Source organism: Sturnira hondurensis, unplaced genomic scaffold (genome assembly GCF_014824575.4).
Source record: "Sturnira hondurensis isolate 20B ecotype Veracruz unplaced genomic scaffold, ASM1482457v3 Scaffold0015739, whole genome shotgun sequence".
Classification (NCBI taxonomy): domain Eukaryota; kingdom Metazoa; phylum Chordata; class Mammalia; order Chiroptera; family Phyllostomidae; genus Sturnira; species Sturnira hondurensis.
In genome coordinates this window covers 466,742-592,645 of record NW_028088370.1, presented here as the reverse complement: position 1 = coordinate 592,645, position 125,904 = coordinate 466,742, and the positions used below count along the sequence as shown (strand labels likewise).

Here is a 125,904-nt window from a genome sequence, read left to right as displayed (position 1 = left end):
ATGCTTCTAACCACTGTGCTCTCCTAAAATCTCCTGGAGAGGGGAAGATCACTTACAACAGTTTGGGGATGAGAATGGTCTCAGACTTCTCCACAGCAAATTGGAAGCTAAAATCCAATGAAGGGATGCCTTCCAAATTCTCGGAGTAGATGATTTGCTATGTAGAATTTTATACCTGCCTGCATTTTTCAAAAATGTAGGATAAACATATTTATAGACATGTTAGGTGTCCAGGTGGTTTCACCCATGCACTCTTTCTCAAGAAACCACTGGGAGATGTACCCCAGGAAAACAAGGGAGCAAACCAAGAAAGAAAGAACATGGGGTTCAGGAAATGCAACTCAGCAGAGGAGAAAGGTGAAGGGAGGTATCTAGGGAGAACAGGCCTGGAGAACACAGTCCATGCTGGAACAGGAGCCTGGGAGGCTTCTGGAAAAACAAAGTGGAACAGATACAATAATGATGCATTGAGTTTTGTAAAAAGTTGTATTGGAAGGTTAATGGAAGATGTAAAAAGAATTAGTGATAATTACATAGAAAACCTGTGGGTCCTAGAGCAAATTAAGCCTGAAACATCAGGGGAATAAAAATGACAAAATCAAATCTGTCCTGTGTTGGGCACAGCATGAAAAGTCAGGGTTCCTTGGAAAAGGGGATAATGCCAGGAAGAATAGAAGGCAGCAGGAAAAGAGGAAGACAAAATAGGAGATGGATCAACTCAGTAAAAGGAGCCATAGCCATGAGTCTACAGGAGCTGAGCAGGGCTGCCGGGGGCAGGACACTGTGGACATCACTCATTCAAGCCAGGAGTTGCAGCTGACCCAATGGCATGTAACAACAATATAGAAACCAGCAAAGGGAAAATTAAAAAAGAGAGAGAATGGGGCACATCAACTCTGGACAAACCGAAACCTTGTATAACAAATTAAATGTAATCATATATAGTACCCAGCAATGAATTTTTATTGGTTCTTTTTACTTTTAAATAGATTTTATAGATTATGCTAGTACAGTTGCCCCATTACCCCCCTTTATTGCCCTTCCTCCCACTTGCATTCTCCCCCTCAGTTCACGTCCATGGGTTATACATGTAAGTTCTTTGTCTTCTCCATTTCCTATACTATGCTTAACTTCCCCCTGTCTATTTTGTACCTAGTATCTATGCTACTTATTCCCTGCACCTTTTCTCCCGTCTTCCACCCTCCACCTCCCTGCTGATAACCCTCCATATGATCTCCATGGCAATAAATATTTACATAGCTAATAATGTAAATCCACTTTAACAAAAAAAAGAGAATTGATTGATCACATCAGTTTTTCTTCTACACAAATCTCTCCAATGGCTTTTCATAGGATTCCTGCTACATATCTCCAGCTTTATCTCATGGCACTCTCCCTGCCTTTCTCACCAGACTCTAGCCCATCAACTTTTCCACGGTGCTTTAAACAAACCAAGATCCTCTGTACTTCCAGTTCCCTCCATCTGGAGCCTCGCCTAAGGCTCTCTACCTGGCTGCCTCACAGTCCTGGCTCTGCTCAAAAAATCCTCTTCATAAAACCCCCTCTGACCTTAGCCAACACCTAGCTAACTCTCCCTGTTAACTGGCTTCATGACTCTTATCCTAATCTGTAATTATCTTGAGACTTGTTTAGTTTACTTAATAATTATCTCTCCTTCTCTGCTACCATACAAGCTCCAAGATGGCAGGGAATGTTCTGTATTCCCAAGCACCTAGAGCAGTGTCTGGTCCATAGTATTGTCCAGAAGTTACTCAATGAATGAATGAATGAATGAATGAATAAGGGAGGTACACATGTGGGGACCCTAGCACCCTCTATGTTCACATTTTCCTTGCCCTTGTTGTCTCCTAGCAGTAGAAGCTGAAACCACCAATCTCTTAAGACATGCTGTGGGGAAGAAATTTGGACATTGATTCTGTTTGCCCACTAACACACCTCTCTAACCGGTTCATTTTCTAGCTTGGGGTGGGTGGTAGAAAGGGGAGGAAAATGACTGGGACTTCTCTGGCCTGGGCTCTCTTAATTAATTTAGAAAGAAAGGGGTTGAGGGCAAGTACATATCCAACTTTTCCTTGGGAGGGGCTAGGCATCAAGATTAAGGTACCAGTGCCTTGGGTGGAAATTAGAAAAGAATCACAGGTACACACAGAGGTAAGGATGGCAATGAAGGAAAAGGAAGAGGAAGAAAAGGATAAGAAAGCCAAAGGTACAAAAGAAAAAGGGACGTTGAAGCTTGAGGAAGATGAAGAAAAGGGACAGAAAGGCAGAAGAAAAGGCAGTGAGTAGCTGACCTCGGCACAGACCATGCACGTATGAGTGGCCTCCTTTACTTACTTGTGGGAGTTGGGGAGGCTCCTTTCATTTGCTGAGGAGCATTGAGGAGTGTGATGCACTGCAGCCTATGCCTTTCTGGGCAATTTCAGATGAGGCTCTGAATCTCAGTCTTCTCATCCATAAAACAGGTGCAGCCATACCCGCCTAGGGCAGGGAAGTCAGAGAACAGATCCCATAGGATATACTTCAATCAATTAATATTTCTTTGATCTAGTCAAGTACCAGGCCCTGGTGAAACAAAAGCCTGACACTGCTTCTGTTTTCCAGGAGACCCACTCTAGAAGGAGATTTAGAAAAGGGACATCAGTCATCTCCAGAGTAGGTGGATAAGTGGTAGTACCAAGAGAGCTAGTGTGGGTGAACTGCTAGAGATAACTAACTTGGTGATCAGTGCTCACAGCCAGTCCTTGCAGCTGACTGGCCTGGGTAAATCCTCCCAGTGACCTGCCCACAGCACTCAAGGCTCAACTACAAGAGGAGGGCTGTACTCAGCCCACATTAAGGGAGTACCTCGAGTTTCCAGATTGGGTGCTATGGGAGACTGTGCCATTTGACCCTGTGGGACAGTGACTACATTAGGCCATGCTACCAAGACAGGGACAGAGAAGCTCTATGGAAAATAGAGCAGCAAACACAGTGAGGTTGCCAAAATGAGGAGACAAAGAAACATGGCCCAGATGAAAGAACAGACCAAAATTCCAGAAAAAATAACTGAACAAAATGGAGATGAACCGTCTATCAGATGCAGAGTTCAAAACACTGGTGACACGGATGCTCAAGGAACTTAGGGAGACCCTCAACAGCATAAAAAAGATCCAGTAGACACAAAGGATACACTAACTGAAGTAAAGAACAACTTACAGGGAAGCAACAGTACAGTGGATGAAGCCAACAATCGAAGCAATGATTTGGAACATAACGAAGCAAAAAATAAGCAATCGGGACAACAACAACAAGAAAAGAATCCAAAAACATGAGAACAGTGTAAGCTGCCTCTGGGACAACAGCAAGCATCCCAGCATTCGCATTAAAGGGGTGTCAGAAGGAGAAGGAGCAAGGACTTGGAAATCTGTTTGAAGCAATAATACAGGAAAACTTCCCTAATTTGGTGAAGGAAATAACCATGCAAGTCCAGGGATCAAAGAGAGCCCCAAACAAGGTGAATGGAAGAGGCCCACTCCAAGACACATCATGATTAAAATGCCAAAGGTTAAAGATAAAGAGAAAATTTTAAAAGCAGCAAGAGAAAAGCAGTTAGCTGCAGGAGAGTTCTCATAAGACTGTCAGCTGATTTCTCAAAAGCAGCTTTGCAGGCCAGAAGGAACAGCAGGAACCTGCAGCCAAGATTGCTCCACCCAGCAAAGCTATCATTTAGAATTGAAGGGCAGGTAAAGAGCTTCCCAGGCAAGAAAAAACTCCAGAAGTTCATCATCCCCAAACCATTAGTATATGAAATGTTAAAGGGACTTATTGAAGAAAAGGATATCAACACTATAAACAATAAAATGTCAACAAATACCTATCAAGAATTGAATGTAAAAAACAAACTAGGCTCACTAGAGGAACAGAGAGAGAATCATGGATACAGAGAGTGTTTTGATGCTTGCCAGATGGGAGAGGGGTGTGGGGAAATGGGTGAAGAGGTGAGGGGATAAAGAAGTACAAATAGGTAGTTACAGAGTGGGCATGGGGAATGTAAAATACACAATAGGAATGGAGTAGCCACAGACCTTACATGCATGGGCCATGGATTGAACGATAGTGTGGGGATTGCCTGAGAATGTAGGGGGCAGTGCTGGGTGGAGGAAGGCAAAGGGGGATAAATGGGGAAAAACGCAATACATAATCAATAAAATACAATTTTTAAAAAAGTAAACAAAGTTATTTCCTTTGGGAAGGAAGTCATGGAAGCCTTCCCAGAGGAGGTGGCTTAGAAAAATGGCTGCCCAGATGGAGGGGAATTTGGAATTGGATATGCAGAGAAGGGTAATGGGCATTCCACAAGCAGTGAACTATGTGAACTTAGGCAGGAAGCGGGAGAACAGGGAACATCTGGCTGAATTTCAGCATGTGTGGAGGGCACAAGGTGGGAGAAGTAGGTCAGGGAAGGAGTTCTAAAGAGTGTCCATGACTTATCCCAAATAGGCTAAGCCAGAGATTTCTAAAAAGCCTCTGTCAGGACTCCTACTGAAACATTTAATAAAAACAAACACTTTTATTTATTTTTTAAAGATTTTATTTATTTATTTTTTGAGAGAGGAGAAAGGAGAGAAAAAGGGAGGGAGAGAAACATCAGTGTGTGGTTGCCTCTTGCATGCCCCCCACTGGGGACCTGGCCTGACACCCAGACATAGGCCATAACTGGGATTGGAACCAGCGACCCCTTGACTCCCAGGCCAGAGGCACTCAGTCCACTAAGCCACCCAAGCCAGGGCAAGAACAAACACTTTTAATTGTAGCAACACTTTCTCCTCTGCCCCAGTACAAAACCATCAAGGCCTATGGCTCTGCCTCCAGTAAGAAGAGCACTGCAATAATTTGGACATACAACCATGAACACAATATATTGTCCTGGTCCTCCTGGCATACCACGAAGGGTCCTTGAAGGCCATCAGTGTATACATGGGGAATTGAGGCTCAAGACAAGAAACACTCTTCCCAACAGCATTGGTCAAAGGGATCCCAATCACCTAACTCCCAGTTTCCCATCACGCTCTGTGGTCTGTGGGATCTCTGAATGGCCCAGGTTCTCCCACCACAAAGCCACCCACCCAGCTTATGGGCCTCTACTACTTTGTGTGCCAGCTGCTGCCACCAGTTCCACTCTCCAGGGCTTCCCAAGGAGCAATGGAACATCTTGGGAACCTGGGCTTTAATGGGCAAGTTGGCCAAACTCTTTTGAGCAGCAGAAGGCCATTTGTTCTCCTGGAAATGAGTTCATTTATACTTTTGCCTGTCTCAGACCATCCATCCTACATCAAACATTTATTGGCCTGTACTGAGGAAACACCTTTAGTTTGGGAAGACTAGGACACTGAGTCCATTCTCTGGAAGGGCAGGGGTAGGCTTAAAAATAGCTAATCACAAAGGTGGAATAAAACACAAAACCAAGTATATTGAGGCTCTGACTAAAGCAGAAAGGTCCCGTTGACTAGATATTTCTGAGAAAAATGGAGAACCTTGACTGCATGTAGTGGTGAGGCTGTGAAAAGGGCCTGGGATGAGGAGTCCATGTGATAGGTATAATCATATGTTCCCTCTCCCACATGAGGGCCTTCCCTGTCCCCCAACTCCATCCTGTGCTGGAGCTGGGTTTAGTTGGTCTTCAGAGGATGATGCTGTGGAGCAAAGACTTAGATGTCCCCAAAGGAAACTTCACAAGAGCCTTACAGCTCATTCGCACATCTCCTGGGAGGAAGGTAGAGACATTTCCAGAGAGAATGCCTCCTCCTTCTGTCAGTCCCCAAGGACCATCTGTCCTGTGAGCTCTAGAAGTTCCAGTCCCTGGCTCTTCAAAAACTCAGAGATGCAGAAGACTCCTGAAAAAGGTACTTTCCAAGTGTGCTTTATACTCCAGTAAAAGAGTTGGGTTTTATATCTGGAGAAGCTTAGCAAACACCAAGGAAGGTGCTGAGAAAGGTCCTTGGCTCTTGAAACTTTCAGTTCACAGATCCCTAAGATAACTCAATGCTCTGAATGTCGGGCCTCTACGTTCACCTGCCTGCTGTACATCATCTGGATGTCCTGGAGCCATCTTGCACTCCATGTGTCCCAAACTAAATTTGTCATTTCCCCCCACCCCAACTTCCAGGGATTCTGTGTCCTCTCTTCAGCAGTTAGCAAAACTCTCCTTCCATTTACTCAAGCCACAAACTAAAACAGTTACCCAGGACTCCCTCTGTTCCCCTATCTCTCTTATCCAACTTCCATGATGCCTAATCCAGGGGCAAATTCAGTGTTTTCACCTAACCCAGCAGCTCAGCAGCACCCAGATCAAGTGTCCTCTCATTCTGAAACACTCTCCTCTCTTAGCCTCCTTAACAACACATTCAGCCAACTTTCTTCCTGCCTCACCTGCCTCTTCTCCACTACTCAACTGCTAATCGTCAGAGTGCTGCAAGTCTGGTGTTGTCTAGCTAGGTTCTTGTATTAGTTATGCTTCTCCAATTCCATGACTTTCAAGTAGTGTCTAAATGTCTGAAGCTACCAAATCTGGATCTCTCCTATCTCTCCACTAAAGCTTAGGCTCATAGCCCCAGCCAGTGTGGCTCAGTTGCTTGGAGTCATGCCATACACTCAAAGTTTGGGGAGTCAATTCCTGGTCAGGGCACATACCTTGGTTAAGGTTGGATCCCTGGGTGGGCCACGTTTGGGAGACAACCACTCAATGTTTCTTTCTCTTTCTCTCTCTAAAATCAATGGACATATTTTAAATGGTTTTTAACTTAAAGCTTAGGCTCATAAACACACTTGACAACTTGACATGCATCTTCAATTTTCTTTGTCATAAATCAAACTGCTGAGGCCACCTGTGTTCAGTCTTGCACCTCATCTTCTTTCTCCCAGTATGAGTCTTCTATCCACCACATTGTTCAACATTCACAACCTGTAAACCATGCTCCATTCTACCCTTTCTCTCATCCCTCTAGTTCAAAACTAACAAAGCCTATATATAGATCTACCTCCAAAATATCTTCTCAATCGTCCACTTCTCTCCATCTTCGCCCACCATCAGCCTGGCCCAAGTCACCATCATCTCTTGCCTGGACAACTGCAGTAACCCATCTCCCTCCTTCTACTCCTGCCCTCCTCCAGTTCATCCTGAACACAGCAGACAGAGGGCTCCCCAAATACAAAATATAATTATGTGGCTCTCCTGCCTAAAGCCCACAAAGGGCTTCTCTAATACTTAAAATCCAAAGTAATAGAAAATTCATGGCTATTTGATTTAATCTGGCCTCAGTTTACTTCTCTAAAGCCATATCCAACCACTCTCCCCTTTGTCCACCACATCCCTGCCATACTGGAATTCCTTTGTCTTTAGAACATGATGAACTTTTCCTGCTTTAAGCATTGGCATTCTCTTTACCTAGAACTCTAGTCCACTTGATTTTTGCATGGTTCAAATGTCATTTCTGAAAGCCAAGTAACAGAAAAACAAAGTAAAATGTCTTGACCAACAAAGCGATTTATTAACTTACATAGCCAGAATCTTTTTTTTTTAATTTTTTTATTTAATTATTTTTCAAGTACAGTTTTCTGTCTGTTACTCCCATCCCATCCCATCCCCCATCCTCCCCCCTCCCTCCCATTTCCACCCTTCTCAGTTGTTGTCCATGTATCCTTTATATAGGTTCCTCTAAATCCCTCCCTTATTTCCCCTGAAATTCCCTCCCCTCTCCCCTCTGGTCACTGTCAGCCTGTTCTCTATTTCAGTGTCTTTGGTTATATTTTGCTTGCTTGTTTGCTTTGTTGTTTAGCTTCCTGTTAGAGGTGAGATCATATGGTATTTGTCCTTCAACACCTGGCTTATTTCACTCAGCATAATGCTTTCCAGTTCCATCCATGTTGTTGCAAAAGGTAGGAGCTCCTTCTTTCTTTCTGCAGCATAAAATTCCATTGTGTATATGTACCATAGTTTTTTGATCCATTCATTTACTGACGGGCACCTAGGTTGCTTCCAACTCTTGGCTATTGTAAATTGTGCTGCTATGAACATTGGGGTGCATAGGTTCTTTGGGATTGGTGTTTTAGGGTTCTTAGGATACAATCCCAGCAGTGGAATTGCTGGGTCAAAAGGCAAGTCCAATTTTAGTTTTCTGAGAAAATTCCATACTGTTTTCCATAATGGTTGTACCAGTCTGCAATCCCACCAACAGTGGACCAGAGTCCCCTTTTCCCCACACCCTCTCCAACATTTGTTGTTTATTGCTTTGTTTATGATAGCCATTCTCACCGGTGTAAAGTGGTATCTCATTGTAGTTTTAATTTGCATCTCTCTGATAGCTAGTGATATTGAGCATCTTTTCATGTGTCTCTGGATCCTCTGTATGTCCTCCTTGCAGAAGTGTCTGTTCAAGTCCTTTCCCCATTTTTTAATTGGGTTAGTTGTCTTCTTAGAGTGAAGTCGTGTGAGTTCTTTGTATATTTTGGAGATTAAACCTTTGTCTGAGGTATCATTGGCAAATATGTTTTCCCATACAGTTGGTTGTCTTTTTATTTTAATGCTGTTTTCTTTAGCTGCGCAGAAGCTTTTTATTTTGATGAGATCCCATTTGTTTATTCTTTCCTTTATAGTCCTTGCTCTAGGGGACATATCAGTAAAAATGTTGCTGCGTGAAATATCTGAGATTTTCCTGCCAATGTTCTCCTCTAGGACTTTAATGGTGTCATGGCTTATATTTAAGTCTTTTATCCACCTTGAATTTATTTTGGTGTATGATGTAAGTTGGTGCTCGAGTTTCATTTTTTTGCATGTAGCTGTCCAGTTCTCCCAACACCATTTGTTGAAGAGGCTATCTTTACCCCATTTTATGATACTGCCCCCTTTGTCGAATATTAATTGACTGTAGAGATTTGGGTTTATTTCTGGGTTCTCTATTCTGTTCCATTGGTCTATGTGCCTGTTTTTATGCCAGTACCAGGCTGTTTTGATTACAGTGGCCTTGTAATACAGTTTGATATCAGGTATTGTGATCCCTCCTACTTTGTTCTTCTTTCTTAACATTGCAGCTGCTATTCGGGGTCTTTTATGGTTCCATATAAATTTTTGAAGTGTTTGTTCTATGTCTGTGAAATATGCCATTGGTACTTTAATAGGTATTGCATTGAATCTGTAAATTGCTTTGGGTAGTATGGACATTTTGATGATGTTAATTCTTCCAATCCATGAACACGGTATACGTCTCCATTTGTTTGTGTCTTCCTTGATTTCTGTCTTCAGTGTTGTGTAATTTTCTGCATACAGGTCTTTAACCTCCTTGGTTAGATTTATTCCCAGATATTTTATTTTTCTTTTTGCTATATCGAATGGGATTTTTTTCTTGATTTCTGCTTCTGCTGATTCATTGTTAGTATACAGAAATGCCTTTGATTTCTGGATATTGACTTTGTATCCCGCTGTTTTGCCAAATTCATTTATTAGTTCCAGCAGTTTTTTGGTAGAGTCTATAGGATTTTCCATGTACACTATCATGTCATCTGCAAATAGTGACAGTTTTGTTTCCTCCTTTCCGATTTGGATGCCTTTTATTTCCAGAATCTTAAATTAGGGCATTTGTGGAACTTGTAAAAAAAAAAAAAAAAAAAACAAGTGGCCCGGCAATACCATCAAGGATCCAAGTCTTTTCTATCTTTCGATCTACCAGCCTCAGCTGGTGGGCTAGCTTTCTTCTCAATCCATTCCTCACATACTAACATCAAAGGTAGAAACTTCCTGTGTCCTTTTTTGAAAAAGAACCAGGTACTTTCCCCAGAAGATTCCAATGTACTTCCTGTAACTGCTCATTGTCAAGAATGGGCCACATGCTCACCCATAAACCGACCGATGACAGGGCAAAGGAGACAGACACATGATCAACCCAGTGGAGAAGGGTGTATTCGAGAATATAACCACGGTTCTGCAAAGACGCAGGCGTGATATGGGCAGTTGAATAGGTAAGCAACAGTGCTTTACCACATCTTCCCTGGACCACACAACCTGAAGTTGCCCCCTTTGCATCATGTTTAAATTTGTTTACATAGTACGTATCACCATTGGATGCAATAGAGTGTTCACCAAAAAGACTTGGAGGCCAAACTGAATTTGAAACCTGGCTATCACTTTCCTAACTGTTAAGTTAAATTACTCAATGAAATTTCGATTAAATGGGAATGAGGATGGTGAACGTGATGATGGAATTACCTACTGTTGTGAGGATTAAATAAGTGAAATGCTTAAAAGAGCTACTCTAGCCTCAGTTTATTCATAGAGCCCAGCTGTATTCTGCAGATAACCTTGTAGCGGTACAATAAATAGCCTCCTCCCTAAAACCCCGCATTTCCGGCGTTTCGCACCGAGCACCCCTCCTCTTCCGGTGTCGTCATTAGGCAGGCGCTGGTAAGTGATGTGACGTGCTGGTGTCCTTCCCGCCTCCTGCCCTTGTCTCCTCCCCTGGTGGTAAGTGGGTCCGTAACTACACCTTTAAGATGCTTGGTCAGGTCTGAAAAAATTCGAGGGCAGAGGTCTTGGAGCGCCCACTTGAAACTTGCTCAATTGGTCCAGGCCGCATAAGGGGCGGGCTATAGCAAACTCCGCAGAAGTGATGGGCCTTCCTTCGGCTCCGCCCAGGGAAGCTTTCACTTGTCTGATTTGTGATTGGTGAGATCCTCGGGAGGCGGGCCCCAAGTTGAGCGCGAGTTTCCTCCGTGTAGTGGAACCTGTAACGGTGTGCGACATGTCCAGTGTTGGTGGGGAAGAGCGTGGGGAAGCCGGAAGAGAGGGCACCGTTGCCGCCAGTCTCTTCAGATTCAGCTCGGAGCCCACGCTCGAGGATATGTAAGATGTCGCTTGAGGAAATCTTCCGTAGCCTGGGTTGGGGAAATCGCCCCTTTTCTTTCTTTTGATTGGGAAGGGTTGCTCCACGTGGTCGGAAGCTAGCCCCTGTGCTAGTGACCCAGCTCTCGTGTTCCAGCTCTGCTGTGTGACTTTGGCCGAACCTTCTACCGTCATATGCAAAAAGAACTTAGCAGTGCACACTGGAGGCAGGGTAAATGGTGACCCTGGGTGAAGAATGTTAGAAGCAGCCCTGAGGGGAAATACTGGTTCCTTGCTGCTTCTGCCTCTGCCCCCCAGGAGTGGGAGGTAGAACGTGGCAAATGCAGGGAGACCTGAAAGGCACTAATTTCTTGGTGGAGGAATCCAAGGAAGAGCTTCTTAGGGGCAGTGCCGGTTTGCCTGCATGTTTTTTTTAAGACCATAGGATTTAGATATGCAGAGATAGGGGTGTGTCTGGTGGAGGAAACTGCAGAAGCAGCAGCAGGAGATGGAGTGGAGAAGAGGTTATTGTTAGGTTTCCATGGAGTTTAGGGTCTATGTAGGGGTTTGGCTATTATATAGTCCCATAGAAAAGAGATGACTTGTTTAAGGCCATCTAAGGTGTTAGTGGCAGATTCCCGCTGGAAACCCATGTCCCCATTACATACCACTGAGACACCCGCCTGGGCCCTCCTCCCCCACCCCTAACCCTGGGTGGGATCTGTACCAGGGTTACATCCCTTTTTCCTGTGCCAGCCGCCGCCTCCATGCTGAATTTGCTGCTGAAAGAGACTGGGACCAGTTCCACAAGCCTCGGAACCTCCTCCTGGCCTTGGTGGGGGAAGTCGGGGAGTTGGCAGAACTCTTGTGAGTAAATGAAAGGCTTCATGGAAGAGTCTTTATGTTGTGGGGGTGGGGACATTTATTTGGTCATCAAATATGTATATTTTCAGTTTCCCCTTTTCACTGCAAGGGTGTGATCTTCCTGCTGGTGATACAGAGATGAGTCCCTGCCCTCTAGGGGCACCCAGCTTCCTGGGAGAGAAAACAGCGAGGCAGATTCAGGTCTAAGAAAGGGTGGGTGGCAACCTTCTGTTACCCATGCCTTTAGGGTGGAATGGAAGGTGTTCTGTAGAACAGGGGGCCCCAACACCTGGGCCACAGACCAGTTAGGAATTGGACCACAGCGAAGGAGGTGAAGGGGAGTTGGATGTGTTTCTAGTGCCTGGCACACAACAGATATTCAGTAAGTATTATTTGAATAATTGATAGGGCTCTGGAGGAGTGGGATGGAATAGAACTGATAATTATAAAATTGGAGTAAGAATTGCTGGAGTTTGGACAGAAGACATGAACAAATTTGAATGGTAGAAAGAGCATTGTGCCTGTAGGGTGCATTGGGTCCCCAGAAGAATTAGAGCTAGGAAAGCCCAGGGGGTATTATTCAGTTGGTTGTAGTGTGCTTCTATGAACCAAAAGTTCAATTCCTTGTCAGGGCATGTATAGGAAGTAACAGATTGATGTTTTTCTTCCTCTCTCTCTCTTCATCTCTTTCTACATCAATGAACATATCCTTAGGTGAGGATAACAAAAAAAATTTTTCTAGATAGAATTAGGGCCCTGACCACTGTAGCTCAGTGGATTGAGCTCGGGCTGCAAACCAAAGGGTCCCCAGTTCATTCCCATTTGGGGCACATATCTGGATTGCGGGACAGGTCCACAGTGGGGGTCATGTGAGAGGCAACCACAAGTTGATGTTTCTCTTTTTCCTTCCATTCCCCTCTCTCTAAATAAATAAATAAATAAATAAAGACTTAAAATAAAAAGAAAGAAAGGACAATCAGGGTGGTATGAGACTAGTGAGGGGACTAGTGTAGATCAGGGGAGAGGTAGTGAGGTCTCAGCCAGTGAAGTCACTCTGGGGATGGAGAAATGAGGGCACAGAGATGTGTGTGAGGGCAGGCCGTTCATTTACTACAGATTTACGAGCACCATCTGTGTACTCAGTCTTCTAACGTCAAGAGATGTGGCCTTCCCAGGGATACACATCATTCCCATCTTCACAGTGCAATAAGATGGACAACAGATAAGCAAACTGATGTTAAAATATTGGAAATTGTGATAAGTTCTATAAGGAGAATAACCCAAGGTTGTGGGAAGGAAGGAAGGAAACAGGAAGACAGCTTTTCTAAGGAGGAGAAATGTGAGCTGAGACCTGAATGACAACAGGAAGGAGCCAACCATGGGGAAGTTCTGGGGGGAGCAGGGGAAGATCATTCAAGACAAAGACATACAAAGGCCTGTGACAGTTTGACATGTTTGCAAAGCAGAAAAAGCCAGACTGACTTGTAGGTGGGGAGTTGGGGAAAGTAGTGGATACTGACATTGGAAGAGGCAGGAGTCAGCTCGTGCGAGACCTGGAGGGCGTGCATGGTCAGGAGTTTAGATTTTATTCCAAGCCCAGCTAGGGGAGATTCAGCAGAGGGAGGACAAAATATAATTTGTGCTTTTACAAGCCGATACTGGGCCAGAGTAGAAGATGAGTTAACAGGCTTCCCCAGGGGTCCAGGTCTGAGATTTAGTCTGGGGTAGCAGTTTCTAGGCCTGATGAGAAGTAGAATCGGGTCTTCATGAGTAAAATGATCTCTTGCCAACTCTTTGACTTAGGTGGGGACACAGAGGTCTGGGTGAATCATATGTTGGTGTCTCTTCCCCAGCCTGGCTCTATCCAGGGTGCAGATGGGTTGAGCTGCCCTTGAAGGGAATTTCTAGGAGGTGGGAGTTCAGTGCTACAAGGACTGGGGTTCTCTGAGGGGGGAGGCCCAATGTCCTAGTTAGCACCTGTGTGTCTGTGTTCCACCCCCAGTCAGTGGAAGCCTGACGAGGAGCCTGGCCCCCAATCCTGGCCCCCCAAGGAACGGGCAGCCCTTCAGGAGGAGCTTAGTGATGTCCTCATCTACCTGGTAGCATTAGCAGCCCGCTGCCGTGTGGACCTGCCCCAAGCGGTGCTCTCCAAGATGGACACCAACCGGAGACGCTACCCGGCACATCTGTCCCGGGGCTCCTCCCGAAAATACACGGACTTGCCCCGTGGGGCCACCTCTGAAGACCAGACTATGGGGACTACAGACCTTGCCTGTGAATCCACACGCCAGGCCTCAGCATAGAACCACGGACCCACGATCTGCAACTCAGCATGGCATCTGAGGAACAGATGGTGGCCTGGCCACGGAACCTCATTCTGGCCCTTTCCTTACAGCTCACCGGCCTGGCATCCCAGTGTCTGAGGTCTGAGGCTCAAGAACCTCTGGAAGACAGCCTCTTGCTACTCTTCTCTCTCAATAAAAGTTTTGTCTAGCAACTTCTGGATCCTTCCTGGGGAGGCTCTGTCTCAGCAGGTACTACAGAAGGGGCAGCAGGGCTGCTCTGAGCCCAGCTCCCATGTTTCTCTGCTGCACCTCCCACCTGCTGCACAGAGATCTCATTTCTAGCAGGTCCCCTGTGGGCTCTCCTGCAAGTCTGTCTCCCCTTTGGAGCCTCTAACAGAGGGCTGGAGGCTGTACTTAGTGGTAAAGGCCCAGATTTTGGAGCCAGCACATCAGGGTTCAAACGCTGTATTTGATACTTATCAGCGGGATGATGTTCATCAGTTTCTGCACTTCAAGGGAAAATAATAGTATTTCCCTGATAGGGCAGTAAAGTTTAAGTCGGCTGTTGTAGGTAGAGTACTTTGGACAGTGCCTGGCACATACTAGGTACTTAGTTTGCAGTTATGTGTCTTTCAACTCAAAACACTGGGATCCCACAGCAGGAAATGTCACCAGTCAAGGTAGGCCTGGGCCCAGGACTGAGCCTCAGGACCCAGCACAAATCAGGGCCAGGTCTGGGACGTGGAACAGAACAGGGCTTCCACTGCTCTTGGGCTTGGGCCTGTTGCCCTCCCAACACCAATTTCTCATCCCACATCTCCGCCTAAAGATAGTGTTAGCTGTGTGTAATTCATCTGTTTTGTGTGGCCTCAGGCCCAATCTCTTTTTGAGATTCCCATACCCTGCCTCCTTCATAGGGTGGGGTAACGCTGGGAAAAAGACCTTTAAATTACTCTTGCTGCCCTTATGGGCCTATTTCCCAATCAGTGAGATGAGTCATCCCCTTCAGTGGCCTCATTCCTCTAGTGAGCTTATCCCTCTTAATCAGTGACCTCTTACCAGCTAAAACTACCCAGATTGGAACTGCTTGAGCTTTCTGTTGCCAAGTCCACCCTGCTTCTCCCTACCATTGAGAGCAGGAGCCTTATCCTTTCTGGTTTGATTTCATTCCCTCTCCTTGGTCAATTATCTCCTGTGCTCTCCCCACCCCTCCATCAGCTTCTCTTCCTTTCCATTAGCCATCCCACCAGCACAAAAACAGTCTCCTCCCCATAGACAAAACCAATAAAATTTCCCCAGCTTCACAGCCAAGCCTCTTGAAGAGGGTTGTCTACATCCAGCCGCTTTGATTCCTCATCCTCCCATTGATACCCTAACCCACTCAAGGCTGGCTTTTATCCCTACCCTTCCACTGAAACGGCTCCCCACTTATGCCCACTCCTACAAACAGCAGGCACCAGAGCAGAATCTGACTATGCTGACCATTTTCTGTAAAACTTTCCTCTCGATTTTTCAAACGTGACTGTTCTGGATATCTTTCTACCTGTGGCTGTTCAGATTTTTCCTAGCTGCCCTCTTCTGAATGAGGTGTCATGCACTCCAGACCTGATATCCCCAAACTGTTATTTCCAATCACCTCCCTGACCCCTTCACATTTACCTCACATTCAATATGACAGGACTGGATATAACAGTTGTTGCCACTTCTGCCCTACTCATCTTGTACCATCTCAGCGACACTACCTGTCAGTATCTAAGCTAAGAAATGAGGTCAGCCCCATCCTCCTTCCCAGAATTCTAGCTCCTTAATATGTCCACTTCATCTCTCCCCTCCTATTTCATCTGGCTTCTAAGATCCCTAGTGGTCTAATGCCTGCTAATCTTTCTTTTTGTTCCTACCTTCCACCAGTAAAGGTCTACAAGCTGTTAATTCTGGTAAGCATTTTCCAGAGCTCTCTTCTGCAGTTCCCTATCCCCATCTGTTTCTTAGCCTTCAAGACCACCGGCCACCTAAAATGATCACCTCTGCGAAGAACCTCTAAAATTGGGGACTGCATTAAAGACCTAACCAACAAACTTTCCTCACTTAAGCTCCAAAGACAATGGACTGCAATGCCTATTTACTTGTCCCTGTCTATCCTTCACTGGCTCTCAGATACTTACTCATCTGAAGGAATGGAAATGAGACTTGCTTAACTTTGGGATGTTGAGCTTGAAGATGAGCTGAGCTAATAATAATGAAGCACTTAAAGCTCTAAACAGAGCTATAAAGTATTATTGTCTCTTCATTACACACTGAGCTCCTTGAAGTTCATGGCAATTCACCAAAGCCCTGGAGAACGTAGTGCCTGTTTGGTCACAGTGTGCTGTATTTATGGACCCTTCCAGATATGACTCCACACACACAAAACCAGTTCCAGGCATGCTTTTGGGTTTATATCCCTGCTAGGTTCCATGACAATTCTAATTGCCTAGCCTGGGGAAGACCCCAACTTGGTTCCTCCCCCGCCAACCACCTCTATCACAGACCAGGGGAAGGTGAGGATATACTTCATTTACTAGCAGGGGCTGAGGACTTGTGAGGGGACATGAGCACGGTTTGCAGGGATGCGCATATCTCCCAGTACTGGAAAGCCTGGCCTGCCATTCCACCCTCTCCCAGACCAGGGTGGCGGGGAGTAGTCCGTCACGTTAATTGAGCCCCTATGGGTTCCACCCTCAGAGTTGGTTCAGCAACACTGGTGTATTGGACACTAGCACCCCACAGCGACCAGATAAGAGATCAGCTACTTTTGCACTCTGGGCAGTGCTCCGTGGCAGTGCCGGCTGTGGCTCCAGAGGGTAGCTTGAAGTCTCGCCCACAGCCAGCGCAGATGTACAGACGGCGCCGCATGTGCGCACGACGGTGGCGGATGAAGTGTGAGCTGAGGCGGAAGCGCTGGCCACACTCCCCACACGGGTAGGGCCGCTCACCCGTGTGCGTGCGGGCATGCTCCGCCAAGTTGGAGCGGTGCCCAAAACGGCGGCCACACACCGCACAACGGTGCGGCTTCTCTCCGGTGTGCACACGCCTGTGCTTGGCCAGCGCTGAGCTCTGCGCAAAGCGAGTACCACAGTCAGCGCATGCGTATGGCCGCTCGCCTGTGTGCGTGCGTCGGTGGCGCGCCAGGCACGAACTGCCGCCAAAGGCCCGTCCGCAGTCTGGGCAGGCATAGGGCTTCTCCCCCGTGTGCACGCGCAGGTGCTGTGCGTAGTTGGAGCTCTGCGCGAAGCGGCGACCACAGTGAGTGCATAAATAAGGCTTCTCGCCAGTGTGGCGCCGCCTGTGCTGCCGCAGGTTGGAGGCAGCCGAGAAGCGCTTGTCGCACTCGGGGCACTTGTAGGGCCGCTCGCCGGTGTGTGTGCGGCCGTGTTTGGTTAGCGCCGACTTCTGCGAGAATCCCCGGCCACACTCAGTGCATGCAAAGGGTCGCTCGCCTGTGTGCGTGCGCGAATGCTTCGCTAGCGTGGAGCGGCGGGCAAATGCCCGGCCACACTCTGGGCACGCGTGCGGCCGTGCCCGATCGGCAGATGGCGCTGGTGGCTCACTTGGGACCTACGGGGAGAGAGGGAACAGGTCAGTCCTGACTGAGGCCTGAGAGCTAGGTGTCTGGAAGCTGTAATCATTGAGTTTGCCATATGTAAAACAGGAAAACAAGGGTGCCGGCCTCATAGAATGGCAGTGTGCACTAAATTACATACTGCATTAACGCACATGTCACAGTGTTCTGCGTCATTCTGGCTATTCTTTATGAATTCAACACACATTTATTAAGGGCATACACTGTGAGTCTGTGCCAGACTCTGTTCTACGCACTGGGGATTCAGTATTAAATTTTTTAAATTCCTGCTTTTGGAAAGAATGGATAAGGAGTGCTGGTGTTAGGGGGATGCTGCAAATTTAATAGGATTAAGAAACTACTGGTGTAACAGGAGCAAGATCTAAAGGAGGTGAGAAGGCAGGCTAGGGAGGGAACAGCAAGACCCTGAGGTAGTTTTGCAAAGTTCCAGGAAGAGGAAGAGAAAGTGCCTAGGGCAGAATGCATAAGGGGGAGAGTAACCCATGGGGTGCTCCTGGAGGGGATCTCTTAGCTTAAGCCCTCGAGATATGAATGAGATGCGGAACCATCAGAGGAGATGTTAGAAGGTTTTGAGTAGGGACATGACCAGACCAGACTCATTTCAAAAGCCTCCATCAAGTGGCTGGGGTTGCAGAAGACAAGGGGGCAGAGTGGGGCCCAGGGAGGAGGCTGCTGTGCTGCAGTGTCTGGCAAGAGAGCACAGTGGCTCAGACCCAGGTGCCAGGTGAGAAGTGAAGGTGGTGAGAAGTGGTCTGCTTCTGAATATATCTCTGCCGTTCGATACATAAATCGATCAATAGGTAGATTTGATAAATAGATTAGATATGACACCTAAAGAAAAAGGAGTGAGAATTACTCCAAGGATTTGAATTTGACAACTACCAGGATGGCTGGGGAAGAACAAGTTGACAGGTGAGACCTGTTTCAGATCACATCTGCGATTCTTGACACATCTGGAGCTCAGGAGACAGTCCTAGACCAGACATGTTAATTGGGAAGCCATGGGCCAGAGATGGTTTCTCAAGCCTTGAAACTGAATAAGATTACTCAGGGAATGGGCTGAGAGAACCTGGGATGAGTATGAGTAGGAGCGGGATGGTGTCTTAGAAGCCAGGCCAGGAGAAAATCCAGGCCTTTCAATAACTTTTGAAGATCCAGCACCTACCATTTTGTAAGCTGTGAAGAAGGCAAGGGTAAAACCCAAATACAATTCTGAGGCCTAAACTGAAAATGAGCCGGGTTCATGAAGTCTGGACTGCTAGAGATAAAGTCAGAAAAAGATAGAAGTGTTCTGTAAAAGGCAAGTGAAGGGAAAACGTATTAACAGTATTAATGTTGTATTATGTTAATATTTTGTGTTAACGGTAGAAAGAACATTAATATTGAGGGCATATTGCTCCCTCCCTAGCAGAGAGAAGGCTAATCCCTGCAAAAGTCATTCTGAGTATCTTCTATTGGCCAAGTAATTATGTTCATTATTAATTCATGAATGAATAAATACTCAGCACATACGAAGGACAAGACAACATCAACTTCTTCCCAGAGTGGTTATCACAATACTATTTTATTTTATTTTTTTTGAGATCTTACTTATTTTTAGAGAGAGGGGAAGGGAAGGAGAAAGAGAGAAATACCAGTGTGGGGTTATCTCTCTAGCACCCCCTATAGGGGTCTCGCCTGCAACCCAGGCATGTGCCTTAATGGGGAATTGAATGGGCGACCCTTTAGTTCCCAGGCCAGCTCCCAATCCACTGAGCCACACCAGTCAGGGCACAACATTTTTTTATAGATAAGGAAACAGCTTAACACAGGCTAAGTGACAGTTCAGGAGCAGTTAACACATTATTTTTCTTATTGCAATGAGGGCAAATTCAAGGTCTTGAAAGCTGCATAAAAGGCAGTCACGTTTTGGTAACCAACTCAGAAATTGGAACACAAGGCAGTTGGGGAGATTAGTGACCAGTCAGGGGAACTCTACTTTAAACAGTACGTACAGTGGTTAACAGTGACCCCAACATTACAGTGTAAGGCTTCAACAATGCTATTTTATATACATTATTGTATTAAATCTTCCCATCACCCCCTTGAGTCCAGTGTTATCTTTGCTCATTGAGAAAGCTGAGGTGTGCCCTGACTGGTGTGGCTCAGTTGGTTGGGCATCATGCCTCAAAGCAAAAGGTTGCCGGTTCAATTCCCGGTCAGGGCACGTGCCAGGTTGCCAGCCTGGTCCCTGTTAGCAGCATGTGCAAGAGGCAGCTGATGGGTGTTTCTCTCACACATCGATGTTTCTCTGCCTCTCTTTCCCTCTGCCTTTCCCTCTAAGAATATATAAGTAAAATCGTGGTTGGGGGAAAGGAAGGAAGGAAGAAAACTGAGACGGAGGGAGATTAAATTCCTGTAGCCAGTGGGGGTCAGGACCCTTCACATGTAGTAGGCTACACTGCACCTCCCTGCACTTGCACAGCCACGATGTGACAGAAGACAGACGCCGAGTCCCTGCTACTCTCCAAGAGGGATTCAAAGTAAAAATACAAGTTGATACTTTAAATGGAGAAACCCCCCATAGCAGATTTGGCCCAGTCTGAAGTCAAGGTCATACTTTCCTATCTTGCCTGGGTTTTGACACCTATTGGTTTTATTTCAACACGGCCCTTGCAGAGAGAACTTTCCCTATTATGTCTGTATTTCTTCTGGCCCCTTCTTCTTTGGCCCCCTTCTCTAAGATGGCTTTGATCAGCCTGAGGGCTTCCTTGTGTTCACTGACTTAGGAAGAACTTCTCCACACAAGCATTCTTGCTATCTGCAGCTCCAGGAGGAGGAGCCTGGGGTGCCCCAGGGAAAATCGAGGTAAGAGGGGCTGCGACTAGCTCATTAAGACCCCAGGCAAGTCACTCCCTTCCCAGGCCTCAGTGAACCAAGGAAGGTGAGGGGGGAGGCTAGGTGAGATCAGAATTACCGAACTTGAGGTATGCACACATCACAGGATGCAAGAGGATCCTAAGTCTTCTGTAGGCACACTTTGATGTCGTTACAATCAATATGTACTCATTTTCACAGATATTAGAAACACAATAGATCACATGAAACCCACAATTCCATTAGTAATATGGTGTGTATGAAGGTGGACTTAATGAAAACAACGTGAATCTATCTGAAGAAAAGCATTAAGTAAATGAGGCCAGCCCGTGAGTGATTTACATGGTGACTGGCAAATGCCAGACTAGGTGGTCATTAAAGGACCTCACATGTCTTAAATTCTACTCTACAACTATTAGATTTAAAGTGAGAATAAAAGGTATCTGCACTATATCAAGAGGGTACCAGCCCTGGCTGGTGCAGCTCAGTGGATTCAGTGTGGGCTGCAAACCCAGGGCTCACCAGTTCGATTCCCAGTCAGGGCACATGCCTGGGTTGTAGGCCAGGTCCCCAGGGGGGAACACGTGAGAGGCAACCACACATTGATGTTTCTCTCCCTCTCTTTCTTCCTCCCTTCCCTTCTGTAAAAGTAAATAATTAAAATCTTTAAAATAACAATTACAACTACCATCTATTGAGCAGTCTGTGTGCCAGGGACTGTGCTACGTGCTTTTCACCCATGTTCTCATTTTAAACTCTCACAACCGTTTGGGTTAAGTATCATTAGCTCCACTTTATAAATAAGGAAATAGGCTCAGAAGTAAAGCGACTCTCCACCACGGCCCTACAGCTAATCAATGGCGGAAGCAGGGTCTGAACTAGAAGTCCGTCACTGTCCGAACACCTGTTCTCTTGGTCATGATGCAATTCTGTCTCACAAGTTAGAGGTCCCCTGCATAGCTTACCTCTCTCCGTTGGATGTTTTCAGAACCCTGCTTCTTTTTAGCACCAAGTATAAAGTGTGGTGCCTATCCTCCATCCCCTTGCTCCGGGAAGTGTGGTCCACAGACCAGCACTATCAGGATCACTGGGCACTTGTTAGAATCTCAAGTCCCATCCCAGACCTGATGAGTCAAGTCAACATCTTCACTTTGACGAGATTCCCAGGTGATCTCTATGCATGTTAACCTTAAGACACTGTCTAGAAGAGAGTGGAGAAACTCCTGGAGAAAGCAGGTGGAAAGGTGAAGAGGGTTTTACAGGCTGAAAGACCACATGTGCAAAGTCTGAGCCTGGGCCCAGAAACCCTGCTCAGCGGCAGTTCTCCAGCTGTTTGAAGCTGGGGCAAGGGGAGGGGGTTGGGTGATGAAGCCAGTACACGAGTCCCATGGTGTAGATTTTGAATGCCAGGCTTAGGAGCCAGGCCTTTATCCTGAGGGAAACAGAAAACCACAGGTTTAAGGAGAGGGAGAGTGGGGACAGAGAGGATTGGATGTGCAGAGCGCTCTTTCAGGAAATCTCTGTATTCATTCAAAAGACTGGCTTTTGATAGGCGGTGAGAGAATGCTTCAGCCCCTGCGTGGACCATAATTAAGGCCTGTCCCAGACAGTGACTGGCCTTAGGACTGGGTGACAGCTAAGAGTTATAGGATGTCAGCACTGGAAGAGGCTTTCAAGGTCACCATGTTCATAGAAACTGGGATTCAGGGAGATTCACACCACAAGTTGACGAGTTATCTTGTGGGCACAGTGCAGTTCTAAATGTTTATGGGGTGTGTGTGAGCATTCCTCATTCCCACCCTCTTCCTCCAAAGAGTCACCCAGATGGTACTTAGACTGGCTTTCAAACATCTGACTTTCATCAGCTCATTTTACAGACGAGAAAGCACAGGCAAAGCTGATCAACGGTGTAGTCAGAATTTGAACCAATGCTTTTAACTGCTCCATGTACCATGTACAGTCTGTCCCCACTTACAGCGCATGACCCTCCACCTTCCCATCCTTAGCTCCGGCCAGTCCAGTCAAGGTGCCCAAATATCCCCTGCTTTCTGTCTTGCCTCCACTGCTGTCACTACCTTAGAGCAGGCTACCAGCCTATGAGGCCTGTCCTTCCCACAACAGACAATACATCTTCTAAATAGAAAATCTAAGTCCTTCTGATTTCAGGCTTCGGATAACACGGCACAATCTCACACAACGTGTTAGTTCCTATGCTGGCTTTCAATGCCTTTAACTCTCGGGCCCCATCCCCTCTGAGCCTTTGCTTTTGTTGTTTCCTCCTCCTGGGAGGCCCCTCCTCTGCCTCCATTTGCAGAATCCGCACTAAGCTTTCTCTGTAAAGCCTGCCCCACTGCCTTGAGTTGGTTGCCCTTGGTCCTGTCTGGGCCTCCGTGTTGGTTTCCCCTTTCACCCCCAGCCCCAGGATTCAGCCTAAAAATGCCTATAATAAAAAAGGAGTTGAAAAACCAGCAGAAAGATGACCTAGACCCAAGCCCTAAACTTCAGGTGAGAAAGGATGGATAATAGCAGCAAATATTTACAGTGTTTATTATGTCACACTCAGTTCTAACTCTATGTGTATTAACTTATTTAATCCTCACAAATTGAAGTAGTATGAGCTGTTATGGTTTTGCTCTTACAAATGAGGAAAGTGAGGCAAAAAGAGGTTAAGGATCTTGCCCAAGGTCATACAGCTGATAAGTGGTGAAGATGGAAGTCCACCCTAAGCTCTGGAGTCTTAGGGGTTTTTACTTTTTAAGATTGATTGATTTACAGTGAGGGAAATGGAGCGGGGAAAGAGATGGGTAGAAACATCGATTGGTTGCTTCTTGTACCCACCTAGGGGACCGAATCCACAACCCAGGCATTGCCCTCACCAGGATTTGATCCCATGACCTTTAGTTTCCCAGGACTGAGAAACTAAACTTGGTTGGGTGTGGCCCAACCAAGCAGCACAGGTCAAGACTGGTGTGTGAGTTCTTACAAGAGAAACGGGGAGATCAGGAGATCCACGGAATCAGAAAAGTCAGACTAAGCTAGAATGATGGGCCAATGAGGCCTAAGAAAAACAGAATTAAGTAGTTCTGTTTTACTGGCAGAAGCCAAAGCTACAAGCAGCCTCTGCCTTGTATCCATCAGGCTCACCAGGAAGCAGAAGAACTTTCTGTCTTAGAGATCTGGTTCCTGTGCAGGAAGGAATCAGAGCCTGCTCCCAGACACCTGGCTCAGCTGGAGTCCTCCAGCTGTAAGCAGAGTTGCACTGGCTGTGGGTGGGAGTTCGGGTCTTGTTTATTTTTTTCATCCTCACCCGGGAATATTTTTTCCCACTGCTTTTAGAGAGTGTAAGGGAAAGGAAGAGAGACAGAGAAACATGGATCGCTGCCTTCTTGCATATATCCACACCAGGGATGGAACCCAGCAACCTGGGCATGTGTTGTGGCCAGAAATCAAATCCACAACCTTTGGTCCAATGGACAACGCTCCAACCAACTGAACCACACTGGCAAGGGCGGCAGTTAGGATCTTGAATGGGGAAATCTAACTCATTCTGATATTAAAACACCTCCCTTTTAATTTTTTTAAAAGCTCCACTATTTACACCTTCATCACCCTAAGGATAAAACCCAAATATCCTACCTGACTAGCCAAACACTCTAACCTCATCCATGCTACAGCATGGCTGAACTACCTGCACTTACTTCTCCAAGTGCCTCCTCACTCACTCCCTCTGAGCCACTGAAAGTCCTGTTTCTTCTGTTTGGAGTAGGCACCCACTTCACCCCTCACTCTCCCTGGTCTCACATAAGCCATCTCTTTATTAACTTTGAGACCTTGGGCCAGTCACCAAACTGTCCAGTATCCTGGGCCTCAGTTTTCTCACTTGTAAAATGGAACAAATACTATCTATGTTATAGAAATAAAATGCTTAAAATAGTGTCTGAAGAATAGTAAATAGCTACTAAGAGTCAGAGGTCACTGTTGCCTAACCTGGCCCTGCCCCCACTCAAGTCAGCATTAAGCTCCCAGCGTCCACACTGGTGCCTGCACTCATCACACAGAACTGTAGCTGCGTGCTTACTTAGCAGTCTATCTTGCTACACATCGGGCTCCTCGGGGAACCAAAGACAACATTTACTCTGCATCATCCAGCACAGAGCTTGGCACGGTACGTGTGACATGTTTGACGTCAGCATGGTCAGCACGAGGATGGGTTGCCAACCCTCAGATCCTAAACCCGAGATTCATGGAAAAGTGGGAACAGGATCCTGGCTTCTGTAGCATGGAGACTGGGGCCGAACCAGGTTAGGGCAAACGGGGCCCTAGAGTGTGGGTCACGTACCTCCTTGTTGTCCATGGGGATCTTGAGTTTCACCACCTCATACTTCTCCCCTCCCTCATCCTCCTCACTCTTCACCAGGAGCACCATCTCCTCTTGCATCTCTTCTTCCTCCTCCGTCTGCTGTTCGCCAGGCATCTTGGTGTCCTGGGGAGGGCAGCTGAGTCAGAAGCTCAGGACCCTCCCCCCACCCTGGCCCTGGCCCTGGCCCAGGCAAGGCGTTGCAGCCCTGGTTTCTCTAGCCCGATCCTAGTCTCTGGGTCAGGCTCTTTCCCCTCTCACCCCAGCTCAGCCCTAGGCACCAGCATTTCCCGGGACCAGCTCTGAGGACACTCCTTCGCCCCACTTATTCCAGCATTTAAGACCCTGAGCAGTTCGAACCTCCAGTCTCAGCAAGTCGCCATCCTCCCCTTGCTCAGTCACTCTCCCGGGCCTCGGTCAGCGGCCTAGAGCTCTAGGGTACCAGCTGTAGGCTGGATCGGGGCGGAGACCTAGGGGTTGGAGCACTCACCGCAAAGTCCGCGCTCGCGCAGCCCCAGGCCCGTTTCGGGGCGGTAAGGGTATTCAGTAAGACCCCGGTTCTGGGGGCGGGGCAGCCTAGGGAGCACCCGGTCATTGGTCAGAAGACCTAACCCCGCCCTCTAGGGGAGGGATCCAGAGGACCCAGACGTTGAAGCTGAACTGCTCCAGGAGGATGGGACACTCAGACTGAGTGTCTTCCTACGTCCCTCAACGCGCAGGACCCCATGCCGCTCCACCTCGTCTTTCAAGGTCCTCGCAGTCCGATCGAATTCTACTACCTTCAAGGCTTGTCTCCCGTGGCCGGCTTGGAGGTGTCGTCTGCTGCCGGGCGCGTCCGCTCCGCCCAAACTAGGCCAAGTGCACTCCAGCCCTGGCCTGGGCCTCTGGGTGGCGCCCCGCCTGGAAGGAGGACCCTGTTACCTCCGCACCTCTTCCCTTTCCTCTTTTGCTGTCTTTTTTCCTTCTTTACTAAAAGGCTGTTGCTTTTCCGGTCATCTGGTCCCTGAGATATCTTGCTCCTTCAATACATACTTACCACATGAACAGCCACAAAAAGATACCGCTGATCCGTCTTATATTGGGCCTGCTATGTGCCAGTGTTGTGCTAAGGGCTTCGCACACCTCACGTCTTTTAAAAAAAGATTTTACTTATTTATTTTTAGAGAGAGGGAGAGAACATAGATGTGTGGTTGCCTCTCACATGTGTCTCATCAGGACCGTGGACAGTCCCTAACACAGGCATGTACTCTGAGCGGAATCGAACTGGTGACCTTCCGTTTTGCTGGATGACAATCAACTGAGCCACGCCGGTTGGGGCCACCCTAAGGTTTTTTGTTTGTTTGTTTGTTTTTTTAATTAAATATAATGGGCCCTAGCTGGTTTGGCTGGGAACCAGGAGGTTGCCAGTTCGATTCCTAGTCAGGACACCTATCTGGGTTGCAAGGCCGGGTCCCCAGTTGTTAACCTTCGAGAGACAACTGATTGATGTTTCTTTCCCTCTCTTTCTCCCTCCCTTCCCCTATCTCTAAAAATAAATAAACATCCCTCTGATCTATTGACATTAGTCTCAATTTCCTTTTCCGGAAAGTGGAGGTCGTGATACAAAATTTGAAGCATGCTACTGTACAAAGCGGCTCACGGCAGCACAGTACTCACAGAAGTCAAGGGGCGCTCTGATCTGGTCCCAATCCTGTGCTGTGTTTTCACAAAATCAACAATGGATAGCAATGTTTTTATCAACTATAATTTAAACTTTGTGATTAAAAATATCTAAAAATATAAATAAATAAAATGTTAAAAAAATAAGTGTATTGGGATAAAATATCACGACCCAAAGTCCAGTTACCTTGGGACACCATATATTTGACCGCCTTTACCCTCATCCTCCTCTGCCCACTCCGTTCCCCTCTGTTCTCTGTATCTGAATTTGTTGATTTCTTTTCATATGGACAAAGGTGGGTCCATTTCACAAAGATGGGGCTCATAGTTCTGGGAAGTAAACTATCTCTGACAACCCAGTAGCCTAAGTGGAAAATTGGTAGCTCACAGTCCAAACCCAGACCACCGAAGTGTCTTATTTGACCCTCAGTGTGTTTTACATTTAAAAAACAGCTTCAAAAAAAAAGAGGTGTTTTACACATTTTTATTTCCAACATTTCAAAATTGGGATATTTCATGTAAAAACTCTGTATTTCCCATTTCTCTTGAAAAAGACATCTAATTCTCCCATTTTATGAATGGGGTAACTAAGAATCATATGATGAAAGAAAAGAGAAATAACATTCAGTAAATGCTTAAAATCCCTACCTTGCCTCTCTACAACTCTTTTGTGGGGGTCAGTAATAGTATCTTCCTCTGACAATTGAGGGAACTAAAGCTTGGAGACAGACTTTAAGTAATTTGTTCTAAGTCATATAGCTGTAACAGATTCCAAAACTGGCGCTCTCTCTATTGCATTAAGCTCTCTCTCTCACAAATGAGGTTACATGGGGGATTTTGGTAGCAGAGCCGGGACTCAAACCCAAGCCTCAGTCCTCAGAGCCTGAGACATAATTTGAATGTTGGGATTACATGTGGTCAAACTTGTGTTCTTCCCCAGAGCTGGCGAGAGGTGGCCAATGCTGGGATACTCAACACTCAGGATCCTCAAAGCCACTTTGATTGTGTTCATTCCTTCATCAAGTATTTATTGAACCCTACTAAGTGCCTGGCCCCATTCTAGGTACTGGAGATGCAGGAGTGAATAAAAGAGACAAAAACTTTGACTATTATGGCCATTCTAAGGGCATAAAAAATGTCAACTACAGCCCTAGCCATATGGCTCAGTGTGATGGAGCCCGGCCCCCCACACTGAAAAGGTTGCTGTTGCGGGTTTGGTCCCCAGTCAGGCTTCGAATGGGAGGCGGCCGATCGATGTTTCCATTGATGTTTCTCTCCCTTCCTTTCTCTTTAAAATCAATAAACATATCCTCGGGTGAGGATTAAAAACATCCCAAAACGTAAACAATAAAGATAATTTCAGATACTGATAGGTGCAAGAAGGAAATAGAGCAAGATGATGCACTACTAGGGAGTGGTTTGATTGGGCCCTTCCCTAGTGTGGGCAGGGACTGCATCTCTGAGGAAATGATATTTGAGATGCTCTCAGTGATGAGAAAACATTAGCCATTTGTAACTCCTGAGGAAGTGTGTAGTTCTAAACAGAACTACAGAGGCCTTAAGGTAAGAAGAAGCTTGGCATATTTGAGAAAAAGAAAGGCTTGTGTGACTGGAGCCAAGTAAGTTAGTGAGGGCAAATGTAGTGTGGGAGGTGGAAGAGAGGTATGTGGGGACCAAGTTCTGGCTGGAACCCCACCTCTAACAAAAGGCAAGGCTTGCTTGCCCTGATCAGAGTGAGTGAGGAGACCTGGCTGGGAGCAGGAAGAGCATTTTACTGTGGAAGTTCTTGAAACAGATTTTTTGAAAAGGAGGACAATGACTCCATCCATTTGTTTTACAAGCATGTACAAATATCTACCTAGAATTAGCCCTGGCTGGTGTGGCTCAGTGGATTGAGCGTGGGCCTGCGAACCACACGATCATGGTTCGGTTCCCAGTCAGGGCACATACCTGGGTTGTGGGCCAGTTCCCAGCAGGGGACTCACGAGAGGCAACCATACACTGATATTTCTCTCCTTCTCTCCTTCCCTACCTCTCTAAAGATAAATAAATAAAATTTTTAAAAAATTTAAAAAAATATCTACCTAGAATTAGAGATAGTTCATGTTTCTAATAATCTTAGAGTCTAGTAAAGAAGACTGTGATAAAAAATGCATGAACCCTGGCTGGTGTGGCTCAGTGGAACTAAGTGCCAGACTGGGAACCAAAAGATTGCAGGTTCAACTCCTAGTCAGGGCACATGCCTGGGCTGTAGGCCAGGTCCCCATTAAGGGTGTGTAAGAGGCAGCCGATACATGTATCTCTCACACTAAAATTTTTTCTTTCTTTCTCCCTCCCTTCCCTTCTCTCTAAAAATAAATAAATAAAATCTTAAAAGAATACATGTATTTATAAATAACTTTTCTATATACATGCAAAGGAAACCATAGATGTTCTGGCAAACTAGTGGGGAAAGTGAATAACTCCCTTGAAGGGAGCGGATATTGGGTACAGGCCTCACTGAGGAGATAAACATATAGGTCCTTGAGAGGCGAGTGGAGATTTGTCAGAGTGACAAGGAAGTAGCAGCTTGTGAGATTATAATGTTTTGTGAGGAGCACATCATGGTCCAAGGACATTTCACTAATGTATTTAGTGAGACCTATTGCGTGCCAGGCTCCTTTCAGGACTGGGAGGTTGAAGGTGAATTTGGAAAAAGCTGTCTTACTCATTACTGTTCACTTCACTACTTGCCTTCAGCCTCACTAGAACTTCAGTTCTTGAATCCCCAGGGACTTGGTGCATACTCTTCATTCTGCTTAGAACACTCTGCCTCCCATCCCATCTTCCTCCTCCTCCTTTCTTGCTTATTCCAAGCCACTCTTTTTTTAAAATATATTTTATTGATTAGATATTACAGTTGTCCCATTTCCCCCCTTTTACTCCCCCCGACCCTGCACACCCTCTCCCACCCACATTCCCCTCCTTTAGTTCATATCCATGGGTTGAACATATAAGTTCTTTGGCTTCTGCATTTCCTATACTATTCTCAACCTCCCTCTATTTTCTATCTGCCATCTATATTCTCTTTATCTTTTCCCCTCTCTCTTTCTCCTACTCCCCTGTTGATGACCCTCCATGTGATCTCCATTTCTGTGGTTCTGTTCCTGTTCTAGTTGTTTGCTTAGTTGCTTTTTGTTTTTGTTTTAGGTGTGGTTGTGAGTTTGCTGTCATTTTACTGTTCATATTTTATATCTTCTTTTTCTTAGATAAATCCCTTTAACATTTCATATAATAAGGGCTTGGTGATGATGAACTCCTTTAACCTGACCTTATCTGAGAAGCACTTGATCTGCCCTTCCATTCTAAATGAAAGCTTTGCTGGATAGAGCAACCTTGGATGTAGGTCCTTGCCTTTCATGCCTTGGAATACTTCTTTCCAGCTCCTTCTTTCCTGTAAGGTCTCTTTTGAGAAATCAGCTGACAGTCTGATGGGAACTCCTTTGTAGGTGACTGTCCCCTTATCTCTTGCTGCTTCTAGGATCCTCTCCTTCATTTTTATCTTGGCTAATGTAATTATGATGTGCCTTGGTGTATTCCTCCTTGGGTCCACCTTCTCTGGGACTCTCTGAGCTTCCAGGACTTCCTGGAAGTCTATTTCCTTTGCCAGACTGGGGAAGTTCTCCTTTATTATTTGTTCAAATAAGTTTTCCACTCATGGCTGTTTCTTTCTCCCTTCTGGTACCCCTATAATTTGGATGTTGGAACATTTAAAGATGTCCTGGAGGATCCTAAGCCTTTCCTCATATTTTTTAATTGTTGTTTCTTCATTCTTTCCTGGTTGGATTTTTTTTCTTCCTTCTGGTCCACACTATAGTTTTGAGTCCCAGTTTTCTTCCCATCACTTTTGGTTCCCAAGACATATTCCTTTATTTCACTTAGCATAGCCTTCATTTTCTCATCTAATTTGCCACCAAATTCAACCAATCCTGTGAGCTTTGTGGTAATCCTGATTACCAGTATTTTGAACCATGCATCTGATAGGTTGGTTATCTCTTTGACACTTAGTTGTATTTTTTCTGGAGCTTTGAGTTGTTCTTTCATTTGGGCCCTTTGTTCCCTGCCTTAATGTGCCTATTAGGTAGCAAGAGGCTGAGCCTTAGGTGTTTACCTGGGAGGGGTAACCCATGTTGCTGCAGTTGTGATGCTGGATGTGGGGAAGGGGTCCAAGAGGCAACAATGGTACTCGCTTTGCTCTTTGCCGGATATCAGTCACTTCCCCCACTTCCCCCAAGCAAATTGGGCTCTTCTGGTGCTGATTCCCCGGGTGAGTGGGTTTGTGTACATTCTAGGACCCTATAGGTCTCTCCAACAAACTCTCCTGTGAGGCTGGGAGTTTCTTCTGTTGCTGCCTCAACCCCCACAGGTGTTTTCAATCAGTGGTTTGAGGCTTTATTTCCCTGTGCTGCAGCTCTGGGTTGCGAGGTCTGTCTCACTTCCCAATTGTTCTTCCTAGTTTATCTGCTCACAAATGTGGGACTTCCTGCCCCATCAGCTGCCGCCTTGCCCGTCCCTGTCCTCGAGGTCCTCTGTGCTGTGAGTCCTCTCTGCACACCCATCTCCACCCCTCCTACAGTCTGGATGAGTGTGTCTTTTTTTTTAAAATTTATTTATTTTTAGAGGGGAAGGGAAGGAGAGAAGTATCAATGTATGGTTGCCTCTCGTGCGCCCCCTGCGGGGAACTGGCCTGCAACCCAGGCATGTGCCCTGACTGGGAATCGAACGCGATCGTGTGGTTCGCAGGCCCGCGCTCAATCCACTGAGCTACGCCAGCCAGGGCTTGACTGTGTCTTCTTTTAACTCCTTGTTGTTGGACTTCCATACAATTCAATTTTCTGTTAGTTCTGGTTGGTTTTTGTTTTTAAATTCCTGTTGTCCTTCTTTTGGTTGTGTGAAGAGGCACAGTGTGTCTATCTATGCCTTCATCTTGGCTGGAAGTCTCCAAGCCACTTTTTACCACTTCTTTGGAGAGGCCTTTGGATCATGTAGGATTCTCTCCTGCATCTAAGCTTCCTGCATAGTCCTTACCACACTTGAAATCACTTCTTCCGTGTCACTCCTCTACGTGGAAACTGAGGACAGACTGTCTTACTCATCCTTCTATCTCCACCAACCAGCACACACTGGGTAATGCTGTTGAGTGACTAAGTATCCTCAAGGAGCTCTTGATGGTTAAGTGCTCAGATGAAGGGGATTCTAACAGGATGAGGTTCAGGGAAGGCTTCTGGGAGGCGGTAATGCTCCAGGTGTTTTGACTGGAGAGGTTAATCAAATAGTGTGTGTGGGAGGGAGCATTCACTTAAAGGAAACAGCATTTCAGAGGCACAGGGCTGAAACCACACTAGGGAAAGGCTTTGAATGCCAACTAAGGAGTTTTCATTTTACAGAAACTGGCATTGGCTAGTTTATTAAATATTTTTAATATTACTTGTTTATTTTTAGAGAGAGGAGAAGGGCTGGGAGAAAGAGAGGGAGAGAAACATCAATGTGTGGTTGCCTCTCATGTGCCCCCCCCCCCACTGGGGACCTGGTCATAACCCAGGCGTGTGCCCTGACTGGGAATCAAACCAGTGACCCTTTGGTTTGCAACCTGTGCTCAATCTACTGAGCCACACCAGCCAGGGCTAAATAAATACAATCTTTTAAAACAGGTGAAGATATGGTTGGGTTTTTAATTGGGGGAGTGACAGAGTCAGATATAATTTTGCAAAGTTCACTGCAGGCCCACTTCGAGGCCAATCTGGTAAGGAGGGTGGGCAAGGAGAACAAACCAGCACAGAGGATGTTCCAAGGTCCCGAGGGGCCTCCATTTAGGCCCGGGGTATTTGTGCCAAAGCCTCAAAGAATCCCAGGCCTGAATGCAAAACTTAAGGTTTTGAGTGTGTATAACAACTTGGCAGGGGGTGAAGGACCAGTAGGGACCACACTGTAACAAGCCTTTATTGGTTCCAGGGGAAGTGTGGCCAAAGGGTAAGATCTCACCAGAGAACATCTGTCCAGGTACCAATCCCACAGGCAGATTAGCTGAGATGCCCAACCAGAGAAGTTGCAAAGAAGTCTTGTACTTTATTTCTAGGTGGGTGAACTGCCCTATTCTTTTTTTCCCCTGGCCAGTCGTATCAGTTCTTCCCATCCCTACCTGCCTATTGGTGCCCTCCTTGGAAAAGACTAGGAATTCAGGTTATGCCTCTAATGATACATGAGTTACTACTGGTAAATGCATTTGGCTTTTCCAGGGGATAAAGAGGTATCCCCTTTGCCTTCTCTTTGCTATGTGCAGCCAAGTGACCTGTTTCTTGACACACGTAAAAGGGTCTCAGAAAGGCGGGATTTTGCCGTAGTTAGAGCATCATTGTCAGGGCCTTCTGTGCTTGTACCAGAGAAGCTTGTTGCCATAGCAATAGAACTCACTGAACACCTCCACCCCCTGGTGTCTGTGGATTTTCCTATTAAGGGTGGTGCTGGATGGTGTGGTGCCTATAGGCATGAAAAACCCTGATCTGGGACATGCTGACAGACCTGGTAGATTTATAACCAGATGTGGGAGCTAGAAATCAGCTGAATAAACCAACTTCTTTGACCCGTGCAAAGAGGGCAAGGAACCCACGCAAGTTTATACAGGGCTTGGTGATTTGGCCTTGGTGACTGTTCTATTGGCAGTGGAAGTGGGGCTATTTTATGGGTGGAGAGAAAAGCATTTCATCAGCCCACATGGGAGATTGTGGTGTAGCAAAGTTTATTTGGGTAGAAGGCTGCCCCCGTGTTCCGTTTCTGTGGTTTTACCATGGGAAAACTCCAACCATGTCTTCAGCAAGGTCAAAACAAAGGCCGGTGTCTATAGAGTATCCCTTTCATATTAAAGCTTTGTCCTTCGGAGCCTGCAGGCAGCTGCTAAACCATCTCAGTCCCCATTCCAGTAGCTGAGCACTGTCACCCAGGGTGCCACCTGGAGCCTGTGTTCATTTTATTTATTTATTTATTTATTTACCTCACCCAAGGGCATATATTCATTACTTTTACAGAGAGAGAGAGAGAGAGGAAGAGAAACAGCAATGCAAGAGAGAAACATATTGGCTGCCTCCTGCACACTCCTGGACTGGGGATCATATGCCCCCCAGACTGGTGATCATGGATCGAACCCACTACCTACATATGTGTCCTAACCAGGAGTTGAACCTGCAAAGTTTCAATTACAGGGCAATGCTCCAACTAAGGGAGCCACACCACCTAGGGCTGGAGCCTGAGTATAGAGTCCCTTAGCGCCAGTGGTTATGGATAGAGGCCAGAGAGAACAGGACCAGTATGGGTTTGGGGTGGGATGAGGGATGCTGGGAGCAAGTGCTTCTCTGTTCCCCTGGGATTATATTACTGCAATGTCTTGGGAAGGATCAGGAGCATTTTTATTTATTTTTAAGCCTCATTTGAGGATATTTTTATTGATTTTAGAGTGAAAGGGAAAGAAACTTCAATGTGTGAGAGAAACATTGATCAGTTGGCTCCTGTATGCACCCCGACCAGGGATCAAACCCACAACCTAGGTATGTGCCCTGACTGGGGATCAAACCCACAACTTTTTGGTGTGTGGGATGACATTCCAACCACCTAAGCCAACCTGCCAGGGCACCAGTTTTTGTTTTGTTTTTTTAATAACCAATCAAATTCCCAATCAACTTTCCTGGCTTATGATGGACCTACCCTCTGCTTAGGTTACTATGGCCAAGCACTTCTCGCTGCACCATTTTGACTTCTATTGTGTGTGTACTCACTTCCCCGTTCCCCACCCAAATCAGGTGCTGGACATGGGAATAGAGGGGTGTTAATCCTTGGGGGTGGGAAATGCTGTGATCCTCTGGAGTGTGGGAAACTAGTTTCCTGGTGAGGCAAACTGGTTGATTAAGCTCAATGTCTACTTCCCTCTTTGTTCCCTTTCTTATTAATAATTAGCTATCACCCTGGCTGGTGTGGCTTAGTGGATTGAGTGCCCATCTGTGAACCAAAAGGTTGCCAGTTCAGTTCCCAGTCAGTGCACGCACCTGGGTGGCAGGACAGGTCCCTGGTTGGGGTCATGCAAGAGGCAGCTGATCAATATTCTCTTGCACACTGATGTTTCTCTTCCTCTTTCTCCCTCCCTTCCCCTCTCTTTAAAAATAAAAATAAATTTAAGAAAATAATTAGCTATCTATAACACTTCGCCTTTTCCACCCTTCGCCACGTATACACAGAGACAGGAGCCCAAGCCTCAGACAAGAAGCAGTTTATTGGCAAGGAGACACATGATGTGGCTGTCTGGCCTTGGAGTTTCCCTGGCTTCTCCTTACTCCAGTCCTGCCCTCTCACTTTATCTCTGCTGATGTGCACCAGGACCTGGGCTTGGCACGTAGAACAGAGCAATGTGCCTTCCGCTGTCTCTGGTCTGTTGTGCCAGTGTCCAGCTGTCAGGGTAGGTTTGGGTCCTCTAGGGCAGGTAGGTCTGACCTCTGGCCAAGAGTTTCCTTCCTGGCTAAGACCACGTCCAATGGCCTGAGGCTGGGTACCGCCTGCCATACATCAACACTCTCATCAGAAGGATGATCGAGATGCCCCTGCCTAAATCTGTCACCCTAAATTCCAAGTCTTTGTTGCAGCTCATAAGGGTCAAACAAACCATGGATCAGGATGCTGGTCTTCTGGGACAAGGTTGGGAGGGATCAATTCTTCACAGATTAAGAGGCAGCAGAAATTTAGGGTTCTTTCGGGGCCCTTAGATTAAGACCAGTTTATTAATTCAACAAGTATTTATTGAGTACCTACTGTGTACTAGGCAGTGTTCTAGAAGCTGGGGGTATAGGCCACACTGGCAAGGCCCTTACTGAGCCCAGCTGCTGGGACAGCTTCCTGAGCTTCAAGGTCATTGTCTCCAGTCTCCATCTATCCACTCCTTTCTCCCATTTCTTCCCCTCCCACCTGCTTTCCTTCTCCCTCCCACCACCTCCCAGGCCCTTTCTTCCCTACTTAGGCAAGTACCACCCCTTGGATTTCCTGGGCCTCTACCCTCCCTGTACCCCATCATTCCAGTCCTGCTGGTGGATCCTCTTTGACAGACCTTGCCAGACCATCCCCTGTCCCAAAGGGCCTCAAGACCAGGTGCCCACGCTGGTGCTTGATACGGGCAGAACTGTCACCAAAACCTTTGCCACACTCTGCACACTTGTATGGCTTCTCCCCAGTGTGTGTGCGCCTGTGTTTGACAAGATCTGAGCTCCGGGGGAACTCCTTCCCACAGAAGTTACACACATGGGGCTGGCTGAGTCCAGAGGGCTGGGCCCGGACTCGGGGTCGAGGGGCCATGGGTGCTGGGCCTGGGGAGTTATATGGCCTCAGGAGAGTGGATGGTGGTAGTGGCCGAACCTGTTCACCACGGTGGGTGCGGAGGTGTTTGACTCTGGCTGAGCTGTCAGCAAAACCCTTGCCACATTCAGGGCAGAGGTAGGGTTTCTCCCCCGTGTGCACACGATGGTGTTTCACCAGGTCCGAGCTTCGGCGGAAGCCCTTGCCACACTCAGGGCACTTGTGGGGCTTGTCACCTGTTAGTGGTGGGGGTGGCTCCCCAGCCTGTGGCTCCAAGCCAGGCAGGCCAAAAGGCCCATCACCTGAGTGTGAAGGGCTTCGAGGTGTTAGTGGGGGATTGGTACCAAGAGGAGGCGGGGGTGGACTTGAGCTGGGTGGTGGGCTGGGGATCAGGGAAGCCAGGGGGTAGCCTGGGAAGCCGAAGTCCTGGGGCTCCATGTGAGTCAGGCGGTGGCGGAGAAGGGTGGAGCTGAGGCTAAAGGTGCAGTCACACTCTGGGCAGGCGTGTGGCCTCTCGCCACTGTGGGTGCGGAGGTGCTTGACCCTGGCAGAGCTGTCGGCAAAGCCCTTGCCACACTCAGGGCAGAGGTAGGGCTTCTCTCCTGTGTGCACCCGAAGGTGCTTCACCAGGTCTGAGCCCCGGGCAAATTCCTTTCCACACACATCACAGCCAAAAGGTTTGGGTCCCAGATGACTACGCTGGTGGCTCAGAAGGCTGCAGCTGAGCACAAATCTTTTGCCACAATCAGTGCAAATATATGGCTTGTCCTGGGCTTTTGGTCCCTGTGCAGCTGCCATGGCTGCATGAGATGGCTGCCGCTCTGGCACCATGGGCCGGGGGGGCTGCTCCCCACGGTGTGTCCGCTGGTGCTTTATGCGGGCAGAACTGTCACCAAAGCCCTTGCCACAGATGCCACACTTGTAGGGCTTCTCACCCGTGTGTGTCCTCTGGTGTTTCACCAAGTCAGAACTCTGCCGGAAGCTCTTGCCACATTCACCGCAGATAGTGGGGCGCTCGCCAGCAGGGATCCTGGACCGAGGAATCTTTGGGGGACCCTGAGCTGGCAGTCGAGCTCTGTAGGGCTTTTCACCACTATGAGTTCGCTGATGTTTGATACGGGCAGAGCTATCCCCAAAGCCCTTGCCGCAGACCCCACACTTGTAGGGTTTCTCTCCTGTGTGTGTCCGCTGATGTTTCACCAGATCTGACATCTGCCGAAAGCTTTTGCCACATTCTCCACACACAGCAGCACGATCACTAGCCTGGCCCCAGCGTGATTCTCCCAGGAGCCGGGAGCCTCTGTCTCGAGCCTGAGGTTTCTCTGGTGCCTCTCTCTGGACCCACAAGTCATCCCATGTCTGGATGCCTTGGGGTTTGAGAGAGGCATTTCCTATTTCACGACCTGAGGCCAAATCTTCTTCCTTGAATGCCAAGTCATCCTCCTGTGGGGTATGTTCAAACTCATCCGTCTGAGACATCTCCACATGCTCACCCTCTAGACCTAGGGAAAGAAAAGAGAGTTGTAGACCTGTCCTTAGGCTCAGCTTACGTTCCACTGCAACCTCCCCAGAGGCTTCCTTGACAATCTGTGGTCACAGGGATCTCTGTGAACTTCTTAAGAACTTACTATTGTCTGTGCCTCTCATTAATGATAGTAATTTCCTTTTACCCTGCCCCTAATATGTGCCAATCACTGAACTAAGCATTACTGACCACTTGTAAACTATTCTAGGAGATAATACTGGTACTATGCCCATTTGGAGACTCAGAGAATTTAAGTCATTTGCTCAAGGTTATAAAGTAGTAAAGCCAGGTTTCTAACTCAGGTCTGTCTGATTCCCAAGTCTGTGTTAGTTACTACATTATATTATCTCTATTTGAAAAACCTGTTATTTGCAATTCCAATGATATCTTTTTATATTAGCCCAATCTGTAACTTATTACTTCAGTCGCTCTGTGTTTACCTGACACACACACCTATCCCCTAAGATGCTTAGGGCTGGTAGGAGAGATAAAGTAAAGCAAAACTAACGATACACGTGGGCTCAGAATAACTATGCTGCCACAAGAGAAAGAGAAAATGAAGATATAAGAACAGCTTTCACAGCAAGAAAAAAGTAAACCATGGAGAGGGCTGGAGGTCAAACAAACCATGGATCAGGGTGCTGGTCTTCTGGGACAAGGTTGGGAGGGATCAATTCTTCACAGATTAAGAGGCAGCAGAAATTTAGGGTTCTTTAGGGGCCCTTAGATTAAGACCAGTTTATTAATTCAACAAGTATTTATTGAGTACCTACTGTGTACTAGGCAGTGTTCTAGAAGCTGGGGGTATAGAAGCTGGAAAGGGATGTTGGGACTAGGGGCTGAACTGAACACTAGGCTAAGGCTCTTAATTACTGGGCAAAAAGGAGCTAGGGAGGGAAGACCAGATTAGACCTGGACTAGGATCAGTGTGGCTGCAGGAATGCATCATTGGAGAGAAGAGGGCTGAGGGAAGGCTGTTGCAGCTACCCGGTGAGGCATAATGAGGCCTGAAGTAGTGCAGAGACAGTGAGGACATTGTTGGGGAGGGGGACACAGACCCCTTGAGATGATTCCCTGCCTGGCCTGGTGCACAGCAGGTGCAGAAACATTGACTCCTCAGTCGGTTATTGCTCTTCTCCCCCTCTCTTGGAAGTGCAGTTCATTACTGACTTTTCTAGAGTCCAGCCTCGTAGTCCTCACCCGGCTATTACCTGCACAAGGCGGCGCATCGCCACGAATCTCACCTATTCGGGCACCTCTCAGCTGCTCCCTTCCCTCCGGGCCATGGAGATCCGGATCCCAGGGCTCCACCACGCGCTCCATCACCGGCACGCCACCCTGAGTAAGTGGACAGACACACAATCCGTAGGTCACACAGCCATATGCAGCCCGCGCCCTGCCCCCTCTGCTGGCTGGCGTGAGCACCGGGCAGCATCTGGGTCCAAGGTGCAGGGCGCGGCTCCCAGTGCCCCCACCCCTTGGCCCGCGCCCCTGCACCTGCTGCTCGTTCCGGCAGGCAGCTATCCCTCGCCTTCTGGCCGCCTCCGGCTCCACCACCCCGGTGCTCTCCGGAGCTCCTTGGCGAGGCTCAGGTGCCCGAACCACCGACAGACAGCTCTAGGATGCGGTCTCTGCGTTCAACCGGGGGTGGGAGGGGGTCTCGGCCCCCAGCGTCCCTAGGGCGCCACTGTGGGCGGGGACGGGAAGCGGAAGAGCTGGGCCGCACCGAGCCGCTCTAGGACCTGGAGGAGCTGCACGCCGTTAGGGGCCCACCGGTCCGCCTCAGCTCGGTGGTCGGTGGGTGGCCGCGTGCCACAGGGAGGGCTACTCTAAGCCCAGGACGACGGTGCGAACTCAGTGGTATTAACCGTGTGCCTCCTGGGCTAGAGCTGGGTGATGAGGGCCGAAGGCTGTTCCTAGTTGTCGCTGTGTCTGTGTCGAGCCACCCCGTGGACCTGTGGGGTCGGCTGACAATGCTAAACACCCCGACCTGGAGAGACAAAGAGATCTAAAGATGGTCCCAGGGAAAGGAGGGGGGGAAGACCCAGGCAGACAAAGGGCGGCAGAGACCTCAGATGGGGCGGAGGCGGGGCTCTGAGACGCAGGAAACAAAGCAGGGCCAAGTAAGACTAAAGAAACAAAGCGGGGCTGGTCGGGGAAGCTGTGGGGGATGGGCTTGGGGAAGGGGAGCCACCGAAGTTGGAGGAGAGGTTAGAGGCGAATGCTAATAGGGACGCCTCTGAGGAGAAGCAGGCGGATGGATTCAGACCTGGGTTCCAGAATGGAGACCCTGAGCCAGAGACTCAAAATCGTAACCTGAGAGCATTGAGTCGGAGAAGATGCAAAGGCTGAGAGAGATGAGACAGCGGCAGACCAAAAAAAATCTGAGCTGCCCGAGACAGATATGTAGAAACAGATAAGAGTTGGATAAAAAGTCATTGAAGCTGAGTCAGAGAGCCGCATGAAAAGTCCAGGAGCCGGGAGAGAAACAGGTTTAGAGGCAGAGGAACTAAGACAATGAAACAAGCAGAGACACAAAGAGGACATGGGGAGACTAGGGGACAGGTCGACAGCCCTGCAGAAACCAAGCCGGGAGAGGCTGGAACATTAGTCCCTGTTTTCCAGCTTGTTGGGGTCCTGGCTGGGGCTGTTCCAGGGAACCAGGGGGCACGATCCCCAGTATCTCTACTTTGGGTCCGTGTGCCTTCGGGAAGGAGGAGTGTCTTCGTGTTTCTGATGATGGAGAGGGGTAACCAAATATTAATTCACATTATTAGCAATTCAGTGCTAAGCCAAGAGTTTGGGATAATGAGATAAAATTCAGGTAAGAATTGCCCTTGGGGTGTCAGTTAAGGAACAAACACAAATAGTAAGAAAGAACTATAAGGTGTGAGTTACTCGCACCCATAGTGGGAAAGCAGGAAGAGTTCTAATCTGTGGAAATGAGTCTACTTGATTCTTCGTGCCTGGTATGCATGGATGTTAGACGCAGAAACAAGGACCATAAATTAATCAACAAATACTTAAGGATCACCCACGAATGTCTAGACACTTCCAGCCTTGGAAATGTAAGGAAACTCCTCAGCCCATTAGAGTATGGAAATGTGCGGATGATGTTACGTAAACTGTACTCAAAGTAGCATGCTGCAGAGAGACAGCGAGATACTTCTGTAGAGTTTAGTGGCTGAGAACATTCGTTTGTTTATGTTTGTTTCCTGGCTTTGTCACTTACTATTGTTTGACTGTGGGGAGGTTACTTCTGTTTCCTGAATAGTAAAATGGGAGCAATAATACCTAGTTTGATTATTTATCTTTATTTATTTTTATTTTTTTTTAAGATTTCATTTATTTTTAGACAAAGGAGAAGGGAGGGAGAAACATTAATGTGTGGTTGTCTCTTGCACGCCCCCTACTGGGGGCCTGGCCCCAGGCTAGGCTTGTGCCCTGACTGGAAAGCATACCTGTTGGAAAGCCCGGGCTAAATCCCCTGAGCCACACCAGCCAGGGCTATTTTTTTAAAACTGATTTTAGAGAGAGGAAGAGAGAGAAAGGGAGAGAGAACAAAATGTCAATTTGTTTTTCCACTTATTTGTGCATTCATTGGTTGAGTCTTGTATGTGTCCTGACTAGGGATCAAACCTGCAACCTCAGTGTATCAGGTTGCCACTCTACCCAACTAAGCTACCCAACCAGGACCCATAATACCTAATTTGAATGGCTGAGAATTAATATGTGTAAAACACTTTGCAAAAAATATCAATTATTTCTCCAGCTGGAATAACAGGAAGATGTGGCATTTTTGACCTGCTACTTCAAGAACATGTAAGATTTCGAAGTCCAGAGTCTAGCTGAAATGGGGGCCGAATGAGGAACTCCAGACAGAGGGAATGAAATGAACAGTGGCCCACATACTAACTGAAAACCTACTATGTGCTAGAAGCTTGAGGTCCAAAGATGGTTAAGACCTACCCTCAAAGAGGGAAACAGAATAGTCTTATTGTAATGTGTCATGAGTTTACATAATAGGAAAGCACCTGAAGCTGAAGATGGTATAGTAACTTTATTCATTTGCACCACAAACATTTTTTGGAGGTCCAAAATGTGCCAGGCACCTGTGCTAGCAAACAGGTAAGAAGATACAAAAGAGCCAACCCTTCCTGGAGAAACCTTTCCCCTAAAGCTGACCAGCCCACATGCCATACTCACTTGCAGAGCTGGCTTTTTAAAAAAGACTTATTTACAGAGAGGAAGGTAAAGAGAAAGAGAGGGAAAGGAACGCTGGTTGGTTGCCTGTAGCACGTGCCCCAACTGGGGACCAGGCCCACAAACCAGTCATGTGCCCTGACTGGGAATTCAACCCATGAATCTTTTGCTTTTCAGGATGACACCGAACCAACTGAGCCACATTGGCCAGGGCAGAGCTAGCTTTAACTCTGAGAGACAAACCCTGGCGTTATTAGGGTTGAATCTGAACCAGGTTTAAAGACACAGAAGCCCTACCAGAAATGCCTGGTGCAGTCATAGGTAGCTATGAAGACACTGCATGATTAAAAACAACCAATCCAGAAGAGTATTAAATGGAAAAACTGCTGTCCACCATGAATCGCCATAGGAAGCTCAAGGTGGGAACTTCCTTTTTCTAAACAAGTCCCAGACCTTATCATATGGATGACTAGGCATGATTTGTTGGAGTTAAAAAGTATATAAGTGGAATATTGTGTCACTATCCATTCTTGTCATCTCTGCACTTAACACAAAGACCAAAGGCAAAGCACCATTTCTACAGAGCAGTTTGTTAGGTACAAATGTCTTAAATATGTGACTTCCTTTGATTCAGTAATTCCTTTTATAGGGATTAGGCCCAAAGAGATGGTGGGAAAAATATACAATGATATTGCCATGAAGATGTTTATCCCAGCTCAACATTGGTTATCATAGTGAAGAATGGGAATCAACAGAAATACTAAACAGCTATAAAAGTAATAATGTGCTCTGGCTGGTGTGGCTCAGGGTACTGAGTGCAGGCCTTTGAACTGAAAGGCCATGAGTTTGATTCCCAGTCAGGGCACATGCCTGGGTTTCCAGCCAGGTCCCCAGCAGGGGATGTGCGAGAGTCTACCACACATTATGTTTCTCTCCCTCCTTTCCCCTCTGTCTAAAATAAATAAATAAAATCTTAAATAATAATAATAATAATAGTAATAATGTAGCCCTGGCTGGTATGGCTCAGTGGATTGAGTGCTGGCCTGTAAATCGAGAGGCCACGAGTCAGGGCACATGCCTGGGTTGCAGGCCAGGTCTCCAGCTGGGGGCATGGGAGAGGCAACAGATTTTTGTATCTCTTGCACATTGATGTTTCTCTCCCTTTTTCTCCCTTCCTTCCCATCTCTTCAAGAGTAAATAAATAAAATCTTTAAAAGAATAATAATGTAGATGTGTCTTTATTATCATAGAAAGATGTATAGAACACATAAAGTGATAAAAATAGGCTTCCAAACAAAGTTAAAGTATGATACTAGTATTGTGAGATTATGAATGGGCCCAAAAACCCCACAGAATTTATTTACAAAAAAAATTGTGTATTTGTTCTTACATGTTTAAACTTCAGTCACCTCCAAAGTACCCTGCATTCAATGCAACACACCTACCGAGATGTTTTTTCCCACTGCTCAAAACAGTTTTTGAACTCATCCATTTTGATGCCTTTTAGTGCTTCCGCCTTTTTTTGTTTCACCTATTCCACATCAGCAGAACATTTCTCTTTGAGGACGTTTTTCATCTGAGGAAACAAAAAACAGTTGTTAGGAGCAAGGTTGGGTGAATAGGGAAGGTGGGGCATGGGGAGGGGTCATGCTCTTTTTGGTCAAAAACTGGGGAACACTCAGTGTGGTATGGGCAGGTGCACGCATAAATCACCCATCATGAAATGGGCGAAGTGTTGAAAGAGTCTTAAAAAAAAATTTGCTGAAGCCGAACTCAGCCTCTCACAACAACACCAAATGGTACAGATACAGATGGGTTCCCAGAACATTCATTTAGTGAACCTTTAAAAAAAGAAAGCAAAATGGGGTTATATCATGGCAGTGATATTAGATGTAAATTTCTCTTTTTAAAAAAATTTATTTCTATATATTTTAAATATTTTATTTATTTTTTTTAGAGAGGGGAAGAGAGAGAGAAAGAGAGGGAGAGGAACATCACTGTGTGATTGCCTGTCACACACTCCCTACTGGGGACCTGGCCTGCAACCCAGGCATGTGCCCTGACCGAGAATTGAACTGGGGAGCCTTTGATTTGCAGGCCAGCACTCAATCCACTGAGCCACATCTGCCAGGGCTTTAGTTCTATTTTTTAAATATATTTTATTGATTATGCTACTACAGTTGTCCCATTTTTCCCACCATTATTCCCCTCTGCCCTGCACCTCCCCTCCCACCCTTATCTGCCCCCACCCCCTTAGTTCATGCCCCTGGGTTGTATATATAAGTTCTTTGGCTTCTCTATTTCCTATACTATTCTTAACTTCCTCCTGTCTGTTTTATACCAACCATTTATGCTTCTTATTCCCTGTACCTTTTTTCCCATTCTACCCCTCCCCCTCCCTGCTGATAACTCTCCACATGATCTCCATTTCTGTGATTCTTTCTGTTCCTGTTTTAGTTGTTTGCTCTGTTTGTTTTTGGTTTTGTTTTTAGGTTCAGTTGTTGATAGTTGTGAGTCTGTTGTCATTTTACTGTTCATAGTTTTGATCTTCTTTTTCTTAGATAAGTCCCTTTAACATTTCATGTAATAAGGGTTCGGTGATGATGAACTCCTTTAACTTGACCTTATCTGGGAAGCACTTTATCTGCCCTTCCATTCTAAATGATAGCTTTGCTGGATAGAGCAATCTTGGATGTAGGTCCTTGCCTTTCATGACTTGGAATACTTCTTTCCAGCCCCTTCTTGCCTGCAAGGTTTCTTTTGAGAAATCAGCTGATAGCCTTATGGGAACTCCTTTGTAGGTAACTGCCCCCTTTTCTCTTGCTGCTTTTAAAATTATCTCCTTATCTTTAACCTTAGTTAATGTAATGATGATGTGCCTTGGTGTGTTCTTCCTTGGGTCCACCTCTGGGACTCTCTGAGCTTCCTGGACTTCCTAGAAGTCTATTTCCTTTGCCAGATTGGGGAAGTTTTCCTTTATTTTTGTTCAAATGAGTTTTCAATTTCTTGTTGCTGTTCTTCTCCTTCTGGCATCCCTATAATTTGGATAATGGAATGTTTCAGATTGTCCCAAAGGTTTGTAAGTCTCTCTTCATTTTTTCAAATTCTCGTTTCTTCATTCTGTTCCAGTTGGATATTTCTTTTTCTCTTTTGTTCCAAATCATTGCTTTGAGTCCTGGTTTCCTTCTTGTCACTGTTGGTTCCCTGAATATTTTGCTTTATTTCATGTTGGGTATCTTTTGATTGTTTTTTTATTGTTCGACCAAGCTCAGTCCGTTCTGTGAGCATTTTGATTACCAGGGCTTTAAATTCTCCATCAAATAGGTTGGCTTTCTCCTCATTACCTAGGTCTCTTTCTGAAGTTTTGCTCTGTTTTTTCATTTGACCCAAATTTCTTTGTCTTGGTGCCACTGATAAGTTATAAAGGGGCGGGATGGTTCACCTGGGACGAGCAACCACCCTTCCAGTGCTGCGGTGCTGCCTGTGCAGGAGGGGCCAGAGGCGGAACAGTGCAACTGGCCAACTAGTCTCCAGTGCACTTTCCAAAGAAGTCCTGTGTGAGACTGGGAGCTTCTCTCACCGCCACAACCACCGAGGTCCACAGTCAGCTCTGAGTCTCAGTTTCACCTTCAGCCATCCCTGCCCGCGCGTCTGCTGCCTCACCGTGTTTTTTCTCAGCTGTCCCGGCCTGCACAGCCTTGTTGGAATTCTCTCTGTCCACCCGTCCTACTGGTCAGGTGGTTCTGGTTGATTTTTTTTTGTAATTCCTTGGTTGTTAGAGTTCCATGCAGTTTGATTTTCTGGCACTTCTGGTTGTTTATTGATTTTAGATTGGTTGTTCGCCTCCTTTTGGTTGCATGAGGAAGTGAAGGGTTTCTACCTATCCCATCTTGGCTGGAACTCTTTTTTCCTTGGCTTCTTGAAAGACTGTTTGTCCTCTCTTACACTACGTCAGCAACAATGCTTCCACACTCCCTTTTGGCTGTTTCTGTCTCCCCGGAGGACGGTGACCTTGAGTGATTCACTTTGTTTGGATGCTCAGTAACTGATGTGCAAGAACCATCGCTAGGTTTGAGCTGGTGGCGCTGTCACACCCCTCAGCTCATGTGACAGCAATAACGAGCAGCCTGTGTGAGCCCGCCTCGTCCACCAGGCACTGTACTAAAAGCTTTTTGCGTATTAGAGCGCGTAGTCTTCATCATGACCCTATTATGTAGACTTTATTAACGGTGCCATTAACAGATAAGGAAACTAAGTCACGGGTTAAAGTAAAATGCTCATGGTCACACAGCTAGTAAAATGACACAGCTCTTCATGTTTCTATAACCAGATGAAGTTTGCACAACTTCTGTGAGTTCAGTGTGGCAGACGTTTCCAATCCCATTTGGTAGATGAGGAAAGTAGGGCCCAAAAAGGTGATTGTTCCCAAGGCTACGTGAAGGGATCAATACTAGAAATGAAGTTGAAGTAAAGGTAAGATATACACATGGCAACATGGATAAATCTTTTTTTGATCCTCACCTGAGGATATTTTTATTGATTTTAGAGAGGGAGGGATGGGGAGAGAGAGAGAAGCATCAGTGTGAGAGAGAAACATCAATTGGTTGTCTCCCATATGTTCCCCAATTGAACCTGCAACTCAGGTGTGTGCCCTGACTGGGGACTGAATCAGTAACCTTTTGGTGTACAGGTGATGCTTCAACCAACCTAAGAAACTGGCCAGGGCAACATAGATAAGTCTTAAAAAATAGTGCTGAATGAAACAATGAACAGAAATGTATATTCACATGTATGTATTTACATATATAAAATGATTTGCATAAACATGTACCATATACTACACACTTTTCAAAATTCATATACAAACCCCAAAAATTACTCATTAAGCTCAGTAGAGTGAAGAGGGGACGGGGTGAGCTGTGAGGCTGTATTAGTCTGTTCAGGTTGCCAGAACAGAATACCATAGACTGAATCTTAAACAGACATTTATTTTTGAGTTCTGGAGATTGGAAGTCCAAATTCAAGGTGCCAGCAGGGCTGGTGCTGGTGAGGCCTTCCTTCCGCGGTTGCAGACAGCCATCTTCTCACCGTGTCCTCTCATGGCTGCTCCTCCCTGCAGAGAGAGGTTGCTGTGTCCCTACTTCCGACTCCAGACCTATCGGATCAGGATCCCCCTCTTGTGGCTTCATTTCACCTGAATCACCTCCTTAAAGGCCCTATCTCTAGATACAGTCACTTTGGGGGTTAGGGTTTCAACAAATAAATTCTGGGGGAACACAAGTCAGTCACTGGCTAAAAGGGGAATAATAAATCCATAGGAAGTGGAGAAAGAAAAGAGGACTGAAGTAAGCGTCAGCCGGATCAAGCAGGCCCTTGTAGCCTTAGTACAGAGACGAGCCTTAAAGGCTCAGGGTGGTCACCAAGTTCCCAAATGCTAAGGCCAATTTGTACATAACAGATTAACTCCAAATTTCATGTCATCCGAAACTATTCTGAGTCCTGATAACAAAGTGGAATGTGTGTATTTCATTTTACCATTAAGAACATGGAGTTCAGAGAGGCCAAATGACTTGCCCAAGATCCCACAGGAGGTGGAGGTTCTTTCTGACTTTAAAGCAAGGCTCCTTTTACACGTCCTACAGCCTCCCAGCCTCTGGTCCTAACCGACTTCATTTATTGATTCCTTTATGCTTGCATTCATCTAGTGTACTGTCTATCGGCACCTTCTTTGTGCTAGGCTCTATGTAAGACACTGGGGATAGAGAAATTAGGAAAACATGGTGCCTGTGTTTAGAAAGCTCAGCCATGAATAGAAGAGACATTCAGGTAAGCAAATGTGGTCAAGGAGGGGCGGGTTAAAGGTGCTGGGAAGTCTAGAGGAGGGAAAATGACTCTGCCTGGGGTAATTGCGGAAGATTTCAAAGGACAAAGAGTACTTTGAAGCAAACCCTTGAAGGATGAAGAGTTCATCTGGTGCAAAAGGGAGAAAAGCTCAATATGGGCAGAGTCTAGGATGTGGGCACTTGCTAAGGGCGAGTGAGTAATGGGGTGATGAGGCCAGATGGGGAAGGCTTTGGCTGCCAGGTCAGAAGTTTGGTTTGTTTCTGAGGTCACTGGGGAACCCTAGAAAGGTTTCAAGCAGGGGAACACATTGGCCAGGATTTCAGGGAAGGTCTTTCTGACTGTGTTGTCCAAAGATCTGATGTCTTTTTAAGGATCCACTGCATTAAAAAGAAATCCACTGTGTGAGCTGGCAGGAAAAACTGATGGCCCCTCCCACCTCTTATCCCATTATTGGCTTTTGACCCACACAGACCTAGGATCTTTTTTTTTTTTAACCATCCCTGTCAAAGCTTTGTCTCACAGCTAGAGAGACTATCCTCCTTCCTTCCTCTCTGCCTATACCTCACCTCGCACCAGAGTGACGTGTGGGACAATGGGGCTTGGGAGAAAGGTGTGCAAAGAAAGGAGGGGTTGAAGGATCCTATAGGGGTAATGGGCAAAGGGATCCAGATGGTGAGGACCCCAGGTGTTCTTGGTCTTGGCTTTCCTTGGGCAAGTTAACGCCTCTCAGCTTCCTATATTGCCCGCCCCCTTCTTTGCCGCACTCAACTTCCTGCCCCACCAGAGGAAGTGGGGAGAGACAGCAGGTGCAGCAACAGCTAGCGGGGCCATGGTGAGTCCTTATGCCCAGGAATCTAGGCATCTCTGCCCCTAGCTCCAACCGCCAGGGTAGCCAGGCCCGGGTCAGTCCACAGAAGGTCTGACTTCTCCTAGTCCTTGAGATCAGGTTCTACTGGTGGCCCTGTCTGCTACTCCCAGCAGCCTCATATTGTTTACCCTCCACCAACAGGACAAGGAATATGTGGGTTTTGCAGCCCTCCCCAACCAGCTGCACCGCAAGTCCATCAAGAAGGGGTTTGACTTCACGCTGATGGTGGCAGGTCTGGGTGTTTTTGAGAGGGGACTGGTGGTGGGTCCTCAAGAGACCCTGGCTGTCCCCTCACTTGAGCAATTGGGCCTGACCTATCCCACAGGGGAGTCAGGCCTGGGGAAATCCACCCTCATCAACAGCCTGTTTCTCACCAACCTCTATGAGGATCGGCAACTGCCAGAGGCCAGTGGTAAGACCCATTTCCTCCTCTCCAGGTGCTGTGTCCCCTTCCTACATCTCCAGGCTACACTCTCTTCCTTTCCATCTGGGTCTCCCATGACTTTCTGGGGGCACTCAGGCAGCTCACTGTTCACTGACATGGTTTCCTCCCCTGAAAAAAATAGGTGGGGGTGACTGTGATACTGAGAAAGGAAATTAGTCCTGCTTCAGACCCCTACCCAGTTTCCCAATCTCTTCCCACAGCTCGCTTGACACAAACGCTGACTATTGAGCGTCGGGGTGTGGAGATTGAAGAGGGGGGTATTAGGGTGAAGCTGACCCTGGTGGACACACCTGGCTTTGGGGACTCCATGGATTGCTCAGACTGGTGAGGTGTGGGGGAGGGAATGAGGGCTAGGCTTCCAAAACGCCTACCCTGTGGAGGCTGAGGGGTCAGTTATAGGGCTGGTCTGCCGTGGTCTCCCACCCACCCTGACCCAAATATGGGGGGCCTGTTTCTGATGGCCACATGGCCCAGAGTGCCCTGTGCTTCCCAACACCTCACTATGACTCTGCCAGTTTCCTAATTTCTTTGGTTGGAGACAAAGGAACTACTTCCCACCCCCGCAGACCTGGCTAGCCTTGCCCTCTTCCTCACCATGTGGCCTCCAATCTGATCACAGTTCTCTCCTCTCCCCAAACCCCAGCTGGCTGCCCGTGGTGCGCTTCATTGAGGAACAATTTGAGCAGTATCTTAGGGATGAGAGTGGCCTGAACCGGAAGAACATCCAGGATTCCCGTGTCCACTGCTGCCTCTACTTCATCTCACCCTTTGGCAGGGGGTCTGGAGGGCACTCTGGGCGTTGGGGCATTTGTGGGGGTTTGGGGGGTGTCTTTGTACCTTGACACCAAACCCTGACCAATCCCTGGGTGCAGGCTCCGGCCTCTAGATGTGGCCTTTCTTCGGGCGGTGCACGAGAAGGTCAATATCATCCCAGTCATTGGCAAAGCAGATGCCCTGGTGCCTAGGGAAACCCAGGCCCTCAAGCAGAAGGTGTGTGGTGACTTCTGACCTTGGACCCTACATGAAGCCAAAAGTGATGATTAAACCTGAACTCAGCTTTGACTTATTTGATCTTGGGGTGGTTTCTTGGAGCATGATGTATGATGCTATAGTGTTAAAGAAAATTTCTTTATTCTTTCCTCAAAAGTTGTTTAACTGAATTTATCAGGGCAACATTATTAAAATTATCTAGGTTTTCAGGTATATAATTCCACAGTACATCGTCTGTGTATTGCATTGTGTTTGCCACCCCAAATCGTCTCTTTCCATTACCCTTTAATCCCACCTTTACCTTCTTCTATCTCCCCCACTGCCCTAGAGAGTTTCTGAGGAAGGTCAGTAGTAAGGTGCCTGAGGGAACTGTCTCTGGAGCCTCAGAATGGGATCTCTGGGCTGGATGCTTAGCCAAGTCCTGTTGGCGGGTAGAGGCGTAGAACGATGACCCTCACGCCCAGGGTCTTCAGAGCCCCATTCTGCTGTTCCTGCTTATGTCTCTATCTCCTAGTATTTTGGTATCTGCCTCATCTTAGAATCTTTCCAGGCCTCTGAAGAATCTTAGAATCTTTCCTTGGCTGTTAGGGTACCTTTGTTTCAGTTTTCAGCATCTATGTCTGTCTCATTATCGCTGAGATTTTGGTTTTGGTCATCCTGATGTTCATATCTCACCATCTCCGTCTTTCACGTCCTCCTGTCTCTGACTTCCTGGTATGTGTATCTGAATCCATCTCTGGACATGCATTGTCTGTTGCTCACAGCCTCTGTGAAGTTACTCACTGTCTCCATACTTGTTTTCTCCGAGAGATCCGGGACCAGTTGAAGGAGGAGGAGATCAACATCTACCAGTTTCCTGATTGTGATTCTGAAGAGGATGAAGACTTCAAGAAGCAGGATGCAGAGATGAAGGTGCGGAGGAAGGGAGGAAGCGAGGAAACGAGGAAGCAGGGGAGGCAGATGTGGAGATAGAGGCTGAGAAAGAAGCTTCTGCCTTGGAGGTTGATCCCTGACTACTGCCCTCTAGGAGAGCATCCCTTTCGCAGTTGTTGGTTCAAGTGAGGTAGTGAGGGACAGCGGGACCCGACCAGTGAGGGGACGCCACTACCCCTGGGGAACCGTGGAAGGTAAGTCCAGGCACACCGTTCTGAGGCCACCTCCAAGTCAACCGCACCCAATATGTGATAATGGGGTGAGCTCTGGTCTTGGAGGTTCTAGGAGCCAAATGAGAGTTCCTTGAGCTGGCGGGTGCGGAACTTCCCCTGGGGTGGGGGCAGCACTGCAGAAAGATCCCACCCAGCTCCCTGAGGCACGCGGTACGTCCCCCAGTGGAGAATCCACATCACTGCGATTTCCTGAACCTGCGTCGGCTGCTGGTGCAGACACACCTGCAGGACCTGAAGGAAGTGACACACGATCTGCTCTATGAGGGCTACCGGGCCCGCTGCCTACAGAGCCTGGCCCGACCTGGGGCGCGCGATCGAGCCAGCCGTAGGTGAGAGTTGGAGCTGATTCCTAGGTGCTTCCAAAGCCTCGCTCTCACATCCGTGACCCCACCTTCACCCTCCAGACCTCTCTCCCAAAGTCTTTCCCCACCCACTTTTGGCTTTAATGTCAAGAACCAGGAGGACACTCCTCTTGGAGTCCAATCTGGTTGCAGACACAACCACAGGCCCCGCCCTTGATTCTTGTTCCTTTTTCCTACCCCCAGTAAGCTTTCCCGCCGGAGCACCACGGAGATTCCGCTGCCCATGCTGCCTCTGGCTGAGACAGAGAAATTAATCCGCGAGAAAGACGAAGAGGTGAGCAAACACCTCACCTCCCCTGTCCTCTTTGAAAAAGTCCCTCTCTGGCCTCGGCCAGCCCCATCGCCTGCAATCTTTTCCTGCACAGCTGCGTCGCATGCAAGAGATGCTGGAGAAGATGCAGGCCCAGATGCAGCAGAGCCAGACTCAAGGGGAGCAGCAGGACGCTCTCTGAGGCCCCCGCCGGTGTGTAGTTTTACTTTGGCTCAGTCTTGGGGCCGTCTCTTGTCCAATTCCCGAGCCCCAGGTTGCTTTGCCGCCTACTCTGGAAGTCTACAGAAGCACCGGGTTCTCCAGCTAAAAAGTTCTCCCAGTCCCAGTGTAGTCCTGCCTTTGGCCCTGCTCCCACTGTCCTCCCCCGCCCCGCCCACTTCGGGACCCAAGCTTCCAGCCCAGCCCCCTAACCACCTGACCACACCATCCCCGCCCTGCCCCTTGACATCAAACTCTGTCTTCTATAAAACTGTTTCCTGAGGCCAAGCGTCTTCTCTTTCCCAGTGGGAATAAGCGGCGGACACTGTGGGTGCAGTTTTCATTCAGGCCTTCACATTCAGGGCTCCATTCATTTGTTGGGCACTGCTTGGTACCAGCAGTGTTTCAGCCCACCCTCCCACCTGAGTCCCTCCGAATTGCACACTGATGGCACCACGGATAAGAAACAAAGACCAGTTCGATTTTATTACGACTCAGGGTGGGGGTCAGGCTGGCAGGAAGGCGATGGCTAGCAGAGGCCTTAAAATGGTCCTCTACTCCTGGTCCTTGGCATCACCATGCGTGATGACGTAGCAGATATTCTTGTAGTCTACGTTGCCCCCCACATCAGGAGGGAAGGCTGCCCACATGTTCTTAATCTGGGGAAAGATTGCAAGACTGGGTCTCCTAACGGTTCCTTAGGCTCCGCTACCCCATCCTCCCCTTCACCTGCCCCGCCCCCCACTCACTTCTTCCTGGGAGAAGCGGTCACACTGGGTGGTAAGTAGCTCCTCCAAGCTAGAGAGAGGTGACATGGAGGAAATGAGGTTAGGCCAAGTAAATTTTTTTTGCCCCCACCTCATTCTTGCTGAGGAGGCAAAACTATTTCCAGTTTTGCCTTGAAAACCCGGTCTGCCCTGGTTGGTGTGGCTCAGTGGATTGAGCACCGGCCTGTGGCCTGCGGACCAAAGGGTCAAGGGTGCGATTCCCAGTCAGGGCACATGCCTGGGTTGCAGGCCAGAGGGGGTGCTCCCGAGAGGCACCCACACACTGAACGGTTTCCCTTTCTTTCTCCCTCTCTTCCCCTCTGTCTAAAAATAAATAAAGTCTTAAAAATAACAGGGTCTTTCTAGATTTTTCCAGTGATTTTCCAAACACAAACAGAAAAGGCTTCCTGGTTTTTGCGCTTCTACCCATATATGCTGTGAAAATTTAATCCTAGTCCACAGTCCTCATTTCTCCATTATCCCTGGCAGTGCTTAACCCTTGGTAGGAATTTAGGGAGACTTTCTGTGTGTAAGCAGCTGGAAGGGATCACTTACAACTGCTTCTTGATAGTTCCCTTCCCCTCGGGGTCCAGGACTTTAAAGGCTCCAGTGATCACATCCTCAGGGTCAGCACCTGGGGTCAGAGGGCACATGAAGCTGGAGGATCCCTGAAAGGTCTGGGAAGGGGCAGCTGGGAGCTTGGACCCAGGACACTTCATTCACCTTTGAGCTTCTCCCCAAACATGGTCAGGAAGACAGTGAAGTTGATGGGACCGCTGGCTTCCTTCATCATGTCATCTAGCTCCTCATTCTTCACATTGAGGCGGCCTGGAGTGGGGTGGGGGAAGGATTGGCTGAAGGGAGGTCTTGGGTCCAGAGAGTAATGCTCCTCATACATTTAGATCATCACACCCATTTTTCATGTGGGTAGACTGAGGCCCAGAGTGGAGCCAGCAAGGTTGGCTCCCAAAGTTGTTGAATTCCCTAGACTCTACAGCCTTGGATATTTACAGGTGGGGGTCGGGGCAGGCATACCCATGGCTGCAAAGGTGTCCCGCAGGTCTTCCTTGTCAATAATGCCATCACGGTTCTGGTCAATTACTGTGAAGGCCTGTGGAGGTCAGGGGCAGGGAGGAGTTAGGTCTCCCATGGCCAGGCTTTAGCATCCTTACTCCAGGCAGATCAGATTCTGGCCCCCAGCCAGTTGTCCTCTTACATGCCAAGAAGGGAGGGAGCAAGGAATCCTAAACCCTTTTCTTCCCACTAAAACAGGTGCACATGCCGGGGCATGGGTATGGGGGGAAGGGAACTGGGAGGTGCCTTTGGTCAGCCTTCAGTCTCCCCTTTCCCTTCACTCACCTCCTTGAACTCCTGGATCTGAGTCTGGTCAAACATTGAGAAGACATTGGAGCTTCCGCCCTCTGCTGCCCTTCTCTTGGCCTTCTTGGGTGCCTGGGGGGAGCAAAGAGACTCATGGTCCGGATCCTACTATTCTCTGGAGGCAATGGATTAGATTTAGGGTTCTTTAAGTCCATTCTCGTGAAGCAACTTGGCTTTAGGCTTCCCTCTCTTTACAACTTCTTTGCTAAGGGTGTTTGCTTGGGTTGCACCCCCAAATTCCTCTCTGTAGCCCTTGAGTCCCACCCCTCCATCCTACCCAACAAGTGGAAGGTTCCTCCTCTCAGTGCCCTGAGCCTACCTCCTGTGAGTTCCAGACTTCCTATATGACCCCGATTCACTCACTCATTCTCGATGAAACTACCACCTCATTTATAAAACGGGAGTGGGAATCCTTGCCTGCTTGGTCCCAGAGGATTTTAGGAAGATGGAGTGCAGGAAGGCATGGAGCGTGCTTTGAGAGGGACTGGGCTCCTGTAAGTGGATCATCCTTGGTTGGGTCCTTTAGGCCAACATTCTATATGCTCCCTATTAGTGATACCCACAAAGAGAGGATTCATCTGTTTTCATCTTGATGGACTGGGAATCGGCTACCTTCTTTCAAAGGTTAAGGCTGCCCTGAGGTCTGAGGGATCGGGGAAGGGGCTGAGGGATTCTCACCATGTCTTCAGTCTCCTGGGGGAAAGGCTGGAAAGTAGTAGAGAGTCAGCCTGCAGCAGTCCCTTAGGGGTTATATAGCCCTGCCCTAGGGAGCCCTTAACATACCAAGGTAACCTTAGCCCTGTGGGTGCCCACCCCAGATACCAAAATAGCCTGGCTCAGGACCTTTCCTTTCTTGGAGGGCCTGCAGCAGCTGGAGTCCAGGAAGAGAGGGAGGAGGGAGTGAGTCTTGGGATGCACGTCTCACTAGGATCTGAGCAGGAAGGGATGTACTTTGTCTCAAAATGGGACTGAAATATTCGAGAGTTCAGAGAGGGCCCAAGCCAGGGCTCAGGGCTCAGAGAGAGATGAACTAGGCCCCTGTAACCCTGAGGGGGGTGGGAAACCCAGTAAATTTATTGAGCATCTATAGTGTGTTGGGTGCTGTGCTATGCCTTATGGGTGCACTCTGGCAAACCTTCCTCCCGTTTGGATTTCACAGTCACATGTGGGTATGTGTGGGGGTAGTGGCAGAGTTTAAAGGTGAGAGAGCCATCTGGGGAACCTGAAAGATGGAAAGATCAGGGAAGTCATCTTTATCACTTTCAAAGAGAGGGAGGATTTTGTGAGGAAAGACGCAGAGCATGGCGTCAGTAGGTATGAAGAGGCTACACAGCTTAGGGCAGAGAGCATACTCTGTCATCTTGGGCTTTGCAATTCAACTCCCTGCGCCTTAGTTTCCCCTTCTATAAAATGAGATGTAAGTCTCATCTTACAGCACTTGTTGATGTGAACACTATTTGGAAATAGTTTTGTGAAATAGAATCCTAATTATTACTTAGGCCCTGGCTTGGTAATCTTACAGTTCAGTCATGGAGACAGGATAAAGTGACATAAAAGTGGAGGGCACAGCAGCCCTGTCTGCAGCATGGGAATGACTTTATGAAGACCAACAGAACTGCGGCAGGTGAATGTGGAGGGGCAGGTGCGCTAAGCAGAGGGCATGGATGAGCAAAGGCCTGGAGCAGTGAAAGATGAGACATGTTCAGGTTGCCAGGTTTGTGATGGAGCTTGAGCAGAGGATTCAAGGGGCTCATAACTTCTTTAACACGGGAGAGCTTTTCATGCCAGGCTGAGAGCTGAGACCTTGGGAGGCTTGGACAGGTTTGAAACAGGAGAAGAACATGGTCTAGTGTGACAATCTATAACCATTTCTTTGGATACTGGTATGAAAGTTAGAACTCAGAGGAAAGGAGTCAGAGATACCAAGAAGGAAACTAGTCAGTCACCTCCTCTTGGTTGACTGAAATGGTCAGAGGCTTCTCTCTCCATTCTGGGCAAGAACCAGCTTGGCTGACTGTGCGACTCTGAGGTACTCTCTCCTACCCCTCTAGGCCTCAGTGCCCCAGTCCCCTCCATACAGTAGAGGTTAGGGGCAATAGTGGCTGAGGAAGCTCCAAGAGGCCCAAAGGTTGGCAATGACACCTCCTCTTGCTCTCTCTAGGACCCGATGTCCTGAGCAAGGTGCCTCCTCCCCTCCCTCTCCTCCAGCCTCATGCCAATGCCTCTAAGACATTTTCTTTTCTGGGCACTGGGGCCCAGCCACCTGTTGTCTCTAAGAAGAGCGAAGGAACCACCCTAAACTTAGTAGCTGCCCTTGGCCTCCTGAACTGGCCCCTCCCTGTCTCATTTGACAGCTGCTTCACCTTATAAGGTTACTATGGGGGTCCAGGCCCAGGGAAGAGCCCACTTATTACTGGGTTCTGGGAGAAGAGGAGAACTCCAAAGACAGAAATGGGAGAAGTGTTCAGAAAGCTTGGATCACCTGGAAATCGGGAAGTTGAGAAGGAGCTCAGGAGTGGTATATCTCAGACACTGAATGGGAGTTCACAGGATCTGAGTCTAAGGAGCTTCAGAGAACTTAGAAACTAAGGAGGAACTGGCGAGTTAGGCCTGACTGAAATTTCAAGATGGTGGACTCTTTATGGAAATTGGAATCCTCTAACTGTGGGGCTCAGGGTAATAGGAGCCAGACAGAGAAGGAGCTCAGAAAGTCAGGACTTTGTGTTTGTGGTCTAGGATTAGGCTGGGCGCTCATAAGATTGGGGTCCAGGTTCTTAGCAGAAAATGAGGAGCACAGAGAAGTGTGGCAATGAGGAGATAGGAGTTGATAGAAGGGTCTTGGGTCCTCGAAAGAGTAAGAACACAGATATGGGATTTCAAGGTTTTGGGAATTCATGGTTTGGGGTCTGGTATCCCCACTAAATGGGACACACTCAAAGGATGAGGTATGAGTAACTGGAGCCTGGAGTCTGGGGAGAAGCTCACATTGAGGCGTTTGGGGCTTGGAATTCCCGCAGGAAATGGCAGATTCAAAGAGATAGGTCATTTAGATCATGTGGGAGCTCTGGTTATAGTGGTCGGGGCTTGAAGTGTTAGGATTGGTTGAGGGGCTGGAAGGGAATCAGAGACAGTGGAGGTGGAGAGTCCCGGATCAGGGCATTTTCTCTACGTTAGAGCGCAGGGTCTTACATACCACAAGAGTGGGGGCGGGGATCGGTAGCTGGGTGGAGAATGGGGACCCAGAAAGGACTCAGGGAGGGCAGAACAGCACTCTTATTGGCTAAGGGCTTCACTACTGTTCCCGGCTCCCGTCTCTTCGCGATGTCCCCAGCTGTCACCCGCCTCTTGCGCTTGTCTCCGGTTGTCACAGATATCCCTGAGCTGGCACCGCCTGCTGGCAGCACTCTTTGGGTACTGCCATTGGCTGAGACAGTGAGTTATTTTACCCCTTTGTTGCTAAAGTGAGAGAATGCGCTTATTGGCTGATAAGGTAAATTAATCGCAAATTTAGCCCGTCCCTCAACCCCTCCCCAGCTGTCATTCCTTCTGACCTTCTTGGGAGAACTGAAGAATTTCCCATCTCTTCCCATTGACTGAGGATGCTGTCTGTCACCGCCTAAATAGACGTCACTGTTCCTTTTTTCATTGGCTGCTTTTTTACCGTTCCTATTAGCTAAGCCCCCATGTTCTTTCATAGTACCCGCCTCCTGCTGCGGTCATTCACTCTTCCACCATTGTTACTGGCTAGGAGGTTCAGCTTTCTGCTTTTCTATTAGTTATTTTCTTCATCCCGCCTCCTCCTGCCTTTACTCGCCCTCTCTTTGGTCTTTTACTTTTCTTCCATTTCCTCTTCCCACCTCAACCTCACCCACCCTTCCAACGATTGGCAGAAACCCAGTTCCCTCTCTCCTATTATTCGTCCAAGTCCTATAACGAGGCGGGAGCAAAAAGAAGCGCGATGGGACGGCCCGCGCGCAGGCGTGAAAAGCTGGCAGCTTAGCCGGTACCCGGGCGTGTGCGCAGGCGCGAGGTTGGCCGCTTGCGTGAAGCAGGAGGGAGGGGGCGGCGGCGACGAGCTCTAGGGGTGAGAAGGCGCGAGCGAGACCCGGGCGCCTAGGCGTCCCCGGATCCTTGCGCCGCTTCCGCGTGTCCAGTGACAACCTGTGCGCCGCCCCCGCCCGGGCCGCGCCCTTCACCTCCCCTACCTCGGCTGGTAGCGCGGAGCGGCCTGAGGGGCGGCGCCTTCTGTGGCCGTCCGGGCCGGGGTGGGGCGGGGGGATGTGAGGGGTGGCCGGCAGCCATGGAGACGGGCCCGGCGCCGCTTGTGGCCCCGCCGCGCCGTCATGGCGCCCCCCAGGCCCCCTCGCCGCCGCCCCGCGGCTCCCGGGCCGGGCCCGTCGTGGTGGTTGCCCCGGGGCCGCCAGTGACCACGGCCACCTCAGCCCCGGTCACCCTGGTGGCCCCCGGGGAGGCACGGCCTGCCTGGATACCCGGGCCGACCCAGACCTCGGCCCTGGTCTCGGCCCCCACGGTCACGGGCAGCACTGTGGTGGTGCTAACTTTGGAGGCCTCATCCGAAGCGCACGTCTCTCCCGGACCGGAGTCTCTGGAGCCCACGACAGTAATAAGAGAGGAGACGTCGATGGCTCTGGCCGTAGGGGCAGAGTCTCTTAAGACCGAGGAGACTAGAACCTCACCCACTTCTGGACCAGGTACCTCCACCAGGACCCCTTCCAGAATGGCTCCTGGAGCCCTGACCGCCAAACCCCCGCTTGCCCCCAAGCCGGGAACCCCAGTGGCCTCAGAAATGACTGCAGCAATTGCAGCAGTGACAGCAGGAGAGGTGACAAGTGAACATGGAGCTGCAGTAGCAACACCAGCATCAACAAGACAGGTTCCAGAGGACCCCTCAGGGTCTGGCACAGGCCCTTCAGGAACTAGTGAGGCTCTGGTAGCTGTTGTGACGGTGACTCCTGCTCCAGAGCCTACTGAAAACTCTCAGGACTTAGGCTCCACGTCCAGCCTAGGACCTGGCATTTCTGGGCCTCGAGGGCAGGCCCCGGACACTCTGAGCTGCTTGGACTCCGTAAGCCTCATGTCTGGGACCTTGGAGTCCTTGGTGGATGATGTGAGCTCTGTGGGTTCAGACTCGGAGATAAATGGGCTGGCCCTGCGGAAGACGGACAAGTATGGCTTCCTTGGGGGCAGCCAGTATTCGGGCAGCCTGTGAGTACCCAGTGGGCACCCAATGGGACTGTTTCAGGGAAGCAGAGGTTTGGGGAAGGAAAAAAGGAAGCATCTTGACCTGACTGGCAGCCCAGCCTCTGAGGATCCAGGGGTGATTAGTGGGTGTGGGTTACTTGAAGATTCCTTGATTCCTTGCATGCTCTAGAGTACCGTGAAGTTTCTGCACGCTGTTTTGTAGAGCAGGTGTCAGGAGTTCTGGGTTTGAGCCTAAGCCTTGCCTTTCGTTTAGTGTATGTCCTTGAGCTGATGTCTTCCTCATTTTTGTGCCTCAGTTTCCTCTTTGAAATGAAAAGTTGAGTGAGATGATATCTAAGGCTGTCCCAGCTTGATATGAAATTCCAGCTTTGGGCCAGATGTTCTAGAGGGTTGGCTGGGCAGGGATTCTGGTAGAGATCTTTGGTACCATAGTGGGAAGGAGTCTGGGGAGTGAAGCAGGCACTTCACTTTCCTAATAGCTCTAGGTCTGATGGGGTGGGGAGGGGGAGAAATTGGATTGAGGGAGGGGAGACCCTGAAGGCCAGACTCCTCTGTGAGACAGAAGGGCAGGCTTGTGTTTTGAGTGAGGGAAAGAGGGTGGGGAAGGCGTCTTCCCCATTTCCTCACCTCCCCAACCCAGCTTACTCTTTCCTAGTTCCCTCCAGGGGCCTGAGTCACTCCTGAGGTGGGGGTGTGATCACATTTGACTTCTTCCTTCTCTCTTTGTTTGATTCTGCCCATCATTCCTGTGCCCCAGTAAGCTGCTGGTCAGTTCAGCATCACCTGAGCACCCAGGTGACAGGCCCTGTTGCAAGATGTTAAGGCTAAAATAGTCATCTCAAGATGATCATCCTCTGGAGGTAGAAGCATACTTAAATACTTGGTTTCAGTGTGTGTTAGATTTAGCTTAAGAGATCATCACAGGATTTTGTAAGCACCTAGGGAAGGGATCTTTTGTCCAGTCGGGGAATGCGGCAGATGCTGATCTGAATCTTGAAGAATGAGTAGCATTTAGTTATGGCTGGGCCTGTTGGGGTTAGTGGGGGACCTGCCTGGTGTTGGGAGAAGCCCTATATTCTAGGCCATATTCTTGGCAGGATTTGTAATCCAAAAAAATAATCAGAAAACCTTTGAGCACCAACATTCATGGTCCTATGAGGGAAAGGAAACTGAAATATGACCCTGATGTTTTCCCTGAATGTGTTGTTCTACCCAGTTTACTGATGAAGAAGCAGTTGAGTGGATTGCCTCACTCATATAATACGGCTCTGTGGGACCAGTGGTTCTCTTCTCAATATCATGCTGCCCTAGGAACTTGGATTGAATTGGATTTAGTGAGCCCTGCTTGTGTGCCGGGTGCTGTGCTGGGTGCTATTTCTCTGCTTTGTAGTATTGTCCTTCTAAAATCCATCTTCCATGCTGGAAGAATCTACTGAGGTGAGGCTGACAGGGTTCCATATACCTTAAAAACTTTTAGGGGCTCCCCACTGGCCAAAGTATAAAGTCCAAGTGCTTTAGCCTACACATAGGCTTCTTATTATCTGGCTCTGCCAACCTCTCTGGTCTTTTCTCCCACTACTCCTCACCATGCACTTAGTGCTGTGGTCCTGTTGAACTGATTTATACTTAGGTCAGGGATGCCTTTTTCCTTCTTTTCCTGCCGAGTTCTACTCGGTCTTTCGTGGCTTGCCCCAGATGTACCCTCCAGGAAGCCTTCCCTGATACCCACTTTTTCTACTCTAAGTAGGTACTTCTGTGCATTTTTGTCATTGCATTTTAGACACCATATTGTAATTATTTTTCTTAGTAACTTGTAACCTTCTTGAGGGCAGGAAAGCTTTTTTACTCATACTGGCCTTTAGTAGAGTTTGGAAGTGACTTTAAGAGATTAATGAGAGAGTTTCTCTCTGTTTAAGGAGCTTCTAGGACAAAAGAAACTCACATTTAATGAGCCCTTACATTTAACTGTCCTTTATAAGTTTCTCAATAGTCTTCTCATAACTTTGTGATGTAGGTGGTGATATCCCTTTTTACAGATGAGGAAGAAACTCAGGTTATCACTTGTTGGGATACCCCAACTTCTAAGGGACATAACTAGGATTTGAGCTCAGGTCTGTCTGGAAACCCAAGCTCTTCCATTCTACTCACCTCCTGGTACTGGGTCCTACAAGTAACTGTTTCAAGACTGATGGGGCATCTTGAATGTGAAGCTCTGACAGAACAGTGGGCAAACAGTGTAAGGAAAGCTTTATTTGCCAAGGAATCTGGGATGATTTCAGGGAGGAAGAGGTGAAGGTAATTGCCAATGGCCCAAGGAATCTCGAGTCAGGTAGGAGAAAATTCATTTGCTTCTAAGGAGACAGAGGAGTATATATATTCTATATTTTATTTTATGGATAATAATTGGTAATACTGTGCCCCTGCTATATGTTATTTCATATAAACTCTGGTAGATACTGTTTTTTTTCCATCTTACAAATGAGGAAATTGGAGATTAGATTAAGTGACTTGCCTAAGGTGACACAATGAGTGAATAAATGGTAAAGCTAGAACTTGGATCCAGGTCTAATGCAAAGTATGGTTTTAAATTCCCCATATTCTCTCCCCAAACTTACAGACGTCAGAAGTGAGACTTAAACACACTTCTGTATACAGATCCAACGTCAGAACACAATGTCTGTGCAGAGATCTCTTCCAAAGGGGAAAAGTCTTCAGTTTGGTGAACTAGGGACTTGGATAGCCAAGTCTCCAGACATCCTGTAGTTTGGCAGCTCACAAAATACTTTTATGTCCAGTCTTTTATTTGAGTCTTGCGGGGAAGTAGTTTGCCTCTTTTCCCCTAGCAATCCAGGTTTTATACTACTGCTACTGACCCCTTCCATGCTCCCCCCATCCTGCAGAGAGAGCTCTATTCCAGTGGATGTGGCTCGACAGCGGGAGCTCAAATGGCTGGAGATGTTCAGTAACTGGGATAAGTGGCTGTCACGGCGTTTCCAGAAGGTTGGAGAAGGCTAAGTAGTGGGCAGGGCAATGGACAAGGGGGCGGGTAGGGTGGGCCCTTGTACTCTGGGGAAGCCCCCAGGAACATGATAGTATCTGCCCTCTGGACCTCATTGGGGAGATCTGGTATTTGGGCCAAGGGGAGGATTAGCTTTAAAGATAGAAGGCCAGGCCAGGTCTAGTGGTGTCAAGCCTATGGATGTGGGAGGGGTGTCCCAAGGAACTTGAGAACAGCTGGGGAAAACTTGGAGGCTGGGCCAGGTCCTGAAGCTGTCCCCCTGCCTGCCACTCTGCCTTAGGTGAAGCTGCGTTGCCGGAAGGGGATCCCCTCCTCCCTCAGAGCCAAGGCCTGGCAGTATCTGTCCAATAGCAAGGAACTCCTGGAGCAGAACCCCGGCAAGTTTGAGGTGCGTCCAGGGTGTGGGGACATGTGACACTGGGTGAAGGATATCATCAGCACCCCCAGATCCTGAGGTAATTTCTGCTGTCCCACTGTAGGAGCTGGAACGGGCTCCTGGGGACCCCAAGTGGCTGGATGTGATTGAGAAGGACCTACACCGTCAGTTCCCTTTCCATGAGATGTTTGCTGCTCGAGGGGGGCATGGGTAAGGTGCCTGGCCATGTGGGTCAGTTAGCAAACATTTATTGAAGGCTCCAGATGAATGTAGGACTGGGTTGAAAGCAGTTCATGCTCTCCAGGACTTCTAGAAGACTAATCTTTCATGGATTGAGTGTTAAGCCACATTGAAGGAGGTGTTCTGGGGAGAAAACTCTGATGGAGGGTGGAGGTACATGGTAGGGGATGGGAGAGGGAGGCACATCAAGGGCTCATGGGCTGGGTTTTGAAGGCCAGATGGGAACAGAGCAGGGGACAAGTTTTAACTGCCTGGGGGGTTATGTAAGTTGTGTTCGGGCAGCAGTGTCGCATAGAGCTGAGGCTCAAAAAGCAGTTTAGGGCCAAGGCACTTGAATTTTTGTTCTTTATCCCAGGCTTCCTCAAGATGTATACATACTGCCCCCCAGTAATATGCAAGATGATCTTAGGTGGTTCTCAGATGAATATTTTTATCAATAAGTTCATCCTTTCAGAAAGTTAATGAGCATGTGCTATCTGCTAAGCACTGTTCTAGTCACAGATGATAGCAGTGAACCAGAGACGAAAACTCCTGCCCTGATTGGGCTTATATTTTAGTGGGGCTAGACAATAAGATGAAGGACAGCACGTTTTATGTGAAATAAATGATGGTAAGTATTAAAAAGGAGTTTAAAGCAAGAAAGGGGAATAGAGAATGTGAATGGAGATTGGGGTTATAAATGACCAGATCTGACTTGTGTTTTAAAAGGATCATCCTGATTGCTGTGCTGAGTGTAACCTGTAAGGAAACAAGGGCAAAGTCAGAGAGACCAGTTGGGACACTCTCCGTGTTCCAGGAGGGAGGTTGATGGATGAGGATGGTAGCAGTGGAACTGTGGGGAGAAGTGGTTGGATTCCGGTTATATTTTGATGATAGAGCCAAAAGGATTTGCCAGTCGATTAGATGTGGAATGTAAAGAGAGGGGAGAAGTTATGGATGACTTTCAAGGTTTTTGGCCTGGGAAACTAGAAGAATGGAGTTATTATATACTGATATGATTGGGGAAAAGTAGGCTTGGGAAGTATATCAGGAGCTCAGTTTTAAAAATGTATAGTTTGAAATGTTTATTAGATGTCCAGATGGAGATGTCAAGTGGATTAGATGTACAATATATACAACTAGATTTGGGGGGAGAGGTTTAAACTGGAAATTGAAGAGCTGTCAGCCTCTCAATGGGACTAAATCTCACTCTTGGAACTAGATGAAGTTGGCAAGGCAGCAAGTGTATATAAGAAAAGAAGCACAGAGATTGAGCCCTGTAGCTCCAACATTTCAAGAACAGTAATTACTGAGAATGAACTAGTAAAGGGGACTAGTAAGAGAAGCTGGAGAGTTAGAAGGAAAACCAGGAGTGTGTGATTCCTGTTAGCCAGGGGTGTCAAGCTCATTTTCACCAGGGGCCACATCAGCCTGGTAGTTGCCTTCAAAGGGTTAAATGTAATTTCAACTCCTTAATTGTTAAGGAGTAGTTCCATTTATACAGTCCTAAAATTATTTTAGCCCTTTGAAGGCAACCACCAGGCTGATGTGGCCCCTGGTGAAAATGAGTTTCACCCTGCTGTAAGCAAAGTGAAGAGGGGTTTCAGGACCAGCTGTATGGAATTTTGCTGATGGGCCAAGTAAAGTTAAGTTGCAAATGGACCTCTGTGCACTGTGGACTTAGCACCATGGAGGTCTTTGGTGACTTTGATAAAAGCAGTTGTGGGGAAGACGGGGTTAAAGCCTGACTGGGCAAAGGGAGGAAAGAAATTGCAGACAGTGAGTTTATATTCTAGAGGCGTTTCGCTGAATAGGTAAAGAAAGAAACCATACAATATTTGGTGGGGAAAGGGGTCAAGAGACTTGCTTTAAGCTAAAGGAAATAATGAACGTTACTATGCCAGTAGGAATGATATAGTAGAAGGAGAAAAACTGATGATGCAGGAGAGATGGAAAGGTTGCTGAAGGGGGCCTGTGTAGGCAAGAGGAGATGAGATTCAGTCCCAAGTGGAAAGGCTGTGCTTGGCCAGGATCATAGACAGTTCACACATAGCACAAAAGATGATGGCAGGGCACAGAAGCAGACAGGTATTAGGTGAAACAAGCAGTATGTCAAACCTACCATTTCATGGGTGCTATTGCAAAGTGGAGAATAATAGGTAGGGATGATATGTAGATAAAGCACAAGTGAAGATCACACTTAAGTGATGGAGTTCTGGGAAACATTACTTTTTTCTGGTTAAGTGATGAAGGTCTGAAATGTGAAATGGCTGTGGAGGTGGAGAGAAGGAGCAGAATGAATGAAATTTAGGTTATAGTGTTGGTGGGACTTGGTGATTAGCCGTGAGGAATGAAGGAAGGTTTTCTGTTCTTTGATGTGGGGCTGTGTGGATGGAATTCCAAGACATAGCAATGGGGTACCCTCAAGGAAAACGAGCAGGTCTAGGGCAGAGATTTTATTCTTTCGGATGCAGAGACAAGAGAAGGGTCTGAGGTACAGCCGGCTTCCCAAGCCTTCACTAAGAACCAGGACCCATTGGACATGCTGGGGTGGGGGGGCATCAATGAAATCTGAGAGACAGATTAGGCAGGCCCTGCCCTGGAGAGCCCCTCCTCTGGGGTGTTAAAAGCACTCAGACGATGCTGGAGGAAGACTAAAACTGTGAATATTGAAAGCTTCCTCAAGAAGATGACCTTGAAGAAGGTTTATGGGATGCTGACAGATGGAGGGAAAGCAAGTACAGACTGCTAGGGAATGTTAGGTAGCATGTGGGGTGTGCAGGCAAGGGTGGAAATCTGCAGCCTGGAGTGCTTTGACTGTGGTCTGAGTCTTTGGTTTGAGTTCAGTAGGCAGGGCTAGGAAGGGAGATGGAGGTGTGTGGTAGTGAAGCTCTGAGGTTAATCTAGAATTAGATTTAGGGGAGGGCTTGGCTGGGGCTGGTGGCGCGGCAAGTTTAGTTTGCGTCAGAGAGCTCCCAACTCTTGTGATTGCCCTCATGGTCTTTCCCAATACCCACAGGCAACAGGACCTGTATCGAATCCTTAAGGCCTACACTATCTACCGGCCTGACGAGGGCTACTGCCAGGCCCAGGCCCCAGTGGCTGCAGTGCTGCTCATGCACATGCCTGCTGAGGTCAGCATACTCTGGTCCAGGTTGGGGAGGAGATGGGAGGATCTTTCTGCTTTGTTTCTCAGGCCCCATCCCTTCCTTTTTGTTCTTATCCTTCTCAGCAAGCCTTTTGGTGCCTGGTGCAGATCTGCGACAAGTACCTCCCTGGTTACTACAGTGCAGGGCTGGTGAGTGTCTGGAGGCTTGGTATAATAGGGCTGTGACTTTTCCCCAAGGCTGCATGGAGGTCCTTGTCCTGCCCCATCCTCTTCCCTTTTGTCCTTCTGCTCTGGGCCTCTCCTACTGAGGCGAGGATCCCCTGCTTGATCTAGTTCTACATCAAGGGGCCGCAGCAGGCCTTTTCTCATGGCTCGCCTCACTTCTAGGAGGCCATTCAGCTGGATGGAGAAATCTTCTTTGCACTGTTGCGCCGGGCCTCCCCACTGGCACACCGGCACCTACGGCGGCAGCGCATTGACCCCGTTCTCTACATGACAGAATGGTTTATGTGCATCTTTGCCCGCACCCTGCCCTGGGCTTCTGTGCTGCGTGTCTGGGATATGTTCTTCTGTGAAGGTATATCTGTAGCCATTCAGGCCATGAGAGGGTTGGGATTTTCATGGTGCCTGCCAGGTGGTGGTCTGCTGATAGAAGGCCTGCTTGTTGGGTCTAGGGGCTGGAAATGGACCTGGTCTTGGCTCTGCCACCAATCCAGAGCCTGTTCTCCCTCCCAGGAACCTGAGACCCATGGCAGCTCATTTCCCTTCTTGGGGCCTAAGTTTTCTCATCTGTAAGATTGTCAGTAGACAGGGATGGGAGTTGGATGGGAGTTCTGTTCCTCCTAAATGGGACAGGCAGAGATCCTAGGCATGATCACCTGTGCTGCCTTTTCTCTGATAATGCAGGTGTAAAGATCATTTTCCGGGTGGCCCTGGTGTTGCTGCGCCACACACTGGGCTCAGTGGAGAAGCTGCGCTCCTGCCAGGGCATGTATGAAACCATGGAGCAACTGCGCAACCTGCCCCAGCAGTGCATGCAGGAGGACTTCCTGGTGCATGAGGTAGGCCCTGGCCTCCACACTTACTTCCAGCCACCCTCACCTCATCTGCATTCTAGTACCCATTTCTTCTCCATCTAGGTGACTAACCTCCCAGTGACAGAAGCACTGATTGAACGAGAAAACACAACCCAGCTCAAGAAGTGGCGGGAAACCCGGGGAGAGCTACAATATCGTCCTTCACGGAGACTACACGGCTCCCGAGCCATCCATGAGGAGCGCCGGTGGCAGCAGCCACCTCTTGGCCCCTCCTCTAGCCTCCTTAGCCTCACTGGCCTCAAGAGCCGAGGCTCTCTGGCTGCTGGAGTGGCCCCATCTCCACCCCCACCTCCCCACAAGGTCAGTGCTGGGCCTGTCCCAGGGCCTGTGGTCACCGCTGAGGGACTGCATCCATCCCTTCCTTCGCCTACTGGTAACAGCACCCCACTGGGTCCTGGCAAGGAGACCCGGAGGCAGGAGAAGGAACGGCAGAAACAGGAAAAGGAACGTGAGAAGGAGCGACAGAAACAGGAGAAAGAGAGGGAGAAGCGGGAGAAGGAGCGGCAGAAGTGGGAAAAAGAGCAGGAGAAGGAACGGCAGAAGCAGGAGAAGAAAGCCCAAGGCAGGAAGCTTTCACTGCGTCGAAAGGCAGATGGGCCCCCACCCCCCCAGGATGGTGGGGATAGGTCCTCAGCCTCTGAGGCCCGGCAGGATGCTTATTTCTGACCTTTGCCCTGGGGCTGGACTTTATGCCCCACCCCTTTGTCCCTCAGCCAAGAGCAGGCCTTTGAGCAGGCTGTCCCTCTTTCTGAGGAAAGTGGCTTGATTCCTGTCTCCTTGCCAACTGCAATCCTTACACCGCCAGGACAGTCAGAGTGCATGGGGCAGCTGCATTTCCCTTAGGCAGCTGTTGAACAAGTCTCGAGTTAGGCCTAGCTGGGGTCTGTCACTCCTGCCCCAGTTCCCTTTGAAGTCCCTTCCCAGGTGCTGTCCTGATTGGCCTTTTGTCACCACAAGGTGACTCTTGGCAATGAGAGTTAGCAGTTTTCAGATTCTTATACTCTGGTTGCTCCCATTACCCATGAAGTGGAGCTGGTGGGGTTTTGTTTTGTTTTGTTTTTTCTTTTTTTCTGTTCAGTACTGCCTGCCTCCCCCAGAAGTCAAGCAAGCCAGGGCCCTCCTTGCTTGACTTCTGGACATCTCTGTTGTAATTATGTACAAAGGACCTGGCTGGCCCAGAGTAGGGCTGTTAACTCTATCTTCCGTCCTTTGGGTCTCCTTCCACAATGTTCTTGCACTCTTAGTTTATTTAAGGGGACATGCACTGGAACAGGAAATGTCCCCCATTTCCTTGCTCACCACCCTCCTGCTCTCATTCACCCACTTTCCTCTATTCTGAGGCCCCCCCTGCTTTGCCTCACATCAGGACTTTCACTTTTCACCTTATTCCCTTCCAAGACTCCAGCCCCTATCTGGGAAAAGAGTCTGTTTTGAGTTCCAGGGGGTGGAACCCAATGTTTACATTCTCTTCTGTATCTGCCCCCACCCTGTGCAGCGCTTTGAGAAACCAGAAAAGAACCTGCTATTGTACCTAGGACTGTCTCCTGCCTTGTTATTTGATGAGGGGGGTTGGGATAAGGACGAGAGAGGGAGGGAGCGAGCCATGAGTGTGCCAGATCTATTGAAGCACTGGGCTGGTTTTGACAGGTAAGGTACCTCTTGGCTTTTGGTCCACCTCTCAGTTCATCAACAAACAGTGGTTGAGCTCCTGCTCCACCCTTGCTTGGGATCTACTTCCTGCATTATCACTGGCTCTCTGAAACCCTCTACGTATCACATACAGCATCTGGATGATCTCCTTCCCACAGCACTTGTGGAAATGAGGGGGACTGGGGTGGCTAGAAAGCCACAGTCCAGGGGCAGGGATGGCATGAGCTGGGCTCTTGGCCAGCTGCCTGGCATAGCTGCTGGTACTGGGCCTCGGTGTGTGTGTGGGGGGCCGGGGGGGGGGCTTGGGGGGGGCAGGGGGTGGTGCAGCCAGCTGCTTCCAGAGTCCACAGCTAAACTTTCAGCTCCTGGCTTTCTGCTGCCAGCTTATAGCCCTGCTGCCTTGGGGGTCAGGGTGCTAAAGGAATAGGTTTTTGGGGCTCCAGGGCATGGCTCCACCTGGCAGTTCTCCAAAAGGATGAAGCCCAAGGGTGTGTGGTCTGCCTGCTCCTGGTAGGAGAGGAGGTTCCCCCAGCGGATGAATCAGCAGCTCTGGTAGCTGGTAATTAGGACCCAGCCCTTTTCTTTAGCAAGATGCCCTCCTGGTTTGGAGCTGGTGTTCTGTACCCACAAAAGAAACGGCACAGACTTCAGTACAGTTTCATGGTAGTACAATCTAGAAGAAACACTGAAGGCAGGAGAGGGGTGGTCCATCTTATTACCCTGGGTACCCCCATGCTGCCCTCCTATGGTTTCAGTAGGCTCTTCCTGGCTACAGCTTAGCCTAGTGGGTATCAGAATTGGAGTGTCCTAGAGAGCTGGAAGTGTCCGCACAACTCTGAGACCCACTCCTCCCACTTTCCTACTCCAGCATAGCCTCTTGGGTCAGAATACAGAACCTGGGCAGGGGCCACTGGGGCTAAGAGGGGCTTTATTCTGTGGCTGTGGTTGGAGAGAGAAGCTCTTGTGCCTTTTTCCAGGCCTATCTGAGATCGGGGCACAAGGGACTCTGGGCACAGGTGCCACTGCAACCTCCCCCTTTAATGGCCTTTTCCACCTCAGAAATCAGGAACTCGCCCAGGGTACAGGCGAAGGGTAAATGACTACCCCTAGGTCCTAAAGGGAGCTCTGTTCCTAAGTGCCCCATAGTGGTCAGGATCCTCCAGGCGGGCCATCGGAACTGGACCTGCCTTCTGAGAGGGGGGTGAGACTGTACCTTGGGCTAGGAGAGGGCAGACAACTGAACGCTGAGTGGGAAAATAGGATTTCCAATAAGCTGGAGGGGCGTAAAGCCTCTGGCCAACCTTGGGGAAAGGTGCCGCAACCTTGGAAAGGGCAACTAGGACAGAAGCCCACTGGCCCTGCTCGGATTTTGCTCTCCACCATGATCCTGGGCGCCCCTTAAAAGTAGAGTGCGCTCCAATTCTCCCCAGAGCCTCTATTGTGAGAGGGAACCAAAACCACTTCGGGCCATCTCGCTTATCCGATGAGGGTCTAAATGTTTACACATCCCCTCTACTCACTCTCGCTCACGTCACTTCTGGGAAGGGACCTCGGTGCTTCCCCCGCTCATCCCACACTCCCGCCCGCTCCTTCAGTAAGACGGTGTTTCTCCCGCTCATTCCACACCCCCGCCCGCTCTTTCAGTAAGTCGTCTCACAGGAGTGAAGTCACTTCCGGCTTTCCCCAGCACTTTCCGCAGCTCTCTTCCGGTGATGGCGGCCTTGTGCCCCGGATGTAACCCTGGCGAAAGCAGCTCCTTTTTCCTTTCGCAGCCTTTCCTGGGTTCTTTCCTAGGTGAGCGTGCGCCAGTGGGACTGCTCAAATCCCTGTGGCTCTGTCTCCTCTCTAATTTGTACACATAGTCCGAGACAGTTGGGGGTCACCCGCGGAGTTGGAAGTACGGGGCAGGGCGGCAAGGGAGTGAAGTCCTGGGTCCGCTGGTGCCTCACAGGGTCCGAGGGAGCTGTGGGTGGAGGAGCAGGCGTCAGCCCGCGGATCGAGTCGTGCCCAGGACTTCGGCGGCTGGTTATTAGGGGAAGCTTGTCTCCTTTCGTCAAGGGTGGGGGTGCCTATGAGAGCTCCTCCAGGCGTCCACTTATCAGACGCTGCTCCAGCAACCCTTTTGGTTGTCAAAACAGGTCCCGGGGGCCTCTTGGCTGCCAACTCCCCTTTCGGTCCCTGATTCTGTGTTCCTTCCCCTCACAAACTGGATCTAGTACGTACTTGGGAAAATGTTTGTTGAGCAGGGGGCCCTCTCGCGGTGAGTATCCTCCTCGCCTAGTTCCCTTAATCTGCAACCTTTTCCTCAGCTCAGTTTGGGGAAGACCTTTCTGTCCAGTCATGCCAAAGAGGAAAGTGACCTTTCAAGGCGTGGGAAACGAGGATGATGAGGACGAAATCAATGTCCCTAAGAAGAAGGTGAGGAGGCCAGACTCCTACATTCTAGGGAAGAGTGAGGGGGAGAAAAAAGGATCTAGTTCCTGTTTTCTTCTAGTAGCCAGAAGAGGGAAAAAGCTTTGAGAACGAAAGAAAGAGTCAAAAGGGCTAGTTTTCCATGTTCTCTTCAGAAATTGAGTTGGAGGATTTTCAGTTTGAGTCCAGATCTTAGAGCATTTTGAGGAATAGTGTGGGTGCTAAGAAAAAATTAATACTTTACCATTCACCTGTTTTACCTGAGCCAATAGTCAATTAATAAAGACAGATTAACGGGGAAATCGGATTTTAATACATGCACATGGGACATTCGCATTAAGTATAAAAATTCCAGGGACTGTCAGGCAACATTAAGTATATGTGACATTTTGGACAAAGGAGTAAAAATGGCGAATGGGGTCTTAGATTTCAGAAGTGACAATCAGCAATTTACAGTTGAGGAAGAGAAGAACACACATGGCAGGCAAATTCTTGCTAGGCAACTCAAGACACAGTGGGTCACAGGGAATATTTACCTTAAAGGCTCTTGTGTAACGCCCCATTGTTCACCATACTTAATTCAAATTAGACTGAGGTGAACAGGCTAAGATTTCCTTCCCATAGTGGGTTTTTCTTTCTGAATCTCTTGGACAGGAAAGGAGGGGAGGTCAGAGGTTCTTTTTGAGTCTCCTCTCACTTATTATTTTTTTTATTATTTATTTATTTACTTTTAGAGAAAGGGGAAGAGAGGGAGAAAAACATCAGTGTGTGAAAGGTACATCGATCGGTTGCCTCTCACAAGCCCCCAACTAGGGACCTGGCCTGCAACCCAGGCATGTGCTCTGACTGGGAATCAAACTGGCGACCTTTCACAGGCTGGCACTCAATCCACTGAGCCACACCAGCTTAAAATTAATATTCCAAAAAGGCAGCTTTAGGGTGGCAAAACTTTGGTTCCCTTCAATAACCAGTAACCTGCATCTGTGGACTGTCCGGCTCCTGCTCACAGCTGGTGGATCCTGTGGCTGGGGCAGGGGGTCCTGGAAGCCGCTTCAAAGGCAAACATTCTTTGGACAGCGATGAGGAGGATGATGATGAGGGGTCCAGCAAATATGACATCTTGGCCTCAGAGGATGTGGAAGGTGAGCTATACCTAAGAATTGACTCTTGGGGGAACAAATAGGCTTCTGGGACTGTAGGCAAAGGAGGCTCCTGTCTCTTTTGCATGCCTAGCATGGATGCCTGTGTCTTTGGTGCAGGTCAGGAAGCAGCTACACTTCCCAGTGAAGGAGGTGTGCGTATCACACCCTTCAACCTACAGGAAGAGATGGAAGAAGGCCACTTTGATGCAGATGGCAACTACTTCCTGAACCGGGATGCCCAGATCCGAGACAGCTGGCTGGACAACATTGACTGGGTGTGGCTCAGGGGCTAGCATGGCTGGAGCCTGGAGGCAGCAAGTGCTTGGGCCCTGCCAATAGTTTGTGGGAAATAACCCCTGTATTTTCACATTACAGGTGAAGATCAGGGAGCGGCCACCTGATCAGCACTCACGGTCAGACTCAGAGGAGGAGGACAGCCTGGGCCAGACACCAATGAGTGCCCAAGCCCTCCTTGAGGGCCTTCTGGAGCTCCTGTTGCCGAGAGAGACAGTGGCTGGGGCACTGAGGCGTCTGGGAGCCAGAGGAGGGGGCAAAGGGGGCAGCAAGGGAACTGGACGGCCAAGTTCCCCCCAGCGCTTGGACCGGCTCTCTGGGTTGGCTGACCAAATGGTGGCTCGGGGCAACCTTGGCGTTTATCAGGAGACAAGAGAACGGTTGGCCATGCAGCTGAAGGGGTTGGGGTGCCGGACCCAGGGACCCCCTGACCCCATATCCCAACCTTCTCTGGACATGTTTGCTGAGGAAGTGGCAGAGGGAGAGCTGGAGACCCCAACCCCTGTCCAGAGAGGAGGTGAGATTTGAGGGCAGAGGGGGGGTGTTGTGGCAGGAGCAGGACACTTGAGGCCCAAATGGCTTCCCTGTTATTTTAGAAGCAGAGTCTCCAGGAGACGGTCTAGAGGATGTGATGTGGGAATATAAGTGGGAGAACACAGGGGATGCTGAGCTATACGGGCCCTTCACCAGCACCCAGATGCAGGTAAGCCCTTTTCTGCCTCTTTTCTTTCTGCCCAGCCCTTACCCCATCAGTCCTGCTCCAGTTCTACCTTCTCTTCCTGCAGACCTGGGTGAATGAAGGCTACTTCCCTGACGGTGTTTACTGCCGGAAGCTGGATCCCCCTGGTGGACAGTTCTACAACTCCAAACGCATTGACTTTGACCTTTACACCTGAGTCTTCTGAGAGCCAATTTGGTGTCCCTTCTTTTCTGGACTCTTTGGAGGGAGCCCCAGCTGTCTCAGGCAGTGAGTTTATTGGGGGCCACTTTTCAGTCATTTTTCCTTTCCTAATAAAAGCCTTTAGTTGTGTATTAGGTCCTTGGCTGTGCTGATGGCCAGAAGCTAGGGACCTCTTCAACCCCTTTGGATTTGCCTTTGTCCTTGAGTGTTTCCTCATGAAGTTCCTCTTCAGGAGTTTCTGGTCCCTTGAACCATCTCGTCTTTGTTTACCACTCCTAGGGGCAGAGCCAGGGCTGTCAGGTGGCTTGTGACCTCCTAACCTAGACTCTGCTCACCATCTAAAAATCCCTTCACTCACACATCATTCTCTAGTATTGGGGGTTCCTGTTTTGCTGTTCTTAGGTCTTTGGCATTTAGGACCTCAGGGTCTCTGTCTTTGTAGCCAGTACAGCATAGAGCCCCTGAAGTGGAGACTTAAGGCCTTGAAGGCTGGGATATCTGTTGGGTGTGAGCAAGAAGCCTGGTATTTACTGGCTCCCCACTGTCTCAAGCTCTTTAAGTGAAATGAAGACTCAGCACTGGCACTTGGAGGACCCGTCAAGGCCATCTGGGGCAACTGTCCAATGAGCAGGCACTAAGGGGTATTGCCTCACTGGAGGTTACTCAGTGAATCAGAGGGCTGGCCCAGATGGGCTCTTTTTTCAGACTTTCTTGGTACCAGGTCTTTTCTGCCTAGTGTTTGAGGTTCTAAAGTTCAAGTTTCCTGGGCTCCCACAGTGTGCCTAGCATAGGGCTAGTGCCTTGAGGGAACTGAGATAACTGGGTTGGTCCCTTCCCAGGGGGTGTGAGTGGTGAGGAGGGAGGCAGACAGGCATGATTGGATAGCCTGGACCTGACACTACCATCACCCCATCCCACTAGTGCTGCCCTCGGCCTCTCCTCACCTGGGCACCAAGTTAGGTTGATTCCTCTACTTTTCCACATTGGCTGTCCATTGGAATTTCATGGGGAGCTATAAAATTATTGCTTAGAGAATCTGAATGATTGGTCTGGGTAGTGGCCTGGAGGTTGGAGGCTTTTAAAAAACTCCCAGGTGTTTCCAATGTGGAAAATGTTGGCCAGCTGGAGAACCATTGGGCCTGACTCCCATGAGTAAGGTTATCCCTGGGGAGGGGCCAGATCCTAGATCCCGCTGTGGTGGTGTAGCTGATCAAGAGTGTGGCCAGGGCTCTGGCGGAGTTCGTCAGTTAAAGGAGAGCTGAGCACCAGAGCCGAGGGACACCTAGGAGCCCCAGGGTGTGAGGAGCCAGGCCAGGAACTAGGGAAGATGGGTGAGGTGGGGTGGGATTACCTGATGTTCTGGTGACGTCTCCAACTTATACAATAGACTCATTCTAGTGCTAAGCCAGACCTGGTTTTCATTTACTACCCGACGCCTTTGGTTGCAAGATGGTTCACTTCATGTACCTATATGTTATTGATTAAAAGTTGCATCCTGAGTTCAGAAGTGTTCAAAAGTAAAAAGCAGGTATCTTAAGACCAATGAAATAGAGTGTTCACCTTTATATTCCCCAGTGACTAAATCATGGGAGGTGCTCAGTGTTTGGTGAATGAGTGGAAGCCAAGGACAGCTACCCCGGAGGTCCCACCTGTCCAGAGCCGACCTCCTTCCCCTCAAAGCCTTTTCCTGTGTTCACCTCCCTGTGACACTGTGGGCAGAATAATTGCCGCCCAGAGATATTCACATCTTCAACCTCAGAACCCATGAGTATGTGACCTTACAAGGCAAAGGGGGCTTTTACAGAAATGAATGATGCTCAGGTGGGCCCAGTGAAATCATGGTCCTGTGGGGGGGAGAGGGAGTCAGCAGGGGCGAAGGGAGAGGTGGGTGGAGATGTTACACTGCTGCTGGCTCTGAGGACGGAAGGGTCATGTGTAGGAGCTGGAAAAGGCAAGAAAAAAGGATTCTGTCTGGTCTCCACAAAGAAATGCAGCTCTGTTGATAGGACTTTAGCCCAGCGAAAATCATTTTGGACTTCTGAGGGCTACATCTCTAAGATAATAAAACATGCTGTTTTTTAGCCATCGAGTTTGTGGTAGTTTCTTACAGCCCCAATCGGAAACTGCCCACACCCCCAACCTCTGTGCGCCTCTCCCCCTCGAGAGTACTGCCACGTGCTCCCTGTGGCCACGACTCTCTCGAGCCCCTATCAATACAAAACTCCCTTGCTTTTTAAAAAAACTATATATGTGTGTATAAATTTTTAAATAAGCATTTTATAAATAGTTTTGTAGATTTACCAGAAAGTTACAAAAGTGGTATAGAGAGTACTCAGTTTCCCCCTTTGGGTGGCACACTTGCTACAACTAATGAATCAATGTTATTATTTTTAACAAAATTACTGAGAGATCCACCCATTTAAAGTGGTTTTTAGTCTATTCAGTGTTGTGCAATCATTGCTACAGTCTAATTTTAGTACATTTTTGCCTACGCTAAGGGCAGCCCCACCCATTACAGTTCCCATCACTCCTCATTGCCCCCACTTACCCTCCAGTCTCTGGCAACCACTAATTTTCTTCCTCTTCCTGTAGATTTGCCTATTCTGGACATTTCATACACATGGAGTCATACAATATGTGGCCTTTGTGTTTTATGTGTCTGCTTCTTGCACTTAGCATGTTTTCAAGATTATAACAGTATTTTTTTTATTGCTGGATAATATTCCATTGTATGGCTGTATGGTAATTACTATTAACGAAATCTCATACTTTATTTGGATTTTAATTCTCTTTTTTCCCCTAATGTCCATTATCTGTTTCAGAGTCTCTTCTACGATGTACCACATTCCATTTGGTTGTCATGCCTCTTAAGCTTCCTGTGGTCTGACAGTTCCTCGGACTTGTTTCCACTGATCTTGAGAGTTTTGAGGAGTACTGGTTAGGTATTTTGTAATATATTCATAACATTTGGGCTTGTCTGGTGTTTTCCTCATGATTAGATCTGGGTTATGGCTTTTGGAGAGGAAGATTCTGGAGATGGAAGTTCTTTATCTTTTACTGAAATCCTTTAATGCTTCCACAGTGCCCTCAGGATAAAGTTCACAGGCCTGAAGCTTACTGAGAGGTGGTGCATGGCCTGGCTGGAGCCAGGTGCTCCAGTTCCATGTCTGCCTTTGTTTCCCTTCTCCCTTCTCTTCTCCCCCCTACTCCAGGCTCCCGCCTGCTTCCTGAACAGGGCAGATCATTTCATTTCTCCAGGCTGAGCTAGTGATGCACTTCTCTTTTGTATCTGGGAAAAACCAATTAACAGCAGTTTTGACTTAGCACTAGGGCTCCCTTTCTTAAAGGCTTCCTAACTCCCACTCCCCACTTCCTGTGCAGCTCGTTATTGCTTCTGCTGTTTTCAGCAGCGCAGATGCCTGACACAACACCAGAGCAATTTCTCCTGGTCTGTCTCCACGGGTTAGCCTGAGACAGGATTGGTGGTGATGAATGAATAGGGAATGAGCCAATTCTTTCCTGTTCTGTGTGGCAGGGGGACAAACTCCCTTTTGAGCCAGGTTGAAGAGTGGGGGCCTGTGGGGCTGTTGGTCTTTGTTGCCCCAAAAGGGATGAGGTGTGACCTGGGTGAGTGGTGTGTAGGTGTCTAGACCTGAGAGTCTCTTAAGTGGGTAGGGCAGAGGAGTCAGGGCCACTCTAACCCCTGGGAGTGCCACTGCACTGGTTACAGGAGGTGTTCCAGGTCAAAACTGCAGATGTCATCACTGCATCCAGGATACCAGAGCCTCTGAAATGCAGCTTCTTGCCTTTGGCAGGCCATTTTCCAGGAGAATAGCAGGAGTGGGGGTAGGCAACTCTGAGTATTTCTAGTTGAGAGTCAGGGTATCACACTGCCCTGCGCATCTGGTGGGTCCCTGGGGGAGACAAGCACTGTGCAGGAGCTCCAAAGGGGCTAAATTAACGAAGGGTCAGGCTCCACAAAGCCTGAGGAGTTTGAGGAAGTCTTAATGCTTTTGACACATCCGCTACGCCTTCCAGACCCATGCTGCTGGCTTGATGCCTCCTTGCACCGTCACTGAGCTCCAGCCTCCCGGGCAGTGGGGAGGCCTGGGACAGTAGCTTGTCTTCCAACCTGCTCCCAGCTAGGACCTAGCTGGGGGCCCGGAGATACTCAGCTCTTCCCGATGCTGGGACCCGATAGGAATTTCTCTCTCACTTCCTCCAGGAAAGTTTCTTGACCCCCAGATTTGAGTAAGACCTCCTGTTCTGTGGTCCCTTAAGTCCTTGTGCTTTTCCCTCTGTAAATATTTCTGATGGCTGCAATAGGTTCTATGAGAGCTGGAAACATGAGGAGTCTGTGTATCCCCAGTACTGAGTGTCATGCCTAGTACATAGTAGATGCTCAGTACATATTTGTTGAAAAGGGTTTAGAAGGGTGGTCTGACATGCAGATCAAGTCTGCTTAGAGCTCCTCAGTCTCGGCAGGTAAATAATGACTCAAGGGAGGAAACGAAGAACTGGGGTGCAAAAGGACCATGACGAGTTCCGAATTGGGACACAGGGTCTCAACAAGACTCCTCCTGTTCAAACGCCATCAGCTCTCCTGCCTCTGTTTTGTGTAAGGTGTTTCCTTTCCCTGGAACACTCACTCTAGACTCCTCCACGGGGCTCTCACGTTGCTCCTTCTGCCCTGCTCCCGTGAGGATTCATTGGAGGCTCATGGGACACTGTTTTCTCCCCGAAAGGAAGCAGGGCAGACTACTGACTCATGCTAGGTTATTTCTGAGAATAACTCTTGAGAGCACAGGCCTCCAAACTCAGGGGTTTGATACTAAACAACTTCATAAAGTGATTGTTTTTAGCAACAAACCCCTCTTTTAAAAAAAGTCTTTATTTTTCTATCAGTATAATAATGCTTGTAGTTTTAAAACTTCAAGTAGCATTCCTAGTCATAAGCAAATGGAAAAACTAGCAAAGCCCTGCAGTCTCGCCAACAGATCTCACTCCCATACATCTGCTCTAACTCCTTCAGCTGTTTCTACTGATACTTACCTCCATGTTTCTAATAACATCCTGCTCTTTAAAAATTCCATTGCAGCCCTGGCTGGTGTGGCTCAGTGGATTGAGCGCGGGCCTGCGAACCAGAGGATCGCAGTTCCATTCCCAGTCAGGACACATGCCTGGGTTGCAGGCCAGTTCCTGGCAGGGGACACACGATACATTGTGTGTCCCTGGCAGAAGCAACCATACGTTGATATTTCTCTCCCTCTCTCCTTCCCTTCCCCTCTAAAGATAAATAAAATCTTTAAAAAAATAAAAATTCCATTGCTTTTAGACATTGTCTTTTTTATAACAACTCTACTGAGATATAATTCACATACCATATATTTTACACATTCAAGGTGTATAATTCAATGTATTTTTTAATACATTCACAGAGTTCTACAGCATCACCACAATCCATTTTAAAACATTCCTATCACCTCAGAAAGAATTCTGTAGCCCATTTCTCCCCCATCTACCCACTCCTGGCAACCACCAATCGACTTCTGTTTTTACAGATTTTCCTTTTTTGAACATCGCAAATACAGGAGTCATACAATCTGTGGTCCTCTGTGACTGGCTTCTTTCGGCGGCCGTACGCTTTTCAAGGTTTGCCCTTGTTGCAGCGGTTGTCACTGCTGCGTTTCTTTCCAGAGCTGAACGCTGCCCTGTCATACGACACTGCATTCTGTTTCCCCACTCATCCCTTGATGGACTCGCGCGTTGCTTCTGCGTTGGGCAGTTACAAATACTGCTTTGTGAACAAGTTTTTGCTTGTGTATAAAAGTTCATGCTTTCAATTCTTTTGGGGTATATACCTAAGTGGAATTGTTGTATCCTATGGTTATGCTCACATGGTTAAATGCATTCGTGTTTTTGCCCCGATAGGGAAGATTGCCAGTTCAATTCCTGTTCAGGGTACATGCCTGGGTTGTGGGTTCGGTCCCTGGTTGGGGAAGCAACTGAGCGATGTTTCTCTCTCACACTGATGCTTCTCTCCCTCTCTGTTGCCTTCCCTTCCCCTCTCTTAAAAATAAATAAATAAAATTTAGTATTCTGAGGAACTGCTGGACTTTGACAAAGCGAGTGCACCATTACATGTTCCCAACTGCAGTGTATGAGGGTTAAACATTGTGCCTCTTTTTCCTTAAATTTATTTATTGAAAACCCTATCACAGTAAATTGGATGCCAGGACCACCTGTAATAAATAAAAAGTAGCCAATAAAGATACACCATTAAAACAAAACAGGGCTATGAAAGTCTGGACACTTTTTCCGCTCACCCTAAGCCCAAGGCCTGTTCCCTAGTAACCGGAAGACGGCACATGCTCCTCGAGGCATGAGAACACGCTCCACCCCACTTGAGATGCTTTCTTGACATGAAGGGATTGGCAGAGAGTGGGAAGGGAATCCCTTTTTCGTTCTGACTTCGTGTTTCATGCAGGCCCAGTACTGCCTAAAAACATCTAAAAGGAATGAAGGTGTCCACCCCATGCTTCTGGAACGCTGGACTAGAGACTGCTACATCATGCGTGCAATGCGGAGATTATGCTTTCTGAGCGTACCTTCAGGGCGCCACTTGACCCCTTCCCCATGTGCCTGCTCTGACACCAAGGCCTAGCAACTCCCTCTACCCCACACTTGGGTGCACCCGCCCCTGGTAGCAGAGGTTCCCGTTGACTCAGGACACCAGGCAAATGAGGCCCACCAGCAGAAGTCCATGCATGTTGGGCAGCATGAGCAGGGAGAGGAGCAGGATGGAGGTCATGGCATGGTTGGTTGCCAAGATGCCACTGGGGCAAGCCCATGTTCACCAGCTGCGGGTTGAGGTCAGCAAGCGGGGACTGAGCAGCACCCAGCCTGCCCCCCCCCCACTTTGGAAGGCTGGGAACCCTAGCGGGGCACCATGGCCCCTACTGAAAAAGTTCTGTGGAGGGATGCTGTGTGGTGGCGTAGCAGTCCTCATGTGGGGTCCTTGTCCTGCGCAATTTCCCCATTAGCCAAGATCCGCACCATCCTCCCAGGAGTCCTGGGCCCCATTCCTCAAAGCTCTAAAAGGCTGAAGGGGCAGCTCCCAGGCCTCAGGGGTGTCCAGTTGCTGCGGCTCCCAGGTGGCTTCCTAAACATTGTGTCTCAAATGCTTGTTAGAATAGTTGAGGATCAATGACAGCTTAAACTGGCTTCCCCAATATGTAAACCTGATAGAAGTGCCTTGGTTCTGATGGATGTGGGGGCATGAGCCAGTTAATTACAGCAGGAAACGGAATCCAACTCAGATGGTTCTACACCAGTGCTGTCCAATAGAACCGCCTGTAATTATTGAAATTTCTAAATCTGCAGTAGTTAAATTCTCTAAGTATTCTAAATTACAGCTATGGGTCAAATTGGATTGATAGAAGTCTACAAAGACTACTTACTGAAAAAAAGTACAAGACCTGAACTCGGACCTGTGGGGTTTTTTGTTTGTGTGTGTGTGTTGATTTTGAGAGTACATTTATGAAACCTGGGGACAGTAAAGGGCTTAGGATAGAGGAGCAATGGGAGAGCCTAGGCAGAGCTGCTTTGGCTTTCTAGAACTGTTATGGGAAAGAAGTGAGTCAAGGTGCCGCCACTGTCAGCTCACTGGAAAATGAGAGAAAGGGGGCCTTGGGCAGAGGTTCAGGGGCGTTGCCTGGGACGTGCTGCTGCTGCCCCTTGCTCCCCTGGTTGCAAGTCTTGTGAGGAGCCTTAAAGTTTGATCGATACCCCCTTGTGGGGGAAGGAGAGGGCGGGGGGAAGGCACAGGTGTGCTCCTGGGAAGAAGAGTACACCAGGACCTGGTTTTGAATCCTGATTCTAGCTCTTAGCAGCTGGGTGATCTTAGGAAGCCTCTGAGCCACCATGGCTCTCTCTGTAGTTGGAGTTGGACCCACGTCAGCACTGGTCCTCTCCTCTTGAGGTAAACTCATAGGGACTTACAGCTTTAAACACCATCCAATGCTGATGTCCCCCAAATTTACATGTTGAAATCTCCACTTGGGTGTCTAATAGGCATCTCACATTTAGTACGTCCCCAGATGAACGTGCTGTGTTCTCCACCCCCAGCCATCCCACATCAGGAAACAACAATTCAGTTCTTACAGTTGGTGAGGCCAAAGACCTTGGTGTTGTCCACAAACCTTTCTCTCACATCCCCATGTCCCATATGTTAAAAAAACAAACAAATAACAACAACAACAAAAAAAACCCTGTTGGTTCTACCGCAAAAGATATTCTGCAGACAAGCGCTTCTCTCCACATTTGCAATCATCCCGATTCAGACCAGTAATCTCTCTGGGGGCAGGAGCCCCTCACTGGTCTCTATGCTCCCACGTTTGTCCCCACAGTCTGTCTTCCCTGTAGCATCCAGAAGGGGCCTTTTCAAAGGCAAAGCCCTCCAACATCTCTCCATTGACTCAAAGCAAAAGTCCTCAAGATCACCTTAACAGATTTGGTTCTGTTTCCTCCGTGACCTCCCCTTCCCACCCTCTCCCTGTCGTGCCTTGCGCTGTCCAGCCTCACTGGCCCCCTTGGAGGTTTCCATAACATGCCAAGTATGATCCGATCTTAGAGCCTTTGACTTGGCTTTGTCCCCCTAGGAATCCCCTTCTCTGGGGATTGCATGGCTGGTTCCCTCATGTCCCTCAGGTTTCTGCTCAGATGTCACCTTCTCAGAGAGGCCTTCCCATAGAAATGAGAATTTCCCATATCCCCTTTTCTGCTTTATGTTCCCCCATAATATCTATTATTATACATCCATGCAGAGTTTCTGTCTCATTTTGGGAGAAAGTCACCTCCAGGAGGACAGACAACTGGCACTTTATTTGGTTCATTTCTATATCATATGCCTGACACATGGTTAGTGTTCAACAAAATTGTGGAATAAATGAACAAAGTAAACAACCCTGTGAGGTAAATCTGTTATTCTCATTTTGTTTATTTTTTAAAGAGATTTTATTTATTTCTAGAGAGAGGAGAAAGAGAGGGAGAGAAACCTCAATTGGTTGCCTCTTGCATGCACCCTGGGGACCAGGGATCGAACCTGCAACCCAGGCATATGCCTTAACCAGGAATTAAACTGGAGACCTTTCCCTTTGCAGATGACGCCTATCAACTGAGGTGAACTGGTCAGGGCAGTTACTCTCATTTTAAAGGTCAGGAAAACCGAGACTCAGAAATGTGCCCCAGTGCGCACAGCTAAAGACTGGTGAAGTCGCCTTCCGTCTAGTCTGTTTGACTCCAAGCCCAGGCCCTTATTCGTGACTGATGAATTGCCCGTTGACCATTATATCCATAACATAGACTGGTATGAAGTATATTCTTACATGAAAATCAATTTTAGAAGTGAGTGCCAAGAAAACACTCGCCCCTTTTTGACTCATCATGCAAATTGTTCCCTTGAGGGTCAGCCCCAGGAAGCTTAGTCAAATGTGAAGTCAAATGTGAGGTTGGTCACTCTATTGGTCCTTTCTTAAGGTTGAATTTTTCTCTCTCATTCTTATCATTTATATTTCTTGTTGGGTTTTTTTAAGATTGTATTTATTTATTTAATTAAAAGAATTTTAGTTATTTTTAGCCCTGGCTGGTGTAACTCAGTGGATTGAGTGCGGGCCTGTGAACCAGAGGATCACAGTACGATTCCCGGTCAGGGCACATGCCTGGGTTGCAGGCCAGTTCCCAGCAGGGGACGCACTAGAGGCAACCGTACACTGATGTTTCTCTCCCTCTCTCTTTCCCCTCTAAAGATAAATAAAAATCTTTAAAAAATTTTTAAAAAATAAAAGAATTTTATTTATTTTTAGAGAGAAGAGAGGGGAAGGAGAAAGAGGGAGAGAGAAACCTCAATGTGTGGTTGCCTCTTGCATGCTTCCAGCTGGGGACCTGGCCTGCAACCCAGGCATGTGCCCTGACCGGGAATCAAATCAATGACCTTTTGGTTTGCAGGCTGGTGTTCAATCCACTGAGCCATACCAGCCAGGGAAGAATTTATTTATATTTTAGAGAGAGGTGAAAGTAGAGAGAAAGAGAGGGAGAGAAACACTGATGTGTGTGAGAAACACTGATTGGTTGCCTCTCTCGTGCCCCCAAACAAACGGGAACCTGGCCTGCAACCCAGGCATGCGCCCTGACTGGGAATCAAACCTCAATCGTGTGGTTCACAGGCCCGCGCTCAATCCACTGAGCCACACCAGCCAGGGCGATCTTCTTTAATTAGTGTTTTTATTCCTTTAGATAAAGACCCAGAAATGGAATTACTGGGTCATAAAGTAGTTCTATTTTTTAATTTTTTGAGGAAACTTCATACTGTTTTTCATAATGGCTGCACCAATTTGCATTCCCCTCAACAGTGTACTCAGCTTTCGTTTGCTCTGTGTCCTTGCCAACACTCGCTATTTCTTGTTGTTTTGATAATAGCACTTGTAACATGGTGAGATGGTGTCTCATGATGGTTTTGATCTGCATTTCCCTGATGATTAGTGAGGCTGAGCACCTTCTTCATGTGTCCCTTGGCCATCTATATGTCTCCTTTGGAAAAATATCAGTTCAGATCCTCTGCCCATTTTGAATTCAATTGTTTGTTTCTTTGTTTTTGAATAATACAAGCTGTTTATTTGGATATTAACACTTACCAATATTAATATATTTGAATAATTAATACCAGTATTAAATATATTACCAGATTTAAAATATTTTTCTCATTGTTAAACTGCCTTTTTATTTTGTCGATGGTTTCCTTTGCTGAGCAGAAGCTTTTTTAAAATATATATATTTTATTGATTATTTCATTACAGTTGTTCTATTTCCTCCCCTTCATTCTCCTCCATCCTGCACACCCCTCCCCCACCATTCCCCCCCTTTAGTTTATGACCACGTGTCTCAAGTTCTTTAGATTCTATATTTCCCCTACCATTCTCGCCCTCCCCCCTCTCTATTTTCTACCTACCGTCTATGCTACTTATTCTCTGTACCTTCTCCCCCCTTCTCCTCCTCCCACTCCCCTGTTGCTAACCCTCCATGTGATCTTCATTTGAGCAGAAGCTGTTAGTTTGATGTAGTTCCACGTTTTTATTTTTGCTTTTGGTGTCAAATCCAAAAAGCTTCATCAAGACTGATGTTAAGAAGTTTATCATCTATGTTTTCTTCAAAGAGTTTTATGATTTCTGGTCTTATATTCAAGTATTTAATCCATTTTGAGATGATTTTTTGTGTGTATGGTGTAAGATTGGGGTCTATTTTTATTCTTTTTTACATGGCTGTCCAGTTTTCCCAACACCATTTATTAAAGAGACTACCTTTTCCCCATGTGTGTATTCTGGCTTCTTTGTCATAAGTTAATTGACTATATATATCAATTACTTCTAGGTTCTCTGTTCTGTTCCATTGGTCTATGTGTCTGTTTTCATGCCTTACTATACCGTTTTGACCACTACAGCTTTGTAATATAGTTTAAAATCAGAAAGCATGATGCCTTCATTCTTGTTCTTTCTGAAGATTGTTTTGGCTCTTTGGGATCTTTTATGTTTCCATATAATATTAGGATGGTTTGTACTATTTCCATGAAAAATACCAGTGGATTTTTAATTGAATCTGTAGACTGCATTGGATAGTATGGACATTTTAATAATACTTTTTTTCAATTCATGAGCATGGCATATCTTCCCATTTGATTGTGTCATCTTCAATTTCTTTCATCAATGTCTCGAAGTTTTCAGTGTATAGGTCTTTCACTTCCTTTGTTAAATTTATTCTTAGATATTTTATTTTTTAATTAAATTTATTGGGGGCAGGGTAACATAAATTTCAGTTGTACCCCTTATAACATGATATCTGTATATGCTATTGTGTGCTCACCACCCGAAGTCCAGACTCCATCTACCATCATGTATTTGACCTTTATACTTTTTATACCCTTTATACTCTTTGTCCTTACCCCTTCCCCTCTGGTAACCACCATTCTATTGTTTGTATCTATGAGTTTGTTCCTTTGTTGTTTTTTGTTTTATAACCCACATATAATGAAATCATATGGTTCTTGTCTTTTTTCATCTGATTTATTTCACTTAGCATAATACTTTCAAGATCCATTCATATTACAAATGGTAATATTCCATCTTTTTTTGTTTCTGAGTAGTATTCCACTGTATATGTGTACCACATCTTCTTTATCCAGTCATCTGTCAAAGGACACTTAGGTAGTTTTATTTTATTCTTTTTGATGAAGTTTTAAATGGGATTGTTTTCTTAAATTCTCTAGCTCATGGTTTTGTTGTTAATATATAGAAATGCAACTAATTTTTGTTATTGATTTTGTATCCTGCAACTTTACTGAGTTCACTTATTATTTCTAATAGTTTTTGGTTATCTTTAAGGTATAACATATATAATATCATATAATCTGAAAATAAAAAACAGTTTTACCTCTTTCTTTCTAATTTGGATGCTTCTTATTTCTTTTTCTTGCCTAATTGCTCTGGCTAGGACTTTCGGTACTATGTTGAATAAAAGTAGTAAGAATGGGCATCCTTATATTGTTTATCATCTTAGAGGAAAAGCTTTTAGCTTTTCACTTACTGAATATGATGTTAGCTGTGGGCTGGTCACATATTGCCTTTGTTATGTTGAGGTATGTTCCCTGTATACCCACTTTGTTGAGAGTCTTTTTTTAAAATTAATTACTTTACATTTTAGATTTTATTTATGTATCTTTAGAAGGGAAGGAGAGAGGGAGAGAAATATCAATGTATGGTTGCTTCTCGTGCGTCCCCTGCTGGGAACTGGCCCCTGCAGGGAACTGGCCTGCAACCCAGGCATGTGCCCTGACTGGGAATCGAACCACGATCCTTTGGTTTGCAGGCCTGTGCTCAATCCACTGAGCTACACCAGCCAGGTGTTGAAAGGGTTTTTTAAAAATCATAAATGGTTGTTGACTTTTGTCATTTTTATGCATCTATTGAGATAATATAATATTTATTCTTTATTTTGTTAATGTGATGTATAACATTGATTGATTTGTGGATATTGAAACCATCACTGGAATAAATCCCACTTGATGATGGTATATGATCCTTTTAATGTATTGTTGAATTCAGTTTGTTAATATTTTGTTAAGAATTTTTACATCCAGAAGATGGAGGCATAGGTAGACACACTGTGCCTCCTCGAACAACCAAAATAAGGAAAACAACAATTTAGAAACAAAGTAACAACCAAAACTGAAAGAAAATTGAACTACATGGAAGTCCGACAACCAAGGAGTTAAAATAGACACATTCATGCAGACCAGTAGGTGGGGCAGAGTCGGGCAGACAAGCGGAGAGGAGCTGTTGCACAGGAAGCAGTGACACTGGGCACACGAGGCACCCCGGGCACACAAGGAGGCACCAGGCAGACCCAGTGAGGTGGCGACTGAGAAGCTGGCACTGTGCTCAAGGCTGACGGGGCATCGAGCGGTCCTACATTCATGCACAGATAACTGGGGAGTGAGACAGATCGCTCAACCCAGGGTCCTAGTGCCGGGAAATAAAGCCTCAAAACACCGATTGAAAACACTTGTTGGGGTTGAGGTGCAGGGAGAGACTCCAACCCTCACAGGAAAGTTTGTTGGAGAGACCCACAGGGTCCTAGAATGTACACAAGCCCACCCACACAGGAATCAGCACCAGAAAGGCCCAGTTTGCTTGGGGGAAGTGTCAGAAGGGACTGAGGTGCAACAGAAAGTAGAGCGAAGCGCCATTTTTTCCCCTCTCGGACCCTGCCCCCATATACGGCATCACCACCCAGTGACTTGGGTTGCCCTGCCCTGGTGAACACCTAAGGCTCTGCCCCTTATACGTAATAGGTGCAAACAGATCAAAATATTATGGCTCAAGCAGAAAAACAGCTCAAAGCCCCACAGCCAATACTTCTAAGCGACCAGGAGATAGCCAACCTATCAGATGCACAGTTCAAAACACTGGTGATCAGGATGCTCACAGAACTGGTTGATTTTAGTCACAAATTAGAGGAACAAATGAAGTCTAAACTAAGTAAAATGAAGGGAAATGCACAGGAAACCAATAGTGATGGAAAGGAAACTGGGACTCAAATCAAGGGAGTGGACCAGAAGGAAGAAAGAAATATTCAACCAGAACAGAATAAAGAAACAAGAATTCAAAAAAAAATGAGGAGAGGCGCCCTGGCTGGTGTAGCTCAGTGGATTGAGCGCGGGCCTGTGAACCACACAATCGCGGTTCGATTCCCAGTCAGGGCACATGCCTGGGTTGCAGGCTGGTTCCCTGCAGGCCAACTCCCAGCAGGGGACGCACGGAAGGCAACCATACATTGATGTTTCTCTCCCTCTCTCCTTTCCCCCTCTAAAGATAAATAAATAAAATCTTAAAAAAAAAATGAGGAGAGGCTTAGGAACCTCCAGGACACCTTTAAATGTTCCAACATCCAAATTATAGGGGTACCTGAAGGGGAAGAGGAAGAGCAACAAGTGGAAAACTTTTTTGAACAAATAATAAAGGAGAACTTCCCCAGTCTGGCAAAGGAAATAGACTTCCAGAAAATCCAGGGAGCTCAGAGAGTCCCAAAGAAGGTGGACCCAAAGAGGAACACACCAAGGCACAGCATAATTACATTAGCCAAGATAAAAATGGAGAGAATCCTAGAAGCAGCAAGAGATAAAGAGATAGTAACCTACAAAGGAGTTCCCATCAGACTGTCATCTGATTTCTCAAGAAAGACCTTACAGGCAAGAAGGGTGTTGAAAGTATTCCAAGTCATGAAAGACAAGGACCTACACCCAAGATTGCTCTATCCAGCAAAGCTTTCATTTAGAATGGAAGGACAGATAAAGTGCTTCTCAGATAGGGTCAAGTTGAAGGAGTTCATCATCACCAAGCCTTTATTATATGAAATGTTAAAGGGACTTATCTAAGAAAAAAAAGATAAAAAACATGTATAGTAAAATGACAGCAAACTCACAATTACTAACAACCACACCTAAAATAAAAACAAACTAAGGAAACAACTAGAACAAGGACAGAGCCACAGAAATGGAGATCACATGGAGGGTTAGCAACAGGGAAGTGGGATGAGGAGAGAGGGAGAAAGGTACAGAGAATAAATAGCATAGATGGCAGGCAGAAAATAGACAGGGGGAGGGCAAGAATAGTATGCGAAATGTAAAAGCTAAAGAACTTAAGACACATGGACATAAACTAAAAGGGGGAATGTGGGTGGGAGAGGGTGTGCAGGGTGAAGGGGAATGAAGAGGGGAAATGGGACAACTGTAATAGCATAATCAATAAAATATATTTAAAAATAATTTTTACATCCAAGTCCATCAGGAATATTGGCCTGTAATTTTATTTTCTTGCAATATTCTTATATGATTTGGATATCAGGGTAATGCTGGCCTTGTAAAATGAGTTTGGAAGTGTTCACTTTTCTACTTTTTGGAAGAATTTGAGAAGGATTAGTATTAATTCTTTAATTTCAGTAGAATTCACCAGTAAAGGCATCTAGTTGAGGACTTTTGTGTTTTGGGAGGTTTTTGATTTCTGATTCAATCTCCTTATGAGTGGTTGGTCTGCTCTCATTTTCTATTTCTTCATGGCTCGGTCAGTCTTGATAGGTTGTATGTTTCTAGGAATTTATCTGTTTCTTATAGGTAGTCAAATTTGTTGGCATGTAATTGCTCATAGAAGTCTCTCATGATCCTTTTTATCTCTGTGGTATCAGTTGTAATGTTCCATCTTTTATTTCTAATTTCATCTACATTTTTTGCACTCACAGCTAATTGTAAACAACCCCTTCGGGCTGTGACGCACTTGGGTGTGGGTCTTCTATTCTCGGGCAAGTACTAGATGGGCTTTTTTCAGTCTGAAGATGCATGTTTTTCAGCTGAGTGAAAATTATTTCTCTGATAATTACATTGTGTCATTTCTCAGATAATTATCCCCTTTCCATTTTTTTCAGTTCTCTTCTTGGCACAGCCGGCTTGGGTTTCTTAGATTGATCTGCTGTGTAGATTGTTTCTGCACTGAGGGCTTCTCACTGTTCACCCTTTATCCCTTCTTTCCAGGGGAACATGGCTGAACTACATTTCTCACCCTCCCTTGCAGTTCAGCATGGTCCCTGACTAAATTTTTGGCATAAAATGTGATGGAATTGACATTTAGGACTTCTAGTCTTAGGCTAAGAAGATGGGCAAGTTGTGTTTCCACCACGCTCCCATTTTCTTCCTCCTAGTCAGAACTCAAGAGAGTGAATTCATCCACGCCCTAGCGAATGAGAGAACAATGACTGGGAAGGGACCTGGGGCCCTGAATGATGTGAGGTGGACATGTTCCGTTAAATAAAAACAATCTACTTTGTTCTTTAGACCCACACACTACTGGGTCTCTTTACTGCATCATAGCTTTACCCAAAATAAGGTAGCCTATATATTATCTCTCATATTTTCTCCTCCACCTCCTACTTTTTGGGGGTTCAATTTTCTGGGAATTGTTCCTTTATTTTATATTCCAATCATTTTATTCATTCAATATTACTATTTTAATTCCTAAGTATTCATTCTTGTATTCTGGTATTTCTTTTCATAGCATCCTGTTCTTATTTTATGGAAGCAATTTTCTCTCAAATTTCTCTAGGACCATAAGCTTTTTCTTTCTTTCTTTTTCTTTATATAACTTCTATTGTTTCCACAATTATTATTTTTCATTTTGTTTATATACTTATGATACTTTGGCTACAAATAACTAAAGATCCAGCTTATACAAAGAACACTGAAGGGCATAGGTAGGATTCCGGGCCTGTTGATCTAGCTTTTGCAGTGCCTCAAGGATCCCATGCTCTTTGCCTCCCTACTCTGCCACCCATACCACTGTCGTCATCCTAAGGCTGGTTCCTCTCAGAGTCGTGGGATATGTCCTTAATCATGTCTGGTGGGAGAGAGAAGTCACGGCTTCTGTTTTTCTTTTAAAAGTAAGAACTTTCTAAGAAGCTTCTCTGTTTTGCATCTCTGTGGCTGGAATTGGGTCACATGCCTTATCGTGACCCAATCATGGGCAAGGGTGGGTGATCAGATTAATTATACTTTCTCCTGGAGCTGAAGGAGGGGTCAGTGTCCCTGATTTGCATGGAGGGTAGGCCTCTGAACAACAAACTGGGGTTCTGTTAGAAAGAAGGAAGGCAGAATGGGTGATGGAGTTGCTTTATCTTGGTGCTTCTCTTTCACGTTGTAGGGTTTCTTTAAATGTCTGGTATCTCTCAAAAGTTCATTCATACTTCAGAATGAGCTAATAAAAAGCTGGTTGGAGCACTGTAGAGAGCTTGGGGAACATGCAACTTTGCCAGCAGCAATTTGGTCAGAATGGAAATATTTTCAAAAATGAATTTTGCTTCAGTGTTTTTGTTTTGGTAAAGGTTTTATTTATTTATTTTTAGAGAAAGGGAGGGGAGGGAGAAAGAGGAGAAAAACATGAATGTGTGGTTGCCTCTAGAGCACGTCCTACTGAGGATGAGGACCTGGCTTATAACTAAGGCATGTGCCCTGAGTGGGAATCGAACTGGTGACCTTTTGGTTTGCAGGCTGGAGCTCAAACCACTGAGTCACACCAGCCAAGGCAGTGTGTTTTTGTTTTCTTTTTTTTTTTTTAAGATTGGAAAATTGGCCCTGGCTGGTGTGGTTCAATGGATTGAGCGCCAGCCTGAAAACCAAAAGGTTGCTGGTTCAATTCCCAGTCAGGGCACATACCTGAATTGTGGGCCAGGTCCCCAGTAGGGGGCATATGAGAGGCAACCACACATTGATGTTTCTTCCCCCACGCCCCCCCGTTCCCCTCTCTGAAAATAAATAAATAAACAATTTTTTTAAAGGACTGGAAAATTGGGAATCTTTGTGCAGTCTTACAAGCACTTTTGTTGATTTTTTTTGGAATTAAAAAATTTTTTAACCTTCTATTACTTTGCAGCCAATTATTCTTACTTTACTGTTTGCAGTAGCAAAATGTTGAAATAACCTAAAGTTCCAACAATGCAATGGTTTCCTTCCTTCCTTCCTCACTTTCTCCTTCCCTCCCTCCCTCTTTCTCTCCTTCTCTCCATCTTAGGTTAGTTCAGTAAAAAAAGAATAGTGCAGAACAGTGTGTGTAATGAAACGTAATATAATAAAATACATGCATGTGTAAACACAGACATTGTTATGAATGTTTATCTGCTGGTGGTGGTGTGGAGCCTTTTCATTCATACTCTCCTGACTGATGGAGAGGCAGTCCACTGTGGCGCTGAGCATCCCCGCATACTCCGGGCGGTATATGCTAAAAGTGCAGTTCTGCCCACTCTACATCCAGGCCACTTCTCAGGTTTGTGTTAGCAGTGAGTAAGTCTAAGGATAAAGTAAATTCTCCCTTCAGAACAAAGAGCAGGCTTCCTTACCACCTGCCTGAAAAGAGGGAAATTCCTCAAATGTGGGGCCAAGCCCCTGTGTGTCACCCCTGGGCCAGGGGAGCTGATGGAAACATAATGCCTGGGCTGCTTGCTGTTCGGTGACTCCTCAATTCCTGCGTCTCTGACCCAGGAGTCTCGTGTCTCTGTGTCAGTTTCACTCATTAGCTTGGGAGTGCTGTAAGGGCCCAGGGCTTGTTTCAATCATCTGCCATGTACATGTATTGCTTTTACAATGTGCAGATCAGTTTAGATTTTTTTAAAAGAAAGGAAAAAAATAAAACCACACACATAGCAAAAGTCAAAGCTTTTATACTGGGGGGAGGTCAGAAAACAGCAACCATCCACAGGAGAAAATAAAGAACTTCCTGCTCACACCTAGCCTGAGAAACTTGGTCAACACCTCAGTAGATATCTCTTCAGACTTTTATTCCACATAGATTCCCGTATCTTTATTAACCTTCTATAAAAATAAGATCGTAAGATATGCAGTGCCTGATTTAGTTAAGCACCCACAACTGGGGACATTGTGGTGACTACCCACCCCCCACCCCTGCTCCCCAGCTTCTTAGGAAGTTGTCAAGAGCTCACCAGGCATCTATGCAGCTTGCAAAGGCTTTCTTTGACCCCAGAAGAGTCAGGGGCTTCCTCTTGCCCTGGACTTCCTGGGAGCTCTAAGGCCAGTGCCACCTTGGGTTCTTGGCCTAACAGCTTGGGCACCACAGATGCAAAGGAAACCACCCTCCCCTCCCATTTCCTCCTCTGCACCCCCTAGTTCTGAAGTACGCATGTTTCCATCACCCCAGGTATGAACCCCTTCTCTATCCCCCCTTTACCTCTTGCCATCCCATTTCCCAGCTAATACCCAGGAATCCCCATTCCAGATTCCTCACCTCTGCATCAGCTAAGACCCCAGAGCCTCTGGCACCATCTCAGACCCCAGAAGGAGAGTGATGCTGCTCTCAACACATGGCAGCTGTGGGAACAGGGTGGGTGGGGCAGGATGCTGGGGTGAGGTGGGTGGGGCTAGGGCTACTTCCTTTCCCCTTGGGGCCCCATCTGCCCAGTCCTGCCCCAGCTTCAGGAGGAGTTGGAGCAGCCTGGCCCCAGCCCTGCGACCTTATCAAATCAGCTGGTAAGGGGGTGTGATTTGGCGGGGCAGGGGTCTCAGCAGACCTGGGAATGTGCCTATGGCTTGTAAAGACACCGATAGTTGATGGGGAAAGAGTGTCAGGAGCCACTGGGGCTGAATAGGGTCCGGGAAGGCCCGGAGGGGTGGCCATTGCTGGAGTGCATGCTGCTAAGGCTGGGTGTGGGGCGCTATGGGGGGGTTGATAGGGGAGCCGCCAACATCTGTTCCCCTGTTATTTCTGATAATAGTAAAAGAAAGGGTGGAAAAAGCCGTTAAACCACAGGTTAGGCCTTGCAGTTGGCAGGGAAATGGGCGGGAGGGAAGGGCCTGGCTAGGTCCTACCACAGCTCCTCATCTGTTCCATTTCTCCAACTTCCCTACCCTCAGGTCCCAACTCATGCTCATGCCTGTTGTCATGGAAATGATCCTGCTTCTCCTCTTCTTTGGAGGTTACTCGGCCTCTCTGGAGCCATCTACACCCATAAACTCTCCTTTGACTTTGGTCACAAATAGCTTTGAGGCCCCAAACCTTAACTCAATGGCCTCCAGTTATACATCGAGGGTCCCTGAGGAAAATGACAGCACTGGGCACCAGATCATCCCACCTTCCTCATCTCCTTATACAGCCAATGAGGTGTCTTCTCCTGAGACTTCCGTTGCTGCCCATAGTGGCCTTTCTATAGCTGGACCAACAATCTCCCAAGAAGTTTCCACCGAGAAGCCATCAGTGTTCCAGGAAATCTCTAATTTAAACAGTAACCCCACTCCATCAATGAATACTCTGGGATTTCACAATATAACTGGTGGAACCAGGGCAACTAGCAGTCTGGAGACTTCCGATAGGACCAGTGGACCTCCTGTTACCATGGCAACTAGCTCTCAAGGAAGCTCCAATGGGACCAGTGGACTCCCCATTACCATGGAAACTAGCTCTCAGGAAAGCTCCAATGGGACCAGTGGATTCCCTGTCACCATGGCAACTAGCTCTCTGGATACCTCTGATAGAACCAGTGGACCTCCCGTCACCATAGCAACTAGCTATCTGGAGACTTCCAGTGGGACCAGTGTATTCCCTGGCACAACAGCAACTAGCTCTTTGGAGACCAGTGGCTCCACCACCTCTTGGGGAACAGTGCCCATCATGACTACCCCAAAGGCCTCTGCAAACACAGACAGTGGGCCTTCCGTAAGTCCAGATCGGAGGACAAATAATACCCTAATAGTGGCTGTGCTCGTGGCTCTTCTGGTGGTCATTGTCCTCTTGGCACTACTCCTGCTGTGGCGCCAGCGGCAGAAGCGGAGGACAGGTGCCCTGACACTTAGCAGAGGAGGAAAGCGCAATGGGGTGGTAGATGCCTGGGCTGGGCCCGCCCGAGTGTCTGATGAGGAGGCTGTGATAACAACAGCAGGAGGGTCTGGTGGTGACAAGGGCTCTGGGATCCCAGACGGGGAGGGTTCCAGCCGTGGGCCCACACTCACCACTTTCTTTGGTAGACGGAAGTCTCGCCAGGGCTCCTTGGCCCTGGAGGAGCTAAAGGTTGGGTCGACCTCCAGCCTAAAGGGGGAGGAAGAGCCGCTTGTGGGCAGTGAGAACGGGGCTGTGGAGACCGCTGATTCTGATGGACAGGAAGTGGGTGACGTGGAGGCCCCTTAGTGCTTGTGAATACAAGACTGGAGATGAGAATCATTTCTAGCTTCCATCCCCTTCCCTCCCATCATCACTTCCAACCTCATCATCACCTAGCATTTTCACCCAACCTTTTTGCTCTGAACCCTCATCTGGCTTCTTAACCCTGGGACTTCCAGCTTCTGCACCCAACACCCCACACTGGCATTGCCACCCAGCACTCGAACCCAGCACCAAGGCCAGGGGCCTACACCACTGAAGGCTTGAAGACTGAATGAATAAGAGTTCCTCATCAACCCTTCTCTCCATCAACTCTTTTTGCCACATTTTTGCCCTTGAAACCAGAGGCCGAGTCTCCATAAGGCCAAATTTCCTTGACCTATGATTGCTCAGAGGATTCTTCGGGGACATCAGAGTCTGAGAAGAAGTAAATGACAAGCCAGCAAACTCTCATCTTGGATTACTCTGGAAGGTACATCTGACCCCATAGATTAGGACAGTTCCTGGGTCATCCCATGAAACTCATTTAACTCTAGGCCCCAGCGCTCTGTGTAGGGCCAGCCTGGAGTGGTGTCACCTAGCTGTGCTCTCAAGTGTGCTTGTGACAGCACCTGGACTCTAGGCTGGCCCTTGTCCCAAGCCACCACACTCTCCCTTAGAGCTAACTACGGACTGAGGTAGCCAAAGTCTTCAGCTGTTATTCCTCCGGAGGACGGAGGTTTCTGGGCAGGGATGGTTCTCAGAAGCCCCAGCACCTGTGTGGGTCCACTTATGGGTGTGTTTTGTGTGCAAGAGGCAAGGATTTGGTGATTTGTGGAGGGTAGAGGTGAGTATGAAGGGCGTGAGGGAGGGGCAGGAAGGGTTTCAGAAGCTGAGGACATGCCAACCTGAGGACCTGCTGAGAATATCTGTGCCTTCATCTCTGCTCAAATGGGTGGAGGGAGTAGATTTAACTCTGTCTGTTGCCCAATAAAGGAATGCTGGACTGGATAGAAAGACAGAATCTGTGACCCTAGCGTGGTTCTTCAGTTCAGCGGCTGTGTTCCTTTCTCACAGCCTCCCTGGCATAGGAGGGAGGAGACAGGAGACCTGGTAACTGGGTCTCGGTGAAACTGCCGTTACGCGTTTAATGTGTTTGCCTGTTTCAAGCTCTTCCCCTTCTCCAGTCCAAGTCAGTGAGAGTGAGCTAAATGAGGACTGAGGACGGCTGGCAGAACCAGGGGCTTCCCCTGTGGATCTGGGACAGACGGGAGGGGACAAGAACCCACTGGCTGTCTCTGAGACCAGCCCATGCCAGAGCCCACGGTGCCACATGGGCCAGAAGCGGTTGGTATTTCCCCAGGGCAAAGAGGAAATTTGCAAAGAGGAAGTTGTTGAGTCACAGGGTGCGGAGGCTGAGAGCAGTCAGACTGACCTACAAAGAGAGGCGGTGGGGAACTGTGAGTGTGACTGCCATGTGGCCTGAACCGGGGGGCCAGGTCATGAGGTGGGGGAGAGAAGCGGCGCAAAGTGGCCAAGGACCCACCTGGCCACACAGGCCTGTGTCTGGCCTGTGGGGATGGGCTGAGCTGGGGTGGAAACCCAGCCTTCACCATGCAGGCTGGGCACCCATGAAGCTGTGTCTGGGCGCTTTTTTCTACTTCTTACAAGGCATCGTTTGGACTAGCTGTAGCCACAGAACAGCAGAAGTGAGTTCCGAAAGTCCCTCAGAATACCACAGTTGTATTAGATTTCTCAAACCAAGTGCCCCAACTTCAGGTTTAGATGATGTCGGCACTAAATTCAGAGGCGTCAGTGGCACCCTGCTCATTCGGCGCAGGCAGGCACGTTCGGAACCAATACTGTTTTCTGGGTCCTGGGCAGATCCTGCAGGAAGTGGGGTGGGGGTGGGTAAGGTGCCCAGTGGGGCTCTGCTCAGTGCAGAAAACATTAAAATATATGAGAAGTTTTCAAATAAAAGCACAAAAAATGTATGAATATTCCAAAAAGAAGTAGCAGCACACTGCCCCTGGGGGAAGGTTAGGAGGCTTCCTCTGAGTGCGTCTCACAGGGTCTCTGCCAGGCCCACTGCCGTTTGCCTGGGGACACTGTGCCAGTATGTGTGAAGACCTTAGTAAGTGTTCACCTGAATGAATGAATGAGGATGACTCCTGAGAGATTTTGAAGGCCAAGAAGGATTTTGCCAGGCTGAAAGGGGAGAAGGGCACTCTCGGCGGGTGCAAAGGCACCCTCGGGAAGTGTGAGCAGTTAGTAGAGACTCTTTTTTGACAGTCATGGACCAGAGAGATGCCTTTCAACTCTCTAGCGGAGGGGCAGGGGGGGTGGGGCTGGGGGGTAGGGAAGCAAAGGATGAGTAGATATTGTGAGACCAAAAAGGAAAAACAAGGAGAGAAACAATAAGAAAATATAAACTATAGTGGCAAGAGAGGACCAAATATATCAATTACAAAAATAATTGTCAATGGCTTAGTATACTTATCATGATGCTAAAAATGTTTTCAAAGACTATGTAATGACTTTAGAAAATGTCTACAATATAATGTTAAGTGGGAATGTGTGGTAACTGATTATCTATAAAGTAACAGGTTTGTGGGTGATTTTATTTTATTCATACTTTTCTCTTTTTCCAAGATTTTATGGATTTATTTTTAGACAGAGGGGAAGGAAAGGAGAAAGAGGAGGACAGAAACATCAGAGTGTGATTGCTTCTCACGGGCCCCTCACTGGGGACCTGGCCTGCAACCCAGGCAGGTGCCCCGACTGGGAATCCAACCCGTGACCCTCTGGTTCCCAGGTCAGTGCTCAATCCACTGAGCCACACCAGCCAGGGCTTGTTTATACTTTTCTATATTTTCCAACTTTTATACAGTAAATATCAATCACTTTTACAGTTACAAAAGACATTAACAAACAAGTGTTCTCTGGGCAGGGTGGGGGGTATGGTTTGAAGAGAGCTGTGGGAGACGAGGCAGGAAAGGCCGGGCGGAGCCGTGCTGAGAAGGGCTTGGGGGTTCCAACTCAGTCTGGAAGCGGGGAAGTCAAACCCGAAGCCAGTTTCACGCCTCTGTTTGGGGCCTCGGCAGGTGGTAAATGTAGGTATCTCCCGCTACTGGCAAGCCGCCTTCTTTGCCCTTCCACTTTTACAAAAGACCTACGTTAGCACCTGTTTTCATTAAACGAAAGAAATGAAGAGGATTTTCACTTTCACCAAAAAAGGCGGACGGAGAAAAAACTAGCCAGCCTTGGGTTTGCAGTCCGCGGCTACAGGGGCGGCACACACCCCGCGCAGCTGGAGCAGTGAGGGTGGCACTGCTTTTGCCATATGTTAGTGTCATTTTAGGTTTCATGTATGATTTGGCAGGTTATTTTTTGGTTCTTGGAACGCCCCCTGTTTATACCATTTTGGCTGAAGGGAGGTTCCCTACGAGGAGCGAGGAGCACTCCGCCAGGAACAGCGGGGCCTGTGCCATCCTTCTGCAAAAGCACGTGGAGCCACCGCCAGGCCCCACTCTCTCCTCTGTCCTCGCCGCTCCCCAGTGCCAAGTCCAGCTGACTCCTCTTCCACAGTCCCCGGGATCCCTTTCTTCTCTCCAGGCCCCGTATACCCTGCCTGGTCCTGCCGGGACTTCCCCTTTGGTTTCCCGGCCCCAATCCCTTCCAACCCGTGCCTTTGGTAGTCCTAGTGACACTTCCCAAAGGCCACTCGGTCCAGACCATCCCTGCACTCCCTAAGTCTGCCCAATAGAGCCCACCCTCCTTAGCATGCGGTATAAGACCCCTTTGAGATCTGGCCCTGCTTCTCCTCTGCCCACCCTACCCGGTCAGTTCTGAGCCTGGAGGCAAAGCCCTCCCGCCTCATCGAATTCCTTGTAGCCAGCTCCCAGAAAACAGCCTGTTCTTCAGGCCTGCTCAGCGGCCTGTCTTCAGCCTGCTCTTCTCGGGGAGGGGCGGACAATTGAAAGTGTTGAAAACCTTTCTGTCTGGATAGTAAAATAATATTTTTCCTCTTTTGCAAAAGTTAATTACCAGCACCTTCTAGTTTCTTAAATATAGGATTCACACACACAGCCATATACAGTGTATTATGCTTCATCTTCTATTTTAAAACACATGTTTCTGTATTCATCTCCAAAGGGCACATTAAGATTGTGATTACAAACAAAGCTTTGTCGTCCAAAATGAAAATTCCAAATGGAAGAGGATCTGGGTAGGAGTGGTCTTGAGAAATCTATTAATTCACTTTTGCAGACAGAAAAAGGGCTTCGATGCATGCTTTTAAGGACACTTTATTTCTGAAAATGAACATTTACACCTAATTTTCTTCTGCATCCCCAATTCTGACCTTTGGTCCTTGGCAGGCAGAAGCTGTGGAGGGTGGGCTAGCCACAGCAGGGGGGTTGGAGGGGCAGAGGCTTTGGGCAGAAATGACCCTCATCAGCCCTGAGCTCTCCGAATGCTAAAGGGGAATTGGTTGGGAAGCCTACACAGTGGGCGACTGTCTTGCTCTGGGGAGGTTGGGGGAAGAGACATTAGACAACAGAAACCTGGGGTGTTTCGGAAACAGTCTACTTGTTCCCAGCAATGAGCTGCAAATGGGCACCAGTGTGCCTCGGCACCCTAGGGTGCTCGGCACCTGCCTGCCCAGCTTGTGGCACCAGGACAGCTGGACCACGGCCCAGATTTCAGGGTCCAGATTTCAGGAGGTGTCAGCCACAGAGAGAGCTGCATACTCGGTCCTGCATTTGTGCACAGTCTGGCCCAAGGCAGCCCACCCCCAGCCTGCCCCACAACACACACACTTTGACTTCCTGCCAAACTCCTTCTCAACTGTCGAGATTCAGCTCAAATGCTGCTGCCTTTTCTTTCTTTTTTTTTTTTCCTGAAAGATTTTATTTATTTTTAGAGGGGAAGCAGGGAGAGAGAGGGAGAGAAACATTGATGTGCAAGAGAAACATTGATTGGTTGCCTCTTCCATGCGCCCAGCTGGGGAACCTGGCCTGTAACCCAGGCATGTGCCCTGCACAGGAATGGAAGCGGTGACCTTTTGCTTTGCGGATGACACCCAACTCGATGAGCCACACCAGTCAGGGTGTCATTAAGTTTTCAAGGCCACCACACCAAACAGACATAATATTTCTCCTCCACTCTTACAACATCTTGTGTGATAACAATCACAACTGGGCTGTAATTATAAGGAGGCGTCCTTCATGTGTCCAAGTGCGCATGTCATCTTTGTGGCTTCAGAGACCAGGGCCTGTCACAGAGCAGCTGGCTGATATGTATTTACTGAATGGAAGAATAAATGCATTAATGCATGAACAAACAATGTTTTTTTAAATAAAGGTTTTAATTTATTTATCTTTAGAGGGGAAGGGAGGAGAAAGAGAGGGAGAGAATCGTTGATGTGAGAGAGAAACATTGATTGGTTGCCTCTTGTACACACCCCAACCAAGGACTAAACCTGCAACTCAGGCATGTGCCTGGACCAGGAATCAAAGTGGCACCCTTTCACTTTGCTGGGTGACACCCAACCCCCTGGGCCACACCAGTCAGGGCCAGATTCGCCTTTTGAATGACCCTGGCACCCAGGAGGTCAGGCTGAAGCAGTGTGGTCCCAAGATGAGGGCATTATTCTAGTGTGACTTAGACATAGTGGGAGTGTGGCTTACAGTGAAAGAAGAGGTCAGGTCAGAAATATATTTATTCCGAAAATAGAGTTTAGGACCAATTGGCAGTTGATGGGGGAAGAATGAGGTTAGACTTCAAGGTTTCTATCTTGGGAGACGGAGATGCCGGTATCGTTAGGTGGAAATGCAGAGAGGTGAGTATTTTAGTGGAAAACTTAATAAGTTCATTTTTAGAAGTGTTAGAAGGGATGTTTAGAGATGGTTAGAAATAAAGACCTGGATCTTGGGAGGGATATCAGAGCAGGGGATATGGATTTAAGAGTCATCTGATTTTATTTATTTTTTAAAGACTTTATTTACTTTTAGAGAGAGGGGAAGGGAGAGAGAAAGAGAGGGAGGGAAACACTGATGTGCATTAGTTGGTTGCCTCTTACATGTCCCCAACTAGGGACCTGGCCCCCAACCCAGGCATGTGCCCTGACTGGGAATCGAACCAGTGACCCTTTGGTTCACAGGCCCACACTCACTCCACTGAGTCACACCAACCAGAGCAAGAGTCATCTGATTTTAGACAGCAATTTAAATAACGGTATATGGCCCTGGCTGTAGGCCATTCGGGGACCCTGGCGCCTTCCAGTCTGTGCCCTGTCATTGCTGGGGAGGAGGCAGGGCAGGGGGATCACGGGACGACTTTTATGGGCCAGGTCTAGATGTGGCACATGTCACTTTTGCTCACACTCCATGGGGCAGAATTCAGTCACGCAGTGGCCTCAGTGCAAAAGGGGCTGGGAAATGTAGTTCAGCTGTGTGCCCAGGCGGCAAAGAGAAACTGTCCCATCACACTGAGGGAACACCAAAACCTGAGGGCTGGATGTAGGAGGAAGGACATGTGACAGCACAGAGCCTTTAAGAGAGGAACTTGGAGAAGATGCCATCTAGGGAAGAAAGGAAGAAAATCTTTCGAGAAGGGCCAAAAGGGGCAGTCCCAGACAAGAGTGAGGCTAGCAAGGTGCTGAGTTGCAAATTAGACCCTGAGAGGGAGGCCTCCTTCAGTGTTGCGCCCTAGCGCCCTCACTCATCTGCCCAAGTCCCAGTCCCGGAAGGGTCATGGGCTGCCGAGACAGAGATGGGAGAAGGCTGGGGAGGTAGGTGCTTGTGGGTTGCCAGTCAGGGTCCCGGTGACTTTAGCCCACAGTTTCCCACGAAGAAATGGAGGCCCAGCCATTCTCGGACAGGAACTTGCCTGGCGTCCCAGTACAGGTCAATGGCAATTTCCCAGTTTTCCTGGTCAGAAGTCTAGCTCTGATCCAGCCATGTCTTTCAAGTACCTCGGGAAGAGGAAAGGGAAAGGAAATGGTCATTTGTTGAGTTTTTACTCTGTGTCACTGACAGAGGTTTCTCACTTGATTCTCAGCTGAACCCAGGAGGTAGGTACTATCCCATTTGAAGGAAGATGAAACTGAGGAACAGAAAAAGGTTTAAAGGTACTGAGATCAAAAAGGATGGAATTAGGATTTGAACCCAGGTCTAGGGCCCAATTTTCCTAGTGCACCATTGAAAAAGCTTTCCAGCCCACACAAGGGAGCACATTCTTGCATTCACAGCCTCACATTCTGGGGACAGCTGGCTGTGGGGAGAGAACAGGGCCTTTGGCCCAGAAAGGAGAAGACTTCTGCGTTGTTACACAACTGAGAGCTGAGTATAGAAAGCAGATGAGGTGCTTACAACCCAGGGGTCCTGAAAGAGGACTAGAGGGAGCCCCAGAGAACCTGAGAAGGACTGGCAGGGGCTGGCTAGAACGGCCCTTCCCTCCGGCAGCCCCATCCCCAGCCTCAGGCCTCTCTGAACATTGGATCTGAGCCACAGACACGAGCCGCTCCCAGCTGTCATGGAGCCTGAAGGTAAAAGAAAGCACCCCAGACCTCTCTCCCCGTCACCGCCATCTCCCCTACCCTCCTTCCCCTCTTCCCACCCCAACTTATCTCGGTGCCTTATCTTCCCACCCCCCCCACCCCGCCAGAAGGCCAAGTTTCTTCTGACTCCCATCTACTGCCTTAACCTCCCCCATCTCCCTCAAACCTCTTTGAACCCCAAGCATTCCTTTCTGTCCGCCAAAGGCCTCCTGTTGCGCTTCTTTCTCCTCTATGTTGGGTCTCCAGAAGCTCTGGGAAAGTAAAGGGCTTGAGCCCCAGAGAAGGCCAGGAGTGGCGTGGAGAAGGGCACATCCCCTGGGCTCTAGGGGACAGGTGGTGGGAGGCTGGATGGCCAGCAGCTCTGGACTTTGCTCCTGGCTAGCAGCTCCGGAGAAATGGAAGCAAAGTCCTGTCCCACCTGCCACGGGTGGGGGAGGGAGCTTGAGTCCACTGACCCTCTGAGGGGGAAAGGGCGCCGGGGTGATGCTCCTAAGGAGACTATGCAGAATGATGGGGGCCGGGCTCTGTGGTCAAAAGATTCCTGTTTGAAGCTNTTTCTCCTCTATGTTGGGTCCCCAGAAGCTCTGGGAAAGTAAAGGGCTTGAGCCCCAGAGAAGGCCAGGAGTGGCGTGGAGAAGGGCACATCCCCTGGGCTCTAGGGGACAGGTGGTGGGAGGCTGGATGGCCAGCAGCTCTGGACTTTGCTCCTGGCTAGCAGCTCCGGAGAAATGGAAGCAAAGTCCTGTCCCACCTGCCATGGGTGGGGGAGGGAGCTTGAGTCCACTGACCCTCTGAGGGGGAAAGGGCACCCGGATGATGCTCCTAAGGAGACTATGCAGAATGATGGGGACCAGGCTCTGTGGTCAAAAGGTTCCTGTTTGAAGCTGGGCCCCACCGGGAACAGGCTGTGTGACTTTGGGCAAGTCACGGGACTTCCCAGAGCCTCATTTCCTTGCATCTCTAAAATGACAATAACAGTTCCTTGCTCACGGGTTTGCTGGGAGGGCAAATGACAGGACGAGTGAAAGGAGCCCCACCTGCGAGCTCTCTGAGTCTTCACTGGGCTTCTTCCCCAGCTCTGGCCTGGTTTGGGCCTTCTGTTGGCTCTGCACACCCAGACCCTTCGGCTTGGCTCTGGAGGCAGCTCTTGGGGGCCCAAACAAACTCTTGGTTTAGAAATGACCTGAGAGCTGGAGACAGGGTTCAAGTCCCATTCCTGCCACCAGCTAGCTCTGTGACCCCGGACAAGAAGCTTAGCCTCGCTGTGCCTCTGCTTCCTCGTCGATGAAGTGAAAACAGTGCCCTTCCTCGGCTTGTGGTGAGGGTTGCGCAGAGCACCTGCCCAGAGGAGTCCCTCCCTGGTGGTGGGGCTGGTGCTGCAGACCCCTCATGTCTGTCTCCGAAGCCCTGAGCCCTCCCAGGCTCTGCTGCATTGTGGGAAGCGCTGTGTGTCCATCTCCACCTGGACCCCTCCCTGACACATCAAACTCAGTCTCCCCCCACCAGCTCCGTTTCTGTTCGTGCCCCACCTGCTCAGACCAGGAACCTCAGAGTCAGCATTTGCTGCGCACTGTCCCTCGCACCCCATAGCTAGCCAGTTCCCACGTCCTGCGGGTTCACCTGCATGGCATTCCCTTCACCTTTTCTCACCCTGTTCCTACCTGCCTCTGGGGACTGGCCTGGTGGGGCTTCCTTGGCGGCACTGCCTTCCTGCACGTGCCCCGACCTGACGTTTAAGTCAGGAGGGCTGGCGCTGGGACCACGGAGCCATGGGAATTGAGCCAGGAGGTAGTAGACAAGTCAAGGGGGGATGAGATAAAGGCTGGGGAACTGAGAGGGAGAAGGAAGGGGTGAGGACGCAGTTGGGGCGCAAGCAGAAGGCGGGCTGGCGGGCAAAGGTGGAGAGGTCAGGCTTGGCCCCAGCGCGAGTGGGGCGGGGCCAGACCCAGTCCGCGGACACCAGGGCGCAAGTAGTGCAACCTTTCCTCACAGCTGTGGGAAGGCCGCCCTCCAATCCCACTTCGCCCTGGCTCACTGCTCCTTGCCCAGTGGTTGCGACAGCCTCCCAGCTTCCATCTTTCAGGAACCCTAGCCACAGTTTACATATTTAAACTTCAAAGAGCATTTCTGATTGTGTGACTTCTGATTGAAGGTTTTAATGATTTCCCACTGCCTACTGAACAAAACCCTTAGTCTTTCCTGTCATTCAAGGCCTACTCGGTCTGGCCCCATCCTACCATTCAGCCCTCTCTTTTGCTACTCTTTAATTGCTCTGAAAAACCATAGATCGTTCTACTGCTTGTATGATGGGCCAGCATGTTTGGCCCTATTTGGAGGCCATTTCTCTTCTCTAGACAGAAAAGGGGAAAGAAAAGCCCATCAGTCTGGAAGCTGCAGTGCAAACCAGCCTCCGTCTCCATCTGGTGTTTGCCAAACAGATCAACCAATAAATAGATGGCAGAACAAAGCTGCTGGAGTTAGACAGCTGGGTTCAGAAAAGTCTGGTCAGGCACTTCATGTGAATTACCCTGCTCCCTCCTTATTGCAGTCCTGTGACTTATTCATTTTCAGAGAGTGAGGAAGGGAGGGAGAAACAGAGGGAGAGAAACATTGATGGGCGAGAGGAACATGGATCTATCGCCTCTCGCATGCCCCCCAAGGGGGATCTGGCCTGTCCATAACCCAAGAATGTGCCCTGACTGGGAATCGAAACTGCGGCCTTTTGGTTTGCAGAATGATACCCAATCCACTCAGACACATCCGTCAGGGCTAAAGGTCACCGCTGGTTTGATTCCCAGCCAGGGGAACGTGTTTGGGTTGTGGGCTCATTCCTCCCCGGGGGTGTAGGAGAGGCAGCCAATCAATGTTTATCTCTCTCACCTCGTGTTTCTCCCCCTCTCTTTCTTCCTCCCTTCCCCTCAGGGCAGCATTCAGATGTTCAGTTGTCTCATAAATGTTCTAATCTGGTTTCAATTTGTATGTTTGAATCAGGATCCAAGTAAGATCCATCCACTGTGATTATGGTTAGTATGTGCTTTAAGATGATTTAATCTTTTGTTTCCTTGCCGTGTATTTGCTGAAGAAACTGGGTATTCCTCTGGCGGGCTTCATCTGGTCTGAATTTTGCTGGTTGTATCCCCGTGGGATAGTGTAACGTGTCCCTCTGTCCTTGGTTGTACTGTGAGTCGGTGGTGGTGTGTTCTCCCTTTGGGAGCGTGTTTCTCCGTGATGTTGGCTTTCGATGCTTGATACCTGGATGCACTGGTTTCCTGGGGTTGCAAAATAGTTCCTGCCCTTGGGCAGAGCATTGGTTCTTATTTGCTTATTTAAGTGGACATTCCGAATATTTTCAGTAAATTTACCAAGTGATGCAGTCAACACCGTGGAACATTTCCATCACCCCAGTAAGATCTCATTTAAAGTTCATTCCTAGCCCCAGACAACCACTATTCTGACATCTGTCTTTCTCGATTTGCCTTTTCTGGATGTTTCATATAAACGGAGGCATGCGACATGTGGCCCGGCGTAAGTGCTGGTTCTTAATCCTCAAGTGCATCTGAGTCAGAGTGGGAGCTCTTCTAAAACCTGGGTGCCTGGGACTGCCCCCGCCCCAAAGACTGACTCGGGTGGTCTGGAATGGGCCTGTGCCGCCAACAGTCTGAAAAGCGCCCCAGGTGAGTCCAATGTGCATTCCAGGTGGAGGGCTCCCTCTCTCCACCTTTGCTAAAGAGTGGTCCACACCTATGTCTATACTCCCTCACCTCCTGCATAGATCATGACCTTGCCAATGTGCTTTCTGCTCCAACCACACGGAACCAAAATTGCTCTGGCAAAGGCCTTCTAATTGCTACGTCCAATAGCCATTTCAGCCTTTCTTTTTCTTGCTTCTGCTCACGCCCCACTTCTTGAAATCCAAACACCCACTCTCTCCTGGGGGTGCTTCTCTCTTTGACAGCCGTGCCTCTGTGGGTCCTTCAAATATTGATGTTTCCCAGAGCCCTCCTCTTTTTCCCTGACAGGGTGATCTTTCCACCCCTTCAACACCCCTGCTATGCTGAGTCACCCCCCAGCGGGGGCTCGGGGGGCTCTGAGTGAGGAATGGGAGCCACTTGGGATAGCCCTGGGAGAGGATGTGGGGAAGGAGGGCCAGGTTCAATTACAGGACCGTGGCTGAAGTTAGGGCTTGAGGGGTGAAGACTGGGTATGTGGCTTTGGGGAAGAAGGACTGGACAAGAAGGCCTGCTTCTGAGAGCAGAGCAAGGCAGAGGATATGGCGTTAACTTCAACTTGGAGCAAAAGCGGGGGAAACAAATCCCAACCCAACTTCCTCACACAATATCGAATTGTCTTCCCTTCACCTAGGTTTCTAGGAGGCTGCGGATCTGCTCTTGGCCGACAGATGGCGATGAGGCACCGTGCCTGAGCTTGGCCTCTGTGGTCACCTCTCGTCCAACAGGCGTGAAGGGCACTCGTGGGTGGGAAGGACCTTAGAGACCACATTTACTTGTGGGTGGGAAGGACCTTAGAGACCACTACATCCATAACTATTATTCTACAGGCAAAGGATCCATCCACACTCCTGAAACTCCTAGAGCGATGTCCCGCAGAGAGGGGGCTCAAACCCAACCTCCCTGTTTACAGCCTCCTTGTACAGCTCCGGTCTAGAAACACGAGAGTTTGTTGAAACGTCAGGTGTGGGAGGCTCTCCAGGCCAGAGGGTGGAGTCAGAGGGACCCCGTCACGACCACAATGCCTGGCTGGTCTGACTCTGCTGCCAGTTTGCGTGCGACATCAGCGTATGTGCCTCTCCTCTGTTTCTGTCTCCACCTGGAGAAACTTCCAGCTATAAAAACACTGGGTGCTGCGAGAAGCCTGGGATGAAAAAGGCACACAGCTCATATTCTACTGGGGGCTTCAGCTCCGAAATAAGTACCCCTTCTATGCAGGCAGAGTGGAAACGCGGCAGGGTCGCTTCAAGGTTCTGCTCGCTTCTCTCTCAGCTGCTGATCCAGCACTAAGTCAGACAAAATGTAGGACAGTTAAAATTTGCATTTCAGATAACCAACAGATAATTTTTAACTGTATGATACGTATGTTCTAAATACTGCCTAGGATACATTTATACTGAAAAAAATCTTTGATGTGTGTCAGAAATTTAACTGGGCATTTTGTATTTTTATTTGCTCAATCTGGCAACCCTGACCAGGCCAGAGGGCCCACCCAGCACCCCAGCCCCTCTCCCAGGACCCCCAGATTCTTCACCCTGATTGGCTAGTGCCCAATTATGCTGGTTTGTAAATGGAATTGACCCTTGAACAACATGGGTTTGTACTGTGCGGACCCACTTGTGTGCGGATTTTTTTTTTTCAACAAATACCTACACTGTTTTCACTCCATGGTTGGGAATCTGCAGATAAGAAGGACCAGCTGTATGCATTGATCTACGCCTTTCTCTATAGGAGACTCGAGCATTCGTGAATTTTGGTGTTGGTGGTGAGGGGTGGTCCTGGAAGTTATCCCCACTGACACCAAGGGGCAACTGGTGTTCTGAGAGAGTCAAGGTTATGTGGGAATTTTCAGTTGCACAGTGGGGTTGCCACCCCAACCCCTGTGCTGTTCAGGTCAACTGTGTTTTGACAATCACCTCTGGCTATAGGAGAGGCGGCCACACTGGACTCTGTCTTCTCTCTCCCCCACAGGCCTGGCGCTCCTGCTGCCCCCTGCCACTCTGGCCACCCTGGCAGATGGCTGGCTCCGAGAGGACTGTCCAGCCTTCAACTACACAGCCTTGGTCACAGGGCCAGCCACCTCGAAGGCGGCCCTGTGGGCCAAATCCCCAGGGGTACTGGCCGGGAGGCCTTTCTTTGATGCCATCTTTGCCCAAGTCAACTGTCAGGTCACCTGGTTCCTCTCTGAGGGATCAAAGCTGGTGCCTGTGGCCAAGGTGGCGGAGGTTCGGGGCCCTGCCCACTGCCTCCTGCTGGGGGAGCGGGTGGCCCTGAACACGCTGGCCCGGTGCAGTGGAGTCGCCAGCTGTGCTGCTGCAGCCGTAGAGGCTGCCAGGGGCACTGGCTGGGCCGGGCACGTGGCAGGCACCAGGAAGACCACGCCAGGCTTCCGGCTGGTCGAGAAGTACGGGCTCCTAGTAGGTGGAGCTGCTTCTCACCGCTACGACCTGGGAGGGCTGGTGATGGTGAAAGACAACCATGTCACGGCAGCTGGTGATGTGAGGAAGGTGCACATCTGGCCCCTGCCCTGGCCCCGCTCCACCCCCTGGTCACAGCCCTTCCCCTCTTCCAGAGACCCCGGTGATAGTGGCGGCCTGGGAGTTGGCGGGGAGACTCCTGCATCCCTCAGTCGCTCCATCTGTAAGGTGAGGGGTTGGACTTGCCTCTTCACGAATGGTCTTCCACTGCTTGGAGCGACGTTCGGGAGCGAAGGACAGGCTGTGGGCAGCCCGGTGCTGATGGCTCTGCAGCCTTGGGCCGGCCGCTCTGGAGTCCCCGCGCCTGTTCCCCATTTGTGAAAATGTTCTTGGAGACCCTTTCCATTTTTAATGTTCTGACTCAAATTCAACTCAGGGCAAATGCTAAATATTGCTGGTATTTGACCATTTTAAAAGATATTTTTAAAATATCTTTTAAACGTATTGACTCGAGAGAGCAGCAGCATTTTGTTGCTCCACTGATCTCGGCACTCACGGGTTGGTTCTCGTTTGTGCCCTGAGTGGGGGTCGCACTGCAACCTCGGTGTCTCAGGATGACACTCTAACCAACGGAGCTGCCTGGCCAGGGCTATTTGGTTATTTTTTGATCCACAAGTGATAATTTCATGTGGTTTCACCTAATATGAAAGAAACCATCCCAATGCCCATTTTCCTTATGAACCCTAAACTTGTCATCCACCTGGGACCCTTCGAATGCCAGTGCCAGGTCACTGTGCTCCTAACGCTGCCACCTGTTCTCTCTCTCACGCTTCCGGTCTGTCAGGCGGTCCAATGGGCCCGACAGGTGGCCAACTTCGCCCTGAAGGTGGAGGTGGAGTGCAGCAGCCTGCAGGAGGCCGTGGAGGCAGCAGAGGCTGGAGCAGACCTTGTCTTGCTGGACAACTTCAGGCCGGAGGTGAGGCGGGGACTACTTCCTGGGAAGGGGCCCTGTTAGGGGATGTCACCTCCCCTTGGCTTGTGTCCTGCAGGAGCTGCACCCTACGGCTGAAGCACTGAAGGCCCAGTTCCCGAGTGTGGGTGTAGAGGCCAGTGGGGGCATCACCCTGGGCAACCTCCCTCAGTTCTGCGGGCCGCACATCGATGTCATCTCTTTGGGGATGCTGACCCAGGCGGCCCCGGCCCTCGACTTCTCCCTCAAGCTGTTTGCTGGTGGGGACCCTCCAGTGCCCGTGTCTGCCAGTCCTAAAACCAAAGAGGGCAACACTGGCAATGGGATAACAGGGTTTCTCGGGACCCTCGAGGTTCCACATCTGTAAGAACAGTGGCCAACAGGACACTCTCAGCATCGGCCTGGGCTAAGTTCTGGCCCGGCCACTTACCGCTGTGTAACCCCAAAGGGCTGACTTTATCCCTGCCCACCTAATGTTCCCTGATCTGCAAAGGGGTCTAATAAATGATCAGCCTCATGGATTTCTGAGTGGTAATTAACACATAGTAAGTGCTCGGTATACGTTAGAAATTACCAAAGTTCATCCTAACATGCACTTTTTTCCCACACACTGCCATCCCTGAAGTCAAGGTTGTCTTTAATCAATGGTGTTAGTGGCCGCTGTCCACCAGCCACCGTCCACCAGCCACCGTGCAGCCGTCCCGGCCCACACATGTAGCTTAGAGATAGAACATGATCATCTCCGTTGAAATAAGCCCCAAAGAGCTCTTTCTACAAGTGTAAAATAGAAATGGTGAGTCATAAGAAAGCATTGGTGGTAGTTTAATTGATGACTTTCTTTTCGAGTAGTAGATTGTGTGTTACCATAAATGGCATTTTACATTTGAGGACATGCAGCATCAAGTATGACATTCAGCTGGAACATTCCACTTGGTCGGTGTCCTAGTCGAACTGGTTATTAAGTCTTTGCCCCTCACCTCTGGCTACTGCTACCACCTCTTTGGTGCAGGTGAGGACCTCTCTATTCTTCACCTCTTGGGTCCCCAACAGACTTCACCATGCACCTTCCTCCAGATGACAGCCCTCTGTTTGGTGTGAAACGCCCTTTTGGGTCTGGTTCCACAGGACTGTTGGTTGGAAGAGGATAGCTGGCAGAGAGCAGCTGGGGCCGGAGCAGAGGTCTGCGAGGGGAGTGAGGGATGGTGTGGGTGGGGGAGCATGTTCCAAGGTCGAATTTCCTTGTGTGCAAAGTCAGGACCCAAGGATCTGAGCAGGGAATCTGAATCTTGTTTCCCAAACACACACACCTGAGGTCTTGCTCACTTGTGTGGTCATTCCTACCCTTTCCTCAAGCCCAGGGCTCACCTCTCTCCAACCCTTCTGGGGTGGCTCTGTGAGGATCCAGGACATGAGGACTCCCCAGGGGGAAGGTGGTCCCCGAAGTGACTCCTCTCAGAAAGGTTCTAGTCTGGGGCTGGAACCCAGAACCAGAACCCACTCTCTTCTCTGCCCTTTGCCAGGAGAGAAAAACAGCTCTCATCTCCAGAGGCTACCTCCCAGGGGGAAACTGGAGGCCCACTCTGTCTATAGGGAGGTACCCTTCCTTGAGCCCCTTCTCCCACCGTGGAGACCAGTGAGGGGCCTGGGAAGGGGGCAGGTCAAGAAAACAGCTGTGAGAGCCCCAGGCAGCTCACACACCTGCTGTGTGCAGGCTGTGAGCACGCAGCACAGACTCACCTAGCAGAGACGCCGGCTGAGGTGGACGCTGCCTTTGGTAATACCCTGAACTGAAGGGGCCATTTTTACAGCACACAGCTCAGAGGTGCCACCTGGGGATGTTCCTGTCCTCAAATACACACCTTCACCTCTAAGTCCTCCTGCCTTTTCTCCAGGGAAAACATGAACAGCTCAGCTAGGCAGGCTTCCCACCCCAGGGAACTTGGATCTCTGAGCCCTAGCTCCTCCGACCTGAAGGGAGAGAACTGAACCCCCCAAAGAACCAGGGTACTTCCGGGTGTCAGGGCAGGGAAACGGGGGCCCATGGATGAGGTGGGGACTGGAAGGCAAAACCCATGGGATCCAGGAGGGAAACACAGTCTGATAGAAGCGGAAGGGAGAAGTGCACCAGGAGGCTCTAACTCAAATGCCTCCGGGACCCAAGCAGATGAAATAAAGCTGGAATAAGGCAAAGGGAGTGAAAGGTGAAATCTACTGGGCTGAGTGTCAAGCTCACCCTTGAACCCAGAAGTAGGGCAGCCCTAAGTCACCTCCAGAGGAAAGAAGCTGGATTCTGGGCAGGCAACAGCAGCCGAGAGGAGATGGCGCTGCCAAAGCCTCGAAGTTGGGAGTGGCTGGGACTGGTCCGTGTGCGATTTGAAGCTGGGATCGGGAGCGGTGAGTTGGCTATGAGTTGGGCCGGGTCCAGACCACAAAATGGTAGGTCAGAAGACTTGGACTCTGTCCCGAGAGCAATCAGCTGAAAAGTGAGATAAGCATATTTGCGGTTCGATTGCATCTACCGTGGAAGATGGGGCCGAGAGTGGCCACAGGGGGACCAGGAGGAGGAGGCTGAAGCAGCTACTCAGAGGGCTTGAACGGGGCTCGTGGCAGTGGGGTTGGAGAGGGGATACGGCCGGAGGAAACGGCGTCTGCCCTGGCTCAGAAGGCACGTAGAGCCCGTGGGGTTCAGGGCAGCAGGAAGAGTTGGGTATGACTGTGGGGTGGGGAGACAGCAGGTGGACTGCGAAGAGGAGCCTCACCCACACCTGGTATTGCCCTGTGTATTTGGCCACACTTCCTCCTGATCTGGCCAGCCTGGGACCAGGTTTGGGCGTTCCCTCAGGCTGCCACCCACCCAGCACAAAGCCCATGCCCATAGTGGCCAACGTGCCCACCAAACCAGGTGCTGCGGTTAGCGTGGGGTGCATCGCCAGCTCTGGCTGCTGAGTGGGGAGGGAACACATCGACTGAGCGCCCTTGCTCAGCACAGGTAGGGCCCTCTCTCTCAGTTAACCCTCAAGGGGGGGGGTGTCAGCGTCTCCATTTTACTTCTTAGGAAATGGAGGCTTCATGAAGTTAAGAGACCTGCTTAGCATCCGATATCAGATGATGGAACAGGGTTTGAACACCTACTGTGTGCCGGGCCATGTTCTAGACACCAGATATTCGTCAATGAGTAAACAGACAAAAATCTCCGCCCTCGTGGATTTTATATTCTAGTGTGGGGGAGGGGGGGAGTAGTGGGAAGAACAGACAAGGAAAAAAATACCTGCGACCACCAAGCGTCAAATCCCCTCATGGCCACCAGAGGGCAATATAATTCCACCACCTTCCATTCCTGATCCATCTCTGCAGGTTCCAGAGTAACAGACAAGGAGGCTATAAATATTAAGTGTAGCATCAGCTCCAGAATAAAAGATGAGGAGGGGGTGCAGCGGTGCCTCCTTCACTTACTTTTCCAGCTTAATCTCCTTATCTGGTCCCCGTGCCATCGCCCGAGGCATCTCAGTGGTGTTCCAAGGCCCTGTGCACTCCAGAGGTCACGGAGACTGTGTTCACCCGCCAGCCTTCCTCCCCTCTCTCCCTTTACTGCCCCTCTCACTCCTCTTCCACCTACCGGCCTGGCCACCTCCTACCCACCCACTGAGCTTCCCTCCACTCCAATTCTCACCTGCCCACCGCGTCCACCCACCCTCCTTCCATCTACCCGTCCCTCCTGCCACACCTCCACCCACCCACCTCACCAACGGGGGACACTCCGTCTAGAGGGTCTGGAAAGGCAAAAGGTCACACCAGACCACCAGCCAGTGAACTCAGAGGGCGTGAGGCCTAGAGTGCCAAGGCCAGTGAAAGCTGAAAGCCGTCAAGAATGGCAAGACATTTTCCGCCAACTAAACTCTATCTGAAAGCAAGTCAACTGTGGATCTTTAGAAAATTCCACCATGGTATTATGTGGTGTAGACACATGTATTAGTTATCAATACCTCTTTCAGACAATACAGTAGGTAAAATTCCGTGAATGGCTCGCACCTCTGTACTTTGTTCCAGTCACTTCCTGAGTAATAGATCCTTTTGGCAGTTACTCAGGAACATTTAAGACCTGCTCTCTGGGGCCCTAAGTATCTCAGCATATAAGACCAAACTACAAAGTACTAAGAAAAGTTGACTATGAGGCTGTGAATAACATTCTATCCATCGCTGTGCACGTGAGATTTGCCCCAGGTAATGTGGCTTTATTTCCGGCCTGAAGTGCTCTGTGGGTCAGTGAATCTAGCACAGCACACCCAGAAAACGACCAGGGGCGAAGAGATCCTTTCAGATAGCTCTGGTCGGGTGGGTCCCTGGGTAACCTCTTTCATCCTTTCAAGCTAAAAATTTCAGAAGCCTTAGCACCAGCCAAGTGCTATCCACGGGTCACTTGCTTCCTGCTATTTGGCTGCGTTTTAAGGGAAGGAAAGCATCTTTGTTGTTTTGTTTGCTTTCTATGTATAACAGTAATTCAAGCCTAAACTCCGCCTTGAGATGTAAGTATCTCATTACTTTCAAACACAGTAGATTTTCTAATGGCTTAACGTTCTTAGAGACCCCTCTGTGTAGCCTTCTGACCTGCCTGTGCCTGGGAGTGGTTATTCCCGGGCCTGCTGCACAGCTGCCTCCTTGAGGACCCCCTTCACCATCTGCTGGGGCCCCCCCACTGAGTCAGATCCTGAGCCTGCTGGATTCCGTGTCTCCCTCTTTCTCTCTTTCTCTCTTGCTTCAGTGGGGACGAGGGATAGAACAAGGGTACCCTTGATAAGTAAAGGCACATTTCTGAGGCTGTGCTAGGTCTCAAAATGGCTTTCTTTTATTTTCACACTTTATAGGTTGGATAGAGAATTCAAGATGGGAAGTGATTTGTTCTCGGTGTTTTGCCTGCGCCACTTTCTCTCTGGCTCTCACAGCCCTGAGAAACCCAGTTCCATTCTGGGGCGTGACTCTCAGGGAGCATTTCGTCTCTCCGGAAGCAGGTGGGGACCTTCCTTGGCCCCAGTGATTTGAGACTCTTGGTCTGGATCTCTTATTTGCTGTGTTGGGCCCAATCAGCCTGGAAAGTCGTTTCCTAAGTGTTTTTTCTCTTTTATTGCAGAAATGCATATTAAAAGAACCATCACCCAAGTCAAGGAATAAAAGATCACCAGCCTCCAAGCCCGGTCCCACCCCAGGCCGGCCCCTGCTCTGGAGGCGTAGTGACCGCTGTGACTGGTGATCAGCGTCCTCCTGACTTTTCGTGACAGTTTTTCTTGCGTGTCTAAGTCTCTAAGCAATCCAGTGCAGTTCTTTGTGAACATGGACTGCCCATAACACAACATTACCATCTCCACCATTTCCAAGTAGTTCAGGAGTGTTAAGTACGTCCACAGGTTGTGTTTCCGTCCACAGGGCTCCTTTCATCTTCCCAACTGAGACCCTGAGCCGGTCACCCACCAGCTCCCCATCCTTGTGCCCCAGCCCTGGCGCCCACCGTTCTACCGTCCGTCTCTGTGAGTTTGACTATTGTAGGTGCCTCATAGAAGTGGAATCATAATGGGTTTTTCTTTTTGTGACTGACTTATTTCACTTAGCATAATGTCCTCAGAGTCTGTCCATGTGGTATGTGAAAGGATTTTATTGCTGTTTATGACTAAATAATACTCCTCTGTGTGCATGTACACACATTTTATTCATCCTCTCATCTGCTGATGGACACCTGCATTGTTTCCAACCCCTGGCTATCACAATAGTGATATGAACGCGGATGTGCTTTGAGACCCTGCTTTCAATTCTTTGGGGTGTATACCTAGAAGCAGGACTGTTCAATCATATGGTAATTATATTTTCAATTTTTTGAATACCTTCCATCCTGTTTTCCACAGTGGCTGCGCCATTTCGCATTCCCACCAACAGTGTAGATTTCTCTACATCCTCGCCAACACTCGTTCTGTTCATTATTTTTAGTAGATATCTCAGTGGATGTCAGGTCATATCTTGTGGCTTTGATTTGCTTTTCTCTGATGATTAGTGATGTTGAGCTATCTCTGGCTACTTTTAGAAGTTTCCTTCTATCACTGGTTTTGAGCAAGTTGGTTACGATGTGCCTTGGCGTGCTTTCTTGTGTGTGAGATTTGCTGAGCTTCTTGAATATGTAGGTTTATAATTTTCATCAAATTTGGAAATTGTTCAGCCATTAGTTCTTTTACATTTTAATTTTACTTTTTTCCATCACCACCTACCTTCCCATTACCCTTTCCCACCTCCTTCCCGCCCCCCACGCGATCACAACCCTGTTGTCCGTGTCCATGAGTTCTTTTTCTTTCTCTTTCTTTTCTTTTTTGCTCAATCTCTCCACCAAACAATTAGTTCTTAAAACTATTTTTTCCCATGTCTCTCCTTCAACTCCAGCTACTCACACATTAAACTGCAGGAGGCTGTTCCACAGCTCCCTAATATGCTTTTAATGTTTAAAAGCAGTTTTTCTCTGTGTGTTTCATTTCGTTTTTCATTTATTTTTAGAAAAAGGGGAAGTGAGGGAGAAAGGGAGAGAAACATCAACCAGTTGTCTCTCCCTGGCCCTCAGCCGGGGGCCTGGCCCACAACCCAGGTGTGTGTCCCGACTGGGCATCACACTGGTGACCTTCTGATTTGCAGGCCAGTGCTCAGTCCCCTGAGCCACAGCAGCCAGGGCTCTGTGTTTCATTTTAGATCATTTCTATTGGTATGTTATCCACTCACTAATCTTTTCTATAATGTCTAATCTATTGTTGCCAGTGTATGTTTCATCTCCAATATTATAATTTTAATTTCTAGAAGTTTGACATATATTTTTAATATCTTCATGTCTCTCCATAACTTTTTAAACATAGGGGATACAGTTAGTAGGAATAGCTATTTTAATGTTCTCTGCTCATTCTAACATTTGTGTCAGTTTTGGGTTGGTGTCTGTTGGTTGGTTATTCTCCTCAGAATGGATCAGGTTTTGCTGCCTCTTTGCACGCATCACAATCTTTGATTGCTTGCCTGACATTGTGAATTTTACCTTGTTGAACACCAGGTATTTTTGTAATCTGTACAATTTGTCAGACAGGTTCAGAGCAGTGTTTAGTCTCAGGGTTAATTAATAATTTGCCATCACTAGGCCAAGGCCTCCCTGAGCACCCTGCCCAGGGCCCTGGGGCATTTTCCAGTCTGGCTGGTGGGAGAAGGCCCTGGCCCTGAGTGAACCCTGGCACACTGCTCCCTCTTATTCTTCAGGGGGCTCTTCCCCTGGTCTTGGGTAGTTTACACACGTGCTGTTTAGTTCTCTGCTGAGTACTCAGGGGAGCTTCTCTATGGATGGTGGGGTTCTCTGCAGGTAACTCAGTCTTCTCCAAGCTCTATTCTCCCTCCTCCAGCCGCTGTGGCGCCCCTGGCCCCTCAGCTGTGTTCCCTCAAGGCCAGAAGTCTTCCGGGCCCCACTTCACCCCCTCCGACTCTGCCTGCAGTTTGGAAATTCTCCAAGCAGTAAGCTGGGCCGTCATAAAAGGACACGCCTTGATTATTTTCCTTTCTCTTGGTGCTTTTACTGCTTTCTCTACCTCACTGCTTGATGTCAAGTGTTTTGAAAACTGTTATTTCACGTTATGTTTGTCTGGTTTTGTTGTGGCAGTGGCGGTTGTTTCAGGCGGAGGGTGACCCCAGCCCTGCTGCCCCACCGTGGAAGAGGCAGGCGACCGGATCTGGTGTTCGTGAGGGAGCGCCCCGGAGGGGCGGGGTTTCAGCGCAGTCAGGCGAGGGCCCAACTTCTCTGCTTAAAGTGTTTTTCTCACTTCCGCCAAGATGGAGGCATAGGTGGAAACACTGTGCCTTCTCCCACAACCAAGTTTGGATACAACAAAAGTTTTGGAGAACTAAGACACACCTAAAGACCAGAAAACCGAATTATACGGAAGTCCTACAGCTACGAACCGTTCAACGGGGACGGTAAGAGAGGTAGAGCCAGCAGCGGAGCAGGGTCGGGAAGGACAGACCTAGGATCGCAGGCAGGATCACCCGGACCTAGTCGGGGTGCGGGGCAGACTGACCAAGGTCGCACATTCTCGCGCAGTGAGACGGACCACGCAGGCCCTAGGAGGCAAACCCAGTGGTGGAGGGCTGACAGCGGTGGCACACTCGCGTGCAGTGGAGCGGGGTGCGTGGCCCTGGTGACGGTGGTGGCTGCGGTGCTGGTGGAGGTCTCGGAGGCGGGAGCCGGAGGGAAGCCATTGTCCCTCTTTGACCCCGCCCCCACATACAATGTCACAACCCAGCGACTGAGTTGCCCTGCTCTGGTGAAAACCTAGGGCTCCGTTCCTGCTACTTAACAGGCACGAACAGCCCAAAAGATGGTACAAGAACTCAAAGTCCCAGAGCCAATAACTCTAAGCGACCAACAGATTGCCAGCCTCTCAGAAGCCCAATTTAAGACACTATTTATCAGGATGCTCACAGAATTGGTAGATTACAGTCACAAATTAGAGGAACATATGAAGGCTAAACTAATTGAAATGAAGGGAGATGTCCAGGAAACCAATAGCGATGGACAGGAAAATGGGACTCAAATCAAGGGAGTGGACCAGAAGGAAGAACAAAACATCCAACCAGAAAATAGTAAAGAAACAAGAATTCAAAAAAATGAGGAGAGGCTTAGGAACCTCCAGGACATCTTTAAACGTTCCAACATCCGAATTATAGGGGTACCAGAAGGGGGAAAGAAACAGCCACGACTGGAAAATGTATTTGAACAAATAATAAAAGAGAACTTCCCCAGTCTGGCAAAGGAAATAGACTTCCAGGAAATCCAGGAAGCTCAGAGAGTGCCAAAGAAGTTGGACCCAAGAAGGAACACACCAAGGCACATCATAATTACATTAGCCAAGACTAAAATGAAGGAGAGAATCCTAGAAGCAGCAAGGGATAAGGGGACAGTCACCTACAAAGGAGTTCCCAACAGACTGGCAGCTGACTTCTCAAAAGAGACCTTACAGGCAAGAAGGGGCTGGAAAGAAGTATTCCAAGTCATGAAATCCAAAGACCTACAGCCAAGATTGCTTTATCCAGCAAAACTTTCATATAGAATGGAAGGACAGATAAAGCGCTTCTCAGACAAGGTCAAGTTCAAGGAGTTCATCATCACCAAGCCCTTATTATATGAAATGCTAAAGGGACTTATATAAGAAAGAGATGATGAAAAATATCAACAGTGAAAGGACAGCAAACTCACAGTTATTAACAACCACACCTAAAACAAAAGCAATCCAAGAGGACAGCTAGATCAGGAGTGGAACCATAGAAATGAAGAACACATGGAGGGTTAGAAACGGGGGTGGGAGGAGGAGAAGGGGGGAGAAGGCACAGAAAATAGCATAGATGGTAGGTAGAAAATAGATAGGGGGGAGGACGAGAATAGCGGGGGAAATATAGAATCTAAAGAAGTTGAGACACGTGGTTATAAACAAAGGGGGGAGAAGGGTTGGGGAGGGAGTGTGCGGGTGGAGGGGAATGAAGGGGGGAATAGAACAACTGTAATGGTATAATCAATAAACTATATTTTTAAAAAAAGAAATAAAATATAAAAAAGCCAAACTAAAAAAAAAAGTGTTTTTCTCAGTCAAATACAATCGTTATTATTTCCTCCCCCGTGTTTTCTCTGAAGCTTCTGTCAGATGAATATCGAATGAAATGATCCTTTCTCTTGTAATTTTTCTTTCATTTCTCTATTTCTTTGTCATTTTGCTCTACATCCTGAGAAATGTTTAAAATTCCCCCCATAGCTCCCTTTGCTTAATTTTCTAACTGGGGAAATTTGTAATATCCAGAACTTTTTCTTTTTCTCCAAATGCAATGTCTTCCTAGAAGCCTCCACCAGTTTTGTGGATGCATTATTTTTTTTACTTGTTTCCTCCAGGGCTGGTTGTTTTGTTTCTTTGTCCTGTTCTTCTTGGCATCACTGAAAATTGGTGAGAAGAGGCCCCATGGCTCTCCTTGGCAGCTGAGGAGGCCCGGTGCCAAGCAGTCTTATCCTTGGCTGCAATCTCCATGGGCAGGTGTGTTAATTCATTAAAATATTTCACTTAGATCAGAGGTTCCAGTTTCCCTCTCCACCTGGGTGACCTTGGTGATGTTTGGAGCCTGTTGCGGTTGTTACAACTAGGGGGTGCTACTGACATCTAGTGGATGGAGGCCAGAGATGCTGCTCAATACCCTACAGTGCCGGGGAGAGTCTCTTACAGTGCAGAATTATCACTGGCTCAAATGTCAGTAATGTGATGGTCGGGAAAAGCCTGATTCAAGGCCTTCTGAGATCAGGCCACCCCATCTCAAAGCACCGGAAGCCAAGATAATGAGGGGCGCTCCACACCGACCTCATCGGCACTCGTTTAGTCAGGGCTGTTTAGAAGGGATCTCCAGCTAGTGGTTCACAGGCTTGCGTGGCCCACACAGCCTTGCTTCCTCTGGCTTCTATGAATACATTGATTAAAAAATGTACACATATGTACACACATAGTCATATATATTGACTATATGCGTGGGAGAATATTTTGGTTGATTTTACCTAAAAATCCAGGTTTTCAGCTTCTTCTGAAAAGTCGAAAGGATGGACGTGAGTGGCAGCACTCAGGGGCCACCACACCTGCAGACCGGCATGGGGTCTCTTCTCGCCTCTGTCCCCTGGTCCGCTTCACTCGCCTGTGTCTTTGGCTTGGCCTCTTTTATATGTGTGAATTCATGGCCCCCACACTTTTTCAGAGGTGCTGATTTTATTCTGGGGACAAATACCAACTGTGCCCAGGGGTGGCCACGGACTGGTTCTGAGGTAATCTTTAGTTAATCATCTTGTGTCCTCTCCCATTGGTACTATTACTTGAGAATAATGGGAGAACACCTCTGGAGGCCCATACTGGCCACAGACAGAGGTAGAGACTTGGGAAGCCACCAGAGCATGGAATAGCAATAGAAGCCATGGGCATCAGTGAGACTGCCCGGGGAGAGTGTGTCAGGGGAGAGAAAGCAGTCCAGGGCTGACCCTCAAGGAAGGAAGCCAGCAAAAGAGTCGGAAAGGATGGCCAGAGGGAAGGAAGGCAAGTCAGGTCCACATGGAATTCCGGAAGGCGGGGAACAGAATGTGTCAGTAATGGGGTCAAAATGTCTAATGCTGCCCACAGGATGCTGAACAGTGTCCTTTGATTAAAAATATGCAGGCTATGCCCTGACCGGTGTGGCTCAGTTGGCTGGGTGTTCATCCTGTAAAGTGAGAGATTCCCGGTCAGGGCACATGCCTGGGTGGTGGGTTCCGTCCCAGTCAGGGCGTGTGTGAGCAGCAGCCAATCGATGTTTCTCTCTCACATCAATGTTTCTCTCCCTCTCTTTCTCCTTCCCTTCCCATCTCTCTAAAAATAAGTAAATAAGTCTTTTAAGAAATGCAGGCTATGATTGTGGTGAAAATAGTTTCTGGAGAAGGCTGAAGGTGTACAGAAGCCGTAGCAGGCTGCAGAGCGATGGGAAGATGAGAAGCTGTGGACCGCTTGCTAGAACAGGCAGCTCTTTCCAGAAGTTTGTCTGTGAAGGAGGTAGGAGGTCCTGTCATGTGGTGAGGGATGGGGAGTTAGTTGTTGGCTGTTCTAAGGTGGGAGACATTTGTACTTGTTTATAGAGGAAATAGTCTGGCTTTCGCGTGTGTGAGAGATACTGTGTATGTTATAACCAGACAAGCACATCCCCACCATGAAACATCTAGAAATGCAGCATAAAATCAAGCAAACATCCTTTAAAATGCACAGCTGCGTTTCAAGAAAGTCAGGGGAATGCTCTGGAGTCACACACCAAGAGGGCGTTGAAAACCAGAGTCGTGTGAGCTGCTGGGTGGTTGGAGAGCTCGGCCGTGAAAGGGCTCGGGTCTTACATTCACCTCGAGACTGGAGAGGAGGCCTTGCGAGGGGCACTGACCAGAGACCCCAAATGTAGGTGACACTCTCAGTGAAAGAGAAGGCTAGAAAAAAATTCATTTCCTATCAGCCCAGGGAGCAACAAGAACCTTGTCTGTCTCACCCTGAGACCCAGGGGCGATAGAAAGTCCCACCTGAGAGTTCATAACAAAAGGTTTGCCCTCACCTGGATTTGGGGCTCAAGTTTACACTATGGTCTCAGAAGCCCAAATAAAGTTAATAAATGATGTGGCCGAGCGTTGGTAATACCCCGAAGCACCCGAGGCAGGAGCAGACACAGAAGCTCTGCAGACGTGCCCTCGAACAGACCGCACGCATTCCCACTAATGAGGCGCCGTGGAAGCCGAGTTCACGGCCCTGAATTAGAAAGCCTAAGAGGAAGCCATCTGTCATGAATGAGAGCGAGCACCCAGAACTCCAGCAAACAGAATGATAAAGGGCCGACAGTAAGTATGTTTCGAATGCCCAAAAGCGTAAAGGAAGGACGCACCGGGAGAAAGTAATTAGATGGTGTTAAAAAGGAGGGAGAGGCCTGAAATAAAGAGAAAGGGGAAAGGCTCGAACCGGTGCATCCCTCAGTCCACCGGCGTATTCATCCTGCTTACCTTGGGCTCCTGTTCCATTCTAGACCGTGTCCTGGGTCTGAGAACGTACAGGTGACTTTGGGGATGTCAGGTTGCACCCCACCTCACAGAGATCACCTTCATCCATGCGTGCGTGGGTGCATCTTTCGTTTTACAACATCCTGAGATGTCACAGCTAGAAAAGTCCCGATACAGCATCTCGTTCAGCTTTCAGCTCTCTCGGTGTACGGAGAAAGACTGTGAGGCCCAGTAACATAAAAATCACTTTTCTGAAGTCTCCAGGTGAGTGACAGAGCCAGATCGAGAGCTGGAGCCTTGTCTCCGGTGTCCCTTCCGCACTGTTCTGCTGCCGCTGAGCGCTTGGTGTGCAGGTGCCCAAGCTCTGAACACCACCTCTCTGTTCTGTTTCCCTGGCGGGCTGATCACTCTTCGTGGGCAGGCTCCCTGGAACCCTAGTCCTGTCAGCTGACCCTGACAAGAAGTGACATAGTTACTCAGCTCATGAGTGACAGAGCTGGAAAAGGAGCCCTGTCCTGTATCAGTTATGTGTCCCTCCTCATCTCCCCCTCCTGCACCCCCACCCCAGCTGCTAGAGAGACTGTGAGCTCCTTGGGGGCAGGTCCAATTCCTCAATTCCTCCCCCTCCGGGGCCTGGCTCAGGGGAGGTGCGAGGACCATGGGCTGGATGAGTGCACCTGGGGAGAGGTCCCTCTGTCTAGAGGCTTCTCATTCCCCTGCTGCTCCTTCATCTCTGGCATCCAAGGGGTGAGCAGAAAGAGCCGAGTGCTGGCCTCTGCCTAGCAGTAGTTCCCTGAGTGGGTGAACCTGGGAGGTCCCTGGCCTGCGTTAAGTAGCACAGGGTCGCAGTTCCCTGGGCAGGGCTCAGTACTTCCGGGGGCGGGGGGGGGGCGGAGCCTCAGGGTGGCGCTAGAACGGCTAACACTTGCTGCCTCACCCTGTTCTTTTTCAAGAAAGATCAGTGCCTCCAGCAGAGAACATCTACTTCGAACTTAGTGTCTTTGTATACAGTGTGCTTATTTTCATGTTTTACCTTCTATTTATGGCAAGTGATACTGGTTTCCCATTTACAGATGTGACACAAAAAAAGATTAAAAATAAATAAATTTATTAAGCAAATAGCAAACCAATTTAAAGAAAAATATCAAGTAAATAATAGTGCAGGTGGTAAACTGATATGGCAGAGACCCTGCCATTCATGACCTGGGGTCAGACGCCAGGGAGATGGAAACACCTTTGCCTGCCCCACCCCCCCATCCCCACCTGTGTTCCCAAAGAGGTGACCAGCTGAGACAGATGGCTACAGGACCAAGGACATTTGGGGGCTCCATTTCTCCTTGGTGGTGGGTTATAAGTAAGCCTGCCTGGGAGGGAATCTGTCTCTCGGGAACACTCCAGCAAGCTGGGAGGGAAGAAAGCCAGAGGCCGCACACTGGGAGCTGCCCCGCCCTGGGGCGGTGCTCCTTTCTCCCTCAGACCAACCTCTTATCTCCTCGACCCCCGCCTCCCTCACCACCAGGGATCCCAAGCCCCCAGGGAAATGACCGGTACCAGTCCACGGCCCGTGAGGAACTGGGCGGCACAGCAGAAGGTGAGCAGGCAAAGCTTCATTCCATGCCCGTCGTTTGCGTTACCACCTGAGCTCTGCTTCCCCTCCCTTACCCCGCCCCCATTGTGGAAACACTGTCTTCCACAGAACTGGTCCCTGGTGCCAGAAAGGCTGGGGACCGCTGCTCACCGTGGGGGAGTAAGATTCTGAGGGCTGGGGTGTGGCGGCTCCCAGAGGGAGGCTGGGCAGAGGAGCCCACTGGTGTCCTTCGACTCTAGGTCCCAGCTGAAGGCAAGAGAGGCCCTCTCCAGCTTGTCTCCCCAAGTTTGCTGCTGTCAGCTGGGGGTCAAAGTCACAGTTCATAAAGAATAAGATGCTCCTTTGCCTGGTCTTGACGTCTCTTTATGTGTTTTCCTGGAGGGACAACTTGTGGCTGTGGCAGCTGGGTGCCTGTCACCTCCTGCTGCACAGCTGACACACACCATGACCACACTCAGTCTGCTCGTCAGCATCTATGGGACCCCTTCCCTCTGATAGTGGCATGTTAGACGCACAGCAAAGGAAGGTGGAAGCCACTGCAGTGATGCTGTGTCATGCCTGTCTTGTACTGTGAGTTCTTAATCAGAAAAGTGATCTTGGCAGCTTCGGGCCCAGAGTCATCGGTATCTCCATTTCACGGAACCGCAGACCCTCGCCCCTTCCCCAGGCTGCTAGGCAGAGGCAGCTCTGAGATTCCCCTGCGGCACAGGCTCTGTCCACACCCAGCCCGCTGAGACCCAAGTCCAACTCAATTGAAATCCAGATGTAAAAGGCCCGGGGCATTCTTCCCTGGCCCCAACTGTCAGCTGGGCTCCCAGGCTGGAGCCTTAGGGTCTTAAGGTCCCTCTGAGGCTGGGCCTTCCTCAGAGGTCTCCAGAAGGCCCGTCCTCCAGGCCCTGGGGACTCAGAAACCCACACTAGCTCGGCCTTCGCGCCTCCAGAAAGCAGAGATCTGTTCCAGGGTGACCCGAGGCTGGAGGCCCCACTCAGGATCAGGGCTCCCTGGCCGCTGCCTTCGGGCCTGGGGGCTCCCCAAATTTGCACTGTACTCTAGCCCCTGTTCAGGCTCAGCCCAGCTCACCAGGCCGGGGGCGTGGGGTCTTCCTTCCCAGGCCTGGGGCCCCCAGAAGGTGCTGCGGGCTGGGACCTTAGCCGGGATCTGGGGGACTAAGGAGCTAGGAGGGGAGTGCGCAGTTGAAGAGGCAGGTGGGGCTGTTGCTCGGGACTCTAAGGGGCCCCCGGGGGTAGGAGGATCTGGGGCTTGGTCCATCAGCAGGGGGACCCCGGAGCCATACCAGTCCTCAGAGCGCTCTCGGGGGCTGCTGGTAGGTTCAATCCACAGCTCTCCCCCAGGGCGCCAGACGAGGGTGGGTGCGTGGGTGCTGGAGTCTGGTCGCAGAGAACGGCGGAACAGGCGCTCAGCCAACACCACTGTAGTGAGGAGGAAGAGGGCGGCCAGGGCGGCCAGGGCCAGCATGATGGGGATGCAAGGCCCGCAGGGCAGTGGGGGCCACGAGGCCAGCTCTGTTGCAGGGGGCCCCTCCATGTGCCCAGAGGGCTGCTCTGGAGTCCAGGGCATCTGGAGAGACAGGAGTCAGGAGAGGAAGCACAACCTAGAGAGGGGAAGAGGTAGCAAGTGCCCAGATAAGACGGAGGAGGGAAACAGGTCAGGGGGCTGGGAGTCTGGCCTGAGAAATAGATCCATGCAGGGACAGGAGCAGGGAGGACTCAGGAAGGGCTGGAGGAGTCCCACGAGGTGGGCTGTCAGGAGCGCCACCAGGCCTGCAGCCTGGCCCTCCCATTTGGAATCTCCAACCCCCTCCTAGAAGTCCTATTTCCCTCCCCGTCCCCAGGAGCTTCACAAAGCTCAAAGGGTCCCAAGGGTGTCTTTCCTCCCAACTCCTCAGGTCTTGCTGGGCCTAGAGAGGAAGTGGTGAGTACTGTTCCCGGGGATTCCCACCTACAGCGGCTGGCTTCAGTCTTCCGTCTTCAGGCTCCCCTCTCCCTTCAAGCAGCTCTTCCCTGTGCCTGTGGGAGGGCGCAGAGCAGTGCCTCAGATGAGGGCGGAAGGGAGGGCACCACCTGTTGCTGGGCAACTGTGCCCCAGCCCCCCCCCCCAGGAGTGTTTCTAAGGCAACCTGGGGGATGTGGTCACTGTGGTGAGCAGGCGGGTTCCTGGCAACAGAGGTGGGGCCGGAATGGGCAGTGGCTCTGTTGAACTTGGTGTCACCCCATAGTCAGGCCTCAGTATATTCACCCAGAGGCCAAGCAAGAGCAGACAGAGGTTCTGTCCTGTCCGTGTCCATCCCCCAGTTCCTCCACCATGGCACCAAGGCACCTCCCTCTACCTGCTCTCCTCCGTGCCCTGGCCCTGTCCTGCCCACTGAGCCCCACCAAACCTGCTCTCGCCATCCAGCTCGCACATGCCCTCCGGCTTCAGCTAGCCTCCTCCACTCTTGGCCAGGTCCCCAGTGGGAGGCAACCGCACATCAA

At 48.7% G+C, this 125,904-nt stretch overlaps 10 protein-coding genes and 1 pseudogene across 23 annotated transcripts; 6 read left to right on the top strand and 5 right to left on the bottom strand.

Moving 5' to 3' along the window:
- Window positions 1-10,450: 10,450 nt before the first annotated feature.
- Window positions 10,451-15,291, top strand: DCTPP1 (dCTP pyrophosphatase 1). 2 transcript variants are annotated; one of them, XM_037065453.1, is made up of 4 exons: window positions 10,451-10,513; window positions 10,768-10,891; window positions 11,627-11,737; window positions 13,737-15,291. In XM_037065453.1, the coding sequence occupies exons 2-4, from the start codon at window positions 10,791-10,793 to the stop codon at window positions 14,035-14,037; spliced, it is 513 nt and encodes a 170-aa protein (XP_036921348.1). In that variant the 5' UTR covers window positions 10,451-10,513; window positions 10,768-10,790; the 3' UTR covers window positions 14,038-15,291. The 2 variants fall into 2 exon arrangements, with proteins under 2 accessions (XP_036921348.1, XP_036921347.1); XM_037065452.1 differs by lacking the exon at window positions 10,451-10,513 and having other exon boundaries at window positions 10,728-10,891.
- Window positions 15,292-16,393: 1,102 nt separating this feature from the next.
- ZNF771 (zinc finger protein 771) lies at window positions 16,394-33,852 on the bottom strand. Of its 4 annotated transcripts, none has more exons than XM_037065451.1 (3): window positions 33,848-33,852; window positions 24,834-24,977; window positions 16,394-17,613 (listed from the first exon to the last, which is right to left on the bottom strand). In XM_037065451.1, the coding sequence occupies exons 2-3, from the start codon at window positions 24,966-24,968 to the stop codon at window positions 16,801-16,803; spliced, it is 948 nt and encodes a 315-aa protein (XP_036921346.1). In that variant the 5' UTR covers window positions 24,969-24,977; window positions 33,848-33,852; the 3' UTR covers window positions 16,394-16,800. The 4 variants fall into 4 exon arrangements, with proteins under 4 accessions (XP_036921346.1, XP_036921344.1, XP_036921343.1 ...); XM_037065449.1 differs by lacking the exon at window positions 33,848-33,852 and adding an exon at window positions 25,631-25,768; XM_037065448.1 differs by lacking the exon at window positions 33,848-33,852 and adding an exon at window positions 25,342-25,461.
- Window positions 33,853-34,786: 934 nt separating this feature from the next.
- Window positions 34,787-39,098, bottom strand: ZNF48 (zinc finger protein 48). Of its 2 annotated transcripts, none has more exons than XM_037065446.1 (3): window positions 38,933-39,098; window positions 38,613-38,739; window positions 34,787-37,378 (listed from the first exon to the last, which is right to left on the bottom strand). In XM_037065446.1, the coding sequence occupies exons 2-3, from the start codon at window positions 38,722-38,724 to the stop codon at window positions 35,595-35,597; spliced, it is 1,896 nt and encodes a 631-aa protein (XP_036921341.1). In that variant the 5' UTR covers window positions 38,725-38,739; window positions 38,933-39,098; the 3' UTR covers window positions 34,787-35,594. The 2 variants fall into 2 exon arrangements, with proteins under 2 accessions (XP_036921341.1, XP_036921342.1); XM_037065447.1 differs by having other exon boundaries at window positions 38,646-38,739; window positions 38,933-39,097.
- Window positions 39,099-48,197: 9,099 nt separating this feature from the next.
- SEPTIN1 (septin 1) lies at window positions 48,198-52,031 on the top strand. 3 transcript variants are annotated; one of them, XM_037065442.1, is made up of 11 exons: window positions 48,198-48,280; window positions 48,458-48,548; window positions 48,642-48,728; window positions 48,962-49,085; window positions 49,405-49,539; window positions 49,634-49,751; window positions 50,562-50,663; window positions 50,779-50,878; window positions 51,081-51,246; window positions 51,463-51,553; window positions 51,645-52,031. In XM_037065442.1, the coding sequence occupies exons 1-11, from the start codon at window positions 48,278-48,280 to the stop codon at window positions 51,729-51,731; spliced, it is 1,104 nt and encodes a 367-aa protein (XP_036921337.1). In that variant the 5' UTR covers window positions 48,198-48,277; the 3' UTR covers window positions 51,732-52,031. The 3 variants fall into 3 exon arrangements, with proteins under 3 accessions (XP_036921337.1, XP_036921335.1, XP_036921336.1); XM_037065440.1 differs by having other exon boundaries at window positions 48,276-48,365; XM_037065441.1 differs by lacking the exon at window positions 48,198-48,280 and adding an exon at window positions 48,288-48,350.
- A 177-nt stretch (window positions 52,032-52,208) lies between these two features.
- Window positions 52,209-57,500, bottom strand: MYL11 (myosin light chain 11). 2 transcript variants are annotated; one of them, XM_037065443.1, is made up of 7 exons: window positions 57,447-57,500; window positions 53,875-53,967; window positions 53,551-53,626; window positions 53,239-53,343; window positions 53,071-53,149; window positions 52,498-52,546; window positions 52,209-52,407 (listed from the first exon to the last, which is right to left on the bottom strand). In XM_037065443.1, the coding sequence occupies exons 1-7, from the start codon at window positions 57,483-57,485 to the stop codon at window positions 52,303-52,305; spliced, it is 546 nt and encodes a 181-aa protein (XP_036921338.1). In that variant the 5' UTR covers window positions 57,486-57,500; the 3' UTR covers window positions 52,209-52,302. The 2 variants fall into 2 exon arrangements, with proteins under 2 accessions (XP_036921338.1, XP_036921340.1); XM_037065445.1 differs by lacking the exon at window positions 57,447-57,500 and adding an exon at window positions 54,574-54,677.
- A 387-nt stretch (window positions 57,501-57,887) lies between these two features.
- Window positions 57,888-68,473, top strand: TBC1D10B (TBC1 domain family member 10B). Its single transcript, XM_037065439.1, has 9 exons — window positions 57,888-59,121; window positions 62,019-62,118; window positions 62,418-62,525; window positions 62,617-62,723; window positions 65,752-65,866; window positions 65,965-66,030; window positions 66,229-66,418; window positions 66,748-66,902; window positions 66,981-68,473. Exons 1-9 carry the CDS (start codon window positions 58,196-58,198, stop codon window positions 67,602-67,604), a joined length of 2,391 nt encoding a protein of 796 aa, XP_036921334.1. The 5' UTR covers window positions 57,888-58,195; the 3' UTR covers window positions 67,605-68,473.
- Window positions 68,474-70,271: 1,798 nt separating this feature from the next.
- CD2BP2 (CD2 cytoplasmic tail binding protein 2) lies at window positions 70,272-75,570 on the top strand. Of its 3 annotated transcripts, none has more exons than XM_037065436.1 (7): window positions 70,274-70,382; window positions 70,898-71,006; window positions 72,010-72,142; window positions 72,260-72,417; window positions 72,518-72,953; window positions 73,033-73,139; window positions 73,222-75,570. In XM_037065436.1, exons 2-7 carry the CDS (start codon window positions 70,929-70,931, stop codon window positions 73,330-73,332), a joined length of 1,023 nt encoding a protein of 340 aa, XP_036921331.1. In that variant the 5' UTR covers window positions 70,274-70,382; window positions 70,898-70,928; the 3' UTR covers window positions 73,333-75,570. The 3 variants fall into 3 exon arrangements, with proteins under 3 accessions (XP_036921333.1, XP_036921331.1, XP_036921332.1); XM_037065437.1 differs by lacking the exon at window positions 70,274-70,382 and adding an exon at window positions 70,401-70,803; XM_037065438.1 differs by lacking the exon at window positions 73,033-73,139 and having other exon boundaries at window positions 70,272-70,382; window positions 73,175-75,570.
- Window positions 75,571-80,038: 4,468 nt separating this feature from the next.
- On the bottom strand, window positions 80,039-80,396 carry LOC119000469 (protein FAM241B-like; annotated as a pseudogene).
- Window positions 80,397-92,884: 12,488 nt separating this feature from the next.
- SPN (sialophorin) lies at window positions 92,885-95,594 on the top strand. 2 transcript variants are annotated; one of them, XM_037065431.1, is made up of 2 exons: window positions 92,885-92,967; window positions 93,352-95,594. In XM_037065431.1, the coding sequence occupies exon 2, from the start codon at window positions 93,362-93,364 to the stop codon at window positions 94,616-94,618; it is 1,257 nt and encodes a 418-aa protein (XP_036921326.1). In that variant the 5' UTR covers window positions 92,885-92,967; window positions 93,352-93,361; the 3' UTR covers window positions 94,619-95,594. The 2 variants fall into 2 exon arrangements, with proteins under 2 accessions (XP_036921326.1, XP_036921327.1); XM_037065432.1 differs by having other exon boundaries at window positions 92,897-92,959.
- A 6,382-nt stretch (window positions 95,595-101,976) lies between these two features.
- On the top strand, window positions 101,977-109,767 carry QPRT (quinolinate phosphoribosyltransferase). Of its 2 annotated transcripts, none has more exons than XM_037065434.1 (4): window positions 101,977-102,119; window positions 107,831-108,084; window positions 109,121-109,252; window positions 109,326-109,767. In XM_037065434.1, the coding sequence occupies exons 1-4, from the start codon at window positions 102,107-102,109 to the stop codon at window positions 109,611-109,613; spliced, it is 687 nt and encodes a 228-aa protein (XP_036921329.1). In that variant the 5' UTR covers window positions 101,977-102,106; the 3' UTR covers window positions 109,614-109,767. The 2 variants fall into 2 exon arrangements, with proteins under 2 accessions (XP_036921329.1, XP_036921328.1); XM_037065433.1 differs by having other exon boundaries at window positions 107,831-108,366.
- Window positions 109,768-124,249: 14,482 nt separating this feature from the next.
- On the bottom strand, window positions 124,250-125,463 carry CUNH16orf54 (chromosome unknown C16orf54 homolog). 2 transcript variants are annotated; one of them, XM_037065429.1, is made up of 2 exons: window positions 125,372-125,463; window positions 124,250-125,024 (listed from the first exon to the last, which is right to left on the bottom strand). In XM_037065429.1, exon 2 carries the CDS (start codon window positions 124,988-124,990, stop codon window positions 124,316-124,318), a length of 675 nt encoding a protein of 224 aa, XP_036921324.1. In that variant the 5' UTR covers window positions 124,991-125,024; window positions 125,372-125,463; the 3' UTR covers window positions 124,250-124,315. The 2 variants fall into 2 exon arrangements, with proteins under 2 accessions (XP_036921324.1, XP_036921325.1); XM_037065430.1 differs by having other exon boundaries at window positions 125,326-125,389.
- Window positions 125,464-125,904: the final 441 nt, after the last annotated feature.

What these genes read in the sequence shown, in the direction of transcription:
- DCTPP1 (XM_037065453.1), top strand. Translation starts at nt 10,791, where the DNA reads ATGTCCAGTGTTGGTGGGGAAGAGCGTGGGGAAGCCGGAAGAGAGGGC. An exon ending in GAGCCCACGCTCGAGGATAT is followed by an intron (nt 10,892 to 11,626) that starts GTAAGATGTCGC and finishes TTCCTGTGCCAG; the next exon opens with CCGCCGCCTCCATGCTGAAT. An exon ending in GGGGAGTTGGCAGAACTCTT is followed by an intron (nt 11,738 to 13,736) that starts GTGAGTAAATGA and finishes TTCCACCCCCAG; the next exon opens with TCAGTGGAAGCCTGACGAGG.
- ZNF771 (XM_037065448.1), bottom strand. Translation starts at nt 25,446, where the DNA reads ATGACCGGGTGCTCCCTAGGCTGCCCCGCCCCCAGAACCGGGGTCTTA. An exon ending in GCGCGAGCGCGGACTTTGCG is followed by an intron (nt 24,978 to 25,341) that starts GTGAGTGCTCCA and finishes TGCCCTCCCCAG; the next exon opens with GACACCAAGATGCCTGGCGA. An exon ending in TCCCCATGGACAACAAGGAG is followed by an intron (nt 17,614 to 24,833) that starts GTACGTGACCCA and finishes CTCTCCCCGTAG; the next exon opens with GTCCCAAGTGAGCCACCAGC.
- ZNF48 (XM_037065446.1), bottom strand. Translation starts at nt 38,724, where the DNA reads ATGGAGCGCGTGGTGGAGCCCTGGGATCCGGATCTCCATGGCCCGGAG. An exon ending in CGATGCGCCGCCTTGTGCAG is followed by an intron (nt 37,379 to 38,612) that starts GTAATAGCCGGG and finishes TTCTTTCCCTAG; the next exon opens with GTCTAGAGGGTGAGCATGTG.
- SEPTIN1 (XM_037065440.1), top strand. Translation starts at nt 48,291, where the DNA reads ATGCCCAGGAATCTAGGCATCTCTGCCCCTAGCTCCAACCGCCAGGGT. An exon ending in CCCAGGCCCTCAAGCAGAAG is followed by an intron (nt 49,752 to 50,561) that starts GTGTGTGGTGAC and finishes TTTCTCCGAGAG; the next exon opens with ATCCGGGACCAGTTGAAGGA. An exon ending in CCCCTGGGGAACCGTGGAAG is followed by an intron (nt 50,879 to 51,080) that starts GTAAGTCCAGGC and finishes TACGTCCCCCAG; the next exon opens with TGGAGAATCCACATCACTGC.
- MYL11 (XM_037065443.1), bottom strand. Translation starts at nt 57,485, where the DNA reads ATGGGAAGAGATGGGAAATTCTTCAGTTCTCCCAAGAAG. An exon ending in AGATCCAGGAGTTCAAGGAG is followed by an intron (nt 53,627 to 53,874) that starts GTGAGTGAAGGG and finishes TGACCTCCACAG; the next exon opens with GCCTTCACAGTAATTGACCA. An exon ending in GGAACTATCAAGAAGCAGTT is followed by an intron (nt 52,547 to 53,070) that starts GTAAGTGATCCC and finishes ACCTCTCTCTAG; the next exon opens with CTTGGAGGAGCTACTTACCA.
- TBC1D10B (XM_037065439.1), top strand. Translation starts at nt 58,196, where the DNA reads ATGGAGACGGGCCCGGCGCCGCTTGTGGCCCCGCCGCGCCGTCATGGC. An exon ending in AGCCAGTATTCGGGCAGCCT is followed by an intron (nt 59,122 to 62,018) that starts GTGAGTACCCAG and finishes CCCATCCTGCAG; the next exon opens with AGAGAGCTCTATTCCAGTGG. An exon ending in TGTCACGGCGTTTCCAGAAG is followed by an intron (nt 62,119 to 62,417) that starts GTTGGAGAAGGC and finishes ACTCTGCCTTAG; the next exon opens with GTGAAGCTGCGTTGCCGGAA.
- CD2BP2 (XM_037065436.1), top strand. Translation starts at nt 70,929, where the DNA reads ATGCCAAAGAGGAAAGTGACCTTTCAAGGCGTGGGAAACGAGGATGAT. An exon ending in TCAATGTCCCTAAGAAGAAG is followed by an intron (nt 71,007 to 72,009) that starts GTGAGGAGGCCA and finishes TCCTGCTCACAG; the next exon opens with CTGGTGGATCCTGTGGCTGG. An exon ending in GGCTGGACAACATTGACTGG is followed by an intron (nt 72,418 to 72,517) that starts GTGTGGCTCAGG and finishes TTCACATTACAG; the next exon opens with GTGAAGATCAGGGAGCGGCC.
- SPN (XM_037065431.1), top strand. Translation starts at nt 93,362, where the DNA reads ATGCTCATGCCTGTTGTCATGGAAATGATCCTGCTTCTCCTCTTCTTT.
- QPRT (XM_037065433.1), top strand. An exon ending in CAGCTGGTGATGTGAGGAAG is followed by an intron (nt 108,367 to 109,120) that starts GTGCACATCTGG and finishes CCGGTCTGTCAG; the next exon opens with GCGGTCCAATGGGCCCGACA. An exon ending in TGGACAACTTCAGGCCGGAG is followed by an intron (nt 109,253 to 109,325) that starts GTGAGGCGGGGA and finishes TGTGTCCTGCAG; the next exon opens with GAGCTGCACCCTACGGCTGA.
- CUNH16orf54 (XM_037065429.1), bottom strand. Translation starts at nt 124,990, where the DNA reads ATGCCCTGGACTCCAGAGCAGCCCTCTGGGCACATGGAGGGGCCCCCT.